A 144,179-nucleotide genomic window follows, 5' to 3' on the forward strand; every position below is an offset into this window, starting at 1 on the left:
CACATAGTCTGAAAGAACACTTTCTCTCGCTCTTTTTGTTCTCTATTTCTGTAGAATCCTAATCAGACATGTAGTTCACTTTGAGTGTTGTCTGCAACCTGTGGAAAAAAATGTGGATCAGAAAACATCTGACGTGGGCTGTCATATGCAGCTCAACACCTTCACACTGAAGAGGATTACATGTGCAAGTGTTTACACGTCGCACCCGAATGGAAGCAGGTGCAGATATTGGGCAACATTTTCTCTCCCTCTTTCTCTCTCACTTATATATATATATGTGTGTGTATATGTTTGCTTCCTAACATAATGTAAAAAAAATGTGTAGGATAAATGAAAAAACACCAGCCTTGATTTCATGAGCACTTTTTCACATATTTACATCTAACCATAAGCACTCATGAAATTAAAATAAAGATAACGCCTTGAGTGTATGACTCAAAGTGCTTACAGTTTTGTGTAACATTTGGCAACATTTATTCCAGAAAAGGATTAATACAAGTTTGTTTCATTCTATAAGTATGCAACTCATTTTAATGTTCAAGTTTACAGACCAATTTCTGGGAAAATGGTCTTAAAAAAAGGTGTGATGTCTCAGGGGCATGTATTACATTGGCATCCATTGAAATACTTCCCAGAATGCAAGTATGTTCCACCCACTGGACACTTACTGACCAGTACGGTACGGATGTGCCTTATCTTGAAAACTAAGTCAAGCTTCTAGGCTGTAAGTCAAGCTTCTAGGCTGTAAGTCAAGCTTCTAGACACGTCCCGCCTCGACTTCCTATTTTAAAGAATAACATCATGAAGCCAGGCATTTTAACTCTGTTCATGTTGTTTTTTTGGTCTCAAAAGTCTGATTTGATTTGAAAACGCTGATATAATTTGCTCCAATGTCAAACTCTGTGTGTGTATGGAAAAAACTGGAAAAGAAGCAGGATGGAACTTAAACACTTTGCTGCTACATCGTCATTCAGTTTTGTCACGCTAGTGTTAATGGTGTAAGTGTGATGGCATAGTTACTGGCGCTTGCTGGCACGGTCTGCCTCATATCCTCACACCAGGTGATTCACCGGACCAAATTCATGTGGCCTTTTCATACAGTATGTGTTTAATCTGTATAGAAATATCCATTTAGTAAGAAATAAGAAAACATACATATTTTCCTATACATTTACAGCTACATTTTACATTATAAACTTGTTCTTGTTTGTTTCAACACGTAACATTCCAGCAACAGAGTAAAAAATATTCTACTCGAGTAAAAGTAAAGTTTAGTCTTGAGTAAAAGTAAAAAGTAGAAGTAGTAAAGAGTAAAATTTACCGAGTTTTTAACAGCGAGGGGTGTGGGGGATTCTAGTGTAGTGCAAAGAAGACAAGGGGATATAAATCTCAAACTAGTTGTTTTTAATTGAAAAACCACCTTTACAAATTAAAAAATAAAAAAACAATGAAGAAAAAAAAACACTTAAGTCCATGACTGGAATGAGAGTTATGCACTTCCGCAGCGAAAAAAAAATCTCCTGTTATAATGTCATTCACGATAATGGAAGAAATTGCCATTCAGCTGGGATCAATGGCGTCTGTCTTGTCCGTCTCCATCTTTCTTTTTGTGACTTTGGCGCATTTGTTCTTCGCCCATCAATCAGTGCAGTAGTTTCCGAGGCGCGATTTTCTCCACCTTGCAATTTTTTTATGCATAGATTTTTTCCTCAGTAAAAAATATGATTTCAAATGTTACGAAGTGCAAAACTTTAAAACAAAAGTAAAATTCCAGATTTTAAAAACTACTTCAAAAAGTAGAAGTACACAAAATACCTACTAAATGACAGTAATGCGAGTAAATGTAATCCGTTACTTTCTACCTCTGACAGCTGTAAACCATCATTGCTTTCCCTGCCTCTCTGTTTTTATCCTCTCCCAATGTGAATATGACTCTCCCATGTCAGAAAAATAAACGATCTAGCTTTACCAAGTCCTTCCTCCAAAAATGGGTTAGTTGTTGCTATAGAAACAATAACATATAACAATGAGTGGGTGAATATATACTTTATGTGTGTAATTTGCCTTCCAGTCCAATCGGTAATGTTAGAGTTCACATTGAAATGTACATCTCTCCCTACAACCTCTGTCCCAGTCAATACCCTCTGGCGCCATAGGGACCCCCCATCACTCAGGCCCTGACACACTGCTCTGGCGACCTGTTGCAACGTGGAGAAAAGAAAAAAGAAGCGTGTGGCTGTTTGAGCAAGAAGAAGGTCATGTTGGCCTTTTGACAGCTCTGTGTCTCTGAAGGTTTCAACTCTAGATGTGGAGGGTGTGTGTTTGTGTGTAACGTTAGACTCTTCCCTCCTTACAGAGTGGCCATTCTATCCCTCTGGTCAATACTGTCTTTCTCTGCTAGGTCCACTAGTGGACAAGAAGAAACAGGGACGGGAGAAGTGGCACTTTTTCACCCCCATTCAGGTCTGACCAAGTAATCCAAAACGGAGTATGAAAACCATCCGGTTTCTTTTTATACTAAATACAAAATACAGGTAGTATATCTGGAGATATACAGAGGAGACAAATACATAGGGGAGGAAAGCCTGTGTGCTAGGGAGGGTAATGGAAGATGGTTTCTGTGTGAAAAAATACTGTATATAATGCAACAATGAGATCCTGGAACTCATGCACGAATCTGTGTCTGTCATTGAAACCAAAGTTGTGCAAATTCTTGTCATTCAATTAGAATAACACTAGAATTACACAACACTTTTTCCTGCTTTTCCAGATCACAATATATGATGTCTCATTCCATATTTATATATATATGGATAAAGGTTTGTGGACAATTGACCATTAGATTATTTTATGCTTTCTGAATGTCACATTCCACATTTAGTCTTCCTTAGTCCACTCTTTTGGGAAGATGTTTCACTAGATATTGGTCTGTGATTTTAAGGTTAGGTACTGATGTAGGTGAGGTGACGAAGCCTGGGGTGCGGTGATCAATAAGGTTGAGGTCAGTCCTCTATAGCAGGTCACTCAAGATGTTCAATCAGACCAATGTAAAGCAGGGGCATTGTCATGCTGGAACAAGTTCGGGTCTCATAGTTGAAGTAAAGTGAAAATTTAATGTGGCTTAATATTTGTGGAGCAGTGTGGGAAAGAACCACACATATATTTAGACACCGCATTCACATATTCAGGGTATTTGCTTCGATAGGGAACTTTATACTCTTTTTCTAGAGCATTTAGATCAGGGTATGAAATCCATTTCCACTGTCAACTGGGCCAAACCTAAAAGCGACTCCACAAAACATTAAGAACATAATCTTGAAATTTGATTTGCTGGATTACGACCTTTATTTTGCCAGACCTGTATGTTTATCAATCTCTGATTTAGATCAATTTCGAGAAAATAAAAATGTAATCTAATACATTAAAAAGAATGAAAGTCAAGGTCGTGTCGCTGTAAAGGTTGCGGTTTGCTGTGCAGATGTAAGGATGAGCCGCACCGCACACGGCCTCTCTGCCTTAACAAAGGCTGTGTTTTTCTTTGCATCCCGAGGAGATTTACAGTGAAATCTATATGCGTCTGACATCATCGGTGTCTCATCTTGCTTAGGAGAGGCATGAAAAATACATGCGTGTTCTACAGCTTTCTGTCTTCCTGCTGTTTTCTCCCTATCTCTCTCTCTCTCTCTCTCTCTCTCTCTCTCTCTCTCTCTCTTTCCCTCTCTCTCTCTCTCTTTTTCTTTCTCTCTGTGGTATGATTCAATCAGTGCGATGGTACCGATCTCAATGATGTATGATGCGTGCATGTAGACTCAGCCACGAGGACACTCTGACCTACTTACACACATGCGCACTGTGTGTGTGTGTGTGTGTGTGTGTGTGTGTGTGTGTGTGTGTGTGTGTGTGTGTGTGTGTGTGGGTGGGTGGGTGTGGATGATCTAGTCTATGGCTATATTCTAGGCTTTACTAAAGGTCCAAAGAATGTGATTACAGAAAGAAATGTGCATTTACTCTGCATTTTCACCGATGTACACGTACATATTCAGTGCTCTAGTTTCTTTTGATGTTTCTAAGCTACTTATAATGAATTGCAGATGTCTTTATTCTGTCTGAAAACTATCCCTCGTTCACTTGTTACCCGTTTACTTTATAAACTGTCCTTTTTAGAGAACTATACATAACCTCAGCTTAATTATAAATCACAAGATTTCACTACATGAGCTCTTCCTGAAGTGTTTTCATTCATATTTATTTACATTTGAACATAAATTGCTCATTCATCCCGACTAGTACATTTCTAAATGAGCTTCATAATGCAGAATATTCAATTAAAAAGGAACCATTCACCTCCACGATCGTTTGAAAAGACAGCAGTCAGAATGCGTCTGTAGAAAATCTTTTTGCATAATGCTCGTGTCTCTGGAGCATGCTCTGTGCTCCAGTAGCAGAAATGTATGCATTCATAGCCGTGTTTAGGAGCTAAACCTCTGACATCTATGCTGGCGATTGCAGGGTTTTGCAAGTGCTTGTTTGTTCCAGTGTGCCACAATAACGTGTTGAAGCTGGAAAAAAAAAAAAAGACTGAATCCTGCAAGATGTGAGCTACACAGTGTTTCTTAACACAGTAACAGCTGAAGGCACTGGTACATTGCACAATATCGGAGCATTACGCAACCCCCTTCCCATCATTAATGCAGAAGTGATAACGAATACATACTCACACATACACATGCTTGGATGAATGCGCGTGTGTTATTGCTGAGCAATATAGCTGTGTAACTGCATAAGCAGGCTATTAGGGGAGTAAATCTAACCGTTCCCTGTGTTTCTGTGACTCAGAAGGCCACAGAAGGAGGACACGATGGGGATTGGTCGTTAACAATGAGACCTTAGTGGACAGCAGACAGAAGAAAGTAAGGGAAGGACAGAGATTTAATTGTACAGGGAATAAGAGCTCTGAGATTGAGATCTTGTGCTAGAGCTCTGCACTGAATGACCACTTTAATGGGTATCCCTGGCTTCTGCCTACCTTCACTGACCCTTTTATGGGCTACATTTACAGAATATGAGTACCGTGTTGCAAATTGTGGTCTATTTTTGCTATTTCTGCATGTTCTTCCCTTTTACTGTGGTTTCTTAGTGAAAAGGAGCCACCACAGGACCACCAAATAGGCCATTTTAAGGAATGCTTTATTAGGAACAATATATATATATATATATATATATATATATATATATATATATATATATATATATATATATATATATATATATGTATATATATATATATATATATATATATATATATATATATATATATATATATATATATATATATATATATATACACACACACACACACACACATGTATATACGTATATATACAGTGTCTCACCAATGTGAGTACACCCCTCACATTTCATCGGGACAACACTATAGAAATTAAACTCCTCAAATCCTCAGAGAGTCTTTGCCATTAGGTGCCAACATCCAGTGGTCAGTATGAAAGAATTGTACTTAAAGCACCAAATTTTAAAGGCTCTAATACAAGATACACATACAACATGATGAAGGACATGTGGCTTTGCCTGGTACTCACTTTTGTTGCCAGCTATTTAAACAATAATGGCGGTATGTTGGGTTACTTTTAGAAGACAGTAAATCTGTACTGCTTTACAAACTGCACACTGACTATTCTAAATAAAATATATATATACCTTTCATTTCTATAGTGTTGTCCCTAAAGAAGATTACAATTAATTTCCAGAGTTGTGAAATAATTAAATAAATATAAAATAATTCATTACAAAGGGAGAGACTTTAAGTGAAATTAATATATTTATAACATCTGATACAATTAAAAACATGAAAAGTATTCATTTAAAGGTACATTTTTACCAGATAAAAATGTGCGATTAAAGTCAAGTCAAGTAGCTTTTATTGTCGTTTCAACCATCTATAGCTGACGCAGTACACAGTGAATTGAGACTGAAACAACCACATAAATTAACATCTAGCTACAAGAACACAACGATAAGGACTAAAGTAAATTGTCCAATAAAATGCATTGTGTGCAACCTGGTGCAAACAGTGCAAGACAAGACAGTGTAGGACAAATACCCAAAATACAAAATAGCTGTAAACCTACTGTATGTTATACAGTACAATGTGCAAAAGAGAACTGTATACAGGAGTGTACTTGTGGATTAACACAAAAATGTAAACACAAAAGGTTGTGCGAAACAGCAATAGCGACAGTCAAACAGATAAAAAATTATCTATTATTATTATAATATTGTATTGTGATCAACTGCGATAAATCACGAGTTAACTCATGACAATCGTACGATTAATCGTGATTAAATATTTGATTCGATTGACAAGGCTTACAGAAGTGCATTGAATATTCGGGTATAACATAAAATATGGGTATTTAAATATCATTTTGCATAGCTACATACAATCTGTAAAAGAAAAATAAAGGGTTTGTGGCATTTATAATAATGTCGTGCATCATTTTAAATAAAAGCATTTCATGTCTAGGTTTTTCATGCTTTTTTCTAATAAATAATTGTTTTCATTGGGAAAGAAAAAATTGGGCGTCATCATGAACCCATCAACGAGAGATTCTCGACACAGAGATTCTGGGACCGTATTGGACGCCTTAAAACGCTCGTGCGGTTTCTCGGCTTCCCATTGGTCTCTTACAGTGTCAATCAAAAGCTTCACTAATCTGCATTCTATTGTAGGGGGCGGGGCTGACGATTCAGAAGGAGGCGGGGGTTACAACAAGTCCGACCGCCATTTTGAATCTTGTATCCATCTGTGCGTTGTTAACCTTTTCCCACCCGTATTTCGCACTCCTCCTCTCACTCCTCCTGCAGCAGGGAGGGGGGATTGACCAATCACGAAACGGGTTGAAGTTAGTTGTAGCCAATCAGAGAGCAAAGGGGCGGGGTTTGTATCGAATACGGGTACGCGTATTCCCTGACTGAGGAAAGCGAAGATGGTTTATTGGAGAGAGTTTGACGCGTCGGTTCAGGACGATTTTTTTTTGCGTCTTTCCTGACAGGATTGCAGCAGAAAGCGAGTCGCATCGAAAGTCTCCGGAGACCTTTGAATAGTTCCTTGAGGTGTTTGTGAAGGAATTTGGTCTTTTTTCGAGGAGAAAAAAAAAAGAAAGAAAAATATTTATTATTTGGATATGGCAGCGGTTTTTGGTCAGGTCGCGCGAGACACTTTTCCTCAGGGTTGTTAGCTAGCTAGCCGAGACTGGTTTTAGCTTCAACAATCCGGATTCATGTGCTGAAAACTTGCGCGATAAATACAAGAAATATTTTTCTCTCAAACATTTATTTCTACCCAGGACTGTGATGGTTTGCTTTAATAGTGACGAACGAACGCGGTTGTTTGAAAGGCAAAGACCGTAAATCCAGTCTCCTTGCAGTGTTTCTTCCGTCAAGAATTCGGATAATATGGAATTCTCCGTGTGGACACCTTCGAATTAAATCCGAATTATTATTGTTGACATTTTTTGTTGTTTTTATTTCATTTATACGTCACATTACTTACTGACAATAGCCATAATTAGATGTTCTAGACCTTGAGCTCATAGCAAACACTTTACTCATGAACTTGTGACCAGAAAGGGTTGATATTTATATTTCTGGTTAATGGTGGAGGGGAAAAAAAACCTCATCTGACACATCAATGTGAAGTCTGTATTGTGCGACCTTTAATAATATTATTAATAATAATAATAATAATAATAATGATGAATGTATTCAAGAGGAACTGTTTCTGGATGCTGTCTCAGTCTCCAGACTCTGATTCATGGCCACGTGTAATCTCAATTTTTTAAAGGGGGGAAAAAAAGATTCTTGTAGTTTTTCTTTCTTTAAAGTGTCAGATTTGTGCTTAGGTAGAAAGAAAACCCCCACATGGAGATGTTTTCTCTCTGCTGGACTGGACTAGACTGTATCTTATCCCACAGTGGATATGATGTGAAGCTGTAGATGCTTTCATGAAGACTCTGTCGACATCAGCGAGGCTTCGTAAAAGCAAAAAAAAAAAAAACCCCACCACCTTGAAAAACCCTCGAGAAACCGAGACACGGATCCGTCGTCCGTGCATGATTCGGATCGGATTTTATCCTAAACTGAGGACTAAAGCTTGAACCCTGAAGATGGGATCTGCGACTAAACTTGCGCTCGCCGTCTTCCTCATCTCCTGCACATCAGGTGGGTCTTAAATCAATATTTTATGGAAGTAATACTAACACGAATCTATTCTGCAGGTTCGAACAGGGATTAAGATCTTTCTGCGTGAGATGTGAGGTTTTTCACTGTAATGATCTCATTTCTGCATAAACAGCAAAGCAGATTTCCCACCTGGTGCTTGGCCCCCTAATAATACACTAATGATAATGCTATTCTTACCATCTTCTACAACAACTACTAATCATAATAATAGGTGTCTAGATGATCATACACACATTGTCAGAGTTCCAATTTGACACTTGGTGCTTGGCCCCTAATAATCCAATGTTATAACATGTATATTAAGGTTTAGGTACTCAAGAATACTCATGTGACTTTGCATCAACGAACCACGCGATTGGATAATTGGCGACTGGTCGACGTGACTCGACTAACCAGCGGACCACTGAAAATGTCTGAGCCACGGTCTATCATCGAAGTGATTTCGGTATCGCTAATTACTCGCAATCGAGAATTATTTTGTTTAAACGCATGGAAACGGTGCTTCGTTCCCGTTTCGCGCGATATTCCACAAGTTAAATTGGCAAGTGGGATGAAACCGAAACCAACGATTTTGCGTGCGCCTGTAGAGAAGTGTTTTTCCAACATAAAACAAAACACGCTCCTCTCCACTTGACTACATCTAAAAGCATTATAAGCACGTGCACGTGTCACAGCCAGCCCCTGTGTAAATAATAAACTAACCGGATCTTCCGAAAGCTAAGTGGAATCGTATGGCTTTAGTCATTTGAGGATTTCTGTTGGCGAACGAGGGTTCATGCTTTCACATAAACCGCATCAATAATGACTGCGTAGTAACCATTGCCATGACTACACCTGTTTCTGTTTTCAGTCCATCATTTCTATTACACACAGCCGCCGAGTCACACGTGACATCACCTAAACGTGTGCTGTCTCCACTGTCTTTATCGCGATGTCGTTCCTGTGCTTTATTTACTCCTCGTTTGTTTGTTTTGAAGCTCCGACATGCGTCTATAAAAGACTCGAGGTTTGACCTAGAACAAGCCAAGGACTTATTGCAAATGACGATCGGCAGTGGCGGGACTCGGGGCGTAGACGCGTTTCCCACTCACATCGAATGCATTCAACCAACCAAGACGTATTTGGCATCCAAATTTCCCTCCTTTGCTCACACGACTTGAGTATTGGTGCAGCCTTCGTCCACATTTGGATGCTCCCTTTAACCATTGCAGGTTCTCATCAATTTATAATTCATGTGTAGAGCAAATGTGTGTTTTTTTTTTTTTACATAGGATTCCTACAAAAAAGCAGGCAGTCGAGGTCTTTTTGGTGAGCATCAACAGGTTCCCGAACAAGTTAGAAACACTGGGTTTTACTCTCATGATGTGTTCTTTTTCTCTCCCCTTTTTCTTTTGTGTGTGTGAGAGAAAAAGAGAGAGACATACACACATGCATGCCGTCGTATCTCTGGATTTGGGCCGATGCCCAGAACAAGGTTAATTACACTTTCGCTCTTCTGATAGAGCGAGAGGATGGGATTAGATAGGAACAGAAGAAGCCGATTTGCAGGAGAGAGACGTGGAACCCGGGAACGTGTGTTAGATGTTGTCTTGGAGTGTGTTTGTGTGTGTGAGTGTTTACAGAGAATAAGGAATGAAAATTTCAAGGAGACGTACAGCTTAGTTTCAGACGTACACACACTCGATTTGAGCTTTCGGAGGAAGCCTGGTCGTATCTGACACTTCGATCGTGATCACATTTTCAGCACAGATAAATGTACTCCAGAGCGCTTCCCAACATGATCTTGAATTACAGGGGTCACTGTTGGTGGCTCAGAGCTTCCTCAGGCATATGCCAAGGTGAAAGGAGAAGAGGATTTAGGTTCTCTGGCTTTAAAAGGAAAAGGAAAGTCGATCCTTTTCGCTGATTAAGTGGTTATTGTCATCATAATGACTGTATCATCATCATCATAAACACCACAATATTCTGCACCATTGGGTGACTAAGTTCATGATTCACATGCAACACAAACATCTGGATTTTTCAGATTTCTGGAAACTGTTGCTTCACATTCAAAAGGTCGCAGACGTCCGATCTGAGATTTCCATGCCATTGTAACGAGGGATGGCTTCTTGAAGAATAAATACAGAAAGCTTGAATTGGAGTTTTCTCGATTAGGCAGTAGGTTACGGCATTTCATCTGGACAGACAAAAAAAACAACAACTTTCCCTTCCTGCTGTTTCCTGTTTACTAAGCAATCCGCAAGGAGATAAGAATTTTCTACTTCCTGACAAACCATGTACGCTTTTACGGGGAGAAAATCTCTTTTATCCTTATTGTGGTGATTAGTGCGGAGGGTCACAGGGTGAAGGAGATCATGTGGAACTTCTGCTCCTGACTCCTGTAACATTGTCTCTCGTGGCCTCACTATTTTAAATTCCTGCGCTAAGTGCCCCAAAGGAGCAGAGCGTCACTCGGCGGCTATGAGAGGGGATGAGATGCAGTTCCATCTCTCTCTCACTTTCTCTCTCTCGCTCTCTTGCACGCTCTCGTTCTTTTTTTTCTTTTTTTTCTGTTGCTATCGCTGTCATGCTCTTTCGTTTGTCTCCAGCCTTTCCGGCTCCACACTGTCCAGGTCAGAAGGGCACAGCACAGGCATATATACCAATATTATATTCTCCTAATTCTCCTAAATTTTTAACCTGGTTTAGAATATTACGGCTATATATATTCTTTAAAAGATAATCAATCTTAAAAACTAGTATAGTTAAAAATAATGGCGCGTGCTATATCTTTTAAATGTAACCTCGTAAGGTTTGGAGCTGAGAGGATCGCCGTTGGAGATCAGAGCAGCAGTGACCTTGCTTGTTGTTTGAATGTCAGTGTTGTATGAGCATTGGTTGTACTAACATAAAAATTGAGAGGAAAGAGCGGGTTTATTTATGAGGATGGACAAAAGAAAAAGGTAGCTTTTCCATGGTCGTCTTTATATAGAATATAACATAATTTCATATACATGTATGTGTGTATGTATGTGTGTGTGTATATATATATATATATATATATATATATATATATATATATATATATATATATATATATATATATATATATATATATATATATATATATACACACACACACACACACACACACACACACACACACAGTATGCCATTCTGTTACAGCTCTCCTCCTCACAGCAGACTAAACACCGCAACCTGGAGCCTTTTCACACCCGGAAAGATCACACAGCTGATGCAGGATCTCACAAGTGTGATATTCGAGTGTGTGTGTGTGGGAGAGAGCAAGCGAAGTTGTCCGTGGGAAAGGAAGCGGCGCAGCCTTCCAGGGCGAGTGTATTCCGCACGTGTTTGCGCGTTGGCAGTCTGTGCCGGAGCGCGTGGGCGCGCGTGCATTCAAGGGTCCAGAAAAGTGCATTCGGAGGCTCTCGATAACGGCGTTAGAGGAAAAACTCACCGCTGATTACAGAGCAGGAGCCGGGCACAAGGACACACCGGTCAAAGGACACACAAAGCTTTAACAGGACATGCATAGGCTCTGAGATGTTTCATGATGGAGAGATGTGTGCGATTTAATTATGTTTTTTTTAGAAATTCTAATGTGATGATGATTGTTATTATCAGCGGCGTTTGACGCTGTCATACTACTTTGCTGTTGACTGCTCAATTTTGACCGATTACTTTTGTATAAAAGTGGCGCAGTGGTTCAAGACAAATCATCAGTTTCTGATCATTACACTCATATTTGATCAGAAACTTTATTTATAACACTGTGGATCACACAGGGGAAATTATTTCTTTGCATATCCCAGTGATGTTAAGGGCCTTGCCCAAGGGCCCCAAAGAATTGCTTTATGGCGACACTGGAGCTCGAACCCCTGACCTTCAGTAACGCAGTGCTCTAACCATCTCCAGTGCTGGAGGTCTGATGTTTTCAAGATTGAGAGCTTTGTGCTGCTTGCCAACTCAACAAGCTTCTTTGTACCGCACATCCTCATTTTTGTTTAGTTGGTGTTTTGGGTTTTTCACCTTTTTAAGCCAGTTAGTTCCTTTTTCCCATTTCACATAACAAACCAATTCAGTTTCACAGTTTGAGTGTTTTTTGTTTGTTTTTTTACTTATGGTGGGAATAAGCAAGCATTTGCCTTCGTCTTTCCTCAATTTCATGATAAAATTGCACTCCAACATGATTGTGAAACTCCTGGGACCGCTGCCCGCTGTATGCCTATAACATCCCTCCTTTTGGGTTATGGCTTTGATAATTATTTAATCATAACAGGAAAGACTTGAGCGTCACATTTCACTAAACCGTTTCCACATGAACACTGGGGTTCGGTTTGTGATGCTTCTACCGTTTAAGACTAGTCTGTGTAATATGTATATCGTCTTTATGAAAACTATATGTAGATATTTTTTGTGCCTTGCCTACCAGATTATGAGAGAATTCACCAAGTTCTGGAAGAAACCCACAGGATAAATTCTCTCCATTCTAAAATTCCTTTACCACTAAGCTTTCCCAAAGAATCTGTGCCAGCTGGAAGAATCAACCCTAAACATCCTTCTTTCTTCTCAAATCATTCTGTGTTCTCGAGTGGTGCTCGAGTCAGTGCAGCATTACTGCAGCGCTCCACCACAGACCACATCCAGCATAATCAGAACCATCATTTATAGTCATCCTTGCAGATAACACGACACGTCACATAATAACAAGACGACACGGTTACCATGGCTTGAGATAAGGCGCCATTCTTCAATACATTCTGCTATTTTATACCTGTTCTTGATTGGTGTAAAGGATCTCTGAGGGTGGTTCCAGTTGGATTTTATCACTGTACCTACTTTTATGTGTTGTCTTTAGGGACATCTCATTTTTTCCCCTTCTATATGTGGTTCTCCCCCAAAACTGTGTACAAAGTTGGAGGCACACAATTGTTTAGAATCTCTTTGGATGCAATAGAATTACATTTGAACTCGGAGACCCAAACCTGTTCGAGATAACAATGCCCCTGCACACAAAGCCACCTCCATGAAGATGTGCTGTACATGCGTTGGAGTGGAAGATCTCCTGCTATAGAGCTCTGACCTCATCCCTGTTAAACACTTTTGGGATGAATTGGAACGCTGACTGCATTTTAGGCCTCCTCACCCTCACCTACATCAGTACCTTACTTACTTTAATAGACTTTCCCTTGCGGTTGAATGAGAACAAATCTCATAAGCACACTCAAATCTAATGAATCTAGTGAAATATCTTCTCAGAAGAGTAGAGCTTATTATAACAGCAAACAGGGGCTAAATATGGAATTGGTTTTTCAAAAAGAATCATATGGCGTGGTTTCCATAAACCTTTGGCCAAAGAGTTTCGTTGACGAAACTTACATGGGAAAATTTTCCATGGAATGTTTGTGTTTGAAATGTCAGTGACTTTATACACTCTCTGGGCCAACTAAGATCCATTCAAAGATTATTCAACTATCAAACCCTCATAACTGCTTTAGATCTAATCTTGGAATAAACTAAAATAAAAACAGCATGCCGTTTTCGTTTTTTTTGTTTTTTTGGGTTTGTTCGTAACAAGTCAAGCTACTTTGTGATGGATCATGACTTGTTGTACAGAAAGCCTCAGACGTGATCTGTAGAAATGCCGATCCTGATGAAAACAGGACAACAATATGCTTGGCCATATAAACGATTTAAAGTTCACAACCAGACACATTCAGAAAATCCTCCAGCGAGTCATGATGGAGGATTGTGTTACACAGTGAACACACTGTTTTCCTGCTGTGCCTGATTGTGTTTTTGATCGTTTTCACCCTTATGGGTGACTGACGCACCGCTTCACCCTGACCTTACGTGTTTGACATTTATCAGCACTGTGTACAATAAATCAACCCGTACTGGTGTGGGAAGAATACTGCGCTGTCCGTGGCGCATTGTGGCATGGAATAGGGTTGCACAATTCCAGGAATTTTCAAGACTGGAAACTTTCCATGGGAATTAACAGGAATAAACTGGTTACAACAACCAGATTTAATGATATTTTAGTTGAATTTCTACCCTACAATTTCACCAATCACATCCACACAGCACAGTTACCAAACAAAATGTCTATATTTATGTTTGTATCTGATACAGTTTATAGAAATTTCCATGATATTTTAAGGAATTCCTGGTAAGTTTGCTGAAATTTTACGGAAATTGGACTGGACTTTACAGCTTAAAGCACAAGGATGCACAAGTATTTCATTTGGACATTTTCTGAAACCTTTATTTGCCTTTTTTCCAGCCTTACAAATCTTTTTAATCAGATTTGTAAAGCTTGGAGAAGATTGAGTATCGTTTCTTTTCCTGAAGCCTCTCATTAAACAATTTGATTTGATAGTCACATTAGGTAAATGTTCAACATTACAAATCGAACACCGAATTTATACGTAAAAACCACATTAACACGACTTATTTTTACACCGGTGCAGCTATGGTGAAATTTGTATATTTTTTTAAAGATTGTGGAAATAACTTTGCTGACAGCAAATGATTAATGCGGTTGTGGTCCTGACAGGTGTGTGTGTGTGTGTGTGTGGGTGGGTGGGAGTAAGTACAATTACATAGAACATGGCAGGAAGATTAATGGGTGACGGTTATGACTGCACATTTGCCTAGAATGTCACTGCATAACAGGTGTATCAGTCGTCCACAGAGAGCAGGCGAGCGTTTCATTTTGCATCCCGACTTTTTTCAGCTGCTGTTCGGGTTCTCTTCTATCCCAGTCAACCACGAGAGCGCGAAATAGTTCCCGCGTAAATACCGGCGATTAACACCAGTCGAGTCATTCGATTCCCAGTCGACGAAAAAGCGCAAATGTTATAAAAGCACTCGAAACAAAGAGCGAGGGGGGAAAAGTTCACTGTCAGGCGGTGCAGCTGTTCCTCTTCTTCATCGGGAGATTACAAGTTCACATCACTGGAGTCAAAAAGCCGATTCACTAGCGTTAAACAGATGTGCTGCCTCGACTCGTCGGTTTTCACACAGTTCTGTGGTCATAGTTTCAGCTATGAACCGTGACGTTCGCTCATCACATTGCATGTACGTCTTTATGTCCTCAGGCCATGGCCACACTAATATGTTTCGTTTGAAACACATATTTTTCTCTCCAGTCCACACTGAGACGGCGTTTACAGTCAAAAACACTTAGCTTTTTGAAAACGCGCTCTAAAGTGGATTCATTTTGAAAACGGTGTTTATTTCGGGTTGCAGTGTGGACTGGCTTTCGAAAACAACAACGGATTCTTTTGATGAGGAAATGATGCGGGTCAAAGCGTCTTTCGATTTGCGCAGTACAGGGATGTAGCTTTTCTCAGACGTTTCAGTGCGGATAAGCAACTTTTGTAAAACGATGAAAAACGGAAGTGTGGACGCAAAGGGTTTTCGGACAAAACGCCGTTTTAATATTTATCTGGATTGTTGTAGACAAAGCCTCAGTCAGATCACGACTCAGCCGATGTGTGTGTGTGTGTGTGTGTGTGTGTGTGTGTGTGTGTGTGTGTGTGTGTGTGTGTGCGCGTGTGTGTGCGCGTGTGTGTGCGCGTGTGTGTGCGCGTGTGTGTGCGCGCGCGCGAGAGGTTGGCATCAGTCACTGCTGGAGAGGGTGAGATTAATGGCTTAACATGTTATGACAGTACAGAACGAGTGTGAGATCAAGCAGTAAAATGGATAGCTGTAGTGTGCGATTGAGTAAATGAAGCTATTTCATTTAGAGCCTCAGGTTAAACAACGTTTAAGGTGTTGGGATTGTGTGCGAAGTGTTTCCTAAAAAAACAGATAAGACTGACCCAGAGAGAGAGGCATAAAGAGAGAGAGACACATACACTTTGTGTGTGTCTGAAAGAGAGAAAAACTGACACACAGCAAACCATAGCAGTATGGATCTGAAGTTCAGCTAGTGTATGCCTGAAATCCACAGTTTCAGATGTGTGTGTGTGTGTGTGTGTGTGTGTGTGAGAGTGAGTGGGCGACTCCTCACACTAATGGCCTACTTTTGACATTTTGGGATTGCTGTTTATTTAAAAACGTAAGGCTTGTTTTATCGCTTTTGCTTTCGTTGTAGTTTTGTTTGTTTCTTGTCAGAGGATTCATGTATTCAGGCATTCATGCACGTTTCTGCCATCAGCTAAAAAGCCACAAGAAAAATGTTTGTCTTTTTAACCTTTTCAGAAAGGGAATGTTCTTTTTCTGTGTCGAGCCACAGCGAGGTAGTGAGCTTAGTTTCAGTTTTGAATGAAGCTGTTTTGAAGGTTATTTCGAACTCTTGCTGAACTGGACCTTGCTTTATGAGATTGGAGATCGGTGATCAGTTGTGACATGAATGCATAATTGAATAGGTATAAGTAATCAAACTTTCTCAAACATTTATTCATAGATTAAAGTCTAGTCTGGTAACACAATAAAAAAGCCTAAATGTGTCTGGAGATTGATTAAAGTGTTGAGAGGAATGTTTTAATATTCATATGTACTTTTTGAACCATATGTAGTCCTCATGTGCTGTTATAATAATAATAATAATAATAATAATAATAACCTCCACTCTTCTAGGAAGATTTTGTGGTAACAGTTTGGGAAATAACCAGAAATGGCTGGGAAAAGTCAGGTGTCCATATATTCCATTTGTCAGTATAGTGTATTTGATCTTAAAAGGCATTAACTAAATCCAGGTTTCATTGTCAGCGTGTGTGCGTTTGCGCTACAAACTCGCTCACAAAGAAACATGTTCATTCTGCACATTCTCGGCTTAAGCCACTCTGTCTAGCACTTTTGTTTTTTTTTCAGCAAGCCCATCTCCCGTGGTTCTGTGTTTCAGTTCTGCTGATTCTTCCAGCTCCTAAAGTGGACATGGCCTTTTAACCCCACCTTTTATACTAGGATTCACACAGCGGCCACTAAATTATTCCGCTTAAGCGTCCAGCTCCTTAAATCTTCCCCCCCGTCCTCGCCATGTCGACTCCACGACATCCAGGCTGCTTCAAAACCTCCTCCAGTTCAGTGCAGCACCACGTTCTGCTACGGCACACCGGAGGAATGTGCTCGAGTGGCTGGAAGGGCATCGAGTAGGAATGCAGTGAGCTATTGAGGGTACAGTAGAGGGGCAGATCTCGAGGCTCAAATGAATGTGGCGCAAAGAGAAGGTCAACGCTTCGGTTTATGGTACACCGTTAGCACCCAGGATGAAGTATGAGCTTGTAATTTAATGGCACAGTGTTGGTTCTCAGGACACTATTTTAGCCAATGTGCTACATGTGCTACGATTGTGTTCATCTTATTTACAAGAAAATCCCACCTGAACAAGCCACTCGTTTTCTTTTATATACACCACTTCAGAACTTGAAAACTTTCCGACAACAGACAGTTTGTATTTTAGGATGGTGAAGATCATATATGTTGGATTTGTGCTTGTGGTTTGGATTTGTGTATTTATTGCCATTTATTGTGTTTAGATATAGGAATGTGCTGTCAAATGTACAATGTTTAGACCATTTTTGTGTGCAGTTTTAGTCAGAAGCAGTGTTTAGATTGGAACAGTAGCAGTGTTTAGTTCGGAACAGTAGCAGTGTTTAGTTCGGAACAGTAGCAGTGTTTAGATTGGAACAGTAGCAGTGTTTAGATTGGGACAGTAGCAGTGTTTAGATTGGGACAGTAGCAGTGTTTAGATTGGGACAGTAGCAGTGTTTAGATAGGGACAGTAGCAGTGTTTAGATAGGGACAGTAGCAGTGTTTAGATGGTAACAGTAGCAGTGTTTAGATAGGGATAGTATCAGTAAGTAGCAGTGTTTAGATGAGGACAGTAGCAGTGTTTAGATTGGTACTCTAGATGTGTTTAGATAGGGACAGTAGATGTGTTTAGATAGGGACAGTAGCTGTGTTTAGATTGGTACTGTAGATGTGTTTAGATAGGGACAGTAGATGTGTTTAGATAGGGACAGTAGCAGTGTTTAGATAGGGACAGTAGCAGTGTTTAGGTAGGGACAGTAGCAGTGTTTAAATGGGTACAGTAGCAGTGTTTAGATGGTAACAGTAGCTGTGTTTAGATTGGGATAGTATCAGTAAGTAGCAGTGTTTAGATTGGGATAGTATCAGTAAGTAGCAGTGTTTAGATGAGGACAGTAGCAGTGTTTAGATGGGGACAGTAATTGTGTTTAGATTGGGATAGTAGAAGTGAATAGCAGTGTTTAGATAATGACAGTAGCAGTGTTTAGATGGGAACAGTAGCAGTGTTTAGATGAGGACAGTAGCAGTGTTTAGATGAGGACAGTAACAGTGTTTAGATGGGAACAGTAGTTGTGTTAAGATGAGGACAGTAGCAGTGTTTAGATGAGGACAGTAGCAGTGTTTAGATGGGAACAGTAGTTGTGTTTAGATGAGGACAGTAGCAGTGTTTAGATGGGAACAGTAGCAGTGTTTAGATGAGGACAGTAGCAGTGTTTAGATGAGGACAGTAGCAGTGTTTAGATGAGGACAGTAGCAGTGTTTAGATGAGGACAGTAGCAGTGTTTACAGGTAGGTGTTTGGTGTTGGATTGTTTTTGGTGTTGGAATGTGTTTGTGTGGAATCATTGTATAGATTTGGATGTTTTTCGGTAATTGTACAGTTTGTGTGTTCAGATTTGTCTGTCCGGTGTCTCTCTTGGTGTATCGCTTTAGATTCACGTATTCGGTGTTGGTTGTACAGTATCAGTGTTTAGATTTGGGTATTTGGTTTCAGCCATGCACCGTTGGTGTTTGGAGTACAGTTTCAGCCGGGGTGTTTTGTGGCGGGACAGCTGCCGTTCTGCAGTGTAATTGAAGTGGAGACTGATTGGCTGTGCTGCATTCCAGCCTGGATTAAGAGATCAGATTCTGCGGCCGTGTTCTGCTTTTTACTGGCCCTGTGGAAAGAGTGCTGCCTTTCAACCCCTCCCCCACATTCTCTCCCTTTTTTTTCTCTTCCTTGCTCTTTCTTTGAGAATATTTCTATTATACGAGTCAAAGTTTCTTAATTGCTTGTAAATCTTATTTGTTATATGTTTCTTTTCACAGCCATGTTTTTGTGGGTCATGATGTTGTGCCTCGATCTGTGCACACATTATTGGATGAGGTGAGGAGAATATTTAGTTTCAGGATGTGCCCAAATCGAGGCACTCCTCCGATTCCTATTCTTGTCAGCCGGCATTTCAGAAGAGCATATGACACGTTCCTTTAGGGAACGAAGAAGATGCTTTTCCTTTTTTTTTTTCTTTCTTCCGTGTCCTCTTATTCTATTAAGGAGCCTTATGGACATCATCTCTTTTCCTTCTGGAGATGCATTACAGAACGAAATGGCACCGAGAGTGGTGTGTGTCTGAGGCATTGCTTTTTCGAGATGCTCAGCGTCACATTCCTGATGAGGACAACAAATATTTTGATTAAGATAAAGTAGGAAATATTTTGTTTCCCTTCATTGTGTTTTTGGATTGGTCATGTTCATTTGGAACACTCTCTTATCCAGAGTGGCTTCCATAAGCCATTTACAGGCTGCTCTCTCAGGAGCTGCCTGGGTTAAGTGCTTCCCTTAAGGGCACAATAACAGCAGCAGGATGCTATCAATCAGCATCGAACCCATGACTTTCTGGGTCAGGGCCAAGTTCCCCGGCTTCAGGTCTAGTGCCATTTGTGCAGTAAAATGTGAGTCACTATCCACTTTTCAACAGAGTATCTGTGTTTTTTAGTCATGAATACGATGCTAGTGATGCCTGTATACTTTATTCGGGACAAGTATTGGCAGGATTTTACGAGGAAATCATGTAGCGACAATGCAATTCAGAATGTTCCAAATGTGGGGAAAAAAACGTATTTACGAGGTGGCATCAAAAAGTTTCGAGACTGGCTCTGTTTACAAGAAAGTACTTTGTTTATCTACGTTTACACACGATCACCTTCAAAATATACTCCCCTTGCACAGCAATACAGCGCTTCCTGAGGATTCCTGAGACTCCTGGAAAGTGTGTCAAGCAACTTCTGTGCTGGATCTCGGCAATGGTGTTAAACCAGCGGACTTTGAGCTGAATCTTCATCTTCAGGTAGAGGGTGAAGTCCGCAGGAGCCAAATCTGGCGATTAGAATGGGAGTCATCGGCCAGATAAAAACCTGTATCGGTCAAACTCTATTCCTTTTCCTCATCAATAGACTTCAGGCTTTTAAATGGGATCACGTTCTGTAACACAGATATCTACCACTGTCGAAACATTTGCATAGAACGAGTGTTCGCCTTATTTCTTCTCGTCTCTTTGGCTCTTTTCGTGCTTAAAATTGTTTGCGTTTGCGATGCTTTTGTAAATGTACAGTGCTGCTCTGGGCCTGAATGGAGGTCTTTTGAGCTCGTTGAATTATTGAGCGTGGTCAAAGATGTCTGTCAGCAGAAACCTTAAACAGCTCAGAGACTCCTCGTCCCCAGCACCCGTCCCCTCGCTGCTGGTCGTCGTAATACAACCCTCACATCTCTCTCTCTCATGCCTTTCTCCCTCTTTTTTTTTTCACTCTCACTGTCTCCATTTCTGTCTCTGGTTCCGTCTGAGAAAACACACACACACACACACACACACACACACACGGAAAGACGTTTAAATGGAACACACATTATCAGCAGTGACAGTTTTAACTGAAGGTGACAAACTGGTCGAGGTAAAGACTGGTGTTACTGTGACGCTGCTGTTGTATTCGAGTCGCACGAGTCCACACGAGTGGGCATCCTATACCTGATTGGTGCGTACGTGTGGTGTAATGTCTGAGTCTAATTGGCTTATTTTGGCTTTTGACTGACAGAAGGCTCTAAATGATGCCAAGCTGTCACTGAAACACTGTTTTGTTCCAGCTGCTCTACTTGGGTCTAATGAGAGCCAGGACTCAGCTCTCTCAGCTCTCTTCATCTCTCTCTCTCTCTCTCTCTCTCTCTCTCTCTCTCTCTCTCTCGCTTTTCCCATGCCAGGACAGCATTATCGGAGCCAAACGCAGGTGTAATTCCTCAGTTGGAAGTTTCAGCATCTGCGTTCACATTTTCGTCTGCTTTGATATTGTACTTGAAGCACGTAAATGTGAAGTTTACTTTGGCAGACGTACAAAAAACCCCTGAAATTACCAACATGCCTCTTTCGATTGGAAACCTCAGCCTGTTTCACTCCCAGATCCTGCTTTTTTTATTTAGTGTCAGATTCAATTCACTCACATTTGCTCAATTCGCTTTATGGCTAAACGTTTGTGTTCTTCGACCACCTCTCCACTCTGATCATCCTGTTCCAGATTTATTCTCTTCGTTACTGTTTTATAATAAACTCCCCTATTCTGAGAAGACTTTCCACTAGATTCTGTAGAATGACTGTGAGGGTTTGTGTTCATTCAGCATTTGAGTTTATCCCAGTGAAGTTCAGGAAGGGTTGAGATCAGGGCTCTGTGCAGGACACTTGCAATCTTTCAGTCCAGCTTTATAGTGTATAATGGATTTTACAGATATTTAGATAGCTGGTTGGATCGTACTTGCCGATAACTGATTAATCATCCGATAGATTTTTAAATGGATACTGGTTAAAAAAACTAATGAATAAATCACCAGTACTGGATCATGAAAATGTGCTAAATTAAATAAATATGAAAGTATTAATGAATAAATATAATTATATTTTTAAAAATAACAATATACACATATAATATTATAATAAATAACAATATAATATAGTGCACCTCCGTGCAGCACGTAACGTCACGTGTGAAAACAATGACAGCAGACCAGAATTTTTAAAACAATATCGTTATGGGTTTTTGTTCCAGCAGTCAACTACGAGTGCTGATTAATCGGCAAAATCGACCTCTAATTAAAGCACAGTGAAGTTTTTTCTTTGCATGTCAAAGAAAATTCTTTTCTTGCATGTCCTGTAGTATATGAGAAGTAAAAAACACTGTCATTCTGTTGTAGTTCTGACCAGATGGTTTTAGTAATTTACCAAGAACTGGAATTAATCATTCATTATACTGTAATTTATTTACTTATTAAAACAGCACAGCTCCAAATGGCTGTAACAGCAGTCAGTCTCAATCCAGCATAAGTAATCCTGTAAAGTATTCAAGTACAAAATTGAGGCTTCATAAGAAGACTGTTCTTTTTGCTGCTTGACAGCCTTTCACACGACACTCATTCTCCTTCAGGGAAAAGCAACACTGTCGTCTGCAACAGAAAATATTTAGCACTGGGCTTCGACAGCAGCCACACCTGTCACCTACGGAGCAAAAAATACAAGTGCAGCAGCTTTGCTCCGCCCCTTCTCCTTGCTTGAAGTTACGGTACGACGAGTTGTAGGTGCACAGGATTGGCTGAACCATGCATCAGTCTTCAGCACGGTGGAGTTCTCGTCTCCAGGCTCGGTGTGTCCTGAGAGTGAATGAAACACCCTGGCAGTTTGTCAAAGCATTTCCCTTTCACTTAATCCTGTTTCCTGTGTTACAAGCCAGAGGAGGGAGACGACGAGCGAGAGCGCAGGGACAAGCCAGCACCTGCTCTCAGGCAAATCAAAAGCACATGGACACTTGTTGATATTATTCTTATTTATTTATTTGTAATATTTTACTGAACAAAGACAGTAGATTTGCTCTATAATCTGGCACATTTACTATGAAAGTACAAGGTGGTATCAAATAGATTTGAGACTAACTCTGTTTACAAGGAAGTGCCTTATTTATCTACATTTACACATGTTCACCTTCAAAATAGTCCCTTGAACAGCAATACAGCGCCCCCAGCGTTCCTGACAAACCTTCTGCGATTCGCGCCGGATCTCCATAATGGCTGCATCTTCATCTTCGGAAACAGGGCAAAGTTCCCAGGAGCCAAATCTGGCAAGTAGGGTGGGTGCGGAATTGAGATCGCGTTGTTTCCGTCAAAAAAACCTTGCGCAAAGAGAACCGTGGTCAGAATAGCACCAGTTCCACAGCGCCCGATGTACACAGGATTATATCTTATGGCACACTGACTTCTGAAGTTCGGTGCTCCCTGTGACTGTGCGTGCAGCCTTCTGCTGCCAAAGCTAGTCTCAAAAACGTTAGAGGGAAATTATTTATTTTATTCAACAGCAACAGGAAGAACTTTTGAGTTAATCGAGGAACTCAATTTTTTTAATCGTAAATATTTCATGTTCATGTTGGATGTATAAAGCCCCTGTTGTGTACATTTTCTGTGATTTTCATTAAGTTTAATTGACATGATGGAATCCGAGTGGCAAAAATTAAGGTTCCAGCTGCAATTCGATAACACAGTAAAACAGTCTCTGCACACAAGAAGCATTCTTAGATCGTTTTGTGACTTTTGTTTAATATATGTAGCAGTGCCACTGACACACACATTACAAGACTATATAAGGCAGTTACCAGCAATTGGCTGTTTTTTTGTTTGTTTTGTTTAGTTTTTTTCTAAGCCAGCGTTTGCATAGAAAATCACGGACATGTGCATCCAGACTAAAATGATCAAATGGCTACAGTAGATAATTAATTTTTTTTTAAGAGGACGACAAGGAACAGGACAGACGTGGCAGTCTGAACGGAAATAAAATCACAGAGGAGCACTTCCCCCAAGACCCATGTAAATTTAATCTTGTTCTGATAAGATTCAAATACATTATGATTTAAAAAACAAAACGGAAAACATAATGTACTCGAGAAGCAGTTCTTTTGAATTTTGTCGCAGTTTTTCCCCTGACACTGGAGACTCACTGGAGAAAAATGCAACACGTCTTCACCGAACTGAAACAATCTGTAGTCCGTTTTATTGGAGCGTCTCCTTTACATAAAACAAAAATCCCACAACCACTTTTTTTTAATGAGTCAAAACCTTCGGCAAATCAGAATGAAGAATACACAACAGTGCTGCAATGTATAGTCTTGACTTCACGGTGTTATGGGACAGGATTGTGTTTTCCAAAGCATTTCAGTCTCACACAGAGCCCTAGTGGCAGCTTCGTTGTTGCTTTATCGGAGCTTTGCTGAATTTTCAGTTCGGCAAACTCGGTGAAGTTTGTCCTTTTGACCTGCTGCCAGACATTCCTGAACATTCCTGCAATAATTCAGATAATGCCCAGTTCATGAGCTGGAGATAATCTTTGGCAGTAATGAATACGTCGTTAATCAGCGCAGGAAACTCCATTACGGCTCCACTGTGCATTACGGTGCATGTGAGCAAGAGCAGCAAGGCCTATATGTCTAAATAGTGCAGATGAACTAGATAGATAGATAGATAGATAGATAGATAGATAGATAGATAGATAGATAGATAGATAGATAGATAGATAGATAGATAGATAGATAGATAGATAGATAGATAGATAGATAGATAGATAGATAGATAGATAGATAGATAGATAGATAGATAGACAGACAGACAGACAGACAGACAGACAGACCTCCATGCGACATTTGAGACATTTGTTCTGGAGAACACGAGGAGCAGCAACGTAGAGCAGATCTGCCGTCAGACTGAGTGGAGTCGTCTTAAATCGACCCTCCCGCTTCACCGAAGAGCACTCCGCTTCAGGTCGTCTGCTGGCTAATACCCAGTTTAGCTGCGTATGAAAACAACTTTGTGTGCTTTCTGCTGGCGTTAGTGGAGCACCACGTTCCTGAGCACCTCTAAATGGCCCGGCCTAATAAAAGCGACTGCTTTTAATTATTAAACCAAAGCCGGATTCCGAGGCGTCTTCGGAATAAACCTTCACTCTTTCCCTCGGCACATCGTGCCCCCTGTTTAGAAAGCAGAGCCGAGTCCAGGTGAACACGAGCCCCTCTCGGTAACTGCCTGTGGCTAACCGCTGCCGTGCGCCGTGATGTTCAGCAATGTGGAGTTCTGCTAATTCCAGCGGATTACTTTTCAGTTTGTCACTTGCGTTTAAAGCCAAGCGGCGTCCTGTTCATACTTGTGGTTGTGGTTGTGGTCGTACTTGTGGTGGTGTTTATAGGGCTGGTTGTGTACAGGATTGTGAGGGTGGGGGGGTCATTGTTCTCAGGAAATAAAATCTCGACCGAGTTACGAATTGACGTGTTTGAGACTTTCAGCAGTTGCAGCAGATGGATTTTGGCTCTTTTACAGTGTTGGATTCAGTGTACAGTGTGTAAATTTGTGATTAAACGATTTCAGGGGATTTTTAGTAGCGAGTGCAGTTTGAATCGGGGGTGGGGGGGTTTGACCAGGATAACCTGTTGTTGTTTTTTATTATTATTATTATTATTATTATTATTATTATTATTATTAGCATTTTTTTCCTTTTTTTTTTTTTTTTTTACAGAAAACGAAAGGTGGTTGTTGTCCAGGTTTGTTTGTTTTGTCACTAGCACTTGTTTTCCCTGTAAGATGCCACTGTAAAAGGAAATAAATAGCATGTTAGTCCTGCGGTTGCGAATAATGTTGAACCACATGTGGCCTCATTTGCGTGAGTCGCTTTGTTGCTTGCTTCGGTCTCTGAAATCAGTCACGTGCCGCTTTGACGCTCACTCACGGTTACTGATGCACTTACAAATAAATGAACTAGAGCATGGCGGTGAAAATGGCAACCTTTTAATAAGACAATGAGGCTGTAGAGGAGGGTAGAGAGGCCATAACACGTTTGCAATCAGATAACACCTTTACATAAACACTGATGTCTGGTTTTTAGGTAAACTACACTATGTGAACAAAAGAATTGGGACACCTGAGTATTCCAGTGCTACGTGGTTCTTCCCCAAACTGTTTTCACAACGTTGGAGGCACACAGTTGTATCGGATGCACTTTGTAAACCCAAAGCCAGCTCCATGAAGATATGCTCTGCATGGGTCGGAAGAGTGTAGAAGATCTCGAGTGGCCTGCAATAAACTCTGACTTCAACCCTACTGAAAATCTTTGGGATAAATTGTTCACGCTGACTGCACCCCAGGCCTCCTCACCTCACCTACACCCTCAATAACTCCTTAATAACACCCTTGTAGCTGAATAAGCACAAATCTCCACATCTAGTAGAACATGGGATGTTCAAAAAGCACATACAAATCTGATGGCTTTGTGTTGCAAACGTTTGCATGCTTATGTGGTTTTAGTTAAGACCGTATTTGTTATGAGTAGACCTCACGTCTAATAGAGCTCACGTTTGACAAGTTTGATCCGGATCAGGGTGTGGTTGTGCAACAGTGTGTAGGTGGAGAAGGAGAGTGTGTGTCAGTGTGTAAGTGTGTGTGCGCGTGTGCTCGTGTGTATGTCTATGCAGAGCTGGACTTATCGTATTCTCTCAGCAGATTGATGATGATATTGAAGCATTTCCGTTATTGCCTCTCGCTCTGTTTGCTCAGCCTGCGTTTGACCTCCCTCTTACTCATTCAGGCAAATGAACTGAACAGATTACTGTGCTTAATGGCTTTGTGTGTGTGTGTGTGTGTGTGTGTGTGTGTGTGTGTGTGTGTGTGTTAGAGAGAGAGAAAGCTGAGGTTCATGTTCGTGAGTAATGATATTGTGTTTAATCTGACTGGATGAATGTGTGTGTGTGAGTAGGACAAGAAATGATGTAAACAAGAAAGATAAATGATCTCAGTGATGCAGAGAAGAAGAATGAAAATTGGAGGAAACGACGAAATGCGATAAGAAGTTGAAAAATAAAAGATTCTCAGTTACAAACACAAATAAACATTCAGTTGCCTGGAAAGACGCCTCAGGAAATGGACGATTTGACTCCTGAACTATTTGTTTATTTGGTTTTCATACACTATATAAACAAAAGTATTTGGACAACTGACTGTTAAAGCTGTATGCGATTCTACCCCACAAATTTATAGGACATCTTTAGATGTGATAGCATGACATTTTCCTTCGCTTGAACTCAGAGACCCAAACCTGTTCCAGCATGATAATTGTCCATACAGTGCATCTGCTGGCTTGTAATCTAAACTTCGTATGACTAGTGAATTTGCTGCCTAACCTTTAATTCCTCCTCTGTGTCTCGTATCACTCAGGGGCAATCTTAGGCCGGTCGGAAACCCGGGAGTGCATGTTCTACAACTCCAACTGGGAGAAAGACCGGACGAACCGCAGCAGCATCGAGCCGTGCAGCGGGGAGAAAGACAAGCGCAGACACTGCTTCTCCACGTGGAAGAACAGCTCGGGAACCATCGAGCTCGTCAAACAGGGCTGCTGGCTTGACGACGTCAACTGCTACGACAGGTACATACACCATAGCCGTTTACAACAGTCTACAATGTAGTGTTTCACTCAGGACGGCGTACGTATTCACTAGATAATACATTAATACCTTGAAGTCAGGCTTTAATGTTATAAGTATAAAAATGGATGCTGGCGTGGCGGTAATACACGCAGAAGTGGCCAGTGTGTCCTATTACTGCGTCGTTCATCTCGTGGGTCAGTCCAGATATATTTTCTATTGTTAATATTATTTATAATAATAATATTAATCTTAAAATATGAAATGAGAGCATATTATATGCATTATTACATAATTAAATATATCTTTTTCTTGTTATTTTTCCATAATTTTTACAATGTTGTGGATATATATTTTTTTGTTTTACAAAGCACCTGATTTATGAATACACATTTTTATTTGTACATGCATTTTATTTATTTTAATTTTTTTGTACACATTTAAAAAATATATACAGTATAATGAAAAAGCGTCTTCACGAAAAAGGTTTTCTGACTCATATATAGTAGCATAGAAACGATTTTAGAATTAAATTAAATATACATTTCACAAAAGTGTAGCTGTAATACACACACACAAAGTGTAGCTGTAATACACACACACAGTGTAGCTGTAATATACACACACTCAGTATAGCTGTAATAAACACACACTCAGTATAGCTGTAATAAACACACACACAGTGTAGCTGTAATATACACACACACAGTGTAGCTGTAATATACACACACACACAGTGTAGCTGTAATATACACACACTCAGTATAGCTGTAATATACACACACTCAGTATAGCTGTAATAAACACACACACAGTGTAGCTGTAATATACACACACACAGTATAGCTGTAATATACACACACACAGTGTAGCTGTAATATACACACACTCAGTATAGCTGTAATAAACACACACTCAGTATAGCTGTAATAAACACACACACACAGTGTAGCTGTAATATACACACACTCAGTATAGCTGTAATAAACACACACACACAGTATAGCTGTAATAAACACACACACACAGTGTAGCTGTAATATACACACACTCAGTATAGCTGTAATATACACACACAGTATAGCTGTAATAAACACACACACAGTGTAGCTGTAATATACACACACTCAGTATAGCTGTAATAAACACACACTCAGTATAGCTGTAATATACACACTCAGTATAGCTGTAATAAACACACACACAGTGTAGCTGTAATATACACACACTCAGTATAGCTGTAATAAACCCACACTCAGTATAGCTGTAATATACACACACAGTATAGCTGTAATAAACACACACACAGTGTAGCTGTAATATACACACACTCAGTATAGCTGTAATAAACACACACTCAGTATAGCTGTAATATACACACACTCAGTATAGCTGTAATATACACACACTCAGTATAGCTGTAATATACACACACTCAGTATAGCTGTAATATACACACTCAGTATAGCTGTAATAAACACACACACAGTGTAGCTGTAATATACACACACTCAGTATAGCTGTAATATACACACACACAGTGTAGCTGTAATATACACACACTCAGTATAGCTGTAATATACACACACTCAGTATAGCTGTAATATACACACACTCAGTATAGCTGTAATATACACACTCAGTATAGCTGTAATAAACACACACACAGTGTAGCTGTAATATACACACACTCAGTATAGCTGTAATATACACACACACAGTGTAGCTGTAATATACACACACTCAGTATAGCTGTAATATACACACACACAGTGTAGCTGTAATATACACACACGCAGTATAGCTGTAATAAACACATACTCAGTATAGCTGTAATAAACACACACTCAGTATAGCTGTAATATACACACACAGTATAGCTGTAATATACACACACTCAGTATAGCTGTAATATACACACACTCAGTATAGCTGTAATATACACACACTCAGTATAGCTGTAATATACACACACTCAGTATAGCTGTAATATACACACACTCAGTATAGCTGTAATATACACACACACAGTATAGCTGTAATAAACACACACTCAGTATAGCTGTAATAAACACACACACAGTATAGCTGTAATAAACACACACTCAGTATAGCTGTAATAAACACACACTCAGTATAGCTGTAATAAACACACACTCAGTATAGCTGTAATAAACACACACTCAGTATAGCTGTAATATACACACACTCAGTATAGCTGTAATATACACACACTCAGTATAGCTGTAATATACACACACTCAGTATAGCTGTAATATACACACACTCAGTATAGCTGTAATATACACACACTCAGTATAGCTGTAATATACACACACAGTATAGCTGTAATAAACACACACACAGTGTAGCTGTAATATACACACACACACACACACAGTGTAGCTGTAATACACACACACAGTGTAGCTGTAATACACACACACTCAGTATAGCTGTAATAAACACACACTCAGTATAGCTGTAATATACACACACAGTATAGCTGTAATATACACACACACAGTGTAGCTGTAATATACACACACTCAGTATAGCTGTAATATACACACACTCAGTATAGCTGTAATATACACACTCAGTGTAGCTGTAATATACACACACTCAGTATAGCTGTAATATACACACACTCAGTATAGCTGTAATAAACACACACTCAGTATAGCTGTAATATACACACACTCAGTATAGCTGTAATAAACACACACAGTGTAGCTGTAATATACACACACTCAGTATAGCTGTAATATACACACACTCAGTATAGCTGTAATAAACACACACACAGTGTAGCTGTAATATACACACACTCAGTATAGCTGTAATATACACACACACAGTGTAGCTGTAATATACACACACTCAGTATAGCTGTAATAAACACACACTCAGTATAGCTGTAATAAACACACACACACAGTGTAGCTGTAATATACACACACTCAGTATAGCTGTAATAAACACACACACACAGTATAGCTGTAATAAACACACACACACAGTGTAGCTGTAATATACACACACTCAGTATAGCTGTAATATACACACACAGTATAGCTGTAATAAACACACACACAGTGTAGCTGTAATATACACACACTCAGTATAGCTGTAATAAACACACACTCAGTATAGCTGTAATATACACACTCAGTATAGCTGTAATAAACACACACACAGTGTAGCTGTAATATACACACACTCAGTATAGCTGTAATAAACCCACACTCAGTATAGCTGTAATATACACACACAGTATAGCTGTAATAAACACACACACAGTGTAGCTGTAATATACACACACTCAGTATAGCTGTAATAAACACACACTCAGTATAGCTGTAATATACACACACTCAGTATAGCTGTAATATACACACACTCAGTATAGCTGTAATATACACACTCAGTATAGCTGTAATAAACACACACACAGTGTAGCTGTAATATACACACACTCAGTATAGCTGTAATATACACACACACAGTGTAGCTGTAATATACACACACTCAGTATAGCTGTAATATACACACACGCAGTGTAGCTGTAATATACACACACGCAGTATAGCTGTAATAAACACATACTCAGTATAGCTGTAATAAACACACACTCAGTATAGCTGTAATATACACACACAGTATAGCTGTAATATACACACACTCAGTATAGCTGTAATATACACACACTCAGTATAGCTGTAATATACACACACTCAGTATAGCTGTAATATACACACACTCAGTATAGCTGTAATATACACACACTCAGTATAGCTGTAATATACACACACACAGTATAGCTGTAATAAACACACACTCAGTATAGCTGTAATAAACACACACACAGTATAGCTGTAATAAACACACACTCAGTATAGCTGTAATAAACACACACTCAGTATAGCTGTAATAAACACACACTCAGTATAGCTGTAATAAACACACACTCAGTATAGCTGTAATATACACACACTCAGTATAGCTGTAATATACACACACTCAGTATAGCTGTAATATACACACACTCAGTATAGCTGTAATATACACACACTCAGTATAGCTGTAATATACACACACTCAGTATAGCTGTAATATACACACACTCAGTATAGCTGTAATATACACACACAGTATAGCTGTAATAAACACACACACAGTGTAGCTGTAATATACACACACACACACACACAGTGTAGCTGTAATACACACACACAGTGTAGCTGTAATACACACACACTCAGTATAGCTGTAATAAACACACACTCAGTATAGCTGTAATATACACACACAGTATAGCTGTAATATACACACACACAGTGTAGCTGTAATATACACACACTCAGTATAGCTGTAATATACACACACTCAGTATAGCTGTAATATACACACTCAGTGTAGCTGTAATATACACACACTCAGTATAGCTGTAATATACACACACTCAGTATAGCTGTAATATACACACACTCAGTATAGCTGTAATAAACACACACTCAGTATAGCTGTAATATACACACACTCAGTATAGCTGTAATAAACACACACAGTGTAGCTGTAATATACACACACTCAGTATAGCTGTAATATACACACACTCAGTATAGCTGTAATAAACACACACTCAGTATAGCTGTAATATACACACTCAGTATAGCTGTAATAAACACACACACAGTGTAGCTGTAATATACACACACTCAGTATAGCTGTAATATACACACACGCAGTATAGCTGTAATAAACACACACTCAGTATAGCTGTAATATACACACACAGTATAGCTGTAATATACACACACTCAGTATAGCTGTAATATACACACACTCAGTATAGCTGTAATATACACACACTCAGTATAGCTGTAATATACACACACTCAGTATAGCTGTAATATACACACACTCAGTATAGCTGTAATATACACACACTCAGTATAGCTGTAATATACACACACTCAGTATAGCTGTAATAAACACACACTCAGTATAGCTGTAATAAACACACACTCAGTATAGCTGTAATAAACACACACTCAGTATAGCTGTAATATACACACACTCAGTATAGCTGTAATATACACACACTCAGTATAGCTGTAATATACACACACTCAGTATAGCTGTAATATACACACACTCAGTATAGCTGTAATATACACACACTCAGTATAGCTGTAATATACACACACTCAGTATAGCTGTAATAAACACACACACAGTGTAGCTGTAATATACACACACACACACACACAGTGTAGCTGTAATACACACACACAGTGTAGCTGTAATACACACACACTCAGTATAGCTGTAATAAACACACACTCAGTATAGCTGTAATAAACACACACTCAGTATAGCTGTAATATACACACACAGTATAGCTGTAATATACACACACACAGTGTAGCTGTAATATACACACACTCAGTATAGCTGTAATATACACACACTCAGTATAGCTGTAATATACACACTCAGTGTAGCTGTAATATACACACACTCAGTATAGCTGTAATATACACACACTCAGTATAGCTGTAATATACACACACTCAGTATAGCTGTAATATACACACACTCAGTATAGCTGTGATAAACACACACAGTGTAGCTGTAATAAACACACACACAGTATAGCTGTAATATACACACACTCAGTATAGCTGTAATATACACACACTCAGTATAGCTGTAATATACACACACTCAGTATAGCTGTGATAAACACACACAGTGTAGCTGTAATAAACACACACACAGTATAGCTGTAATATACACACACTCAGTATAGCTGTAATAAACACACACACAGTGTAGCTGTAATATACACACACACACACACACAGTGTAGCTGTAATACACACACACACACAGTGTAGCTGTAATACACACACACTCAGTATAGCTGTAATAAACACACACTCAGTATAGCTGTAATAAACACACACTCAGTATAGCTGTAATATACACACACAGTATAGCTGTAATATACACACACACAGTGTAGCTGTAATATACACACACTCAGTATAGCTGTAATATACACACACTCAGTATAGCTGTAATATACACACTCAGTGTAGCTGTAATATACACACACACAGTGTAGCTGTAATATACACACACTCAGTATAGCTGTAATATACACACACTCAGTATAGCTGTAATATACACACACTCAGTATAGCTGTAATATACACACACTCAGTATAGCTGTAATATACACACACACACAGTGTAGCTGTAATATACACACACTCAGTATAGCTGTAATATACACACACTCAGTATAGCTGTAATATACACACACTCAGTATAGCTGTAATATACACACACTCAGTATAGCTGTAATATACACACAATCAGTATAGCTGTAATATTCACACACTCAGTATAGCTGTAATATACACACACTCAGTATAGCTGTAATATACACACACTCAGTATAGCTGTAATAAACACACACACAGTGTAGCTGTAATATACACACACACAGTGTAGCTGTAATATACACACACTCAGTATAGCTGTAATATACACACACTCAGTATAGCTGTAATAAACACACACTCAGTATAGCTGTAATAAACACACACACAGTGTAGCTGTAATATACACACACACACAGTGTAGCTGTAATATACACACACTCAGTATAGCTGTAATATACACACACTCAGCTTGTCTGTATTCTAAATGTAAAGGTAATTTAACAGTCCTGAATCTTCCTGGAAACCTCAGTGTCTTTTTTTTTTTTTATCCCATCGTTAAATACACATTGCTGAGGTTGGGTGTGTTTTATAACTCAAGTGTGTGCAGTGTTACACCTCATCATCTCTTCACTGATCGCTTAACAAATGCAAAACACATCCTGAGAGAGAGAGAGAGAGAGAGAGAGAGAGAGAGAGAGAGAGAGAGAGAGAGAGAGAATTTATGTAGGGTTCATGTATCGAAAGATCCTGGACTGTGTGTGTGTGTGTGTGTGTGTGTGTGTGTGTGTGTGTGTGTGTGTGTGTGTGTGTGTGTGTGTGTGAATTCATGTAGAAACAGTTCTTTCTTCTTTTCTCATCTCAACACTTGAGAACTTGGTAATGGGTAAATTGCCAGGAAAACAAACACTTTTCTTTGTTTTGTATGTGTGTGTGTGTGTGTGTGTGCACGTGTTTGCAGTAGTGAGTGTGTGGAGAGGAAGGACAGCCCAGAAGTGTTTTTCTGCTGCTGTGAGGGCAACATGTGTAACGAGAAGATTTACTACAGCCCAGAATCCCAAGCTGTACAGAGTGAGTAATGCGCACACACACACACACACACACACACACACACACACACACACATATATATACTGTATGTGTGTGTGTGAATACATACACAAAAATTCCATCTACTGTAACATAGAAGTGAACAGATAATAAATACATAGGATTGTGATCTCATTGGTCGGCAACATAATAGATTGACTTGATTGATTGATTGATTGATTGATTGATTGATTGATTGATTGATTGATTGAACAACCAAACCATCATCATATGTGACTTTAGGGGTATACAGAATACAGATACAGGATATGCAAAGAAAGAATTTTACGGTGCTGTAAAGTACACGTGACAAGTAAAAAGCACCTTTACTATGGCTGTGCCATTACAGCAGTGATCAGTAGTGTATAAAAACGCTCGAGTGGCAGCAAATTCGAACGGGCTATCAATGATATATTTTATGGATTAATAGAAATAGTTAGGTCCATGCTGGTTTGAGTAGCAAGAAATGTGGGACGAGGGGGAAAGCTAGTTGCCCTGTCCACTATTGAATGTCAAGGATTGCAGATTTTTCTCTCAGCATGTCAGGATTAGGTTACTTGCTTTTTCAGTCATGGACAATAACACGGATCGCTTTTTGCACCCTCTGTGCACTAAAATGTACAAGATGCAATGGGGGGAAAAAACTAATATCGAACAAACAGTACAAAGGAACGAAGTGGGGGAAAAAAGCCACAGCAACAGGCACAACACAATACAGAGCTTATGTTGAATGACAAAAGCCACATGAGGAAGAACAAAAGCCAAGCCGATTTTATCAGATTGTAAACTGTCCTAAGCGGCAGCTTGTAAATGTAGCAGCGGCCTGCGTTTCTGCCGATTTGAGAGCTGAGACATTATGTAATCAATTGCTGTACTCAGAGGGCTCAACCCCAGCAGGGCAATTACATTAAAGTGAGTGTGTAAGCCTCTCCCGAACGCACAGCGTAATCATAACAAGCAGAACAGCTCGCAACCTTTTGTTTAACATTCACCTCCTGCTTCAAGTACATATCCTTCAGCCGGTCCTCCCGACACTAGACGCAGCACAAAGATGCACCATATGGACAAAATATATGTGGTTTTTCCACAAAAAATACCCAAGCCTGTTCCATCTTGATAATACCACTGTGCATAAAACCAGCTCCATGAAGATATCATTTACATGGTTTGGAATGGAAGATCTCCTGCTGTAGAGCTCCAACCCTGTTGAACACCTTTGGGATGAATGTGAACGCTGACTGCACCCCAGACCTCCTCACCCTCACCTACATCAGTACCTGAGTTTACTAACCCTCTTGTGGCTGATTTAATCTCCACAAATCTCCAAAAGCACACACTTCAAAATCTAGTGGAACATCTTCCCAGAAGAGTGGAGGCTATTGTAGGAGTTGGGGTTGAGTGTCCACAAACATTTGACCAATCTGTGCTTTTGGCTTATCGTTCTGAGCAGCAAATGACATTAAATTTAGAGCAAAATATTTGCAACGCCTATGAACCCCTTTTTACTATCCGTGTCATCGCATTTTTATATTTTAAATTAAAGACGGCAACGAAAACAACTTCCGAGCAACGATGCAAACTTAAAGGGTTCACAGAGTCAAGAACAAAAAAAAAAGCTTTCACAAAGCTGGAGATTGAAAACCATTAGCAACAGCAAAAAGAAGCAGGGAAACACAAAGGCATGGCAGCAAAAAAAGGTGAAAGAAAAATGAGCATGGGGATTGAAAAAGTTTGTAGGAATAATGGAGGGACCTCTGTAAAACCTCCACTTGAATGCAATGTTTTGTCGGATTTCGTCATATTGACGTAACGGCAGGCTCCTTTGTGCGCTCCACTTAATGACACGCAGCAGGTCTGGCTCTTATAAGTGTTCGAACAGACCGATTGGGAAACAGTTCACAAAAAAGACATTCAAAGCTCTTCATCTGTGGGGGAGATAACAGACAGAGTCGCGTTTTATATTTTGCATCCTGTAGCTTTCAGCTTTGTACTACGAGACGAGTGTTTGTGCTGTCAGTCGAGCTGCTTCTTTCATTTTTTTTTTCATTTCATGGTTGGTCAGAAGATGTTGGATTCATTGTGTGTAAAAGCAGCTTTGCTACCTGTACCTGTGCTCCCTGTAATTCAGATCCTAGAGTGCTCTTGTAATTAGGGTTGCAAAGGGAAACGTCATCTGGGGAATTTTGGAAATACTTCAAGTTGGTAACTTACCGGTAAAAGAATACATCGTGAATTATTTTATTTATTTATATAATTTTTTGGCGGGAGGAAGTGCAGATTCAGGATCCGCCTCCATTAGTAACGTAATTGGGTTCATTAGGAGCTAAACGGATAGAACAGCTCTTAGATCAGCACTCGTATTCTCAGGGCTCAACCCCAGGAGGGCAATTACATTAAAGAGAGTGTTTAAGTCTTCTTATTTAACAGGCAGAGATATGGCCCACAGCAGGTGCAGCGTTAGCTAACCCAATACGCTACACTGTGCAGCGGGTGCACTGTGCCACATCTTTCTTTGGTTTTGGAAAGTGTGAAGTGGGGATTTGCAGAGCTTCTCTCTCTCTCTCTCTCTCTCTCTCTCTCTCTCTCTCTCTCTCTCTCTCTCTCTCTCTCTCTCTGTGAATTCACACACACAGAATAAGAAAGCGCTGCGAGAGCTCAGGATCTGTTTTAATACTCGCACTCTGTATTCACAGCAGCGATTTTTCACTTTTTTTTGGCATGTTGGTTTCCCTCGAGGTTATTTTGGCAGCACAAACCGCATCTCTATCTAGAGAACCTACGCAGATCCCATCCATTGTACAACAAATCCCAGTTGGAGAGGATTTCAAATGTAATTGAGAAGAACAACGTAGATTCACGGTTGACTCCAAAGAACAAATGGGAGAGAGCGATTTTACTCACTCACCATTTTCTAGCGCCATCCATCATCGTATTAATGACAAACCCAGTATAGTCAAGTCAAGGTTTATTTCTATGGCGCTTTTCACAATGGACATTGTCTCAATATAGAAGTCCTCCCTGCTTTAATAAACTGGTATTGTTCTATACCAACTTGTCTCTATTGTAACTAAAGTATCCAGACACTTGACTTTTCCAGCCATTTGTAGAACCCACGGAGCTCCCATTGTTACTAATGATTTCTGTTTGCGTCCTGCAGCCACGTCGAACCCTCTGACGCCAAAACCCGAGCTGCTCAACACTCTGCTCTACTCTCTGGTGCCAATCATGGGCATTGCTGCCATCCTGCTCTTCTCCTTCTGGATGTACCACCACCACAAGCTGGCGTACCCACCTGTGCTTGTCCCCACACAGGTAAGAATGAACCTGCGGAGGTTATCAACAGAGAGGTGCATGTGGTGTTGAACTTCACTGATACCGAGACACTTGTAGCAACATGTTTCAGACTGCTGCGGTCGTGACATAAGTATTGGCACCAGTTACACAAGCTAAACCTTTAGATTTCAAAGTGTGGAATTCTTTTACGTGGAGTCGTAGTTTCTATCACCGTCTCTCTCTCTCTCTCTCTTTCTCTCTCTCTCTCTCCCTCTCAGTGTCTGTCATTTTTTCTTTCAAGTTTTATTTATGTATCTCTCACTTTCTGAGGGATTAAGAGCATTTTTACTGCTGAAGTGCAATAAAATAAACATAGCAATCACCCACAAATATGTGATTGACAGCTAAATTAAAAGAAAGTTTACTGAACCATTATAACGAATGAAACTGAAATCCTCACCCCCACATTTAGAACGGCCCTCTGAACAATGGCAGACATATTTTGAAATCTTTAATTTAAATATATATTTAACTCATATCACATCTGTTTGTAATAATATAGGGTGGCTTTCGAACTAAAAATTCCCTCGTTATCAATAGAGATCGATAGTTGATTGCTGGATCTAACGGCTTTCTGCAAAAATCCACACCAATAGTTTTTCCGGCTTCCAGACCGCTGTCATTACAAGAGCGGCCTCTAGAGGTGAATCACTGACGCCACATGCTTTTTTGTATTTACATGCGAGACAGCATGCTGCATAGAGAGCATTATATTTATTATTAATAATTTAATTATATAATTTTATTTCTTAATTCTCTTGAAAAGCATTTTGCCTGGACGGTACATAAAAAAATAATCAACTAATCTAGCATTAGGAGGCATCATAAATACATTATAAATCATAAAATCTTAATAAAATCTGGTAGACACTCCGCCTCGTGTCATTTTCAGTTACACACCGATGCCCTCTTTTTTAAAAAAAAGGGAAGATTATGTGGTTTCTCAGACGAAAGATTGTGGACCGCTACTGTAGCAGGACTCTGGTCCTGTGAGCTGCTTTGAGCTACATAACATACATGTCCATAAATTTGTGTTTGAGTTAATAAACTGCGACCCAGCGAACTACACACGGGTTTCTGTTTCATCGATCGGCTCAGTTCGGTGTGATGAAATGCTTTCCTGGGTCACAATGTAGATCACCGTCCACCCCGGAAGATTAAGACCTGCTGTAGTGTTGTAAAGTTTTTCAGTTTTATCAACCACGTGGTCTTGCCGTGCATCAGCTTTAACGCATTAATGTACAGTATCTCTCTTTCTCAGCCTCCACCATTCCGTTTTCTGTATTTGTGCAATTGATTGTTGCTCATGTTTGTCTTTATTGCATTCATCACATCAAGTACGGTTTCATTCTTTCATACACCTTTTCATCTGTAATCTTTTCCTCTCCTCACCGAATGCAGTAATTTCATTCTTTTGCCTGTTCTTCTCTTTTTGCTAGCACGCCTTTCATATAATGATAGAGGTAAGATGAGTTTAAATTCAATTAAATCTAATTAAATTAATGAATCCATTGATTTTATCTTCTTTTTTTTTTTCTTTTTTTATTATGTTGGATCATGAAAGTTGCCTCTCAGTTATCCCTGTTCATCCCCATTCATATTTCTTTCCTCTTTATTCGACTCAGAACTCCGTTTGCATGTGTACGTGTGCAGAACTCTAATTTCAGTACGGCAGCATTTCTGTGTGTAATTTTAGTTGCATGTTCTGGATGTCGATGCCGATTTTCCTTTCACGCACGCAGTAAACGTATCGATTGTGCGACAATTTAGCAAATGGAGGAAAATTTTACATGTCTTGTGTCCATATATTTTCGTCGCCAAAAGATGAATCGATTGACAGGTGAAAGCTTCCTTGTGCAGAAAGCAGTTATCCAGTTAAATGCGTAAAAAAAAAGGAGATAAATGCGTATATGATAAAGGTAGTACATTGTGTCTGCGTATGTAGTCATGGCGTGCCAGCTCAGAGTTGGGAAAAGAAGACCTTGGAGCGTTCTACTTCATTTCAGTTTCTTTATTTCATCAATAATCGCTTTTCAGCGCACATCGTTCACAAACTAAAATCACAAACGCTAAACCGTTTACAACCTGCTAGGTTTTGTTTCTGTAGTTTCATAACGCTTTTCTTCTCTTTCTCTCTTTCTGTTTTTCTCTGACTCATTCGGAAAGTACAAACAGAACACACATAAGTAAACTTGCCATGTAGATAGATAGATAGATAGATAGATAGATAGATAGATAGATAGATAGATAGATAGATAGATAGATAGATAGATAGATAGATAGATAGATAGATAGATAGATAGATAGATAGATCAGATCAGATCAGATCTTTGGAGCACTTTTGATAGATTCTGACCACTGCAGACCTCCACAAGAGCTGCAGTTTTTGAGACGCTCTGACCCAGTCGTCTAGACATCACAATTTGTCAAACTCGCTCAAATTCTTACGCTCACCCATTTTTCCTGCTTCTTACATCAACTTTGAGGACAAAATGTTCACTTGCTGTCTAATAAATAAATCCACCCACTAACAGGTGCCATGATGAAGAGATCATCAGTTTTCTTCACTTCAACGCTCATAATGTTATAATGTCATAATATTATGCCTAAACGGTGTAAACGAACAAACGTTTTTTTGGCCCCGGTCACATCCGGCACTCTGCCACACCCACTTTGCCTCCCTCACCATTGGCTAGTGTTGCTCTGACTCACAGGTGAGAGAAAGAGCAAAAGAATGCCCCTCCCACCCAAAAAGCGCAGGTTACGAATTCATCTGTCGCTCCTCCAGGTGAGTTAGAGAACGTTTAACGATTATGGTGAGACTGCTGTCTTATACAAGCATTAAATTCTCATCAAAGGCCTTGGGGCTTTAATATTCTTTTGGGAGCCTTCGAGCGTGCTTCTAAAATGAATTTTCGGCGATGGTGGAGATCGAATCATTTTCACCTCCCCTGTCAGCTTTCGTTGCCTCTTTAATTATTGAAAGGCAAAGAGAAAAATCTAAACGTAAGCATCTCACTGAATGCGTGCGTGTTCTTGTGTACGTGCGTGTTTATATACCACATGACCCTGGTCAATGTCACAGCAAAACTCGCTGCACATTCTCTTTCGTTTTCTTTCTCACAGCGCACTGCAAGAACAACTCTGTTAACCTTACGATGGCGGTGTTGCACAATAACGCTGTCGTGATCAATAAGACGCACGACTTCACCACGCTTTAAGGCAAAACCATGCGCAGTTGTGCCACATCTCGTTTAAGAATTCCCGTCTGTGAGGACTTACGTATTTATGTTATATAACAACATTGTGGGTTTTTCTACAAGGCGACTCTCTGGTTTATAGAATGCAATACCTTTTTATTTCTGTGGCTTATGTTTAGCAGGGACTTCTCATACACCAGACCAAAAAACAAGAAAAAAATGCATCACTGTAAAGTGGTCTCTTTTGGTGAAATTCTGTTTGTCCAGACAAGGATACAAGGTTGATCCATAAAGATTTAACACCATTAAATCTCCACCAGGCCATTAATCTTAAACTGGAAGCTGAGAGCAAATAAATGAAATAACGGTTGCAGAAATGGTCCAGTTTATATACAGTGAGGAAAATAAGTATTTGAACACCCTGCTATTTTGCAAGTTCTCCCACTTAGAAATCATGGAGGGGTCTGAAATTGTCATCGTAGGTGGATGTCCACTGTGAGAGACATAATCTAAAAAAAAAAATCCAGAAATCACAATATATGATTTTTAAACTATTTATTTGTATGATACAGCTGCAAATAAGTATTTGAACACCTGTCTATCAGCTAAAATTCTGACCCTCAAAGACCTGTTAGTCTGCCTTTAAAATGTCCACCTCCACTACATTTATTATCCTAAATTAGATGCACCTGTTTGGGTCGTTAGCTGCATAAAAACACCTGTCCACCCCATACAATCAGTAAGAATCCAACTACTAACATGGCCAAGACCAAAGAGCTGTCCAAAGACACTAGAGACAAAATTGTACACCTCCACAAGGCTGGAAAGGGCTACGGGGAAATTGCCAAGCAGCTTGGTGAAAAAAGGTCCACTGTTGGAGCAATCATTAGCAAATGGAAGAAGCTAAACATGACTGTCAATCTCCCTCGGACTGGGGCTTCATGCAAGATCTCACCTCGTGGGGTCTCAATGATCCTAAGGATGGTGAGAAATCAGCCCAGAACTACATGGGAGGAGCTGGTCAACGGCCTGAAAAGAGCTGGGACCACCGTTTCCAAGGTTACTGTTGGTAATACACTAAGACGTCATGGTTTGAAATCATGCATGGCACGGAAGGTTCCCCTGCTTAAACCAGCACATGTCCAGGCACGTCTTAAGTTTGCCAATGACCATTTGTATGATCCAGAGGAGTCATGGGAGAAAGTCATGTGGTCAGATGAGACCAAAATAGAACTTTTGGGTCATAATTCCACTAAACGTGTTTGGAGGAAGAAGAATGATGAGTACCATCCCAAGAACACCATCCCTAGTGTGAAGCATGGGGGTGGTAGCATCATGCTTTGGGGGTGTTTTTCTGCACATGGGACAGGGCGACTGCACTGTATTAAGGAGAGGATGACCGGGGCCATGTATTGTGAGATTTTGGGGAACAACCTCCTTCCCTCAGTTAAAGCATTGAAGATGGGTCGAGGCTGGGTCTTACAACATGACAATGACCCGAAGCACACAGCCAGGATAACCAAGGAGTGGCTCTGTAAGAAGCATATCAAGGTTCTGGCGTGGCCTAGCCAGTCTCCAGACCTAAACCCAATAGAGAATCTTTGGAGGGAGCTCAAACTCCGTGTTTCTCAGCGACAGGCCAGAAACCTGACTGATCTAGAGAAGATCTGTGTGGAGGAGTGGGCCAAAATCCCTCCTGCAGTGTGTGCAAACCTGGTGAAAAACTACAGGAAACGTTTGAACTCTGTAATTGCAAACAAAGGCTCCTGTACCAAATATTAACATTGACTTTCTCAGGTGTTCAAATACTTATTTGCAGCTGTATCATACAAATAAATAGTTAAAAAAATCATACATTGTTATTTCTGGATTTTTTTTTTAGATTTTTTCTCTCACAGTGGACATGCACCTACGATGACAATTTCAGACCCCTCCATGATTTCTAAGTGGGAGAACTTGCAAAACAGCAGGGTGTTCAAATACTTGTTTTCCTCACTGTATGTATCTCTATCTGTATGTAAAGGATGAAGAACGTGGAATGATGTACATTGATGGAAAAAGCGTTGCGGGTTTAGTAAATGATAAATGCGGATTGTTTGCAGGATCCTGGGTTGACTCCGCCCTCTCCGCTCCTGGGACAAAAGCCGTTGCAGTTGCTGGAGGTCAAAGCCAGGGGGCGCTTTGGCTGCGTGTGGAAGGCACAGCTGCTTAACGACCATGTGGCTGTGAAGATCTTCCCCATTCAGGTAAGTGTGTGTAAATGTGTGTTAATGTAAGTGAGTGAATAAATGTTAAAATTCCTTTGGGATATAAAGTGTGTGTGTGTGTGTTGTATGACAGAATAAGCAGTCCTGGCAGAATGAGTATGAAATATTTAATTTGTGCGGGATGAAACACGAGAACATCCTCAACTTCATCGGAGCTGAGAAGAGAGGAAACGGCATGGACATCGAGCTCTGGCTTATTACAGCCTACCATGAGAGGGTACACACACACACACACACACACACACACACACACACACACACACACACACACATCCCTGTGTGTACACGTTGGGCTGCTGTGATGGATTTAGTTCAGACCGTATATGAAAGACAATCATTCACTGGATTGATTTACGAGGAACACAAAAGAAAGTGCCCAGGAAACATTATGCTCAGAAATGTGAAGTCAGGACCATATTCTCTCATTCACTCGAAGCTCACACTGCCCCCTGCTGACGGAATATCAGCGATGATCTCTGATGCGCTCTCGATCTAAATCCACCGTATATCGGCTTTATCTTTTATGATCGTAAAAGGTGAATGCAGTTTTTTCAGAAAATGAATGCTTTGTGTGATGCCATCGTGTATCTCAATTCAAAATCATATCAACTGAAGGTCAACCGATGGATTTTACCGATACTGATAGCAGGTTGGATCGTATTTGCCGATTACCGATTAATCAACTGATTGTCATTAAATAGAAAAACAAACATAACAAAACAAACACTCCATGTAAAATAGTAATAAATTTAATAAGAAAAAATATATTAAAAAATCCTATAAAAAAAGTATGGAAATGTGCTAAACTAAATATTAGTGAACCCTGTAGAGGGCGCTGTCGTCATGACAGCAGATCTGAAGCCGGAAAAACTATCGGTATAGATGTTTGCTGATAGTTCCAGCAATCAACTATCAGAGCAGAACCGATTAATCAGTCGACCTCTAATATCAAAAGAGGAACCCAGCAGTTTTATTATTTTTTTGGTAAAAGGTTCAGCGAGGGTTTAACGTGGAAATGAGCTGTTAGGACTCGAATAACTCGATAACAGAAGGTGTGTGATCGCCAGGACACGTTTTAAAGTTTAACTGTGTCTATAGTGGAGTCAAGTCACAAAAGCAGCTCAGGTTTCCACTTCATTTCATGCCTCCTGAGATGAACCAATCTCCTTATCACCAGTGCAATCCTTATCATTGCATCTAAACACCATGCCGGTAGAGATAGTTAACCATTGCTAGCACTTTGTGTGTGTGTGTGTGTGTGTGTGTGTGTGTGTGTGTGTGTGTGTGTGTGTGTGTGTGTGTTTTGGACCAGAACCAGCAATTTTTTTCATACTGTTCAAAATAAATGTTTAAATGTACATGATGCATTTTTTATTATTTAACACAATGTCTGTGTGTGTGTGTGTGTGTGTGTGTGTGTGTGTGTGTGTGTGTGTGTGTGTGATCAGGGCTCGCTGACTGATTACCTGAAGGCTAATGTGGTGTCGTGGAATGAGCTGTGTCACATAGCTCAGACTTTTGCGCGAGGTTTGGCCTACCTGCACGAGGACATCCCGGGCCTGAAGGACGGCCACAAACCCGTCGTCTCACACAGGTACACGGTCTCAACACGCATGTGCGCACACACACACACACACACACACACACACACACACACACACACACACACACAGTATCCACTTATTGTGTTCTTTTCTGTAGTCTTTGTCTTTCCATGTAATTTAATTTCTTTTTCCATCGCTATCTCTCTCTCTTTTTTTCTCTGTCCTTTAGGGATATAAAGAGTAAGAACATACTGTTAAAGAACAATCTCACGGTTTGCATTGCTGATTTTGGCCTCGCTCTGAAGTTTGAAGCAGGAAAATCTGCAGGTGATACACACGGCCAGGTGAGCTCTGATTTCTGTGCTGATCAGGGGTAATTTAACATTTCATACCGAACATCCTGGAATTTGTGCAAAACCATTTTTATTTATTTATTTATTTTTTAGAAAATGCCTGCTTTGTTAAATGGAATAAATCAGATTAATGCGATTACACTTTTATAATCTCGATTAAATTGAGTAATGAATTAAATTGATTTTATAGGCTTAATTTTACTCATTTCAGCATATTTCACGTATGTGCAAGTAGCCACAGCGATTTCTTTCTTTGGTTTCTCAATTTGGGGAAGCATTTGTTTTAATTGGGGCTACATTCCTAAAAGCTTGCTGATGTTTCCTGTGTGTGTGTGTGTGTGTGTGTGTGTGTGTGTGTGTGTGTGTGTGTGTGTGTGTGTGTGTGTGTGTGTGTATTTATAGGTGGGTACTCGCCGTTACATGGCTCCAGAGGTGTTAGAAGGAGCCATAAATTTTCAGCGAGACGCCTTCCTGAGGATTGATATGTACGCTGCGGGACTCGTGCTGTGGGAACTGGCGTCTCGCTGCACTGCGGCCGACGGTAATGCCCGTGCAAACTAACACACACACACACACACACACACACGTATATCAAAAGTCCATGTGCTGGCCCTTCAGCCTAATGCTGACTCTGTATGTGAATTTCTTGCTTATCACACAGAACATGATCCCATTGACCTGCCCTTCACACCCCAACAAGCGCACACACACACACACACACACACACACACACAAGTTTGACAGACTGACTGACTATGTGTGTTCAGGTCCAGTGGATGAGTATGCGCTGCCATTCGAGGAGGAGGTGGGTCAGCATCCCTCGTTAGAGGACATGCAGGAAGTCGTCGTACACAAGAAACTCAGACCCACTTTAAGAGAATACTGGCAGAAACATGCGGTAAGAACCCCAAGGGGAAAAACGATAATAGCAGCAGTTTTTGTAGCACACTAATGCTAGTAATAATACACAGAAACTGAAATCTGCAATCATGAAACATGTAAATAAATTTGTTTACACTGATGGAATAAGGAAATAATCAGACAATGCGATGCAGTGCATCAGGAAGTGGTGTCACGGTTCCTACTCCTCTCCAGCTAATCATTTTCCTGTTGCTGCACATCTAAAATTGAGATATTTCTCTCATACCTCAGTCATTTGCCAACAGTTTAAAAAAGACACTATACACAATATGGAAAAAAAAGTATTTGGACACATGACTTTTCCCAGCCACTTCCATTACTAATGCCCTTGTGGCTGAATGAAAAAAAAAAAAAAAACAACTAATGGAACATAGGGTCTCAGAAGAGTGGATGTTATCATAACAACAAATGGGGACAAAGTGTGCAAGTCCACAAACTTTTGACCATAAAGCATGTTCAACTTTATGGAACAGTCTAGAAACAAGTTATAAATGTAGTTCATGATTACTGGCGTTATAAAGGAGAAGAACGATAAAACTGATGAGTTGCAATGGATTGGTTATGTGTTGTAGTTCCACGCTTCACCACTAGGGGGAGATTCAAAGATTACTATTTGTGATAAGTTGCCTCTGTGACATCACAGTGCCACGATTTCGACAGAGTGCTTTAAAAGCCAGAACACTAAGCATGCAGTCATCATTCGACATCGCATAAGCTATCGAAAGGCAACGTTGAGATAACAGCAAGAACCGCATCAAATCGTAAAATCCCAGTAAAGTTTGAGTGTTCTGAATCCTGTACCTTTTTTTTCTGACACGCTGGGGCGACGGCAATCTCCTGATCAGCGGACACCAGATAACCTTCCTTACATTTAATCCTTTGAGCCGTATAGTAAACGTCCTTACATTTTGGTCCTTCAAGCCAGATAGTGTGCTTACCACAGAGACAGGATGTCAGAGCAACCTTCCTGCGAGGGTCTGCGCCCACGTCGCAGAACCCAGCCCCCAGCCTATCTTAAAGAATATGTGGTGCGATATCCTACACAGCAAAGCACAAATAGAGACGAATCTAGTGTGGTACCCAATGAACTTAGTGATCCTCCTTCTTTAAGTTCACCTGATAACGGCTTCGACGCAGCTGCTGGAGCTATGAGTGCTCCGTGTTTAGATTTTGACAGACAACTGGACAGACCGTGGTTCACCATACTGCCTTGCCAAAATGATATAGAGGAGGTGCCTTTGCTACAAGAGGATGAAGCTGAAGCTGAACCCACATACATTTGGCACAAGTTGGAGTTTCAAGATCTGGAGAGTGAAAATAGGCAACTGCATGAAGCTGAGATGGCCCTTCAGGATCAAGTCTGACATCTTATATTTGTTGCATATAGATATCATTTTAAAACTCAATTAACAGGTAACGTAAGAGCTATACGTATAATCCTGATGTGTGTGTTTGTGTGTGTGTGTGTGGAGCAGGGTTTGGCCTCTCTGTGCGAGACCATAGAGGAGTGCTGGGATCACGAAGCCGAGGCCCGCCTCTCGGCCGGCTGCGTTGAGGAACGCATCATCGCCATGCAGCGACAGACCAACCTCATCGCCCCTGATGACCTCCTCACCGTCGTCACCATGGTGACCAACCTGGACTACCCTCCCAAAGAGTCCAGCCTATGATGCAGCACTTCATCGGGCCAATCAGACCTTATGGGCAGTACGAGGTAGAGCTCGGTGTGCTGCAAGCAGCTCCTGCTCCGAGTGCAAGTACGCACAAAGACACTCGAGCGTGTGTGAGACTGTTGAATTCTTTACAGACTCTGGGAGGGAAAGAAAAAGACATGGAAACTAATCTCTCACACACACACACACACACATATATAAATATTAAGGACCTTCACATGGGAGGCTCAAGAAAGGAAGTCGCCGTTTGCACCAAAAGTGTTCTTTTACCACAAGCGGACAACATCCTGTTTCTTTTTTTCTTTTTTAGAGTGAAGACTTAAAAAAAAAAATAATAATAAAATTCAAATACAGTTTGGTTTTAGTATGAAAAGGGCAACACTCATATACTGCAATTGCTTTTTTCCCTCCTCCTGCAACTTCTTACCAATCATTATTGTAATGCCAATAAGAAAGTGCTTCTGAATGTCTAAGACTACTGCTCTCACACACACACACACACACACACACACACACACACACACACACACACACACACACACAGGAAACAGAAATACACAAGTGTCTCCTTGTGTTTCCATGAACAAAAATTTTAGTTTCTATGCAACATTTGATTTTGAGATTTTCATTCACTTTATGCAAATGACCGAAGGCAACAAACGAAAACGATTGGCTCTCATGAATTTCCCCCCTCGGCCAATAGAGTAAGTAATTGAGTTCATTCATTCATTCATTCATGATGTTGATTTGGCAACACACACACACACTTCCAACAAACACACAAAACATTTCCGCTTTTCCATATCGGCTTTATTTTTTTGTCACATTCTAATCATGTTTTGTTTTTGTTTTTTTGTCCCTTTTCTTTTGCTTGATTGAGGGTGCTGCTCAAGCTGTGAAGGGTAACCCGGGTGGGATCGGGGTAACTTTTGTCGTAGTCTCTTAAGGTTTCAACTACAGAGTGATGGAGTCACTTTGAAATGCGTTGCTGGTTTTTAGACGGCTGACTAAGAGCTGTTTTTTTTTTTTTTTTTGTATACTATATTTTTATTTGATTTTTCTCTCCCAACATCTCTGTTTTTGATCTCTTTCTCTTGGTCTCACTCACTCGCAGCTCAGCTGCTCTGGTTTTCATGATACGCCTCAGGTAACCTCTCGCTATTTTTTCTCTCTCTCTCTCTCTCTCTCTCTCTCTCTCTCTCTCTCTCTCTCTACTTCTCTGCTCTGTCCATTCTGGTGCCATCGAAAACAAAAATCCGTCTCTCGTTCGATTTCATCCTCCACGTTTCATGACACTACACCTTTTTCGTTTCCTTGCGCTTTTTCTCTCGCCCACCCTCGTACGGAAACACTACATCAGTGTTCAGGGATTCAGCACTATGCATTCGTAAAACTACAGCTCTTATGCAATCATGCCAGGTGCAACAGCAACTTCTCTAACCGTAGCATTATTATTATTTTTCCCTAAAAACTTTATTTATTTTCATGCTACAGCGGGTGTCAATACTTTAAAACACATACTAAATACATATAAAAAACTGATCTCCAAATGATGAGAAAGATGCAGAAATTGTGACACTACAGTATCTCAACACACTCTACGGTATTGCAGAGGAAATGGGTGCTTTATTGCTATTATGTCACGTGTGTGTGTGTGTGTGTGTGTGTGTGTGTGTGTGTGATTTCGTAGCCTGTTTGAGGAGCAACAGGAGTGTACAGACATTATTGTGCTGTGAGCTCACAGTAAACACACGTCAGCTTCGCGTCACTAGGAGACGGTGTGTGTTTGTAAGGGCGGAGTTAAGCTCGAAGTGTGTGTAACACTTTCATCTTCAGCCGAGCCTGCTGGTTTTTAATGACCGTGGCCGAGCCGCGTGAGCGAGCGTCACAGGCCTCCTGAAGCTGCACATAGCTGTAAATACAGTGTGAATGTCGTCTGTCGTAGATGACCTATATACCATCGAGTTTTATTTTCAATGGTAATCGCAAGGCAAAAAAAATATTCCTTTTGTTTTCGAGAAATAGTGAGATGTTCCAGTTTTATATACAACTAGATTTTGGGTCGTATTAATTTATGTCAAGCCCCAAAAAACGTCACTTAAAACCCTGCTGTGAATCGTTGGGGTTTCTTTTGTTTATTATTTTGTGTTTTATATATAAATTGAAATATATTCTCAATTCGAATGAAATCGACGCTAGACAGGACGTGAGCTAATACGTTACTGTGCGTAGAACAGTAGGGCTGCACAATGTGACGGATCGGCATTTAAAGGTGAAGTTTCTGATCTTTTAAACTGTTTCTTACAGGGTTTTTTATTTTTTTTGCTAGCCGAAGTTTTACGTACAGGTAGTCCACAATTTACGATGATGCGTTGAAAATATCGTAATTCCCGTCAAATTACAGTACTTCATTTAACAAATTAGTACATGATTTAGCGAAACAGAGCAATTTACAGTACCGTAATATATATATATAAAGTATACAGTATATACGTGTGTGGCAGCGGTGGCATGGACGACTGGCGATGTGCGATAAATTGTTATCTACGAATACAAGAATAAACTCGTAGCACTACGAGAATAAAACGCTCTTTCACGGTCGGATTCTTTGACCATCGTCCTCATAGTTTTTTGAGGAACTACATCATCTCTTCTAATAGCACGCAGATGTAACCATCGATACCATTCAGACTGCTCAAAAGAGAATTTACTCAATGATTGTCTGATTTTTTTTATTCTGTATACATTGTTTTCGTTTAACGTCTCGTATCGCATATACGTTGCTATGTTTACCTCCTGCGCGAAACTTTAAATTATTTGTAATTTTTGTCGAAAAATCATACGTCGAACCATTGTAACTCAGGGACTACCTGTACAAGAGGTTATGCGGCATTACCTCAACCCCCAGCTCTGCCCACAAGCCCTGTGCGCTTCAGATGTGCCAATATTTTTAACAGATCAGGCAATCAGGAAAATAATTTTAGCACATTTTTATTGGCTCTCAATTTGCATTAATTCATCCGTTCTCTTTTTTTTCCTGTGAATTGAACGACTGATGCTTTAGGAAAGAAAAAAGGGTTCTATGTACAGTTTCAGTGCACGAAGCGAAGTCTATTCATCAAATCATGAAGTCTCGACTTTTCAATTGCAGTTGTAATTCACTTTCCAGCCAGCAGAGGGCTGCCCTGAGAGTAACTGCTCCTGTCCAAGCAGCCCTCTACAGACTGGAAAGCGAATTACAACTGCAATGGGAAAAGTCGAGCGATCGAACGAATTGTGCAGCCCTACGCTGCAGTACACACACGTTATTTTAGGATCGTCCTCGAGATCCATCCGTGTGATCCCTCCGTGTGCTCTAGGCTCACGTGAGGGAGGAATCAGTAAGGAAAGCAAGAAATCTGATCCTGGGTCCGACTAGTTTGAGATCGGATTGTGAGATCTGCCATGAGATTAAAGCAAGCAGTGTTTTTATTTGTAAACCCGAACGCATTACCTCTGTGACGGAGCCCGGTTCTTTCTCTATCTATCTCTCTCTCTATCTCTCTCTCTTCCTCTCTCTGTCGCACTGTGGAGTCTCAGCTTCTGATCTGGGAACAGGTTTGAAGGAGTGCTTGTTAAATACTGTACAGATGAAATGTATGCTCTTCCCTTCAATAAAGTGACTGCTCTGTTCGACTGGCTGTTTATGTCCTGTGTGTGTGTGTGTGTGTGTGTGTGTGTGTGTATAATACATTGCTGTTAATGAGTTTTTCCTTGGGTATTTTTTGTTACAGTTAAATGGTTCCGATCATCAAGAAAATGTTACAGTATTACAATAATAATTGCATTTAATAAGGGGAAAAAATTAAAATCTACATGGCCCTTTGTGGAAAAAGTAATTGCCCCCTAAACCTAATAACTGGTTGTGTTGCCCTCGGCAGCAACAACCGCATTCAAGCGTTTACCTCTTAATCCAATTTAGGTCTGGACTTTGACCAGGCCACTGGACTTCAGAAGGTCATAAGTTCAAATCCCAGCACCACCAAACAGCCACGTGCTTGAGCACGGCCCTTAACCCTTAACTGCTTTGTATGAAAAAGATCATATCTGGATAAGAGCATCTGCCAAAACTTGTAACTGTATAATTGCGTTTTTTTTTTTTTTTTTTTACTCGATATTAAAGTGGTTCCGTTCTTTAAGAGGTGGTTGATGCATTATAGGGTATTTGTGGACTTAATGGTGTGTGTGTGTGTGTGTGTGTGTGTGTGTGTGTGTGTTTGAAAGAAAGAGGTTGATTGAAAACAGGTTAATTGCTTTAAAGATTTGGAGCTGTGTGTGTAACAGGAGACTGTTTTCCCTGTGCAGTGTCTTTTATCCCTCTGGTCAATTCTGTCACACACACACACACACACACACACACACACACACACACACACACACACACACACACACACACACACACACACACACTTTGTCTCTCTCCTTCTAGGTCTCAATCCCTGTACCTACCCTTTCTCCCCCCCCCCCCCCCCCCTTCTGTCTATATCCTCCTCTGTCTCTCACCATGTTTCTCCCATTTTGTCTCCTTCTAGGTCTCAGTTTCTGTCTCCATCTCTCTGTTTCTCTCTTTTGTTCTCTCTCCACCATCCCCCCCGGCCCTCAATCGCACTCCACGTTCGTGTTCAATCACCTTTGTAGAAATGTGGTGTTTGAATTTTATAAATAAAAATGACACTACAGACGTCTTTAACACTCCATGGTTAAGACTTCATTAAAGTTTCTGTGGCATTCGATCAAAACGACCAAATGATGTAACACAGTCGACCCTTTAAGCTGTGTTCCTGTAGCAGCGCATCCTGAAGTGTTTCGTTCCTCATGTATTTCACACAATCATCTAAATTCGCTCTGAAACACCTTGTAACCGATGCACACATACAAACTGTGCCCATGAGATGACGTATAGTGCAGTAAGTCTCACACTCCTAAAAGATGCTTTTTCAGATGTGCTTCTGCCCCAAACTGTTTGCATGAAGGTGGAAGCACACAGATGTATGCAACCTCCATGAAGATCTGCTTTACGTGTGGAGTGGAAAATCTCCTGCTATACAGCGCTGAACATGCTCAGGTGTCCACAAACTTTTGATAGACAAAGACGGATGTAATCAAGCAGAAAACTTTCTCCATCAGGTTTATTGTCTGACGCACTTTTTCCTTTTTTGCAGCAAATGCACTTCCTCCCCTGACGCACTTTTCCGATTTCACGCGTGCACACGTGAGAAACGTCAGCGACACTGCTGAGGTGTTGAAGGCTTTTTTTAAATACCTGATTAACAGACTGTGAGCTGAGAGCACTTCCATGGCAGATCCCAGAAGTCGTTATGTTTCAGTGAAAAGTATAAAAATATAGGAGGTGAAAAAAAAAAAGTACGTTTTATTATTTATTTATTTATGAATGAGATAAATGTACATCACTCTCGATAAGGGTATCGTGTAAACAAAAACTAATGTATACATTATTTATACATTTATCTCATTCATACAACTGAGCAGCTATTGGGTTAAGGGCCTTGCTCAGGGGCCCAGGAGTGGTAGTTTGGTGTATCTGGGACTTTTGGATTTCAAAGACCAATACCATTATACTAAACTACCACCTCCCCCTTATATATAATACATATGCATATAAAAGTGTAGGATGTTTACAGGTGAAACGTCACCCGAAGGCAGACACGGCCCACTGTTTGACATCGGTGGGGCATTGGGGGTATCTCTGCAAAGCTTCCATGACCTGGGTGTGATCGAGCATGAGGCGCATGAGCTGGTACTCCTTCTGCGCTTTACACACTCCGCCATCCACCGGCTGGATCAACTCCAGCTGCAGTAAGTGCTCGAATGCCTACTCCACACACACACACACACACACACACACACACACACACACACACACACACACACAATTAGATCACATTATCTGAAATGACACTATAATTATCACATCAGCTAAATCAGGGTTCTCATACACGCCGCATAAAGAGCGTTGTGTGTTTTCTCTGCTCTAACACACCCGAGTCACCTGATAATTAACTGCTCGGCTGACTCACGTGTGCTGGAGCTCGGAGGTGCGTTTCAGCACAAAACCCCCGAGCGAAAGCACTTTGTTCTCTGCCGGTAATTCGGTGCAGGTGTGTGTGAACTTACTTTTGGTCTGAATGTTTTGAGTATAAAAAAAAAAAAAAAAAAAAAAAAAACAGCCTGAATGTTATCCTGATCAAAAAAGTGTTTTAGTTCCTACTTTTTTTTTTTTTTTTTTTTTTTTTACAAGACACACTGTTTTTGCCTTCATCACTGGCGTCTTTCATTACCCGTAATAGCCTTCGACTACCTGCTGATTGAAAAGCATGTACCCTCAGTGTATTGAGAATGATTATCTTTAATGAGCCTACAAATCAGTGTGTGCATGAGATTTATTAAAATCGTCAACCAGATCCTTTTCATTACAAGTCTCATAACCTTCCCCGAGTAAGAGCAAATGGGGACTAAATGTGGAATGCGATGTTCAAAAGCACGTATCAAGCTTATGCTCGGGTGTCCACAAACTTTTGGCCATACAGTGTATTCTAATTCGACTTAACTAGAGAATTACAGAAAAGTGTCATGTTTAGAGTTGTCCACTAGATGGCAGCAGAGCTGTGAGGGTTTTTTTTTGTTGTTTTTTTTAAACTTACTTACTTTATTGACTTTCTTTTTTAATCTCAATTAGAATTTTATTTCACACTGTCCAGACATTGAAACGTATACATTTTTTCTCATGTATGTTCCATGTAGAGCTTAACTTTTATTTTTGTATATTACAGACAAAATATACAAATATAAAGCTAAAAATCAGTAATGATGATGCTTCGTGTTATTCGTATCATGAGAATAAATATAATAAATATAATACTACGATTTTCCGATCTTATAATGACGTTGGTCTTATAATGATGCTGCCAGGATGTGCACGTCTCTCTCTCGCCAGCGGTCCACAGCGTTCAGTTCTCGGTTTTAAAGCCCAGTTTTAGCTTTCGTCTCTTTCCTTTTTTTAAATCGCACTCTGTTTCAGTGTCTGGCTCAGCATTAATAAAAGGCACCTAATGTAATTTCATGTGAAAAGCAGTGGATTTATCCACCCAGATGTTTAAAAAAAAATGGTTTTGAGTCTCACCTTAAACACCACCGGCTTCTCGAAGTTATGGATGGAGTGGGACTTCCTCTGAAGAAATTTCTTAAACTCTAAGGAAAAAACACGACAAAATAATATTCATGGTTCAGTCGTATCCATGTGCAAATGTGTGTATAATCAGCTGTGGCTGATATAATTTTACACACACACACACACACACACACACTCACACTCTCTCTCTCTCTCTCTCTCTCTCTCTCTCTCTCTCTCTCTCTCTCTCTCTCTCTCAAGGAATAATACTATAGAAATGAAACTTGGATACATTTTAGAGAAGACAATATGCCACTTGTATATCAGTACAGATTTACTGTGCTCTAAAAAAATAACAACATACAGAAGTTCCGTCTGGTGTCCTGATGATCGACATCATTTAAAACACTATAATTGAGTTCGGCTTCGCTAATAATAAACATACATTTACATAAAGTGTCCATATCTTTCCATGGGCATGTCGATTAGAGCATTAAAAACTTGAAAAGTATTAATTAAAGGTACATTTAGAGCAGATAGAAATGTGTGTATAAGATTAATCACGAGTTAACTCATGACGATCATGTGATTTAGTTAGGATTTAATATTTGAATCGGTTGACAGCCCTAATATATACATATGGCTTAAGGATAAAGATCTGGGTGTCATTGATTCGTCTCTACACGACGTACTTCAATGACACACTGAGTAAAGAGTAAATAGTCCCACTATCAATATCTTATCATATTTTTACATTTGATAATTTCCATATAATCTTTTGTGATTGTGTTTCTTGTGTCGTAGAAGCGTTTTGCGATACCGTTGTGGACCATTTGGAAGTTGAAAGGCTCTCCTTCGTAGATATCATTCAGGTGCTTCATGGCGATAATCAAGCACAACTCCAGAATGGACAGACCTGAGCGAAGAAAAAGGCAGACAGGGAGGATTTTATTGGTTTTTGTTTTTATTCTATATATCCAAAGCACTGTGTGTAACCATCCTTTCATTGTTACAGAATTATTTGTGCTAGCGATCCTACACCTTTTTAAAACGCCTAGGACACACTTATGGTTGAATTTCACATTTATCTTATTGCTCTCACCGTGCACCATGTTGCCTTTTGAGTCAGAGGAGCTCATTCGACTGGCCTCCAGTAGGTCTACAGCTCTCAGAGTCGGGTGTGAGACAGAAACACGGCTCACTGCCAGCAACTGAGGGAAAACACACACACACACACACACACACACACACACAGAGTGAGAGTGAGGACCTACTGCTTTAGGGAATGAACAGAGACAACAGTTTTTGTATTCTGTTCTCACCAGCAGTGAGTGTAGGGAGCAAAAGTCTTTAAAGGAGTTATAATGTTTCTGTAAAATCTCATCCACTGCCTTGTCCTCACACAGTTTCTGAGAGAGAGAGAGAGAGAGAGAGAGAGAGAGAGAGAGAGAGAGAGAGAGAGAGAGAGAGAGGTACAATTCAATTTCATTTTTCATTCGTAATCTGAAAGTCATCAACAATTTATTAAATGAAAGAACTGCTACAATAACATACATGTCAAAATTCGATACGTAGATGATAGACAGATAAAAGAAAGATAGAAAGAAATCTATTATAAATAATCTATCGGCTCCTTGACTAGGACGTAAAATCATTTCACCAGGTGCAACTTCACTCCAAATTGTGTTTATTTCATTATTATTTATTTATAGTTATCATTTAGTCCTTGCTTTGTTTTTTTGGGGGTTTTTTTTTGGGTGGTCTCATATTGATCCCATTTTAATGGGAATGATACAGCGGCGTACTACAATCGAGAACATGCGCAATGTGAACATGTTAAACGCTGGTACATTGATGAGAAGGCAAAAAATTTTAAAATGAGACGTTAGAAACTGTACAAATATGTATAAAAGGGGAAAGGTTTTAAAAAAATAAATAATAAATAAAATATTAAAAAATTTCAACAAAAATTCAAAGCATGTGAATGAGGGAATCTCCAGTGTCTTCAATGTTAACATAGTTAATAAAAATGCTAATATTTTTGTAATTCCTCTGAGCAGCACATCTCCATGTGCTTCCTAACCTCCGTAATTTTAGAGTTAGTTCCCAGTGTTACCAGTGCGACACATCAGTTCGGATGAAGCTCGGTTTGCAGTGTAATGTGTTGTACCGAGATGCCGAGGTTCCACTCTTGGCGGAACTTTGTGTCAGGGAAGTTCTCCTGCAGCGTGAGCTCAGACCGAAAAGCGTCTTGATACTGACGGAAACTCAGAGAGCTCAGCGTGTGAATCTGTCTGTGGGAAAACCGTGACTTCACACGCTTCTCTAAGAGCTCGAGCACATCCTGTAATGAAAAACACACACACACACACACACACACACAAACACACACACAAACACACACACACACACACACACACACACACACACACACACACACACACACACACACACACACACACACACACAGCGTTGTTCTGAACATCCTCTGAATTACGAAACTTTATGGACACCTGACTAAAATGTATGTGCCTTTTGAACATGTATTTATAATAATATCCACTCCTCTGGGAAGATGTTCCACTAGATTTTGTGGAGATTGTTCATTCAGACACAGTGTCAGGTAGTGATGTAGGTGCCATGAGGTTGGCAGTAGATCTTCCGCTCCAACCCATGTAAAGTGTACCTTCATGGTGCACATCTTCTACCTTTGTCGTGCTGGAACAGGTTTGGGTCTCCTAGTTCACCAAGGGAAAACATCATTCCCATCCTATACAATTGTGAACCTCCAACTGTGTGCCTCTACATATAACTGGAAAAGTCAGGTGTCCCAATACTTTTGTTCGCATCGTGTCATTTTGACCCAAGAATCAAGGTGAATGTGTGTACACACCAGTCTACAGGTGAGGCCCACCACAGCGACAGGAGCCTGAGCAGACTGCGATACATCGAGCAGGTTATACAGGAGGGTCTGATTCTTATGATGCGCCAACAGATCAAACTCATCCAGAATGAAGAAGACGGGCCGACTGCTGCTTTTATCACCTTCACACACACACACACACACACACACACACACACACACACAGGAACAGAAGAATCTGTTAGCTACGGTAAGTTTCTCTGCTTCTGCTCATTTAACACCTTGTGAGAAGAATCCTAACAGTATACAAGAAAGATCATTTTCAAGTTCTGATGAAGTCGTCGTTCGCCTGTGATTGGCCGAGGTGTATTTTTGGCGGGAAACGAAATGTAAACACGTCTGTCCAAAATGTCTGTAGATCAAACAGCAGCTTATCAAAGATGAGTCTGTTTAATGCCTTTATCGAAATCGACTAAACCCCAGGGATTGGCATTTCATAATCACAAGGTGCATCAGCCAGATGTTCAGCAAGTTCCTTACACACAAATAGAATTAGCAAATAAATCATCTCCATTAACTGACAATCTTAGTGATCCACATCCATCTGAGAACTTGGGTATGTACAAGATGGATGAGGATCACTAAGGTTACATCTGGTTGCAGGTTGTATTTTATATGTTTGTTCTTGTATAATAAAAGCAGAGGTATCCGAGAACCAACCCTTCTTCAGAGCGTCCAGCAGAAAGACCAGATTCTCGGCGAAGCTGCCCTGCAAAACACGACCAGAGTCTCACCTCCATCTCCCACCAATAATCATTTTATAAAAAACGCACATTCAGAGATGTACGAAAGTCCGAGGACGCTCAGACACACTCACGAAGACTTTGTCTCCGACGACGTTCTCCAGCTGAAGCTGGCGTGTGATCTCCTTCAGAGCGATCCGATCGTCCGTCTGCAGCAGACCTGGGTGAGAAGCACATTAGTCGATTAACACCGACTAAACCCCCCACCCCACCCCCACCCCCACGCTTCCACATCACCCACCGCTCAGATGAACCTGCAGCACGTTCGTCTTCACCTCCTGGACCTCCAGCAGCTCTCTGAGAACACAACGTAGCAGCTAGACACAAAAAAAAAAACTCAGGTTGGTATAAAACACTGGTGTGAATCTCAAACACAATCGCAGTAGCACAAGACGTGCTCGTACCATCGTTTTCCCAGAGCCACGTGGACCGACGATGAGCACCGAGTTACTCTCACCGTGAACCACTGTCCTCTTCAGGAGCTCCAACAGATGCCTAACAACACACACACACACACCGTATGCTTTTACAACACACACACATACCTGCTGTAATCTTAATGGAATCCTCACTATGAAGGTTCTAATACACACTTGTACTGTGATTCCAGGCCCACGGGTTTATCAGGAAGCCTTTGGTGACACAGTCGCTCCCTCAGTACTCTCTGGACCTGCAGGTACAAGAGGATCAAACATCATGTTGCATCTTTGTACAGCAGACTTTCCTCCATGAACCATCTTCTATCCTTAATCATAGGATTAAAGTGGATAATTCTTCAAAAATGCACTCTATATAATAACTATATATATATTTTATAGTTTTCATGTTACTGTTATTGCTTGTATATTTCCTGTTTTGTTTTATATCTTAAAGCTTATTAACATGAGGGAAGTCTGATCACATCATCTCTCCTGTTCTCTCTCTTATACAAGAGAGGGTCTATACGGGCGTGTTGTCATGCACTGGGGTCTATACGGGCGTGTTGTCATGCACTGGGGTCTATACGGGCGTGTTGTCATGCACTGGGGTCTATACGGGCGTGTTGTCATGCACTGGGGTCTATACGGGCGTGTTGTCATGCACTGGGGTCTATACGGGCGTGTTGTCATGCACTGGGGTCTATACGGGCGTGTTGTCATGCACTGGGGTCTATACGGGCGTGTTGTCATGCACTGGGGTCTATACGGGCGTGTTGTCATGCACTGGGGTCTATACGGGCGTGTTGTCATGCACTGGGGTCTATACGGGCGTGTTGTCATGCACTGGGGTCTATACGGGCGTGTTGTCATGCACTGGGGTCTATACGGGCGTGTTGTCATGCACTGGGGTCTATACGGGCGTGTTGTCATGCACTGGGGTCTATACGGGCGTGTTGTCATGCACTGGGGTCTATACGGGCGTGTTGTCATGCACTGGGGTCTATACGGGCGTGTTGTCATGCACTGAAGCAGCACTAACCTGTGATACACATTCTCCCACAGCCAAGTGCTTTTCCCTAGACTTCCGTTTGCTCATGATGCTGCAGAATGAACTAAAGCAAGCCCGGTGAAACCACTGGACGAACCAAAACCTGTGAAGAAAAATGAAATGAAAAGAAAACCGGAATTATTATATCGCTCCCGGGGCTCGCGCTCCGCGCTGTGCTGTGCTTAGCTTCCTCGCTAACTACACAATAAACACATACTACATTACTACTTACTCACCATTTGCTTACGAGATGTCCTGGATAAGAAATACCCCAGTAGTTACCACTCCAAGGCAGCAGTTACCACACAGTGATGTAGCCTTGCAGCCTGAAATGAGCCGGAAACCAGAGTCGCGTCATAGTTGTGAACTTCCGGTTTGAGCAGCGCCTATGGCTGGGATTGAAAGGAGGTCATGAAAAGTACAAGCTGCAGGAAAGCCTTTTTTTTTATATAAATATCGCTGTTTATTATTTATTATACAATATGATTTATTAATTTTAATACATTTATAAATAAGCCTATAATGAGGAGATTATAGATATTTGTATATCTTTTACAGACCCTTCAGTATAATTTTATGATACTTATAACCTGATATTAAAATAAAAATTTTGGTATTTTTTTGGACAATTAAAAAAATATATTTTTTTTTTTTCGAAAAAAACAATTAAATTTCCCTGATGACTCAAGCTGTACTAATAAGTCTTCCGTCCAATCAAATGCCTTTAAAACATATATGTCCCGCCCCCACAGGAAGTGTCTTGTTCTACAGTTACAGCTCATCATCAGTAAAACGTTTTCCTGTGTACTATTCACCATCTATCCCTGGTTTCATCTCTCGGGCTTCTAACCCATGTAATTCTGGGGTAATGTATCGCAGACGAGAGTGTGAAGGACTTCCTCCATCGATGAAAAAGCCTCCTCTACTGTGTTGTGTTTGTTTGAGATTTCAAGCGCTATTAACCGTCTATTTATAAAACCATTTTTGGTATAATCCCTCCTTTAGAACTTTTAGGATCCACAGATCGACCCAGAACTCTCACTTCATTTTGTTTTTCTTTCCTCGGGTTCCCTCTGGGTTCTCAGGTTTCCTCCTGCCGTTCCAAAAACAAGGATGCACATTTGAGATCAGATTTTTGTGTTTGCGTTCCTTGGGTTTCCTCTGGGTTCCCCGGTTTCCTTCCACAGTTCCAAAAGCCGTGGCAGACATGCAAATGATGCGAACCTAAACAAACAGAATTATCAGGTTGGATAGTTCTGGGTGCACGTCTGAGATTGTGTCATGTCCTCCTGTCCTTTTCTGTTCTTCCTTCTTCTGTCCTGCCCTCTCATTTCCTCTTGCGTCCTGTCCTCCTGTCTAAAGTCTTGCTCTCTTTTGTCCTGTCCTCCCGTTCTGCCATCTCCTGCCCTGTCCTGTCACACCTCAGTATATTGTGGTCCAGCCACATCTCCTCTGGGTTCCTCGCGGGGGCGCATCTTTCCATCCCAACGCACACACAGCAAAAGGCAGATGATTGAGGAGGGGGGGCTTTTTATTTTTATTTTTAAAGGGACAGAGCCGAATTGCAGCCAGAAGCGGATTTTTTTTTTGTCTTCATCCTGGAAGCTGTCAGGAACTTCTAAACCGGAACCGCAGGATGTGCTGGAGCTCTGTGTGGGGAAGAGAAACATATTTATTCAGGGAGGAATAATAAAATAAAAACAGGATACAGATAGATAGACTGAGAGAGAGACAGAGAGACACGGACATAGAGACAGAGGCTCTCGTCAATTCTCCTCTCCTCTCAGCTGCACCAGCACTTAGCGTTAGCATTAGCATTAGCTCTAGCATTAGCGGTCTCCCCCCCCCCCCCCCCTTCCTTCTGTCTCTCTCTCGCTCTCTCTTCGTTTTGGTTCTGGGCTTGAGACATTTCTCAGGGTCCTGGTTTTTATAAAGATGTGTGCATAAAAGCGGTTCGGTTCGGCTGTAAAATAAAAAAAAATAATTAAACCGCCGGGTTCTTGTGGTTCTGGAGGCCCTGCAGGTCTGTCAGCCAGCGGATAGTAATACGGTATGTATATAACTGGTAGCTAACTTGTTTTTGTTGTGTTGAATATTGCTGTTTTTCCCCTTTGTATCTCTCAATATATCTCTCTATCTCTCCCTTGCTCTATCTCTCTCTATCTATCCCTCTATCTCTTCTCATGGGTCAGGGCCACCCAGGCTAGCTAGCTCTCTATCGATGCTAACACTTAGCATAAATGACTGTTAGCCCACAACGCTGAGCAGCAGTTTTTTTGTTGTTGTTTGTTTGTCTATTATTTGTATTATTATTATTTGTATTTATTTTTTAAATATTATATTCCACTTAAATCCTCTGGGGTTTGATTTCTTTACTAAAGCGTCTTACTTTATTTATTTATTTATTTATTTATTTATTCAATAGATAGATAGATAGATAGATAGATAGAAAGATAGAAAGAAAGAAAGAAAGAAAGAAAAGAGGACCAGATCTTGTTTGGGGGATTATCTATCTATCTATCTATCTTTAATAAACCCCAATACAGCCCATTTATCTCAAACACTTCTCCGAGACGACTCCTCGTTATTTATTATAAATATTATAATAATATTATTGCTTTGGGTTTTGGAAAAGCTTAAAAAGAAATGCTTTTTACGTCAATCAGTTCGAATACTTATAATGGTATTTTGCTTTATTTACATCGTGGACTTAATGGAGAGGAAATTAAATCTTTTATTCATTCTTATTTTTATCCACTTCATCCACAGACCGATTTGTAGTGTCAAAGAAAGTGGTAATAACGGAGCCTCACTTATCACTACTAGTGTTTCTGAGTGAAATCAATCACCAGCCAGCTGGAATCTGTCTCAAATCACACACCTACAAAAATCCACTTTATACCTTGGGATACAAGGACTTTTTTTCTATTCTTTTTTTTTGGACGCTTGGGAAATAGTGATTTATGTAGGCAGCGCATCTTCGGATAAGTGGATATTGAAATGACTCGGAAGGTCCGTCTTTGGGATCGACGGTGGAGACGTTTATTAAAGCTCTGTGCATCCTTTCAGGTATAAAAGCACCCGGAAAAACTGTATTCAAAGGGTTTCCTTATCCGTATTTCATACGTCTTTTTACGATCGTGAGCGCCTTCTCGTTCTTGCTTTCCTCCTCGCTGACTTCAGATAAGCGATCCTGATCCTGAAATGAACCCAGAAGGTCCGTCTTTGAGAATGTAGAACGGCACACGTTTGCTCCCGACAAGAACTTTCCCAAAAGCGATACCGCATATACGTATTTCATACGTTTTTGCTATCATAAGCACCTTCTGTAGAACTCTTGCTTTCCTTCTCGCTGACACGATGCTCGTCTTTCGTGTATCTTTCATATTTTGTTGAATGAATCCCGTGGACAATTAAAGAACAGTCCTCTTCTCTGTGTTTTCTGGAGAACCCAGAGGAACTTTGAGCTGGTGACTGCTGGCTGAAGTGAATAATCGTGCCATGTGGTACATACGCGGACCTCAACGATTTCTTCTTCTACGTCTATATGATTGACGAGGGAAAAGTATAGTTCGTTATAGTAGCGTCTTGGTTGTGTGACCGTTTTAATGACTTGAGGATGTTGTTTGGTACCTCGAGTACTGATCTGTTGATCTTTGAGAGCGTCCTGGTTATGTGGCACGAGTGCCATAATCCTTAAGTACTGTTCCGACAGTGTCTGGACATTTCTTTGAGTTTATTACTATATAACAAAGATGTCTGCAGTAACGATACTCTCTTTCCAGTCACGCGATTAAAACGTGTTCACGTTATACGTGCTGTCGTCAGAATAATGAATCCGCGTGTACTCCATACACCCCATTGTAACACAGTCTGTTCGCTTCGTGCTTTTATTATAAGCGCTCGTTGTAGACCAGTTGGATCATTAGTAGGTCATGTGACCGTAATGTATGTGGACTTTATGTGCGGTAGGAACTCAATAACTTCCTTAACCTTTAAACCTCAACGTAACATTTGTTCTGTGTGTGTGTGTGTGTGTGTGTGTGTGTGTGTTTTATAAAACACTCTTTACAGGCCACGTGTAAAACTAATCCAGTCTCTTTACTGGCTTTCATTTGGGGGGGGGGGGGGGGGGAGTGAATATAGATTGCCAGGGAAAATCATCTCGCTTCCCAAATGCAAAATCCAAACCTCGTCTTTGTCAGCTAAAAGAAAGAAAGGTGAAAAAGAAAAGAACGTTTTATACTTTGTCACATGTATTTTACAGCACAGAGAACTGTTTTCTTCGATGTTGAAGCTTTAATCAGAGCGCACGGTCGGCCATGATACAGGGCCCCTGAAGCACAAAGGGTTAAGGGCCTTGCTTAATTGCCCCAAGGTTGGCAGCTTGGCAATACCAGAGTTGAAACCTTTGACCTTCTACTCAATAGCCCAGAGCCTTAACCACTGAGCTACCAATTCCCATAAAAGATCAAATATTCTTGTGCTCATGATGTCATGTCTTGTAGTATAATTTCATCAAGGTGTGAAGCCCCTACTGTTCCCCTGTCAAGCATAGATTAAGCACAGCTGTAGGCTTTCCCGTTGAGAATAACCCATGGGTTTGTTAATTGGTCGATGATTAAGCGTTCTCTATGATGTTACATGTATTCGTCACACGTGAAGGAGCGTGATGTTGATTTATTTATTTATTTTTCCTCAAGTTGGGGTTGGAACACTGTTTATCGTTATTCATGAATGTGTACAGACCAAAAATCAGTGTTCCAAAGTGTTGTTTTTTTTTATTATTATTAAAAGAATTAGATGTTTTTTATTTTTATTTTTTTTATCCTTTTTGCAGTTACGATCGACATCCTGTTATCAAGCATGTTGTAAAAGCACTTTCTTTAAAGTTTACAAGAAAGTTCTGACACTGGAGACTCCTTCCCTTTAAATATCCCTTCCAGAAAACGTATCAAAAATAGAACACCTTTATTTATTTTTTTATTCTTATCATTTTAATCGCTGAGGGTCAGTCGTGCCATGTCTCCTACATCCTTTTGAACTATCTGTCGTTATAAAAACCACCGATGCATTAGAAAGAAAGCATTAAAAACCTGCGATTTGTTTTGCACGAGCACTTACTGTCAGAGCCGCCGCTGCAGACAATGAAGCAACACCTTTCGACCAATCAGAACGCAGACTTACACAAACGCCACGGTATAAGTTTCACTAATGTGTTTGTCTTTAAGGCTGAAAATTTTCTCCAGATGATATTTTCTTTCACATCTTATGTGTATGCACGTATCGATCTGGCTGCTTGGATGTTAAGCCGTCTCGGCTGGACGTCTCGGCGTCTCCTACTCGGACGCGTTTGTTGTTTTTATATGCCGAATAAAGTGTCTGATAGAAAGACTCATCTCAGACGTAGTGAGCTGAATTCTTTACTCGCGTTGAACCTGAGATCTGAACGGTTAGCGGAAGAAGCGGAGTGATCAACGTGTTTTTGGACCCGCTGCTGTTCCACGCAGGCCATTTGTGAGTCAGCAGCAGAGACCTGGATTAACCGGTGACACATGGTGGCCCTCATAGTCAAGGCTAACACACACACACACACACACACACACACACACACACACACACACACACAGTTAGCCTTGGGCTTTCATTTATCTAGCATTTTCGTGTAAAAGCATTCTGTATACTTATAAATGTTGTTATTGTAGTTCTATTATTATGGAAGCAAACCCTCTGGCGTTACTGTGGATTATTTTCCTGTCTTTTATTCCTCCTTTAATTCCACCAAGAGTTGCAATTTTGTTCCTGTACTAATGAGCAAGACATCAACCGTGCGCTCGTCTACGCTACGGCAGCTTCAACCAGTCGTTCTTTCATTTCTTTTTTTCACTCCCTCAAAGATAAGAGTTTCTGCGTTTCAGAGATCTCACTTAACACTGGAGACTCCTCCCACCCAGAAAAGTATGGGGGGGGGGGGGGTTTTCACAGATTTAGAGAAACATCGTTCCACCATAACAGAAATGTATAAGAACGATCAGAGACACACACACACACACAATATGAACAAATGATTGTTAGAGCATAAGATTGGTGGAACATCCCATTCCACATTCAGTCTCCATTTACTGTTATAATAACTGCCAATCTTCTGGGAAGATGTTCCACTAGATTTTGTGGAGATTTCTTCTCATTCAGACACAAGGGTGTTAGTAAAGCCAGGCTGTGATGTAGGTGAGGCGAGGAAACCTGGGGTTCAGTCAGTGTTCACATTCATTCCAAAGGTGTTCAGTAGGGTTTATAGCTCTATAGCAGGAGATCGTCCTCTCCAACCCATGTAAAGCAGATCTTCATGGAGCCACCTTTGTCCACAGGTGCATTGTCATGCTGGAACAGGTTCGGGTCTCTTAGTCCAAGGTGATATCTTGTCACTTGGGAGTTCATCCCAAGCACCTGAGTGGGAATTCCAAGTTGAATTGTATTACAGAGATTGTATACACGTTGTTGGTCAGTATTACACATTTACACACTGTATACAAATAGACTGGTTCAGTAATATTAGAAACAGAATAAGAGCCACTTTTGACCCAGTAAAGAGATTCAGCACACGTGAGGCATCTTCACGAGGTCATCCTTCTACCCGAGTGAAACTTTCCTCCGTGTATCTGTGTGGACTCTGTGACCGTGTCTACCTTGGTGGACTACTAATGGGCCAAGCATTGTCAGGGAGTGAATTCACTTGGCATGAACCGACATTCCCATTATACACATTATACCCTCTACTGCAACACATTTTCATCGTGATGTCAACAAACGTTCAAGCTCGTCCGCACAACGATCAGACACGGAAGAATTTTGAAGCGCGTACTTCGGTCGAAAACAGGACCAAAACATATCACGATATAAGAAAAGCAGTGTTGCAACCCCAGGCCTCCTCACCTCACCCACACCATTACCTGACTTTCCTAACACCCTTGTGACTGAATGAGCACAAATCTAGTGGAATATCTTCTCAGAAGCGTGGAGGATTTTTTCAACAGCAAATGGGGACAAAATGTGGAATTATATTGTGGATTGTGAGTTTGGTTACTGTTCATCTAGCAGCTTTTTACATTTCTATCAATTCTCCATCGAATTCTTGACTCTGATTGGTCAAGGGTTTAATCAGCATTGCTTAATGCTCCTTAATTTCCTGACCGTAGCAGCTCTATCTGTTAGAACACGCTTTTGATATCAATATGTACACAGCAACTTGTATGGTAGGTGTTCCACTTTTTAAAATGGTTGAAGACTATGCACAGTTCATGAGTCTGAGATCAAGCTCTAAATCTGTTTTTTGCTCCATTGCGTTTTAAGATTTCTGTGAGCTCAGTGGTTAAAATGTTGGATTTCTGATCAGAAGATCATGAGTTTAGATCGCAGCACTACCAATCTGCCACTGCTGGGCCGTTGGGCTAAAACCCTGAACTGCTCAAGCTGTATAAATGAAATAATTGTAGGTGGCTCTGAATAAGGGGCGTCTGCCAAATGTCATAAAAGTAACATGAGATGCTTTGATGAGAGGTTGGTGAGGGAACGATTATTTATAGCTGCTATAATGTAAACGGTAACTTGTATAATAACTTATTATAAGTGGATAAAGTTTCTTTTCGGCTTCTCCCGTTAGGGGTCGCCACAGCGGATCCTCCGCACGTTTGATTTGGCACATGTTTTACGCTGGATGCCCTTCCTAACGCAACCCTCCCCAATTTATCCGGGCTTGGGACCGGCACTAAGAGTGGCTGGGGATGGTTCCCTGACCGGGAATCGAACCCGGGTCGCAGCGGTGGGAGCGCTGCATCTTAACCACTAGACCACCAGGGGACCTAACTTATTATAAGTGGATAAATGGTGTATAATCAATGAGTTAAATTTGTAGTCGGTAGCAAATTGCTGAGTCATCAAAATACTCAATATCAGGGAGACATTAGTAATTGTGCATCATTCCACCTCCCCTCCCAGTAACACCAGTTCTGTTATAGTATAGTACTGATGGTAATGACCGCCGTAAAGCTTCACGTGTTTCTAACACCATATCTACTCTCTAAGATGCCTGCTTCATAGGACTTTATGACCATACTCCTCACAAAGGATTAGTGGCTGCAGTTAGAATAGGATTTTCTTGACCAGTTAGTCATGGAAACCTGATGGAGTAAACATGAGGATTACAGAGCTAGTAAGAAAGAAGAGGCACCAGCTGGCAGAGGAGAGCAGCAGGTAAACGAGACGGAAGGACTCTTTCTTTTTTATCAGCCTGATAACTTGTTAGATAATACGCGGTTGCTATAAAGCAGGGAGCGACAACTGGCGCAGACTGAATTGTTCCCCGAAAAAAAATGATGTAGAGCTGAAGAAAGAACTTTTCCAAACGTTGTTTCTCCCCTGTAGACTTGACGAAGGTTCGGTGTTTCTGAAATCATGTGGTGCAAAGTCCATTCTCATTGGCCACAATTAGAGGTCGACCGATTAATCGGCACCGATTGTTGATTGCTGGAAATTCACACCGATAGTTTTGCGTCCGTTGCGTCCACGTGCTGGAGCGATTGAAAAGGTCTGCTGTCATCAAATACTCTTAAATACGTTGGGATCAACAGAAAACAGCATTTCTTTGTTCGCTCTTAATCAAGCTACAATGCATAGAAAAGGCGTAGAAAAATATAATTGCTTTTCCTCCTAAGAGTCCATTTTTGCTTTCATTTCCTCTCAACAGCTGTGTTTAGACTAATGCTTTAGAATTTTTTTCTTTTTTGTACTCCTCACTCTGCATTGTCATTGAGACATGAAGGATCAGGCCGGTTCCACAAGTACACACATTAAACAGCAGCTGAGAACAATGGCAGCTACGCATCACAGAGGCCTCGGTTAGTCGGTGTGTTAAGGCTGTGTTTTTGTTATGAGTCCTAATGTTTCACATTCTTCCACAAACGATCACGTAGAGCTGCATCCAGTTTTACTTTTATTCCGGCAGGTATTACAAGGCATACAGTCAACTTAGAATATATGTATTTCATAGCAAAAAAAAAAAACCTGACATGCTCTAGCTTTGGAAACCGAAAAAAAATCATGCTCCCACGTAGCGCGCACACATCCAGCCAACGTCGGCACGACGCCATATTGGATGGCTGTTTATGCATATTATTAATATTTCACTTTTAGCTTCAGACAACTTGGAATATTTATTCGGTCGCTGATTCCTGAGTCCTTTGTGTGTTCAGACTAAACAGCACCCAAAAAAGGGCTGTTTGTTAAACACAGGAGGAAAGTTCAAGACTAATATATTTATCACTTAAGTACCTCTCTGATGCTTTCTCTGAAAAAGGGACGTGTTCAGGGACTTCTAAAAAGTCTTAACTAACAGGTCTTAATTTTCCAATGTCCATGTAACACTACTTCTAATGCAGCTTTTTAGAAGGGTTTTCTTTGTTAGTTTCTGTAGCGTTGTAGTTCTTTCTTTCGCCAGTCCAAATATAATTTGCTGTATTACGACTACAAATGAGACCAGTGTGCAACAGCCAATCAGCTTTCAGTTATTTGATTCGATTCTTTTGGATTGTACCACAGATGTAAAACGGATTTTATTTTTCATACTTGGCCTGAAAAAATTTAATTTGGGCAACGTATCTGTAAAGGTCTTAAATGTCATTCTTAATAGGTTTAAAAAGTTGTAATTTAACTTTGAAATCTAGGTATAAGAATATTACTCGTGTGTCCAAGGGTGGGCCTAAGGGTGGTTAAGGCTACATCTGCACTAATGAGGATAAATTTTAAAACATCATTTTCCCAAAAGTTACTCATCCACGCTGAAACATCTAAAAAAAAAAAAAAAACCCTTACGTCCCTGTACTGCGCATGAGCAAAAGGTAAGACCCCCCAACCCGCGTCATTTCCACCTGCCGTTTATTTACTTTTCTTTAAAATGTTGCCGCGATGACTAAAAAATGCGGAATCATTTTCAAAAAGCCTCCGTCCACACGACGTGAAAACGGCATTTTAAAATTTTTCCGACTTTGTAGATCCTTTTTATAAAGGTACGGTTTTATTGACTGTTGATTGGCTGTTGCATGTTCAAAAGGCCAAAACAGAGAGACACTTATGCGTTTTCAAACAAGACCGTTTTAAAGTGCACACGGCCAAACGTCGTTAGTTCAAGCCTCAGTATCGCCAAGCTGCCACTTTTGGGGTGGGTCTTTGCGCACGGCCCTCTCAGTGTTCCAGGGGTGTTGTATCATTACTGACCCCAGCTTCCTAACATCATTGGGATATGTAAAGAAAGACTTTCACTGTGCTGTAAAATACATATGATGAGTATATTCTTTTTCCCCACGAATTCTTGAATTTTTTGTGGGCAGTTTGGGGGTGTGGCTGTGTTTACGCTGTATACGCTGTATATATATGGAATGTGGTGCTGACAGTTCAAGATGAAACCAGGTTCTATAGCCTGCTGCTAAAATAAAGCGACTCCAAATCAAACATTCAATGTTCCGACAATGTATTTTTCACGTCTTTCTTTTTTTCCTGTTTAATAACAAACGTGTATTACTTTATAATATAAGCCGTATTTCTTCTGCTAGTTCGAAGGTAGAACATCCTCCGTTTACGTCCCAATGGAATTTCCCCTTCTTTAGACTAGACGGAATTTTCCTTTTCATTTATATGCCGTCATTTTTGCTTTCAAATCCATTAAAATAAATAGTAGGGCGACGTGACAAGTACAAAAATTCATAATTCAAAATTCTTCTACTGTCCTGTTTGGTCCCGCTCTACTGTATTAGTCATGCACAACAGGAACTACAGAGAGAGAGGATGATTCACCGAGTGCTGAAATGTATGCGGTGTGGAGGGTGCACTCCTCTCTCAATAACAAAGCTCTGTCAGAACTGAGGGATTCGGAGTGATAAGAGATTGCGTTCCCCTTTTCCCCCTCAAATGCTGTTTCAATCGCTAACACCACCAACCACCCCCCCAATTAATGATTTTACCGGTCCAGTCCTCACAGTTGTTTTTTTTTTCTTCTTTTCCAGGTTTGAAAGCTGCTTAAGCATCTTAACCTATTTTTTTCTTTCTTTCTTTCTTGCAGTAATCATGCGAATCATACCGGCGCTGACGTGTCGGCCAAGCGAGTGATGGGATTTTTCAGTTTAAACTGATCAGCCTGAAAGAAAATGAGAATCATCCAGTCTCGTGACCCGGAGAGTCGTATATTTCTGTGCTAAATGTGCGTGCTGCAAGGTGGCCTGCAGTGCGCTTGCTCTGTAATCATGCGTTTTTTACTGTAAGGTGCCCCCCCCCCCCTTTTTTTTTTTTTTTTTTTTTTTTTTTTCTTTTCTCTTCCCCTCCTTCTCCCCGTCTTCTCCTCCTCCCCTTCTTAATTTTCATATGTAGCCCATGAACTTTTAACTCTTATGGCTCTGATTGGTCAGAGACCAACATGGGAATCCCTATCTGCATTTAGTAGCGGCACGATGAGGCTCATCAGGGGCGTGGTCTCGTTGTGAGCCTGCCTCACGTGCTCCCCAGGCACATTTTGCCTCAGCCAACTTGTGCAGAGGAAAGTTGTAGCTCTCTGTCCTCCCGTTTCCGAGAGACACGATGACAAGCAGTGTTGGGACAGTAAAAAAATTGTGATCTCTCCAGCGGAGTCAAGAGCTAACCCAGAAAAATGAATGGCGGAAAGGAGAGTGAGAGAGGGGAAGGGGAGGGGCATTCTACGCCTACCCAGGTGCCCATTGGCTGGCAGCGAAAGGTGGAGTCCACTGGGGTCATCTATATCAGGTAAGGGATGTATAGGTGTGCTAATGATGATTATTTAAAATATGAGCCCTGGGATAGCGAATATTTAATTAGAATTGTATCAAGTTTTCTTTGGGTGGCAAAAACGTAGCACTAATAAATTGTTCTATAGTCCCAGTGGATCGGTGCTGTCCAGCTTTGAACAGATGAAGTCCTACCTTCTCATGGATGGCACCTGTAAGTGTGGCCTGGAGTGTCCCCTCATCCTCCCGAAGGTCAGTCTGTTTCTTGAAATTAGCTTATAAGCCCATTTTACAGATCAGGAATAACATTATGACATTGTAACATTATGACTGGTGACGTAAATAAAACTGGTTTTCTCTTCATCATGGCACCTGTTATTGGGTGGGATTTATTAGGAAGCAAGTGAACATTTTGTCCTCAAAGTGTGTAAGAAGCAGGAAAATTTGGTAGGCGTAAGGATTTGAGTGAGTTTGACAAGGACCAAACTGTGCTGTCTAGATGACTGGGCCAGAGCATCTCCAAAACTGCAGCTCTTTTGTGCTGTTCCTCGTCTGCAGTGGTCAGAATCAAAAGTGCTCCAAGAAAGAAACAGTGGTGAACACAAGACAGGGTTATGGCAGGCCAAGGCAGAATTGATGCACGTGGGGAGCGAAGGCTGGTCCGTGTGGTCCAATCCAACAGACGAGCTCCTGGAGCTCAAATTGCTGAAGAAATTAACGCTGTTGATACGCAGCAGGTCAGGACTGTTTTGGCAGCAAAAGGGGAACCAACCCAATACTAGGAAGGTGGTTATAATGTTATGCCTGATTGGTGGCCAAAAATCTATGCCTGATCGGTGTTTATTAAAAAATTTGCATTATCTGGTATTCTGTGCATCAGTGAATTAATATGAATGGTCAGTTAACAACTACTGGTTCCTCAGGTGTTCAATTTCGATCCTGGGGCTGCTGTCAAACAGAGGACTGCAGAGGATGTGAAGGCTGATGAGGATGTCACAAAGCTTTGCATCCACAAGAGAAAGCTCATAGCTGTAGCCACTCTGCATAAAAGTATGGAGTTACCGCATCCCTCATTAACATTGACCAGTCCCAGTGGAGGCACAAGTATGATGATATTTTATTTTATTTGTAACATATGGTGTTTGTATGGGGACTTTACAAGGTGGTATCAAAAAGTCTTGACGAGCTCTGTTTACAAGAATGTACTTTATTTTTCTATGTTTACACACTCTTACCATCAAAATAGCTCCAATGCACAGCAATACAGCACTCATTTGGAATGTTTTGCTGTAAGTCTTCTTTTTAAAGCGTGTCGAGCACCTTCGTCCGAAGGAGCCAAGTCTGTCGAGTAGGGTGGGTGCGAAAGTGAGATATCCGACGATCATCATGCACAAGTTTGCCAAATGGTTTCGACATTTGCAGGGGTTGAGCTCATCAGAGGTCTTCCTGGTCTCTCGTCGTCTTCCAGTGATGTTCTTCCGCTATTAAGGCGCGCCTGCCATTCAAAACACCTCAAACGACTTGTTGCGGCATCGCCATATGGCAGACGAACATCATGTAAAACGCCTCTGCCCAGTTTCACGCAGAATTTCACATTTGCTTTTTGTTCTAACTTGCTGTCTGTGATGATGACATGGAAACCCGTGGTCAGAATAGCACCAGTTAGCACCATCAGTCTCAAAACCTTTTGATGCCATCTTGTAGAAGCTTTGTGTATTTAAACATTTTTTTAGTACTAAAGACAAAGTCTCTGCATTATTGTAACAAAATTGTATTTCCTTTAAAGACGCTGTGACGTCCATGGCCCCTACAATTCAGCGGTCTGCAACCCCCCAAGCAATAAGGAATAAGTCCCACGATGGGCTGCCCAATTCAACACTACCTTTCAAGATTATGATGGCAGCAGGTCAGCGACACTACTCTGCAGAGAAGAGCAGCACTCAACAGCCAGAGCATTTTTCTGGATATTCTCGACAAAGATTGGGCAGTAATGAGCCAGGGCCTAAATCCCCCTTCCGTAGTGGACCTGGAGGCATGCTGAGCCCTTCATCAGGTTTGCAGGTGTACGGGGATGGCTCCCTGTCCCCTCGAACAGACTCTTTGGGTAGTCCGGATGGATTTGTAAGAAGCAATCCCTGTGGCTTTCAGGGGGCTGGTAGTCCTAGCCCAGTTCATGGCAACAGCAGGACACCCTTGTCTCCTCCTGGTGTCATGGTCCATGGTTCTCCTGTCACCCAGTTATCCTGTGCCATGGTTGGAAGGACTAACACACCTCTTTCCCCTCCAGTTCCCAACAAAAGTCCTATAATGAAAAAGCCACACTGTAATGTCAGTTACCCACTTAACATGGACATGACCAGAGCAGTATTTCATCACAAGGCGCAGTCTGCCACTCACCCCATTGCTCCCCCTGTCATGCCCTCAACATGTGTGGTCCAGAAAAAACAGATGATGTCTGAGAAGGACCCTCTGGGAATTCTAGACCCCATTCCTAGCAAACATGTGATTCAAAATCCCATGACAAATCCAAGTCCATCTAACTTCCTGCCCAATGCCCACACTCAGGTACCAGTGATGAATGTAAACATCCCTCCTGCCATTGTCCCATTGCCAAGCAACCTTCCATTACCAACAGTGAAACCTGGGCCAGTAGGCCACGGTGGACACATGCAAAGGACTCAGCATGGAGCAGCCACCTCCATCTCTCCCTCTCCAGTAACGTCTCCTGTGCACATGGCAGGGCCTGTAATGGGCCGCATGGAAGCATCTCCACAGCGATCTCGCTCTTCTTCCACCTCATCGGAGCATGGGAGCTTTGCCATGCCTTCAGGGCCTCAGGCCCCATGTGGCAGCATTAAGGTTCCACCACGCTCACCCAGATCCTCTATGGGTTCACCCAGACCCACCATGCCTTCCAGTCCCTCTTCCAAGCCTGATGCACTCCATCAATACAAAGACCCCAACCAAGTTCTGTCGGGAATGAGTAATGCGCTCAACAGTCAGCACAACTCCATGTTTCCCCCAGCCTCAGGCAGTAGTGCTCCACAGAAGAACCACCCTGGACTACTGGGCATGCCCCTCAACCAGATCCTCAACCAACACAACTCTGCCTCTTTCCCTGCCAGTAGTCTACTCTCAGCAGCAGCCAAAGCACAGCTAGCAAATCAAAACAAACTTGGTGGTAGCAGTGGTGGGATAGGTGGCAGCAGTGTTGGTATAAGTGTCGGCACAGGAATGGGTGCTGGTGGTGTGGGAAGTGGAAGTTCCGCTCTTGCCAGTAGTAGTAACAACGGAAATGCTGGCAGTGGCATGCCTTGCCCTGTTGGTAGTGGAAGTAGTGGTAGCAGGGCTGTGGAAGGGCACAACAATTTAAATCCTATGTTACCACCCAGCTCGAACATGCTAATGCCCATGCCCGAGGGCCAGAGTGGACGAGCAGCTCTGCGGGATAAGCTTATGGCTCAGCAGCGCGACCCTCTTCGCAAGCGCAAGCCACCTCCTAACGCCGGCGGTCACGACAACATGGTTTTCAGCATGATGAAATCGGACATGACCAGTCCTAGGCCGACATGCCCTCCTCCGGAGCAAATGAGGAAAGTGCCCCGGCTCGGAGGTCTACCTCCTAACACCTCCATGGCCCAGCTTCTTCAGTCTATGAGCAACCAGAACTCCCACGTGTCTCGGAGTAGTCTGCCATTACCTACAGTTGGTCCTAGTCAGATCCACTTTGGAGAGGGTGCTATGCCCCCTGGCATGTCCCAATCGAACATGCAGTTACAACAACGGCTTCACAGTCAATCAGACCAAATGCATTGTTCCAGCATGGAGTCTGGTGCACAGGGCCCTCAGACTCCATTCCCTGGAATGATGAACCAGATGCAAGCCACGGCTATGGGGAACTGTGGAACAATGGGCCAAAGTGGACAGGTTTCCCTCGGACATCCTTCTATGGGACATCCAAGCACTCACCCACAGCATCTGCATCATGTCCATCAACAGCAACAAGGCATTTCTCACAGACACATCCGGCCAAATATGTCCTGTATGGTACCCAATAACAATGATGCCAGTTGTGCTCAAGCCATGTCTGATACAGGTAAGAACCAAACCATATACTCTTCCTTTACCCATGCTGTTCATGATTTTGTGGTTCAGCCAAAAGCAGCTCATATCTAAGGACATATGTAAGACTGGGAGCGCTTTATCCATGGCAGAAGGGTAACACAAAAGTCCACTATCAGCAATCTTATTCTTGGTTGATCAAACTTACTGATAAAATCTGAGTCGGTAAGACTGTTTCTATAATCCAGGTCTAATGTGAGTCCCACTAAGGTTCTCCAGCTGCTGAAGCATCCTAGAATTTATTTGGAATTTTTCAGTGTGATTTTCTTCTGTGCTTGCATATCTGGATTTTTCTCCATTAGTTTCCTAACAATCAGATAAAGAATGTATGAGTCATTTGGGTTTGCTGTAAGGAAAGGAAAGCATTAAAGCTAAACCTAGCACAGTTGAACCATAGTGGAGAAAACACCAATGAGGATTTATTGTTAAAACGAATGTTTGCAGAGTTGTTGGTTCAAGTTAGTGTCTCTTCACTCTTTTAGATTACTAGCATTTTGCTGACTGTCAACCGGTTTCCTCGTGTCTGTGCTTTAGTATAAAAAAATAAATGTTCTGTACCATTTATTTTCACAAACCAGGGGTTTATGCATGTAAAACCGCAATAAGGTTTAAATGGAAGGAGTGACAAAGAGAAGAGCTGACTGAGGTAGAAGAGAAAGCGGAAAAGGTAAAAGTGAATAACAGCAGGAAGTGATGTGGCATCTTTTGAGGCATTGGAAAAAAGAACAGCATGAGCAGTAAGGTGGCCCTGGAAAGGTATTGCAGTAGGTCGCATTTTGCAGCTGACAGTCTATCAGTCAGTCCTGCTCAGCCAGATGATCACCGATAACTTGGTATCACTGACGCAGTTGCGATGAACGAAAATGGTACCGTGTATAGGCTTGATGTGATGGCAATATTTTTTTGATAATAATTAATAATAATAATTTCAAGCCTGACTTAATTGCTATTGTTAACCAAAAGTAAGGTATAAATGCTGGGTGTGTAAGGAAACATCATTACACATGATTATCGTGATATTTTGTTCGGCGATACTGTATCGATTCTTAAAAACCCAATATAGATATTTAATAAACAAAAAACAAATAATAAGTACAAGATTCTTGGTACTTATTTAGTTTTGCTGTCCCGACTGATTGATTGATCGATTAATAGATTGTCTTCTTATCTTTGAACTTAATCAGAGACAGAGTGTTATTAAGTGACTGATAGGCCACTAATATTAGCGTTAATATCCACCTGTTTCCTGGGGGGGCGCTGCTGTAAAAACGATTATGGCTTCAACATTCGCCGGAAGTTTAATAGCAGCGTTGACTGACTGGCGCCGACAGCAATATGTTTTGTTTACGTGCCGTTTGTTTATGTTGATATGTTAAAATGGCATTAAAAATCTCAGGAACGAGACGTTGTTTGTGGTTGCAAATAACGTCGTTGCTTATAACCAGACAAAGCTTAGCTTGTGGCAGAAAGAACAGTGCTACAAACCGAAAGTTAGAGCGGACTGCACTTGCGAGAGTGCATGACATGCCAGTCTTGCTTTTGCCTGACTGCATTCTCTACCTTTTATAGAACAACTAATTCTAGTTTCTCTTACTCTTCATTTTCTCACCTCCCATAGGACTGTAGCTTTTAGATGCAAAACACTAGTTGCATATGGTGGTGTGTACAGTATCGTGACGTATTGTATTGCAACCCCTGTATCGTGATGCGTATCGTATCGAAGGATTCTTGCCGATACACAGCCCTAATGAATGGCAGTATACACCAATAAGTCCTTTCATAATACAATTATATTCAAGTCAAGTCAAGTCAAGTCAAGTTTATTTGTATAGCGCTTTTCACAACAGACATTGTCTCAAAGCAGCTTTACAGAAAACAACAGTGAAGGTGAATGGTGTGCGTTTGTCCCTGATGAGCAGCCGTGGCGACAGTGGCAAGGAAAAACTCCCTTAGATGATATGAGGAAGAAACCTTGAGAGGAACCAGACTCAAAGGGGAACCCATCCTCATATGGGTGACATCAAAAGTTTGGTCATAAATCTTTCAACAATACAGAACAATTTGTGATCATCATAGATCCAGCATCAGCTTCTCCATGCCAGGGCCTTTAAACACTCGGCATCTACTTCTCCATGATCATCCATAGGTCCATAATCTTCACGAGGTGGGACGTGACTGGAGCTGGCCAAACCTCAGGATGCCTCGGGATGGGGAGAGAAAGAGAAGCAGTGGAGAGGAATTAGCGTAGCTGCTGTTCATGATATTAACAGCACAAGTTGATAATGTGCATGTGATCAGATGTTCTGGAGCACAAGGTTGTGATGTGATGTGTGTGATGTGTGTTATGTGTAGGCTTTGCTAAAAAGATATGTTTTTAATCTGCACTTAAACTGGGAGAGTGTATCTGAACCCCGAACACTGTCAGGAAGACTATTCCAGAGTTTAGGAGCTAAATGTGAAAATGCTCTACCGCCTTTAGTGGACTTTGCTATTCTAGGAACTACTAGAAGCCCAGAGTTTTGAGATCTCAGGGAGCGTGACGGATTGTAGCGTGTTAAGAGACTGGATAGATACATGGGAGCCAAACCATTTAGTGCTTTATAAGTGAGTAGCAGTAGTTTGTAGTCTATTCGAAACTTAATAGGAAGCCAGTGTAGGGACGATAAGATTGGGGTTATATGATCTATAAAATTATATTCACTATAAAACTTGTTTTATATTTATTTATGCACTTCATGTTGCCAGGTTCTTCATAGTCATGCAAATGTATCTAAATAATTTTTTGACTTCTAGAAGTGCTGACGCTACACAATTTGATTATTTGCGGTCTGATGATGATGTTTTGTGCATCATTCTTGCTTCGGTTCACAAGGTTCGGTTTACAAAGTCCACCTGGAGAGAATTCTCGGTTAACTCGAGCAGATTCTTGTATTAGTCAGGATTCTTTGGTAAAAGACAGCAAGTTCATCTGGAATTGATTTCATATGTTTGATAGGTGCTGGGACCTAAGGTAGGATCAGGTCACGCGTTAAAGCACATTGTTATAAAATGCACTGAAAAGAAAGGAAAAAAAAACACAGTAAGATGCTTTGTCCTAAATGGGTGTAACAGCTTCTCTGGTGTAACTCCAAAGGAATGGCTGAGCGAATGTTTTAAACCCGCTCAGATGATGATAAATCTTTTCTGACTTTTTCTGCCTTTTTTTTTTTTTGGCAGGATTACCCACGCACATAGACACGCACTCAAAAATGTGTAAGCAAACACACTCTTGACACACTGCGTGGTTTCAATCCCCCCAGCCCTATTAAATCATGGTCCTCCTCCTTACAGTGTGTGTGTGTGTGTGTGTGTGTGTGTGTGTGTGTGTGTGTGTGTATTGTTGTGTGTGGTGGTGTGCAGTAGTGGGAAGGGGAGGGGTTGCAGCCTGAATCAAACCATGGACAGCCCCACCAATCATCCCACCACGGTTCCCATGGCAACCTACCCGGCAACCAGCAGCATCAGTAGATCATATGTGCTGTCCGTACTGGGCGAGCCCTCGAGCTCAGCGGGGCGAGTGCTATCATTCTTATACACTCCATATAAGCCTCGACAACAACTTACTTCCTCTGCATGTGCACCATATTCTTGCACTCTACTGCTGTCAGGATAAACAATACATATTAGTGCTGCTTTCATATGCATTTTGCCGAGTGAAGTGTTTCTGAAGTAAGTTTTTGGCCTTCGGAAAGCATGAAATGGGCAATAAGGTGCACGATGGTCTGCAGAAATGATCACAAACTGACTCTTCTAGCTGCTACTTGCTGGTAGCCCCATGAGCTGTGGTCATTTGCTTACCTCCCCCAATCGCCCAGTATTGAGACACACCCCCTAACTGGAACTAAATTTTTTTGTTCTTTGCTAGCAATATTGACACCCATCACGGTCTCCGGCTGTTGTACCCGATTATGATAAGTGCTGCGCTCCGATTTGACATTCTGCACACATTCCGAGTGAATCTGCCCAGTTGTGGCCCATCTACATGCACAATTCTTTCCTTTCTCTTTTCATTCTCCTGATGCGCAAGCTGGTTTCATGCACAGCATTACAGATTGTTGGTAGATTGGCTATAAGAAAGTGCTGTGCACGTAAAACCCAGGACAGCAGCTGCTTGGGAGATGCTAGTATGGGCACTTCTAGGTCCAATTGTTGTGCCATGTTTAAAGCAATTTCGCTTCTGAATGTCGAAACAGAAAAGCAATTGCCCTGTCATCAGGAAATCGCAAGGTCAAATCCTGATGATGCTGCAGCCATCTGTGGCCAGGAGGCGACGGGAACAAAAATCGCTTATATTCTTTTGGTGTAAGGGAATGGCATACACTTTTTCTCCCTGCAGCACTGGCAAATTTGGGGTGTCTGTTAGCTTTCGCATGCAGAAGAGGGCAGATAGCTCTTTTCCTCTAAGCGTGGTATGCTGTTATAAAGAGGCACGAGTTGCAGTTCAGAAAGAGGGATTTGGCTGTCTGGTTGCGGGTAGCTTAGTGGTTAAGACAGTGGACTTTGAATCCTAAGGTCAAGTCTCAGCCACACCAAGCTGCCACTCCTCGGTCCCTGAGCTCAGTTGTAAGATGATCAATGTAAGTCGCTTCCAAAAGCCATAAATGTTAATGCTTTGTGAGACAAGGTAGTCAAGTCAAGAAGCTTTTTATTGTAATTTCTACCATATATAGCTGACGCAGTACACCGTGAAAATGAGACAACGATCCTCCAGAAACCTGTTGCTACATCAAACAACACCCTTGCACCTTGCAAGTGCCATTCTTTGAACCTTCAACTTTCCGATCAGAGCCTGATCACAGGCAGTATTGTGTTCCCTGTAATACAATACAGTCTGCAATCAGCAGCACGCCAGAAGATCAGTATAGCAGTATGCACATAGTTGCATCTGTTAACAGACCCCATCTCCACAAATAGTACTTTCCAACAAAGTATACATCATGTGTCTCCAGTGTGCTATCAGGCTTATGAGCCTTTATATCAAGAAGCACGCCTACAGAAATCGACCTCTGAAACCAGACAAAGCATTTTAAAACAGGTCTAATTGTGTTATTTGGAATTGGTGCTGGCACAACGGGGTGCCAATACTTTTATTGAAAATGCTGATAAGTTAGAATGCAAACTTTACAACCACATTTTTAGGGGATCAAGCATAAACTCGGGGGGCGAAACTCAAATGACGTTCTACATTATGCATAAAGACACTACCTAGGGAGCGTAGCTGCACTGTTCTACCTAATAAAAGGTGCAAACAAAGTAAATTTTAAATTCAGCTTAACATCAAGATTTACCCTGATCCCAGGTGAGAAATGTAAAAAAAAAAAAAAGAAAATAAAGAGAGAGATGCTGTGAAAATTTCCTCTGAATGCAGACAATGTGGAATTAACATGAAAAGGCCTGATTTTGCAATCGACCTTCCAGTTTACCTTGAAGTTGAGGTTGAGGTCATTGCTCTATGCAGGAAACTGGAGTTCCTCCAAAAAAAAACTTGTACAACCAGGTTTGTTTTGGGTTTTTTTGCACTACACTTTGTGTACAAGGTCAAAGCCATGTTAGAACATGAAAGAACGCTCTTGAAATTGCTAAATATTATTGTGCTTTGAATTGAATTGTAAAATTCCAGGAATTTTCAAGACTGGAAACTTTTTATATGGGAATGAATAAAAATTTATTGGAATAAAATGGGAATTTACAAAAATTGCGGGTTAGCCAATAACAGATTTAATGGAATTTTAGTTGAATTTCTACCTGCACATTCATTAATCACATGCATACAGCACACTTACTGAAGGGTTATTGAAGCCACGCCCCCTACATGCACTATGCATCCATAACATGTTTTTAATCCTGCACTCAAAATAATGTAAAAAAAAAAAAAATTCTTAGCTACTATTTGTGTACATTTCGTAAATATTACCATAATTTCCGGACTATTAAGCGCACCCAAATATAAGCCACACCCACTGAATTTGACAAAGATTTTTATTTTGAATATAAATACGCCGCACCTGTCTATAAGCCGCAGGTGTCTACACTGAAACTAATGAACTTTACACAGGCTTTAACAAAAGACAGTGTCTGTTACACGGCTTGTATCTAAACAGTAGCCTACCAAGAAAGTTATTGTTCACTGTCTTCCTCCTTCCTTTCACAATAATTTCTCTTTCTCTTTCACAAAAAAGTTTATCTTTTGGCATCGTCGTGAGTTTAAAAATCACCACCGGTGAAGCTTTTCTCCTGATGCCGTGCAGCTCAGAACACAAGTGCGTTTTTTCATGCCCGGTTGTTTTCAGCGTGACGAATGATTCGCATTTTCTGTTGACAGTCTGAGTGAGCGGCAGGTCAAACGTCAGAGGAACCTCATCCATATTTATGATGTGGTGCAGCCCGATTCAGTGTGAGCGCATCTGATTTAATATAAAGAGTTTCATTGGTTCACCTGAACCCGTTCAGCAATTTCATTGGTCTAATGTTATGGGGCTCAGTTTTTTGGCTTGAAGTTTGTGAAATTGGAAAAAAAACACAGGAAAAAATCCATAAATTAGCCGCTTCGTTGTTTAAGCCGCGGGGTTCAAAACGTGGGAAAAAGTCCGGCTTATAGTCCGGAAAATACGGTACATACATTTGTTTAAAACTTTCTTTTTATATAAAAAAATCTTTTATAATTTGTATTTATTTTTAAAATATTTATCTATTAGATTACATGCATGACCAAGCAAAAAAATTTGTTTGCATATGATACATAATTTCCATACATTTCTAATTAATTTCTGTAAATTCTCATAAATTCCTGGTAAGTTTCCAACGTTTAATATTTCCAAAATTCCCCAGACAGAAACCAGAGGAATAAAAACATTGTGACAATCCTAAAAAAATTTACTTCAGAAAGGACAAATTCTATCCCCAAGATGATATACAGACGTTACGTATACACACGCAATTAATCCGACTTTGACGGAAACGAGATTGTCAGCCACTCAGCATATCCTCCCTGTGTGTGTGTGTGTGTGTGTGTGTGTGTACGTGGCTGTGTGCTAAGCACGGAGTTGCTGTTGAGTCATGCACATGCTGAAAGACACATAAAAGAACGCAGCACAAGGCCTCGCTTAAGGCTTCCCACCTCCCCCCCTACCAGTCCTATTCATCAAACGGTGAATGCGCGTGTACAGTATAGACTACGCACGTATGCGAGGTTCCTCTTCACCGTGCGATCAGATATGTTCAGAAGCTTTTTAGCAATATCAATCAGCCAGTGCAATATGCGAACATTTAATATTGTGCAAAAGTAAACAGGCTGGTGTGTGTGTTCTCAGTCGAGAGCGAGCAGATCGTATTCGCCGCCCACGCGACGGCGAGCCAGTCTTACGTAGTACCAAAAATTAATGAGATTTTTCATTTTCGACTTGTACGTTAGAGCCTTTCATTTGGCTAATGTCAGGGTGAGGAATGATATTTGCTGAGATTCATCACACAAAACTCCCTCTCCGTCTCTCTTTTTTCTCTCTCTCTCTCTCTCTCTCTCTCTCTCTCTCTCTCTCTCTCTGTGGGGCGTCCTGCTCCTCGAGACGTCAAAGCCTATTAAAACGGCAGGCATAATGCTGAGTCAGCGTCCTGCGTTATCAAGGGGATTGGAGATCGCTGAGTCATGTGGACAATATTTCCGATTGCCGTCTTTATGTGCCTGCACTCAGTAGAAAACTGCTGGTCCGTGTGGAACTTCACTGTGGTTTCGAATAGTATTTATTATCCGTTTCATTAATGAATAATTGCTTCAAGCTAAAAACGGTTCGTCGTGAATAAGGTCACGTGAATGAGGGTTTATTAGTGCATGACACGTAACGTGCGTTGTGTTGGGAAAGCTGCTTCGGGTCTTTTTCTCACAGTCCCAGATTATATGTACATAATGTTTAGATTATTACATTTTGCCAATTTGCGGACGCCCTTATCCAGAGGTGGTACAGTAGCTCAGTGGTTCAGGCTCTAGATCGGAAGGTTGAGGGTTCCAGCCATGGTATCGCCAAGAAAGAATTTCACTGTGCTTCAAAGTGCATGTCTTCTTCTTCTTCTTCTTCTTCTTCTTTCGGCTGCTCCCATTAGGGGTCGCCACAGCGGATCATCCGTCTCCATACCACCCTGTCCTCTATATCTGCCTCTTTTACACCAACTACCTGCGTGTCTTCCCTCACCACATCCATGAACCTCCTCCTTGGCCTTCCTCTTTTCCTCCTACCTGGTGGCTCCATCTTCAGCATTTTTCTACCAATATAATTCATGTCCCTTCTCTGCACATGTCCAAACCATCTCAATCTCGCCTCCCTCACCTTGTCACCAAAACATCCTACATGTGCTGTCCCTCTAATAAACTCATTTCTAATCTTGTCCATCCTCGTCACTCCCAACGAAAACCTCAACATCTTCAGCTCTGCTACCTCCAGCTCCACCTCCTGTCTTTTACTCAATGCCACTGTCTCTAATCCATACAACATCGCAGGTCTCACCACAGTCCTATAAACTTTCCCTTTCATTCTTGCAAATACTCTTCTATCACAAATCACTCCTGTCACTCTTCTCCACCCACTCCACCCTGCCTGCACTCTTTTCTTTACTTCCCTAACACACTCTCCATTACTTTGCACTGTTGACCCCAGGTACCTGAACTCCTCCACCTTCTCCACCTCTTCTCCCTGCAACCGCATCACTCCACTGCCCTCCCTCTCATTCACACACATGTACTCTGTCTTACTCCTACTGACTTTCATTCCCCTTCTCTCCAGCGCATATCTCCACCTCTCCAGGCTCTTCTCAACCTGCTCTCTACTCTCACCACAAATCACAATATCATCTGCAAACATCATAGTCCAGGGAGACTCCTGTCTGACCTCGTCCGTCAACCTGTCCATCACCACTGCAAACAGGAAAGGGCTCAGGGCCGATCCTTGATGCAGTCCAACCTTCACCCTGAACCAGTCTGTCGTACCTACTGCACACTTTACTGCCGTCACACTGTCCTCATACATGTCCTGCACCACCCTCACATACTTCTCTGACACACCTGACTTCCTCATACAATACCACAACTCCTCTCTCGGCACCCTGTCGTACGCTTTCTCTAAATCCACAAATACACAATGCAGCTCCTTCTGTCCTTCTCTATACTTCTCCATCAACATCCTTAAAGCAAATAAGGCATCTGTGGTGCTCTTCCTCGGCATGAAACCATACTGTTGCTCACAGATGGTCACCTCTTCTCTCAGCCTGGCTTCCACTACTCTTTCCCATAACTTCATGGTGTGACTGATCAACTTAATTCCCCTGTAGTTACTGCAGGTCTGCACATCTCCCTTATGCTTAAAGATCGGTACCAGCACAGTCCTTCTCCATTCCTCAGGCATCCTCTCCCCTTCCAGAATCCTGTTAAACAATCTGGTTAAAAACTCCACTGCCATCTCTCCTAAACATCTCCACGCTTCTACCGGTATGTCATCTGGTCCAACCGACTTTCCATTCTTCATCCTCTTAATCGCTGCTCTCACTTCCTCCTTACTAATCCTATCTACATTCTGCTTCACCAACTCCACATCCTCCAACCTTCTCTCTCTCTGATTTTCCTCATTCATCAGCTGCTCAAAATACTCCCTCCATCTTTTCAACACACTCTCCTCACTAGTCAACACATTTCCCTCTCCATCCTTTATTGCTCTAACTTGCAGTGCATCCTTCCCAGCTTGTTCCCTCTGCTTGGCCAATCGGTATAAATCCTTTTCTCCTTCCTTAGTGTCCAACCTCTTATACAGTTCCTCATATGCCTTTTCCTTGGCTTTCGCCACATCCCTTTTAACCTGCTGCCGCATCTCCTTGTACTCCTGCCTACTTTTCTCATCACTCTGTCGATCCCACTTCTGTTTTGCCAACCTCTTTCCCCTAATGCTCTCCTGCACTTCCTCATTCCACCACCACGTCTCCTTGTCTTGCTTTCTATTTCCAGATGTCACACCAAGTACTTTTCTAGCTGCCTCCCTCATCACTCCTGCAGTAGTTGCCCAATCATCCGGCACCTCTTCACCACCACCAAGCCCCTGTCTGACCTCTTCCCTGAACCTCACACTACACTCTTCCTCCTTCAGTTTCCACCATCTTATTCTTCTTTCAAACCTTACTTTCCTCCTCTTCTTCTTCGCCTCCAAAACCATCCTACAGACCACCATCCGATGCTGTCTAGCTACACTGTCCCCCGCCAACACCTTACAGTCTCCAATATCCTTCAGGTTGCATCTCCTACACAGAAGATAATCCACCTGTGTGCACCTTCCTCCACTCTTATACGTCACCCTATGATCCTCCTTCTTCTTAAAATACGTGTTCACCACTGCCATTTCCATCCTTTTAGCAAAATCTACCACCATCTGCCCTTCCACATTCCTCTCCTTAAAACCATACCTACCCATCACCTCCTCATCACCTCTGTTCCCTTCACCTACATGCCCATTAAAGTCTGCCCCAATCACCGATCGTTCTTTCCTAGGTACACCATCTACCACTTCATCTAATTCACTCCAGAATCTTTCTTTCTCCTCCATCTCACAGCCAACTTGTGGAGCATAGGCACTGATGACATTTATCATCATCCCTTCAACTTCCACCTTCACGATCATCACCCTATCAGAAACTCTCTTCACCTCCACTACACTCTTACTGTACGCTTCCTTCAGAATCACCCCTACACCATTTCTCTTCCCATCCACACCATGATAAAACAGTTTAAACCCACCTCCAATGTTCCTGGCCTTACTCCCTTTCCACTTGGTCTCCTGAACACACAACACATCTACCTTTCTCCTCTCCATCATATCAGCTATCTCTCTCCCTTTACCCGTCATAGTACCAACATTTAAAGTACCAACCCGAACCTCTACTCTCCTACACTGCTCCTTTTCCTGCCGTCTCTGTAGATGCCTTCCTCCTCTCCTTCTCCTCCTTCGGCCAACAGTAGCCCAATTTCCACCGGTACCCTGTCGGCTAACGATACCTGTGGCGGTCGTTGTTAACCCGGGCCTCGACCGATCCGGTATGAAATTCTCATTTGTGATCCGCATATTTGATTTGGCACATGTTTTACGCTGGATGCCCTTCCTAACGCAACCCTCCCCATTTACCCGGGCTTGGGACCGGCACTAAGAGTACACTGGCTTGTGCCCCCCTAATGGCTGTTGTCGAGCTTAAAGCGCCTTTCTCTCTTTCTTTCTTTCTTTCTTTCTTTCGTTCTCGCTCATCTTCAAAGCAGAAACGCAACATTTTAACCACTGAGCTGCTTTTTTATTTTTATTATTATTATTCAATATGTTGTCATACATTTAAATAATCTGATGATGAAGAAAAAAACTCCACAAATTCAGTCAATAATTAAAAGAATTTAACTTCAATTTTTTGGTTGCAAAGTGGCAGCATTTTTTTTAATCAAGCTTGCAAGTTAATTTCACTCAAACAGTGGTGTAGCATTGGCACCAGCCCAAATGGGTTCATATTCCTTAAATACACCAGGCCTCGTTTATTAATGAGTATCAAAAATGTTTTAGAAAATTATTCACAAAAGTACTAGCAGAACAGTCTAAATTGGTGTATTGGCAATGCACATTGCTTGTGTAGCAGCTTTGAATCTTTCTTTCTTTTTGATTTTTTGTCCGCTTTAAAATTGCATTCTTTTCTCCCACAGACAGCGCTCTGGTTTTTATGTTGGTTTATCCTTTAAAACAGGACATGCACGGGTCTTTTATATATGAAAACCAAGTGCTGAGATTAAGAGTAGACAAAGTTATTAAATGTTTTAAGAAATCACCCGAACAGGGCATAACTGAGCGACAAGAAACAATCCAGAATGAATAAACATCCTAGAAGAGCTCAGTTTTTGTAAAAGTACATATAAGTAGATTTGGTACTCAAACTCATTAATTACATATGCAGTAACTTTTATAACTAATATTGTAGTCTGACTTTGTTTGGCATCTGTTTTCACTGCTGCTACAAATTTCATTTCACTTCATATGCAACTTATGTATGTATTTAAATTTGTTTATTTTTACCTCAACCTTTATTTTAATTTCTTACTGTGAGCATCTGCAACCAATTTCCCGAGGCGATCAATAAATGAGGCGATATATTGATTCTGATACGGTCTGATACGGAGCCTCCGCTAATTCCACAGGTTTAACAAAAATTGTGAATATTGATGACTGTGATCCAAACGAGTCTAAAAAATGTACACTAATTAAGCTAGCATAGCAATGTTATTTAATTAATTATGATTTAACAAAAAAAGCCCCAGCCAATCAGATTTCAGGGTGTTGGACCCTGCAGCTCATTAGGGTGCTGTGTGTGTATAGGCAGAGATCAGATTAATGGTATATGTGAACCGAAGAATAATAAAGTGAAAACTTTTGTAAAGTTTTAAAAGGATGCCATTAATGCCAGGTGTAGATTGGCCTGACTTCTCTCCAAGCTTTCATTTATATATTATTAACATTTTCACGGGTGAAGTTCACCACTAATCTCCTCTGAGGCAGGTGTTATCCATACATATATCCAGAGATTCAGGGAGATACACTCACCTACCATGCCATCTGGCAGCCTTACACTCTTCATTCAGAGAGTGGGAGAAAGGGAGTGGAGGAAGGCATCAGCCAGCCTAGGAAAGGAAGACAGAGGTAGAGAAAGGAATACATGCTGAGAGAAAGCCAGAGAGCACACAGCAGACTTTGTGCCATCTGGAGAGCGGAGGTCCAATCACACCAGCCCTGAATGTAAGCACTGAGAGAGCCCTCTAAGGGCCAGACATGGTTAGCGCGTATTCGCCTCAACATTGCAATCAGCACAACGTGTAATTGTGTATGAATCATGATTGGTTTATTTTTATTTATTTTTTGCCAGGTTTTTATTAATCTGTCTGGAATATTGAGTTTGTGAAGAGTAGAATGGTGGTTAAACAGAATACACAAGATGTCTCTCTTTGTTTTATTCGTTTTCAAGGTGATCTAAAGACTTGTTTAATAGACACAATACCCATTTGCAGTGGTAGTCAGCCAGCCAGTTGCTTTCTGACAAATCGAATTTAAGTAACTGGCTCATTAAAAAAAAAATGTTTGGAAAGATGGTTTAGAGACTGCACATCACTCCTGTTTTCAGGTTTGGCCTTTCTTGTTTTGTCTTTCGCAGGCAACGTATCGTCGCTGAACTGCAGTATAGGTAACCCTCGAATAAGCAGCATCATGAGCAGCACGGGACACATGTACCAGCAGCATCAGCTGCATCCAGCGCTCCAGAACATGCATGGGGTCTCCCAATACCAGGCCCAGAGTCACGCTTATTCGGAAACGCCGTTTCCTGAGACTAATGCCTCCAACAACATGGACTGTCTGTACCAGGATTACCAGGTGAGGCTGTTAAATGGAATAGAAGGTCTGAAGTCTTAATCTGTTAGAAGTTTGGCCAGTTTTTGCTTGATGTTATCAGACGTCTAAAAGATAATAAAATTTGTATAAAATTTTATAAAATAACAACAACACGATTTAACCTTAACCTATTCTCCTTTGACTCCTCTGTTGCAGGGATGCATGCCAGACGGTACCCCGATCTCCCATATCAAGATGAGCTCACAGCCTGGTGTGTCATCGCTTCCTGCTGAGCCAGTAATGTTCCAAGAAGGTCAGCAAGAGCTCCAGGGGCATAACGAGGTCACGCTGGCAGCGGGCGCTGGAGGACCGGGGTCAGAGCAGTTGTCGGGTGCTGGCACAGATGCGGCGGTGGATGTGTTGTATCGGACAGCAGTGGACGCAGCCAGTAAAGGCATGCAAGTGGGTATTACCACGACAACAGTGGGCAGCGGCGGAACGCAGGCCAGCCCGGTGCCTGCACTCAGAGCCATGACCGCCTTCACCGCCTCCATCGGAGAGCCGCACGGTTTGCCGCACGCCGTGAACGCCGTCATCCACGGGCCGCGTGGGCACGAAAGCACAGACGTCCTGGTGCATCCCTGCGCTCGGCCTCCTCCACCTACTCGAAACAACCGTGCGCGCAGGACCTCGGAGCAGGGCAAGTGCACGCCTGACAGCACAGACACACACGACTACTTCCGCTCGCCCGGTCAGCAGTGGGAGGAACACGGCCACGCCCACTGGAGGGGGGACGAGTTTCTCGAATGTTCGGCGCAGGTGCGCAGCAGCCCGTGCAGCGACGGTAGCGAGAGAGCTTCGAGCGGCGCTGACCCGAACCCGCAGTGCCACGAGTCGTCCGAGCCGGCGGGTGATGGAAATCCTGGAAACTTCCGCTACAACCAGCTTCCCCTCCACGTCAATTTCAAAGAGCGGCTGGAGCAGACGGTGGAACGCTGCGCCCACGTTAACGGCGGCCCCCCTCTGTGTGCACGAGGCGGCTATAATGAACCGCTAACGGGTGATGACCAGTCCCCCAGCTCCTCTACCAGCTTGGAGGGGCCGCTGTTGAAGGACTACGCCCACTTCAACGGGCACTTTAACGGGCACTGTGCACCAAGCCCCTCGGACACCAAGAGCCTGAGCAGCGAGGAGGAACTGCGCCACCCTGATTCGCCCTCCGCTGAGCTTCTGCACTATCGGCCAAGAGGTTTCAACGTGGGGGAACTTGTCTGGCCAATTAAAGGTTTCTCTCCCTGGCCTAACAAACTAGTAGGGGAGGAGCATGGCCACAATCCCAGCATGCAACTGTCCGATCAGGCCAAGGTAAAGATCCCATCAACACTGTAGTGTAATTGTGATGCACTTTGAGGAAGCAAGTTCTATTCTCATGGTCTGAAGACAGAAAAATAGGAATTTCATTACAAATATGTTTGAGTTCATGCATTTGGAAATGTCATTTTTGGAAGCCATTAAAAATTTTTAAAAATTAAATACAATTTATTATCGTCTTAAGGTAGAGCCCGAGAAGCTGAAAACACTAACGCAGGACCTGGAGGCACTGAACAGAGCTGCCAAGAGGAACAGAAAGTGAGTCTTTTTTATGTTGTTGTTTTTTTTATTTTTTATTTGATATGTACTCCTTTCTGTAATTTCGGAACAATCTACCAGTTTTAGCAGATTTTCTGACCATAAGACAAATGCACATCACTGTTGCTATGCATGTTGTTTCCTGGTTGAAAAAGGGGAAACTGATGGCCAGATGTTGTTCTGTGGATAATTCTCAGATGCAGCGTTGACATTTACGTAATGGCAGTGTAGTGAGCGTAGAGGGTTTATTTAATACGGCGGGTTTTCGAACTCCACCCCGATCGACTCGCGCGTTAACCTTTTGTAATTGTCGTGCGATTTTCAACGGAGGCCAAGAACGATGTGTAATATACGTACAGTGTTGCTTTCAAAGCATTCACTTTAAAGCTCATGCTGTTGTCAGCAAATAACAGAAATACTGCACATGCTGCAGATATTAAAGTTGGTGTGTGTGTGATAACGTGACTGTAAGGACACACACCGTTTAATAAAAAGTCACACAGTTGCCACGCACATTACATGGGCTGAAGTCGGTAGTTGTACAGCCGGGTTTGAAATTCGGTCCCCAGTCGTGCATTCTGCCATCTGCTGGTGAGGAGAGGAAATTTATTTTCTGATTTTCTTCCACCTCACAATGCATCCAGTGGTGTAAAATATTTGAGTAACTTGGTAATTGTATTATAGTCGTTTTTTTGTTTGTTTTTTTTGCTTATTTTCTCGTTTTACAGAATGTCAAAGATTCATCTTTTACTCTTTACTCTCAAACTACAGTCATAATTCAAATTTTCTACTTGGGTTAGGCTCAACATTCCTCGACCCGCATCTGCTGCCTGTGAGCGACTTTTTACCTCTGCTGGCCTGGTTGCCAGTTCAAAGAAAAACCTAAATAAATTCCAAAAACTTAAAAATATCGCCCCGAGAGCTGCATCACATCACAGTCAGCTCTGAATATTTGTTTTTACTTTATCAAAAATGATTTTACCTTCCTTATATTTGTCTATTGAATATTAATGGTTCTTGACATGATGCTGTGATTATATTTGTTAATCGCTGAAAGATTGCTTTACTAATTTATCTCTTTTTTTTTTTTTTTTTTTGGACCGACTTGTTTGATCTTTGTTTCATCCTGCCGTGTTGAAGAGGACGTTGTGTCGATGGTTAATGCAGTGGTACAATTTCGGTGTTTTACAAAATAAAACCTCACAAATCAACTGTTTTTGAAGGACTGATGCATCTTTGAGCTTATGTTCAATATGAGTCAGATATTCAAGTACTGTTCAAATCAGATACTCAAAGACTTACTCGAGTCATATCTATCCTTTTTCCTGAATGCGTCTTATCTCGTTTCACAGGCGAAAATAAACGTTCACTTTGCTGTCTGTGTTTTTTTTTCTTTTCAGAGCTGGGAAATTAAATAATCATTTAGAAGCTGCTATCCAGGAAGCCATGAGTGAGCTGGACAAGATGTCAGGCACTGTGAGTAACTCAGATTCCCTGCCTGCAATGTATCAATCGCATAGTGATACGGCTGTGTTCAGGGGTATTATTTGGATTGCTGTTAGCGTCATAATTTGACGCTTTGGAGTCGGAGTAGGGCAATGAAGAAGAAACGACTGCAGGATCGTGTACAATTAATGTCAATCATGTCAGATTTTGGTATTTTTTTAAGTGTCTTTAAGTGTAAATGTGTTCCTCCTCGGTAGAGTCCGAATCAAAGGTATGATCAGAGCCAGTCGTCGAAATACCTCACTTCCTCCTTACTGGTCATGCGTGAGAGAAACTGCACCTTGTTTGGTAATGAATGGAAATAAGATTTGTTGTATTTTTGGTGAAAGAACAGAGAAGCAGGATAACAGTGCTATAATTCACTCTGTATATATAAACAAATTATAGTTACATTATTCGCAGGTGATCTTGTGCATGTAGAAAATCCAAGACGGGAGTTTTTACAATGTTGTTTTTGTTTGTTTGTTGACGCTAATCTCTGAGACAGAGGGCACTTATTGAGAGGACAGCAAAGCTAGCATTTAAATTAGTTCGAAGCTAACAAAGCACTTGCTTGACCGAGTACCGAACAAGTATTTTTTTTGCAGTACTTTATAAGCAGTAAAGAAAACATAAAGAGGGCACTCTGTGGCACAGGCTAACATGCGTCTGTTTTACCGCGAGACTCGATCACGAGAGTCTGCGTAAGTAAAGAACACTGATGATCTCTTCATCATGGCACCTGTTAGTGTGTGGATTTATTTATTAGGCAGCAAGTGAACATTTTTACCTCAAAGTTGATGTTCGAAGCAGGAAAAATGGGCGAGCGTAAGGATTTGAGCGAGTTTGACAAATTGTGACGTCTAGACGTCCGGGTCGGAGCATCTCCAGCTCTTGTGGGATGTTCCTGGACTGCAGTGGTCTATAAAAAGCGCTCCAAGGAAGGAACAGTGGTGAACCGGCGACAGGATCACGGGAGGCAGAGGATCGTTGATGCGTCGAAGACGAGCTCCTGTAGCTCAAACTGCTGGACCGAATGTTCACTTGCTGCCTAATATACATTATATCCCACTAACAGGTGCAATGATGAAGAGATTATCAGTGTTATTCACTCAGTTATTCACAGTGAAGCACATGATGTACACGAACCGTGAGAACCAGGTGTATCTACTAGAACGCAGACTCTGCACCCTGGTTATAGATTAGAGTCGAGTTTACGTTGTTGTCGCTTTGCAGGAAGAAAAATCGAGAGAATTTCCACTATGACTTAACAGTTAACATGGGTTAAGTCATAGCAACTAAACTGTATTGTAGTATCTAGTATATTAATAGTATATTACTATAGTATATTCTGTTTATTAATTAAGCAATTAATTATTTTTGTATTGCAGGTTCATCCAATGTCCTCAAGAGAGCGAGAGCGGCAGATAAAACTGCCCAAACCCAAAAGGAGGAAGATCTCCAGATAACAGAGAGAGACCGATGCGAACCGAACAGAATCCAGCCTCGCAGGATCCAAACACACTTATTTTTCTCTCTCTTTCTCTCTCTCTTTCTCCCTCCATTTTCTCTTTCTCTTTCTTAAACTTAGACCTGGTGCTATATCCTAGCAGATGGCTCATCAAGGCCCCGCCCTCACAAAGTGACTGACAGGTGCTGGATTAAAGCCAATCAGAAATGGTGGCGAATTTGACTAAAACTCACTGAAGAACTATTTTTTTCTAGAATACAAAGAAAATATGGAGAGGGGGGAAAAAAAAAATGAAGAAAAAAAAAATTACTGCATTTAAGAGAATAGACAGTCCAAATATTTCTGATACATTTTCAATGTGTATATAGACAATACAGAAATTTCATGGTGAAATCTTGGGAAGAAATGTAAATATTGTACGATAAATGCCATGTACAAGCAGACGATGCATACTTTATCTTCAGTTGTACAAAAAAAAAAAGGAAAAAAAAGAAATCGAACGCAGAAAAAACATCTACCAATGTTGCTGGTTTCTATTCAGTTCCCGGCCCATACGGCTTTATGTGAATAGGATAAAATAGAGTCAGTCGGACGATTTTATGTGCTTCTTTTGGAGTGTGTGTGTGTGTGTGTGTGTGTGTGTGTGTGTGTGTGTGTGTGTGTGTGTGTGTGTGTGTGTGTGTGTGTGTGTGTGTGTGTGTGTGTGTGTGTGTGTGTGTGTGTGGCTATAACTGGCAGGAATGGAGATAACCTTAAACAATGTCATACAATCATGCGCGTGTAACAGAATGGTTGTTTACAGCTGTGTGTGTGTGTGTGTGTGTGTGTAGTGAGTGGACTTCACCAGCTTGAACAGGACATTGATCTGAGTGTTTGAGCCCCTTTGGTTCTCTCACAAAACACTACCAAAATTCTCATCCTGTTTCTTTTATTTCTTTTGTGAGATTTGGAAATATCCGTTTCACCGACTCAAACAAACAAACAGCCAAACGTATTAATGAATCTCCAGCTAAATCTGCAGGTTGATCAGAAACATCACCTAACGTGTTCAAATATGACCGCCATCGAGTTCAAAAGTAGGTTTTGCAGTGTAGGGGCCTTATTTTCTTTTCGTTTTGTTTTATAAATTATTTCTGTACAGTATTCTGTATTTATTTTTTAGTTGTTCATTGCAATAATGCAACCCTGAGCGAATGCTCTGTAAAGCCTTACATGTGTATGTATAAAAGCTTCTATCTCTATGTATTACTCGTAAGAGTTACAGCCTTCTTATTCAGTATTATTCCTCTAACAGATTAACAGATACTTATAAATCTATATCTATATATATATATATATATATACACACACACATATATATATTATTTTTGCCCCGTACAGTGTCATAGCTTGAGATATATCGGTGTTACTGTTACTATTTTTCCGTCTCATTCGGACGAAACTCCTCCGTCTCAGGGAGAGCTGTTGTCTGTTAAGACTTCACTTCAAGAAGAAAGTTCTTGAAATACAGTGTTCAATCTGAATTGTGTGTAATTACACTATCTGGCCACTAGATGTCAGAGATTAGTTGAGAGAAACGTAGAGAGCGAAGTAACACTACAGTCCTACTTGAAACACTAACGAGAACATCGGCATATTCTTTATACGTTTTTCTTTATATGCCCTGATTCGTTCGATGTGGTGAGATCGTGAGCCAAAAATAAATAAATTGGCGTGGAAAACACGTGATCGGTCTCACTTTTCCTTGTCGGTAGTGGCAAGAAAAGAAGGTGGTAGTTGTAATAAACCAGTCAGTACCCGTCAATGAGGCGTATTTAATAAAGAGGTGACTTTACCTTTAAGATGTAAGAGTCTACCTCGTGCAGGAGGTTACAAAAAAAATGACTCATGAAAATGAAAATTTGAGATCGAACTCTTACACTCAGAAATTGATGTATTGATATGAGTTTAGAGAAACATTTTAGTATTGTGTGCGTGTGTGTGTGTGTGTGTGTGTGTGTGTTTTTTTGTAGGTGTGTGATGAAACGAACAGTTACACAAAGGAATGGATTTTAACTTCCGGAAATTGCGATTCAGTTTATGCCTTTATTGTTGATTAATAGGAAATACACTACTAATTGTTCTGAGTGCAATATAACAGAATACGGATCTGAAAGCAAAGCAGCCGTGTTTTCTCACGTGAATGTTTTCTTTCTTTCTTTCTTTCTTCTCGAAGCCTGTTAGACACAAAACTGTCCGAGATGTTTTTCTGACGGCTTCTCGTGCTGAAGTCTGCACAGTTCATGTCCTGAGGTTCTGGTGAAGTCCACTCAGAGCACAGAACACATCCCTTTCACTCATAAGGTCAATACCGGTTTTGTGTTCGGATTCTCAGTGTTGTCCATGGCTTTCTGATTTATTTTTTTCTTCTCCTCCTTCTTTCGTCTTTTTGCTCGCTCTTTATATGATTGGTATGACCAACCTTTTACGGCGTCAGTCCTTCACTGGTCACGTCAGCATCAGAGACTCCACTCCTCCACTTCTTCTCTCCCAAACCGACACGTCAATAAGTATATATTTTGCCATTGATATATACTTTACAGCCTTCGACTTTGCAAAGTATGTTGTGCACTTGATTTTCTTTCTTTCAGCCAGCTATGATGCTGAGATTAGGGTTAGTTTGTTGAAGTCAATTTCTTTTTTGTTTGTTTGTTTGTTTTTTTTGCTTTCGTTTCGTTCGTTTTTTTAGATTTTTATGGGTTGTCCTGAACAGCAGTTTTGTAAATATTGTGAACATTACAGGTCATACTGTGATGTAACATTAAAATAATGTTGCACCGATGTTTCAATTAAAAACTGATCACTCATACTTGAAATTATTGTGTACACAAAATTGTTTGTTTGTTTGTTTGTTTTTGCCAATAATACTTTGTCCAGGTGAGTTCCTCATTTTCAAAATGATCACTAGATTATCACAAATTTAAACAAATATACAGACAATAGATTAGAATAGTCTAAATAATCCAATCAGAAAAAATACACTATATGGACACAGGTTTATGGACACTTGACCAAAAGATTTGTATGTCCCAGTCCACATTTAGTCCCCATTTGGTGCTCGGAAAATCTCCACTCTTCTGGGCAGATGTTCCACAAGATGTTTGTGGATATTTGTGCACATTCAGCCACAAGAGTGTTGTACATCAATTCAAGTGCTGATGTAGGTGATGTAAGGAGGCCTGGGGTGCAGTCAGTGTTCACATTCACATGTTTGTCGTATGGCTGCAAAATTCGTGTGTTCCCATATTTTTGTCCATATAGTGTATAATCTGTTTTTTGTAGTAGATCAATGAGAGATGGCAAAAAAAGACTAGATGGATAGATAGATGGAGATGGAGATAGATAGATCACATCAGCTGTAAATAAGTGAATTATGATTTTTATTCATATATTTTAAAAAAGTAAAGAGAGAGATATCTGTTTAAATAAATTTTTCAACGAAATGCTGCCATCTAGTGGTTTTATTAAACCATTGCCACACGAGATTATTTTAATTATAGGAAAAGTCATCAACCTTTTATCAATCAATTCATAAGCATCTAAACGTGATATAAATATGCATCTATTTACAAACCTTTCACACAGAAGACATTTAAATTAGATGCTTGTGTGGTTTTCTGCACATGTGTTTGGCTCCTGCATTTTCTGCTCCTACAGATGTTCTGCAGCACTGTTTATGAAAAAGGGAGAAATTACATGTTTGAAGAACCAAACATTTGTTGTACAAGGAAACCATGTTTGGACGATTCCTCTCAGTGGTGGGACAACCGACCAGTGAAGCACATCACACCTTTTTTCACAAGACCAAAGTCTGCACCTTATCAACCAAACACAGAGGATTCAGAAGACCAAAGTTATGAAGGGTCACGTTAAAGATGTAATGGTGTCCTGTGATTTCTTCAAAATGTTTGTGTAGATCGTTTCATTGTGATTTTTCAGACTGGATATGAGGGGGGGGGGGGGTGACTAGGGGCCATTATATACTTTTTGAACCCTTAGACCAGTTCAGAGCTTTAAATTAAATAAATAATTAATATGAACATGCCGTTTTATGGAATTTAGGAATAATTGCACAAATTAGAAAAGTGCACTGACAAATCCAGAAAGCATTCTTGCATTGTTATTATTTTGCTTTATGAAATTAAGTCTAAATACAGGGTATAGTCTGGGGTTTGTATTGGAATATTCTGATCGACACAGCAAGAGTCAGTGAAGAGTCTCATCCCTGTTACTGCTCCTGGGTAGGTTCATTAGACGCACCTGCAGTCCAGGTGAGACCCTCCCACATCTTCAGCTCTGCTCCTTGGGTTGCTTCTCGTGTGTTTTTGTCTTTTCTGCATTAGCTTTTTGATTTCATGGTGTTGAATGCGTATTAGTTACCCGAGGGTTGATGGTTGATGTTCCTGATGGCGCAGGAGTGTGGAGTCCGAGTGCTGTGTCGTTTCAGACCCCTGAACGAGTCAGAAGTCAAGAGAGGAAGCAAATACACCATCAGGTTTCAGGGCAGTGACAAGGTGCTGGTCGGGGTGAGTGGAAAAACTCGTCTTGAGCTGCCATGTGATATTAGATTTTCTGATGTTTTTGGGATTCATAATGTTTTTTCATCTCCTCCATACAAAAAGCACGTTGGGCTGCTAAAAAGGTTGTGCACAAAGTCAGTAGTATATTAAAGAGTATTTTCATTCTTACCTGTCCAACTGTGTGTGTGTGTGTGTGTGTGTGTGTGTGTGTGTGTGTGTGGTTCAGGGTAAGCCTTATGTGTTTGACCGGGTTTTTCCACCCAACACAACGCAAGAGCAGGTTTATGAATCGTGTGCTAAAGACACCATAAAAGGTATTAACACAGGTATTATCTGAGGAGACACACACACACACACACACACACACACACACAGGTTGTGTTTTTATTTAACTGACCTAATGGTGTGTGTGTGTGTGTGTGTGTGTGTGTGTGTGTGTGTGTGTGTGTGTGTGTGTGTGTGTGTGTGTGTGTGATATTTAGATGTTCTGGGTGGCTACAATGGAACCATATTCACCTACGGTCAAACATCATCAGGGAAAACCCACACGATGGAGGTGAGTGTGTTGAAAGCTTGGTGAACGTGTGTGTGTGTGTGTGTGTGTGTGTGTGTGTGTGTGTGTGTGTGTGTTGATACACAATTGTTTTTACAGGGGACGCTTCATGACCCTCAGATGATGGGGATCATTCCTCGAATCGTTCTTGATATATTCGATCATATTTACTCCATGCAGCAGAACCTTGAGTTCCATATCAAGGTAAATCCTTACTTTTTATTTTAATGAAAATCGACCCAGTTAAATAAATTCTCCTGACTGATCCCACTCACTCCAGCTGCTCCAACTGACCCTTTCTTTCTTTCTTTCTTTCTTTCTTTCTTTCTTTCTTTCTTTCTTTCTTTCTTTCTTTCTTTCTTTTTTAAATAAATGTGAACAAATCATTTTGAATCTTACCATTTATAGATGTGTGTGTATATATAGATAATGTTTGTGGTATGCATAAACATTATCTATATATAAATCTATAACTGGTCAGATTCAAAATGAGTCCCACAAGAACCCAGGCCTGATACACACCTCTACCTTGATGTGCTTGTGGGTCACACACTCATGTGATTATGTTACAGGTTTCCTTCTTTGAAATCTACCTGGAGAAAATCAGGGATTTGTTAGACGGTAAGAATTTATTAAATCCACGTTGAGTAATTTATTATTCCGGGCAATCAGACGTCATCCAATTGGTTCCAGTTTTTTTCTGGTATATATATATATATATATATATATATATATTTGTGTGTGTGTGTGTGTGTGTGTGTGTGTGTGTGTATATGTGTATGTATGTCGGAAATGTTGTCAAAAAAAAGCTAATGAAACGTTCAAGGACATACCAATCATATTCTAAAGTGTCCACAAACTTTTGTCCATAAAGTGTGCAATTTCAATGAGCTTCACTCTTCTGAGGAAAAATGTTCCACTAGATTTTTGAGATTTGTGCTCGTTTATCTAGAAAAGTGTTAAAGTCAGGTACTGATGTAGGGGAGGTGAAGAAGTCGGTGTGAAAAATTCATCCCTAATGAGTTCAATAAGGTTGAGAGCTCAATAGCAGGAGATCGTTCACCAAATCCATCCTATTTAAAGCATATTGTCATGCTGGAACAGGTTTGGGTCTCAAAGTTCACATGAAGAAAAAATTGTAAGAAAGGTCTAAAGCTAGAAAAATCCCAATAATTTAGTTTTAAATCCGTCTGATTTCAATAATACGTCTAATTTTGAATTACGTTGATTAGGTGTGTGTTTGTGTCTGTAGTGTCGAAGACCAACATGGCGGTGCATGAGAACAAAAACCGTGTTCCCTTTGTAAAGGTAACCTCCTGTGTGTCTTCTATACCTGAATACTATAAAGATTTATAATCGCACTGTTTGGTGTCATCCAGGAGACGACCGGGCTCCAATTCATGTCTTGGTTTTTGTCCAGGTTTCGTCCCCGTGATGTTTCATGTTGAGTTTTTCTTTACTGTTACTTATGCATTAGGGGTCTAAGACCTTCAACAGCAGGGATTCTGGGGAGCGGTTTTGTGAGAAATGTCATCGTTGGACGTACAACTTGTATGAATTAATGCATAAAGGTGTGATGTGATGTGATGTGATTTAGGAACATACACTGATTTAAGTGTGTGTGTGTGTGTGTGTGTGTGTGGTGAGTAGGGTTGTACCGAGCGTTTCGTCTCCAGTGCGGAGGAAATGATGGAGGTGATTGATGAAGGAAAAGCGAACAGACATGTAGCAGTAACCAGTGAGTGTATAAACTCCATCTACAGTAACTTCAATTCATTAGTGGACTTGATTCATTAATTTGGGACTTAATCATCTGTCACGTATTAAATAAAGTTTCGAGTTCATCTTCGGAAAAAAATGCACCTTCACTGGTTCCACACTGTTTTGCAACATTGAATGGTTTTATATTGTTTATGCATATCGTGTGTGTGTGTGTGTGTGTGTGTGTGTGTGAGATATGAACGAGCACAGTTCCCGTAGCCACAGCATCTTCCTTATCAGTATCAAACAGGAGCATCTGGAGACATCACATAAACTGACAGGAAAACTCTACCTGGTCGATCTTGCTGGCAGTGAAAAGGTCTGACATTTTGTTTTATATAAACAGGAAGTAAAATATTTCATTGTAATAAAAAAAATCCTTCTTGGCACTAATATTTATTTATTTACTTCTATATAATTTTCGTTGGGAGTGACGACGATAGACAGGATTAGAAACAAGTTTATTAGAGGGGCAGCACATGTAGGACGTTTTGGAGACAAGGTGAGGGAGGCGAGATTGAGATGGTTTGGACATGTGCAGAGGAGGAACACGGGGTATATCAGTAGGAGAATGCTGAGGATGGAGCCACCAGGAAGGAGGAAAAGAGGAAGACCAAGGAGGAGGTTTATGGTTGTGGTGAGGGAAGACATGCAGGTAGTTGGTGTGAAGGAGGCAGATGTAGAGGACAGAGGGGTGTGGAGACAGATTATCCACTGTGGCGCCCCCTAGTGGGAGCAACCAGAAGAAGAATTTTTTAGGGTGCGAAGTACACAAACCATGTACTTGAGTTAAAGTAGAGATATTAGTAGTTGAAGTTTTCATCCACTCCTAATTAAAAAGAAACAGCGTGTTTTGTTTTTTAAAATGTAGTGAAGTTGGAATGGAAATACTTCAGTAAAATACAGATGCAGAAAAAGCTACTTAGTAACGAATTACATTTCTTTCATTACTGTCCACCACGGGAACTTTATATTACAGATGGGAATTTAGTGTCTTTGTGCACCAAATAAGGCTGGTAAAATGAAGTGAGCTGAACAGCCTGGTGAATTGGTTTCACGTTGCCATTTCTGCTGTTATCCTGCAGGTCAGTAAAACAGGAGCCGCAGGCGCCGTGCTGGATGAAGCAAAAATGATCAACAAGTCTCTATCAGCTCTTGGCAATGTGATCTCTGCACTGGCAGAGGGGACTGTAAGATATTTACACACTCTGAAGTTTATGGGTTTAGCAGATCAGTTCATCATCATCAAGGTTGCCAGATCTGCCTGATATCCTTCTCTCCTAAAATCCTAAAACAAATTCCAAAGCCAAGAACATTTTAAATTAAAGGGGGAAAAAAACATGAGTGCTGTATTAATGTATCAGAAACACAAGTTTGACTTTCAGCTGTTTTTTTTGTTTTTTGTTTCACAAGGAAACAATTGTTCTTGTATATCCAAACCTCATAATCTGCAGACAAAAAAAAAATCATTCAGTCGTATTTTACAAAAGAAAAGTGTGTGTGTGTGTGTGTTGCAGAAAACCCACGTGCCATACCGTGACAGTAAGATGACTCGGATCCTTCAGGATTCTCTGGGTGGAAACTGCAGAACCACCATCATCATCTGCTGCTCTCCATCTGTCTTTAACGAGGCTGAGACGAGATCCACGCTCCTCTTTGGACAAAGGTGAAGTGAAGGATCAAAAAAATGGTCAGATTCATAAAAATATATATACGTGTGTGTGTGTGTGTGTGTAGGTGTGTGTGTTTTTTATTTTCTATTCAATCAGATCAAGCTTAGAAAAAGAAGGAAATGTACTTTTGTGGCTTGAGGTTTTGGTCCTGATGGGCTGCAGCCTCCTGCCAGAGGGGCGTGGCACATTGTGGAGGTCTCATACAATAGAAAGCATGTGTGTGTTTTCCTCGACAGAGCAAAGCGCATCCGAAACAAGGTGTGTGTGAACTTGGAGTTGACTGCGGAGGAGTGGAAGAAGAAATATGACAAAGAGAAACAGAAAGGAATCAATATGAAGGAGCTCGTAGAGAAACTACAGACCGAGCTCAGTCAGTGGACAAGTGGTGAGAGACACAATTCACAATCTATTGAGAATCATTTACATCCCAGATTGTGTCTTCTTTCTACTTGTATTGTCCTCCTTTGTTGTCTGTGTAGTGTCCAAATTGTAGACCCTACATCTCTGATTTTCCACAACATTCCATCAGATCGAGCACTGTATTAGTAGTAGATCTAAGGAAGGGAATGTGTGTGTGTGTGTGTGTGTGTGTGTGTGGTGTATCTGCTGTACTGTATCTCAGGTGTGTGTGTTCCTGTGATTGAGCCGTCAATTGATGAACAGGAAGTGCTTATTGACCCCATGCCGGTCATCAGTGACTGCTTTGCTTCTGAAACGCTGGCACTCGAGAACGGTCAGTGCGAGGAGAGAATCAACGACCTGTACAAACTACTGGATGATAAGGTGTGTGTAAGTCGCAGTCTAAACCGTTACATTTACAGTATGTAGCTGATGCCATTATCCAGAGTGATGTACAGAAAAGCTTAAGTCTACATCAATTAATGAATAGATTATTCTTTTTTACATAAAGGCATGAAACAAACATGCTAGTTCAAGTATTCCAGAAAGAGGGAGGTCTTCATATGTTGTTTGAAGACCTGTGATTTAGCTATTCAGACATCTAGGGGATGTGCATTTCACCACCTAAGTGCCAGAACAGAAGAGTGTTGATATATACATATCCCTCAGTCTGAGAGAAAACGGGACTCGTCAAGCAGTGCTAGATGATCTCGGGCAGTGTGAGGGGTGACCAGAGCTTTGAAGTAAGATGGTTCTGGTCCATTTTTGGCTTTGTAGGCAAGCATTAGTGTTTTGAATCTGATGCCTGAGTGCAGCTACCAGACACAGGTGGGTTGAAAACAAGTTCTGCAGCAGCGTGTTGGATCATTTGAAGAGGACAAATTGCATTCATAGGTGGATCTGACAGCAGAGAGTTGCAGTAGTCCAGTTTTGAAATGTAGAAAATAAAACGGATGACAAACGTGTGAGGGGAAGAACAGGTGATTGTTCATGGTTATCCCAAGGTTGCAAGCAGTGGTTAAAGGGGAGAGCTACAGTGGGGTATAATACTGCCGTGAAGATTTAGACCTGCTGATCGTTTGAGCGATTAAATGACTAATGGTTATGTCTCTCTGTAGGATGAAGAGATTAATGTACAGACGCAGCTGGTGGAGAAACTGAGGCTACAGATGGAAGTGCAGGAAGAGGTCAGAGACCATCAACCTGCACTATGTCGTTACAATGCAAATCTGTTCTAGCGTACATTGGGGGTTGTGAAACTTCGCTGTCCGAGAGCTTGAACCCTACAGAGATGTTTTTACACAACTGTTGTTAGCTTTAGCATCGGGATGCGAAGTTACATCGGCCTCAGTTATGGAGCTCAGACCCCTAGTTTGTATGACCAGTGAGTGTAACAGTGCACTGTTTATAAAATCTGAGTGTAAAGTACTGTAGTTTAGTTTTTAGTGTTTGGTCTGCCGCGTGTAGTTTTTGGCGTCGTCGCAGAGGGACTGCGCTCGCATTCAGGATGAGCTGAGTTCTCTGCAGAGAGACAGTGTGGAGATGACGACAGACGTGGGGGAAGTTCTGTCTGCGCTGGAGGAACTCGCTCTTAACTATGACAAGAAGAGTGAAGCTGCCTCCAAGTCAACACACACCAACCACGTACTCGGGGAGCAGCTCGCCATGAAGAACGTGAGTAGATTCAGGGAGGATTACCCAGACTGGTGCACTCGCACTCACGTGAAGGTTTGCCTGTGTGTTAGGAGATGATCGAAGCTGCTCAGATTGAGATAGAAGAGCTGCAGGAGTTTAACGCTGTTCAGAAGAGGATGACCATGGACATTCTTCGTGTGCTCCTGAGAGATCTGAGCGACATGGGAACTGACATCTGTGTTTGTGAAATCCTGACGGTACACACACACTTTCAGGCATATGCACAAGAACGTTTTGTTGAGTCCTGATCTGATCTCTCATCCGTGGTCTATCTTGTAGGTGTGTGAAGTTGGCGTTTCTTTAGATGATGAGTTCTCAGTGGTTCATCTTTTCCTGACCGAACTCAAGTCTAAAATGAAGGTTATCATCAATCACACCAAACAGTTAGAGTCCACCCATGAGCACGGTTTATTTAAAATCCTGACCGGCGAGAGAGAGCTGGCATCCAGTCACTTACTCATCTCTCAGGTGATGTGCCAGATGTTTCAATATCGAGCTTTGAATTCCGCTGACATTTCTCTCTTCTTGGTTTGATTTCCTTACTGCTTATGTAATGGAGATTAGATACGATCTAAATGAAAGCAATTTACTTAGAAGCTATAGAAATGAAGTTATGTACAGAAGCTGCCTTTACTGTTCAGACTAAGACTTTTCAACCTTGAAAATTATCAAAAACTTTTTATATGAGACATTTAACTGTCTTTTGATTCGTGCACTGACTGCCATGGGGACCCTAAATCCTTCTAAAGGCTCATTCACAACAATGGATGTCCTGTACTAAAGGGCATCCTCCAATAGAAGATATAGATTTGTGCACTCTAATATACTTTTGTTAACATCTTTTATTAGATTTTTCTAATAGTTATTTAAGTAAAATTGTCCTATTCTTAACCATCACCATCTAACACTAAATTCTCCTGTCACCATGACAACAGTACCAGGTGAAGATCAAGTCTTTGACTGAAAGTTTGCAAAACGCTGAGGAGATGAGGAGAGCCCTGGAGATCACTCGGCGCTCACTTGCAGAAGATTTAACCAAAATTCACACACATGGTAACTGAACAAGGAGCTGTTTATGGTGTAATTAAATGGACATGGTTTCCTTTAATGCTTTCCTCGAAGTAGTCTATTTTTATTAGCCAAATTAATGAAGTTTGAATTATTACTAAAAAACCATAAAGTCCTTTGTCCTGAAGACTCTTTTGAATATTGAGATTTCTGCGGTTGTCCTCTTACAGCATAAATATATGTATTAGCTGCTCTATGTACTATACATGGAAATAGATGCGAGTCTTACAATAAATAGTGTTTTTCTTTTTGCAGAAAGCAACCTGGATTTGTGTGAACTTGAGAAGCAGAAAGATCTTCTAAAGAAAAACCAATCACAGCAGATACAGGTATCATATACATGTGTGCACAAAGACACCGGAAACATTCGATTCGCCCGATTTCATTTCCATCACGGTTTTTGCATTGACATTGTCTTTAAGCAGTTTTACAGAATAAAATTCATGTCAGATTATATTGGAATTTCTCAAATATAGAAGTTTTTCAATCGAACACCAAACTCGTTTTTCATGGAATGATTGTGGTGTAAAATTGAATTTTTGCATAATTAATTTTTTTTTGCTCGTCTCCACCTACAGTGCATAAAACCTGTAGTTTGTAGCTGAGCAGCTGAATGACCCGTACAATCATTCAGGCTTCCAGTCACTATTTTGTTCATTTCTAACTCAAGTTCTAAACACACTTATGTACTTCTTGGGAATCTTGACAAATTGCTTAAAATTACTTATGCTTGATGGAAAAATAATGTTCACTTAAAGATTAAAAACTCGTGTGTGTGTTTTGTAGGGTGTTAGAATTGAGGGTCACAAAGAGACAAAGATGTTGATTGAACTGCGTGAGGATTTCAACAACAAGCAGAAGATGTTGGATGAACTGAAGGAGTAAAAGAGCACACACACACACACACATGCGCACACACTCATGCCTTTTTGAGAAAGAAAGAAAAAAAATCTTATTATTAAATATCTTCTCAGGATTAATGAGAATTTGGTGCTGGAGAAGAAAAGACTGCAGTGTGAATATGAAGCCCTGAGGAGACAACAGCAGGAGAAAGAAATCGAGCTACAGAAACTGATGTAGGTCTCGTTGTATAAAATGACACCCTTGTACAGACACGCACTTTAAAATAAAAAATCAAACAATAATGTCTTGTGCACAGCATGTCTAATGAGAACATGGAGCACCATGGGGGTGAGCTGAGAGACTTCGAAGAGACACTGGTAAGTTTTAAATAGTGTGTGTGTGTGTGTGTGTACAGTTTACTGACCTCTAAAAAAAAATAACCCAGCATGCAGCCATTATTGTCTAAATAACTGCCAACCAAAGTGTGATGTTCAACTTGGCACCTCCTGGTAAAGACTCTGAGGATTTGAAAAATAGAATTGTTGCTCTTCACAAAGATGCAGAGGCTATAAGCAGATCTGTAACACCCTGAAACTGAGTTACAGTACAGTGGTCAGGGTCATACAGAGGTTTTCCAAGACGGGTTCCACTGGGAACAGACCTCGCAATGGTCTACCAAAGAATGAGTCCTTGTGCGTCAAGTGCAGAAACTGCTTTAAAAAACAGATGCATGAGTGCTGCAGCATTGCTTCAGAGGTTGCAGGAGCAGAATGTTCGCTCGTCAGTGCTCAGTACGTCCCACACTGCAAATCGGTTTGCATCTCCGTCATCCCAGAAGAAGCCTCTGATGAAGCTGCTCACAAAGCGTGCAAACAGTTCACTGAGACCAAACTGTCCAAGAGCATGAATTACTGGAACCATGTTCTGTGGTCTGATGAGACAAGATAAACTTGCTCAGATGGTGTCCAGCATGTGTGGTGATGCCCTGGTGAGGAGAACCAAGAAAATTGTCTTGTCTACAGTGAAGCATGGTGGTGGTAGCATCAGGGTCCTGGGCTGCATGAGTGCTGCTGGTACTGGGGAGCTGCGGTTCATTGAGAGAAACATGGATCCCAACATGTATTGTGACATTCTGAAGCAGAATATGATGCCCTCCCTTCAGAAACTTGGCCGAACAGCAGTTTTTCAACATAATAATGACAGAAAACACACTGCTAAGATGACAACTGCCTTGCTGAGGAAGCTGAAGGTGATGGAGTGGCCAAGTATGTCTTCAGACCGGAACCCTATTGAGCACCTGTGGGGCTCCTTAAGCAGAAGGTGGAAAAGCACTATGTGTCAAACATCCAGCAGCTCCATGATGTCTTAATGGAGGAGTGGAAGAGGATCCCAGCAAGAACCTGTGCAGCTCTGGTGAATTCCACACCCAGGAGGATTAAGGCAGTGCTAACTAACAATGATTTTCACACAAAATATTTCCTCAGTTTTGAATTTGGCAACAAACATGAGGAAACCTTGTTATTTTTAGAGGACAGTAAATCAGTACTGCTATAAAAGCTGCACATTGACTAAAATATATCCAAGTTTCATTTCTATAATATTGTTCCTTAAGAACATATGGTTGCTGAAATGTGAGGGGGTGTACTTACTTTTGTGAGACTCTGTATATATCAAATGTTTAATAAATCGTAATGTTCGTGTGTTGTTTCAGGCCGGACAACTTCAGTCTTTGCATCAATTGCGGAAAATGTTTGTGCAGAATCTGACCATGAAAATGGTATTTTTATGATTATTATCTTCTTGTGTAAAATCCTAGTCATTTGTTTGAACTGTATTTCACTACATTAGACTTTTGGTGTAAAATTCTATAAACAATATAGTAAGTGGGGGGGGGGGAACCATTTTATTCATCTGGTTGTTTGCTTAGTAAGAAAACTTACTGTTTTTACTACAGTAGCTGGTAACATTCTCACACCACTGCGATGGCCTTGTGATAGCACTTTCCTAGCATGTAACTTGGGCGTATCTAACGTAATATTTTTGGTGCTGGTGATTGGCAGAGCTGTGAGCTGTACTGCGAGGATGGAGGAAGCCATGCGGTACATAAACATAAGAGTTCTTTCCTGAAGAACAATCTCGAACAGCTCACCAAAGTCCATAAGCAGGTAAACACACTTGCACACAAGTAAACACACTAATATGCAGGCACTTGAGCTTTTACTCTGTTGCCCAGTTGTTTATTTTTTAGTTGCTGCCGTGTTTTCTTACAATTGAATTTTGTATCTGTACATTGGTTTTCATAAGGCCTTTTTTCATGTATAAAGATCAAATCAAACTCATACAGTCTTTGTTTAGATAATCGTGTGTGTGCACAAACATAAATATACAGTAATAGTTAATAAAGTATATAATGCTAAAACCAAGGAAACTATTTTGAGGGATCTTGCAAAATATATACTATATAATATAAACTTTCTTTCGGCTTCTCCCGTTAGGGGGCGCCACAGCGGATCATCCGTATTCATGATCCGCATGTTTGATTTGGCACATGTTTTTACGCTGGATGCCCTTCCTAATATATTTGTACAAAATTATTTTGGCTTAAAACAATTTAAACAACTGCAAAAAATGACCCCATGACAAGTCAAACTAACTTGCATCTAATATTTTTTTTTATAATTTATTCTTTGTATTCATTTTATTAAATATTACCATCAACCGAACAAAAATTACACATTGCTAACCCAGAACTTTATTTTCTTATGCTTTTGGCAAAGTTTTTTATCTTTGCCAAAATGTTAAAATCATCGAAAACATTACAGTAGAACAAGAATATTTCAAACTTATTATTAGTAATGAAGTGTAAGTTATTCTAGAATTTTTAATTTTTTTTTTTTTATGAAATTTCCCAGTCATAGAAAACAATTGTAATAAAATTATAAATCCAACTTCGGGGTTATGTTGATATGTCCACCAGTGGTATAGTAACACATCACGTTTATACAAATGACCAAAGTCCTGCTCCATCTCCTGGCAGCTGCTACGGGAGAACGCAGATCTGCGCTGTGAGCTGCCCAAACTGGAGAGGCGTTTTCGTGCGATGATGGAGAGGGTGAAGGCTCTCGAATGCGCTCTCAGAGAGACCAAACAGAGCGCATCACAAGAGCGCAGACTCTACCAGCAGGCGGTGGAACGCATCAAAGATACAATACGAGCTAAGAACATGGTCTGTTGCGGACACTCGACTCTCATTGGTAAATCACGTTTAGATCCCCATCTGCTGTTATATAAACCTCCACTATTCTTGGAGGATGTTCAACTAGATTTTGGAGTGCACTTGTGGAGATTTGTGCTCATTCAGCCACCAGGGTGTTAAAGTCAGGTGCTGATGTAAGTGGTGTGAGGAGGCCTCGGGTGAAGTCATATTTCCAAGTAATCCCAAAGGTTTTCAATAGGACTGAGTTAAAAACTCTATAGCAGGAGATCTTTTAATCCAAACCATGTACACCATATATACATGGAGCTGGCTTTGTGCACAGGGATATTGTCATACTGAAACAGCTTAGGGTCTCCTAGATCAAGTGAAGTGGAAAATTCAATTCATTCCAAAGACATCTTGTACAATTATGTGCCTCAAATTTAGTTTGGAGAAGAACCACATATAGCTGGAATAGTGGTGCCCCAATACAGTGGTCCATACAGTATATTTAACATAGAATCAGTGGTTTAAACATGAACACATTCTCACAATGATTGTAACTCTGCTAATTCTTTTTAAAGGTGCCAATAATTCTAATAAAATCTATATTCTGCCAAATACTTGTTTATATCTTGATTTTCATGTCTGAAATGTAAAGCTGCTTCCAAGTTTTTTTTTGTTTTTTTTTTATCAATGATTTGTGTGTTTGTTGCAGAAAAGCCTATTCGATCTGACCACCATCACACCTTCTCTGTAACCACTGCGAGTGGAGGACAAACAATCTATATCCATCACCATGTGTAATTTTTCTTTGCCACTGTGTGTGTTTACGTGTGTCTGTGTGCGTCCAAATGACTGAACTCACTGAGGGTTTGTGGGACATTTCTATGGAGACTTCTTCTTGTGGTTTCATTTGTTTCTTCACAGCATTGTATCTATAATATTGTGCAGTTAAAAAATTAAAATATATTTTTTCCAGAAGTGTTTTCTCTCTCTTATTGCTTTTTAATATGATTTGACTACCAAAGCAATGGAAGCATAAAACTTTCTCTGTGGAAATAAATCCTCTTATAACACATTGTCCCTTGGTGCTTGTAAAGTTCTACTGGTTCATAATAGTTGTATTTTGGCTCATCAGAATGAAACGGAGGGACATATGTATTCAGGAAGGTGAAGAATATTTTCAAACGTTTGTGTATGATGGTGCTTTTGTGTTACATTGTGCACTTCACAGGCTGATTTTGTTTTTGTATTTATTTTCCCAGGCAGACGGCCTTAATGATGCTTCACCTCTCTGACGGTTATGAATGTGACTGTGAGCCCCGAGTCCTCTTCATCATCATCATCAGTGGCTCTTCACACACTAAACAATACGCCTTTAAAGTGCTACCACTCAAATTCTGATAATGTTGTGCACGCGTTACTTTTTTTAAAAAGTAACTTTGTTACCGTTACCGTATGGTGCGTTACCCGTTACTTTTTTAAATTAATGAATTTCGGCTGAAGTGTAGCCTACAGCCTAACCTGTTTACAGCAGCGTCACATTGTAGGATTGGTGGTTTACCCACTGTATACACGAAGAAGATGCGCTGTGGGCGTGTCTCCGTTTATTCAGGTCTGTGCGGCAGTAATGGCGAGTCGAGGCGAGAGCAAGACGAGTTTCTCAAAGTGGAAATATGCTCATTATTTCACTTTAGTTGAGTATAAAGACAAAAACTTTTAAGTCAAATGTAAGCTGTGTCTTTCTGGTCCGAAGCTCGTATCTACTCCGATAAACAGCAACTCCAATCTGTTGAAGCTCCTCCAGGACCTCCATGCCTGAGGAGCTAGAAGCTAGAAGCTAACCCGGTGTTCTGTTCTACATTGTTGATAGTTTTCATACTTCAGCTGTGAAAGAAAATCCACTTTAGTTTTTGATTGTGAATATATTATTCAGCGTGTTTTATTATTTATTTCAGAAATCCTTGTGATATATTCAGTTTGTGTTGGTCTGACTTTAATAAAAGCCTTTAAAAATTACTCTGTGTTTGTCAGTTTTGTGTTTGTAAACCATAACGCATAAAAGAGCATTAATGAGAACATTAAAGAAGGTTCTTTAAAAAATTAACTAAAAAGTCACTTTTAACAGTAACGCATTACTTTTTGGTGTAAGTAATCAACAAAGTAACGGAGTTACTTTTTAAATGAAGTAACTAGTAACTGTAACTAGTTACTATTTTTTAGTAACGAGCACAACAATGGTTGTGCAAATGTTTTTGATGAGTCTTGACAACTCCATTTAGATTTAGATCTGGATGCTGCTGCGGAGTTGGAAGTTTTGTGGAAACTAATAAATGCGTGACCTATCCAGCTTTTCAAACTCTGCAAGATAAAACTCAAACAGCAAAACACAATGTCCTGTGTTCTATCCTGTGCCTGTTTACATGGAGCCTCACAGTTTTCAGCCTTGACTAAGATTTCTTATTTCTGTCAGATTTGAATGGTGTCCTGATTGTTTGTTTATTATTTATCTAGTTGCTCAACCATGAACCCAGGCACTGAAACAGTTTCCTCTCAGGACATATACTAGTTTGAGGAAGTGGCATAAGTAATTTTAATGTACACATGCTACATTAGCACAATGTCTGAAAAAGTGGGGAGGGATAGCTCAATTGTTAAGGTGCTGGGATACTTATCGGAAGGTTGGGGAATGAAACCCCGGTATCGCCAAACTGCCACTCTTAGGTCCCTGAGCAAGGCACTTAACTCTCTGTGCTCCACTGGCACCGTATCATGGCTGACCCTGCGCTCTAATCCCAGTTTCCGTGCAAGCTGGGATATGTGAAGAAGAAATTTCACTTTGCTCTAATGTATATGTGACAAAGTCTATTCCATTCTATTCTAATTGATATCCGCATACTGTGTGCTATTCAGACTTGCTGATGTGAAAAGTCTGGGATAAGCTCCTCAGATGTACCTGGGGAGGAGGGAGGGGTCCGTGCATCAATTTCAGTATAAATTTGTGTAACAACAGGCTACTTCTGTGTTAGTCTGAAATAAAACAGTAGCCTGTGTGACTCATTTTAATTATTTCACTCCATGGATTAGTGTTTTTAATCCGGGTCATGGCACCACCTATAAACGTTATCTTGTATTTCTAATAATACTATTATGCTGTTCTAATTTCTATCCTCAGGTAACAATTTATACAAGCATGTTTATGTATTCACGTTTCTTTGTGAGTGAGATTCTACTGGAGCTCCGTCAGTATCAGATTTAGTATTGTTTAACTTTGCAGTGTGTTGTACACCTACTTAGTGTATACCTGCCAGTCAATCTGCAGTCTCTCTACTTGGAATTTCTTAGAAATGCTATATAGATCAGTATGCTGAAAACGTCTGATCTCTAAAAGGTCCTGGGTTTGTCAGTCTTTAATCCTGTGTTAATACTCGTAATATTCTGCAGCAACCAGACACTGCAGTCACATTCCTTAGTGCTGATTTATCAAAGCTTGCTCTAAATGTTATATGATATATAAAATCCACTTCAACAGATTTAAGTACCTGAGAGTAATCCTTTAAAGCAGGATTCATATAATGCTGTCATGGAGAACCGGTTCCCTGTACAGGCCCATAAAAAGTATTGAGGCATTCGAATGTGTACAGTTAACCTTTAATTTTCATTTATTCTGCAAGGTATAGTGTAAATGAATTTGAAACAAATTTTACATGTACAGTATATTCAAGTGTGAAACATGCATCTTAAGGGTATAAACGTTCGGTAGGTAAAGTAATAATGATGTTAGGATCCTAATAGTTATGAATTATATTTATAAAAAATATAATTTTGTTAATATAACCTCTGAAGCAATGCTGCAGCACTCCTGCATCTGTTTTTTAAGCAGCTTCTGCACCTGACTCACAGCACGAGGACTCTTAATGATGGACCCTTGTGAGGTCAGTTCCGAGGGAAACCCGTCTTGGAAAACCGCTGTATGACCCTGACCACTGTACTGTACCTCAGTTTCAGGGTGTTACTGAGCTTTTTATAGCTTTGGCATCTTTGTGGAGATCAACAGTTCTAATTCTTAAATCCTCAGAGACTCTTTAACATAAGGTGCCATGTTGAACATCCAGTGGTCAGTATGAAAGATTTGAACTCATAGCACCACATTTTAACTGCTCTAATACAAGATGTACACATTTGTATGGTCCTTTCAAGCAGACGAAAACATGAACGTGATGAAAAGGACATGTGGCTTTGCATGGTTAAGTGACTTTCAGCTGTTATTACTGAGGGTGTACTCACTTTTGATGCCAGTTATTTAGACAATAATGGCGGTATGTTGAGTTATTTTTTAGAGAACCGTTAATCTGTACTTTTATATCTATAGTATTGTCTCTTTAAAGATATACTAAAGTGGTTGCTGAAATGTTAGTGGTGCACTCACGTTTGTGAGAGTGTGTGTGTGTGTGTGTGTGTGTGTGTGTGTGTGTGTGTGTGTGTGTGTGTGTGTGTGTGTGTGTGTATCAAATACAAGCATCACAAAGAGGGACTGTGCAGCCACAGGTGTGTTTGTGTACGTTTTAATGAAGATGAAAGCAGGCTGTTCTCGGAAAGCTAAGATTGGATCAGATCCCTGCTATGATTTGAAACTATTTAGGGAAAGATATATGGGTTGACAACAGAGAAATATTCACTCAATAGCCCTATTCAAATCCAAAAACCTCTGAAGGTCAAAATGCAGCCAACTAAGACGAATGCAGATCAAAACCGAAATTTAGGAGGCGTGTTCTGCTTCGAAAACACTTTTTAGACTTAATTTGTGCTTCGCTTTAACCATTGAGGGAGATTTATTTGCCCTTTGGAAATACAGGAATGCATTGTTTTATACAGGCCTCTATACATGATGTAGAAGATCTGTGTGGTCTGAGTGAATGCATACTATTGTAACTAATCTGATTTCAAAGCTTTTTTGCTCAGAAATCTGACTAATTAGTAATTTTACTGTTTTAAAGTTATAACTATCTATAACTATTTTTTGCTAGGTTATATGTATTTGAAATTCTAATAAAACTATAGCCAGGTTTCTATAACAAGTTGTGTGTGTTAAAGTGTTTTCTTTGTGATTGATTACAGGATCCCCTAACAAAAGATCTGCAATTAAAGATTTGTACTAAATTCTGGGCTAAAATTTAAATCATGTCAGGTTTCTCCTTATTTCAGATTTATGAATGTTCATATCGCAACTAACGAATAATAGTTGTTTTGGGACTTTGTATCAAATTACTTTACAATTTTGCATTTTTGTAGTTTTAAAATGCTTTAGGAAGTCTACATGATGACACAAAAATGCAGCCTCTGATTGGTGCCTACTCAGAAGTTTGTCCAGACTTGTTAAGATTATAACAGAAAATTGATCCTTATGGAAGAAATGTTGGTTAATTTAAAGCTAATAATCTGAAAGATCACAGGGATTATATATGTGAATATTCGATTGTTTACTTAATCAACTGAGTAATGGTGAAAGTTGGATGGAAGGAATTGATGAAAAGTTTTGTGAAGACAAAAAAATACAGTAGTTTATTTTGATACATGGTGTGGCTGCTGTTTTTTCTAGTTTGTTTTGATACACTTAAAGATAAGGTTTAAGTATTTTATTTTACTTTAAAATACATCTTTTCCCAGCCCTGTACAGCAGTGATGTATCGAAGATTCACTTCTTACAGTCGGCTCTTTTTATTTAATAGACATTTTCACATTTTTTTTTATAAATGTAGTGTCATGCTCTCCTGTTTATTAAAAATGGTCATAAGATTGTGCGTAATACATTCATACATCACCAACATGTATGATAAATGTAAAGGTGGCAATGAATTTTTCGCAAGCCGAAAGAGTTGACTCTTGTGCATGAGCCGAGTTAAATAAACCGACTCACTCAAACGAGTCAGTAATTCCAGCCCTAGTTCCCTTGTGGCCTCAGGCCACGCCCATATATTGATTAACTAATCAGAAGACATCTCGTGCCTTTTACCGAGTCTGTCTTCATACCTGTACATGAAGAGGAAGAGCGAGTCTGCAGTCTGAAACATGGACAAGAAAAACAAAATAGAGGTTTAGAGATTTTATGTCTTTTCGTAATGATATCACATTTCGGCAGAGGAGGGAAGTAATGGAGTACAAATACTTCATTACTGTACTTAAGTAGATTTTTCTGGTATCAGTACTTTACTCCACTATTTATTTTTCAGACTTTTTACTTTTACTCATTACATTTTTACACAAATATCTGTACTTTTTACTTCTTACATTTTCAAAACCGGCTCGTTACTTTAGTTTTAATCCACTGATTTGGTGAAATTAATTTTATTTTCACTTTGCGCCGATTTCAGCCGAACAACCGATTTCCTGTTACTGCGCGTCTTTTTCAATCCGCTGGTGTATAAAGTCCTGACCCTCACTCACCACAGATGTAGACTAGTTTATGGAGATAAGAATCAGCAGGCAGAAGGCAGTGAGAAGTTTGGGGTTAATGTGGATGAGACAGAGGGAGTCAGTGATGAGAACATGACTGAGAACAGACACATTCCTGATCATCATCATCTTTTCTCTGCTTGTGTTCTATATGTGGATCTTCAGCCTGGATACATTCATTAGGTAACAACATTTTAATTCGTTTTGCATTAATATATATAAATGTATGTATGTATATATATGTATATCTGGCTGTCAAAATTAAAATTATTGTAAACGGCACTAAATGTTATTAACACTATCAATTCAGCGCGCATTTCTGTTTCACCATTTTTATAGAAAATGTAAATACATAAATAAATAACTAAATAAAAAAAAAACGCAATTAAAACCTTCGGTAAAAAATACGTTTATCCACGACGTCCTTTCTTAGATATAAAATAAATAAATAAACTCCAGATAAAAATATTTTTAATCAGTAAACTTTTGTTTAATTTCTGCGCCAAGTCTCAAATCAAACACCAAATCCGCCATGTTTTACACAATTAACCCTCTAGGTGGCGTTTTGTGGGTTTTTCCCTCATAATGGCGACACAAACTTAAATACTGTCTTTATTGATCGTACAGATTAAAACAATACATCATTTAAATCTGTAAAATGTCTATAATTTTATATATAAAAGCTTCCTGACTTGACTTGAAGAGGTGCAGTTTCTCCGGTATCACCTCATTAACTGTCCGTGTGGAAACATAGCAAAGGCTCTTAATGATGTCCACACGTCTCTGCACTGATATAGCCTTTATATTTAATCACTGTACATATGCTTACATACATATCACATGCTGTAAATATGATACATGTTTAACACCTCCAAGCTGCCAGTTTTGGGCACCTGAGCAAGCACTTAACTCACTACTGCTCTTTTAGTAAATTAGATCATTAAGAGTCGCTCGGGATAAACACTTCCAACAGGAAGTGGCTATATCTCGCTATCTTTGTCTCTCTATTTTTTTTCTATCTATTTGTCTCTGTGTCTCTTTTAGTAAATGTCTCTGTCTCACTGTATATGTCTCTCTCTTGCTGTCTCTCTTTTTGTTTCTCACTCTTTGTAAAGCTGTGTCTTTGTCTCTTTGTCTTTGTCTCTCTTTCCTGCTTATTTACATGTCTAACAAAGTTTTGAGTTTTGAAAGTAATGCCATTAGCGATCTATGATGAAAGACTTTCCTGGTTCGATTCTTACCTCTAGTTTCATATTTAACATTATAAGAAGTTTTTAAAAACAGAACAATAAAAGGTCATTAAAATTGGTTGCAGGTAAATCATGGTATATCAGTGGTGCAGGTGTTGGAGATGTGGTTCTTGTACCTGAGTCACTTCTCATAGACTTCGAGTAACTGAAAGAATGAACAGGAAGGAGACGTTCTGACCCTCTACCATCATGATCTATGAGAAAACAGTGGTCTCTTAACTATAGAAAAACCAAGAGTCCAATAAGCAAAGCCTTATTTGTCACCCCTCTGGTAGTGTAGTGGTTAGTAATGCAGCCTCTGCTATCTGACTCACCTGGTTCAATTCCTACCCCTCAGCTTTCCTTTAAATTCTTTAAAAAGTTTTATAAAAGAACTAAAAAAGGTACTAAAAATCAGGTTCTTGCAGGAGATCCTGTGGCTCAATTGGAAGAGCTTTGCCTCTGGGTTGAGAGGTTGCTGGTTCAAACCCCAGCCAGGACTCAAAGTTAAACATGGGGAAGGTTCCATTGACCATCATAAGGAAGGTGTCAGAAACAGTTGTGTGGGAGGTCAGTTGTGGACGGTTTCGGCGTGCGTATCCTGAACCAGGGGGGCAATATTCAGGCGTCTGCCCCCCTGGCATCTGAGAAGCTGAAAACAGGGGGTTATGAAGCAAAAACATCCAAAAAAGTATGAACTTCAGGCTCCTGGCAAAAAATTATTTATTTAATAACCTTTTTCTCCTCCCCCTAAAACATTTATTTATTTTCTGAGGCTATAACCCAGCAGGTCTTCACAGCCTTTGCTCACAATCACCCACTCCATTGCTCACCATACACTAATTTCCACACAACTTACCCAGTGTGGGGACAAGCCAGATTTGAACCAGCAACCTCTGAGCTCAGAGGCAAGGCTTTTACCACAAAGCCATCAAGTCCCACAACTCACCTTCTTTTTTTGGGGGGTTTATCCTTCGTTTCATGCTTCAAAGCAAGAAATTCAGACCAGAAAGAAACATAGAAAGCAGGATTCGAACCCTGAACCCCACCAACAGCAAAACACCAGTCTTAACCCACTGAACCATCAGGAAGGACAGGCTGTGCCAATTTTTAGAGCAGGTCTATCTTTTCTTTCAAACCATCAACACAAGAATATAATGCTAAAGACAGACTTAGGAAGCAAAACCATATCGTGACTAGCAGGATTTGAACCCTGATTCATGCCATTAGCACCAGCATTAACCCACTGAACCATCAGGAAGGACAAGCTGGGAAGCTGTTTAGAGCAGGTCTATCTTTCTTTTTAACCCGTCAAAACAAGAACATGAAGATGTAGGAATCAGGAATTTAACCTACCTCATGACTAGCAGACAGAAAGCCAGGTTTGAACCCTGACCACCAACATTAGCTAAGTACCAGCCTTAACCCACTAAACCATCAGGAAAAAACAGGATGGGAAGCTTGATTAGAGCAGGTCTATCTTTCTTTTCAAACCATCAACACAAGAATTTAACGCTAAAGAAAGATGTAGGAAGCGAATACAGATGTAAGTAGCACAAGTTGAACCCACATTGCAAATAGCAGGAAAATAGCAGGATTTGAACCCTGATCCCACCACCAGCAAGATACCAACCTTAACCCATTAAACCATCGGTGAGGACAGGCTAGGAAACTTGTTTAGAGCAGGTCTATCTTTCTTTTCAACCCATTAAAAACAAAAATATATCGCTAAAGGAAAATGTGGGAAGTGAATCCTGATCGTGACTGGCAGGCAGAAAGCAGGATTCGAACCCTGAACCCCACCAAAAGCACAACACCTGATTTAACCCACTGGGCCATCAGAGAAGACAGGCCAGAAAGTTTGTTTAGAGCAGGTCTATCTACCTTTAAACCATCAACACATGAATATAACGCTAAAGAAAGATTTAGGAAGCAGGAACATAACTGACATTGCAACTAGCAGGATTCAAACCCTGATCCTTACCATCAGCGAGGCACCAGCCTTAATCCGATGAACCATGGAAGAGATCAGACTGGGATGCATGTTTAGATGAGGCACAAGCCTTAAACCACTGAGCGACCACTGCTGAAAAGCATGTGTGCTTTTTGGAGGGTTCATACTTTGTTTCATGCCAGCGCAGTAAGAAAGAAGGCATGTAGGACCGGCTTTGAAACCTTATCACCAGCGTGGACTATATTAAGGACCATGTTCAGGCACAAGCCTTAACCCACTGAGCTACTACAGAAGTGCTTTTTTTTTGGTGGGGTTATCTTTAATTAAAGACCAGGAAATCAAGAAATTAATCCAACACAGAAAGGACAGAATTGAAATGTTTTCAGAGTGGACAAGGTCCAGAAGTTTATTTACCAACAAGGCAACCACCAGCTCGACCAGGAATCAAACTCTCAAACTCATCCTCGTGGGGACCCTGACATTAACCCACTAGGCTATCACATCCATTCATCCATCCATCCATCCATCTATCTATCTATCTATCTATCTATCTATCTATCTATCTATCTATCTATCTATCTATCTATCTATCCATCCATCCATCCATCCATCCATCCATCCATCCATCCATCCATCCATCCATCCATCCATCTATCTATCTATCTATCTATCTATCTATCTAATATGATGTGAGGTCCAGTTAACAGCTAAAACAGGTAGAAGTAATAACTACTTTTTACTTAAGTACATGTCTGAGCCAAAACTTCTTTACTTTCACTTGAGTAAAAAAGTATAATCAGTACTTCACCTTTTACCCGAGTATTTTAAAACATGAGGATCTGTACTTCTACTTAAGTAAAGGATGTGTGTACTTTTGCCACCTCTGGTAGTTTGTGGAAGAACTACATATGGCTGGAAAAGTCAGGTGTCCAGATACATTTTGTCCATATAGTGTACCTTTATACAGTATGTGGTAGATGGAGATTAGGTTGGGAAAAGCTCCGTACATAATGAAGAAACCATTGATGATATTTAAAGAGAAGGCTGAGGATTTAGTCTTCTGGGTTTCCTGCTTAGAAAGTTTCACACTGAGTGAAAGCAGAAGCATTAGAGATTTCCCTTTCACAGAGTCCTTCTGCTAATACACACACACACACACACACACACACACACACACACTTACACTTTAGGTAGTTCATTCACTAATCTGTCTCCTCCATGTCCACACACACCCCTTATAATGGACAGACAGATTGCATGTAGACTGAAGTGAAGCTCCATCTCATTCCCCTGAAAGACCACCAGCAGACGAATGATTCTTGACGTTTTTATTCACTTATCTTTACAGCGTGGATCCGTCATTGAAACATTTCTACTGCAGTATAACAATGGAACCCTGATTGACTAAAAGTTCCTCTCTCAGGTTCTGATCAGACGTCTCATGAAGGCAATGCCGAGTAAACCTGCAATCATCCGATTATGGAAGTCTGCCTCAAACTGACCGGGATTCTTCTAGGAACAATTCTTTCTGATTGGCCGAAAACCGTCCTGTCCCGGGATTTTACTCTGGCGGACATCGTTCAGCTCCATCCATCAGGTGCAAAAATTGTCCTGTGAGAATGTTTTATTGCATAAAAACTCATTGTATAATACTGTAGTTTGATTATGTTTCTGGAGAGGTGAAGGAACACAAAAGGAATCTTGAATGTCACTAATGAAGGCGGGTGAACGGCATCAGATCAACCAATGAATCAACTGGTTCTCTAAACCAGGTGAATCTCGTTAACCTTCAATTGGCCACAGAGCAAAACACAGAATTACAATTTCTGAAAATGGACAATCAATCAGGAAATGGAAAAAAAACCTCTAGTACAGTAAAAGTGTGAATCCTGACTGGTCTCGTGCAATCAATAACCCACATACAGTCATTTGTACATTTGTTCGATTCATTAAATAATTTATTTTTTGTTGTATTGCGCTTTTAACAATGTACATTGTCTCAAAGTAGCTTTACACAGATAATGTGGTGATAAAAAATAAATATGTTCTTTATGAGTAAGTTTGTCCCTGATGAACAAGCCGGTGGCGACTGTGGCAAGGAAAAACCCCCCGAAATGGCATAAGGAAGAAACCTTGAGAGGAACCAGACTCAAGAGGAAACCCGTCCTCATCTGGGTTGCACCGAATATCCATTTATTCCAGTTAAACGATGTTGTGGGGTTCAGTGATGGTGATCAGAAGCAAACTGTATTCCTGAGTCAATGTAGCAGACTTGATATTAACTACAATCCAAATCCAAATCCTCAGAGTTCTTGTTCTTACTTTGGAATTTCATGGAACCACCCAAGACGTTGATAAGAAACCGTCCCCCGCTGCACAGTGTGTCCTTCAATCGAATAGGACACTATCCAGAGACAGACCTGGACAAAGTGGGAGGATCCAAGGAGGAAAGAGGGGCAGGAACAGTGGTCACTGGAACGTCAGGAGCATGTTTAACTCGACCGAGAGAAAATGTACAAGGCTGATTTATTTTCTGCGTGACTATAAATTTCAATGATCGTAATCCAAATTGTTCAGCTTCATCCTGACTAAACATTTTCGACGATCTTGTTTGTAAACATTGACAAAAAGGACTTGTGGTTCTGAGGGCAGAGATGTTCATCAGCACAAATATTCACTTTTGAGAGATGAACGAATGATTTTGAGAAAAGTTTAGTTGAAATAAATAGTTTTGAGAAACGCAGTTGTTTTGCAAATTTTAAGAATGATTCTTAATAGAGTTTAAGTTTAATCTCAAGTTTAATCTTATGAAAAATAAATATATTAAAGATCTATTCGGATCTATACGCTGGTTTAAGGAATATTCAGTATTATAACTATATTTAAAGATTGTAAACTTTTCATGTGCAGGAATGTTGTTTTATTGATAAAACACATTGACTCGGCTATTAAAACGAGACGATCTGTATTTCTAGCAACTCCACACCCTGGAGGGTTTAAGTGCTTCATCTGTGAGGATGCTGAAGATAATTACTCCTGCAACCGCTGGGCTCCTGACCAATACTGCCCTAAAGGTACACGCACTCGCATATCACATCAAAATATCTGAGGAACTGATTGTTTTTCTCGTTCACAGAACAACAAAATAAAAACTATTTAAGGGTAAAATCATGAAATGAATTACTATTAAATGATCACATTAAATGATGTGTTTATGATCCTGTAAAGACGCCAGATTCTGCTACACTCGTCACCAGATGAACGCTGAAAGCGAAAGTGTCTCCGTCACAAAGCGTTGTGCGTCTCAGGAGGAGTGTGCGTCCACAGGCTGCATCCAGGGCGAAGCCCACATGGTATTAATTCTTATTGTTTAACATTTTAATTATGAAGCTATGAAGGATAAATCCAGATTAAGAGCTCATCATATTACAGTTTTAACCTGAAATTGATCAGACGCCATTGAGAACAATGGATTTGCCATAAATTCGACTCTTGAAATAAAAAAATTGTAGTTTATACGATTTCTCTCTCTCAGAATCAGATTCACGTTTATTGGCCAAGTGTGTTGACGCACACAAGGAATTTGGTTTTAGCTGTTAGTGACTCTTAAAGTACAAACATAAATAAAACTATACAATCAACTTGGACTATACAAGTATTAAACTTACTGTAAAGCTAAAACCTGAATTGTGTGCATTTCTGAACTTTTTTTAAACTTCCCATTAAGGTCTGCACTTCCTGTTGTGAAGGAAACATTTGTAACCTGCCAGTGCCATGGAACGAGACGGCGGCCATCTTCTCTACCACCTCCCCATTAAACCGAGGGATCAGAGAGTCTCCAGAGAAAATAATTTCTCTCAGCATCTTCATCTTCATGCTTAATAACTTCAGTTATTGTTGCGCTCATCATTAATATGGTTCCAATTTGTACAATTTTTTAGTAAATGTGTAGCCCTAATAATATACACTATATGGGCCAAAGTGTTGGGACACCTGACTTGTGGTCATATGTGGTTCTTTCCCAAATTGTTAGCACAAAGTTGGAGGCACACAATTGTATATTGTATTGGGATGCACTAGTATTTAATTATCCCTTCACTTGAACTCGAAAACCCAAACCGGCTCCAGCAATACACCTCTGCACAAAGCCAGCTCCATAAAGACATCGTTTACATGGGTTGGAAGTGTGTGGAAGAGCTTCACTGGCCTGCTATAGAGCTCTGACCTCAACCCTGTTGAACACCTTTGGGATGAATGTGAACGCTTCCCAGACCTCCTCACCTTCTCCCCTACATCAGTTGGTAATCTCCACAAGCACACTCCAAAATCTAGTGGAACTTTTTCCCAGTGTGGAGGTTATCATAGCAGCAATATGGGACTAAATGTGGAATGGACTGCTCAAAAAGCACATATTAATCTTATGTTCAGGTGCCCACAAACCTTAGTTTATATGGTGTAGGTCAAATTTCTGAAATATGTCACACTATTTCTTCTAATCATGCTCCTGAGATAAGATTTCAGCCTTGTCTTATGCTTTAACTTTCCATACAGAGTCTCATAATGACAGTCAGAAAAAAAAACTAAATATCAAAGCATTATTTTCATTCAAATTTTATTCATGCTTTAATGAATTTAACCCCATACACAGCTTAGATAAATACACTTAAAAAAAAAAAAAGATTAGTGTTCAAGCAAACAGTGGAAGTCGATTTCTTTGTCTTTTGGTCACGAAAAATATATTTGAAACCAGGTGTCATGCAGAATTGCTGTGCTGGTGTAGAATCAGTTTTGGCATTTGTAATGATAATTTACTGAGTAATATTATAAGAGTAAGGTGGAGACTGGACTCCATGTTCTCAGGGTAAATCTGTGACGTGTCAAACAATAACATGGTACAAAATCTTTTTAGCGAAATTGGAATTTTGTCTAAACAGTTTACTGTTAATATTCTGCACATATCAGTCTTCCTAATACACTGATCACTGCTGGTGAATTGTTTCTTGTTCATCAAGTAAGGCACATATCTAAAGGCACTTTGATCCCCACTTACAAAAACTTCGTCTCGTCGCCCCCTAGTGGCCGTCCTCAATCCTACATTAAAACATTGAGTGAAGAAAATATAAAAAAATACAATACCAAAAAGATACACACAGCAGTCCTGCTGATATATTCGGATAATAAAAACACGAGATACAAACTGGCTGGATAATAATCTTTTTTTTTTTTCTTAGGAAGGGTGAAAAAGAAAAGAAAAAAAGGGGCGAAATGATCCAGTCTTCAATGGAGCTCCTTTTACATGAACCCAGAGCTGGAAAGAAAAACAGTAAGGTCATTATGCAAATTAACATGATTTAATAATTTAATATTCATGTTATGGCCACCCTCCCGCTTCCCATCATGACCGGTGTAAACATGCTAGGTCACATCTTCAGTTTGACCGTTAGCGATACAGATGATGCTGGATGAGTATGTAACTCACTTCTTGCGGTCTTTGTCCTTCTTGAGGTTGGAGTTGGAGCTAAATGATTGTCCCTGCAGGAGCTCAGCTGCGGCTTTTTTCTTACTGAAGTTGTTCATCTCCTCCTCCAGAGCCTTCCTCTTCTCATCCAGCTTGCTTTTCTCGTCAGAATGCAAACGCTTCAGCTGCTCAAACTTGCCCTGGAGCTACACACACACACACACACACACACACACACACACACACATGGATAAATGTTATGTTCTCTTTCTTTTTGGTATGTTTGGAATTTGGTCAGTATTTTCTGGTTAAAAACCAGAATGCGTTAGCATGTGAGGATGGATACCTCTCTCTCGGCTTCCTTCAGCTCCGTCTCTTTCTCTTTAACGCGCAGGACAAACATCTGCCTCATCTCCTCCTCTCTCCGCTGAAGCTCCAGCAGGAACTCTTGACGCTTCGCCTCATACGTCTCCTGCAGGCTGAGGAGACAAACATCATCCAATCCTTCAGACAAGTCCTGTGTGTAGAAGTGCAACTGCTGGACAGCTTTGATAAATAACTTTCTTCCTTCAAAAACGTATAAATAGCAATGCGTCGCTCATTCGTGAAATTAAAAAAAGGTGGAACGAACCACTCCTGGACACGTTATAGAAACGTTAAATCTCGCATACACTTTAGGGGTGACCCCCGAATAGTTTCGGTAGGAGGAGTCTGATCCGACTGAATCTTCGTAGAGGTGTTATGAAAGGAGGATCGTGCCATTTTGGTTATATGGGGGTGCTCAATGTCTCATTTCACACAGAACTACCAGTTTCTCCCTATAATTTAATATGCAGCCCATAATAATAATAACACTGTTAATAGACATGTGAAAAGAAAGAAGCTTTTAATCAATCTTTTTATCGTGCGTGAATAAATCCAACCCCTTTTTAGGTTTATTGATCCAAAATGTTTTTTTCCTGCTATATCTTTGTGTGATGTGCTGTACAGCGTAGCTTTAAAATCTTAATAATGAATCAATTGACAATTCTGTAAACCCTTAGGTCATGGACGCCCCTAATAGACTCCAATAAAAGCGCACACGAGCATTAAAACCATCCTAGCCGTCTGTCTTTACCTGACTGGTTTGCTGTCAGCGTCTGTGTCCTTGAAGCCCATCTCCTCCAGTTTGCAGCGTCTGTAGAGCTCGTAGTGGCGTGTGTGCGTCTGCTCCCGCAAGTCCTCCATGTTCACGCAGATCAGCATCTCTCGCAGCTTCACGAAGTCGCAATGGTTCTCATTCTCCACTGAAACATACGGAAACAAATGTACTATAACGAGTCTTTCGAGGGGAAACATACGCAGAGTGGAAAAACACACACACAGCATACCTTGGACCACACCCCAGGGGTACTGACGTGCTTTCACCATTTTATTCCCAATCTTCACCTCCTCCGTGCTTCCCACCACCGCAAAAGGCAGGTGGCCCTGGAGAGAGAAAAACACACACACACACACACACACACACACACACACCCGTTGTAATACGACAAATCATTTTAAGGATTTTTGGAAAAGAATTTTACTATATAAGAAAATACATAATATAATACAATAATTCAAAAGATCTCACATTATTTAAATACACTATATGATCAAAAGTTTGTAGACACCTGACAGCAAAATTCATAAGTGCTTCTTAATGAAATGTCCCATTCCATATTTTATCCCCATTTGCTGTTATAATAACCTCCACCCTTCTGGGAAGATGTTTAACCAGGATTTTGGATTGTGCTTGTGGAGATTTGTGAAGATTCAATCAGCCACAAGGGTGTGAGTAAAAGCAGGTACTGATGTAGGTGAGGGTGAGGAGGCCTGGGGGTGCCGCCAGCATTCACATTCATCCCAAAGGGTTTGGAGCTCTATAGGGGGAGATCTTATACTAAAAACAACCCATCTAAAGCAGATCTTTATAGAGTTGACTTTGTGCACTGGGGCATTGTCATGCTGGAGTAGATCTGGGTTTAAATCGAGGGAAAATTTCATCCTGGTACAGTTGTGTGCCTCCAGGTAAGTGGGCTGTAAAAGTCAGGGGTCCCGATACTTTTGTTTTACTACCATTATGTTAATAAATCACAGGTTAAGCGAGCAAACTATAAGTTCTAGTCAGCAGTGACAGTGAGGTGAACTCCGTCTGCACCCGTTTGTACACTCACGTTCATGGCGCTGTTGATCTTGGAGACCGTCTCGTCGTCGGTGGGGAACTGGTAGATCTGCACGCCGTTGCTCACCAGCTCGCTCATGATCTTAATCTTAAACTTGTGCAGCTCGCTCTTGGAGATGGTGTCCGCCTTTGCGATAACTGGGATTATATTCACCTTTAAAAACAAGGACAAATACACATCAGGTTCACCAAACGACAGTCGGTGGGGAAAATCTTGCCAATTTTATTGTATTATTTTATTACAAATTGAATTTTTATTTGGACATTGGGCAAAGGACTGGTGGCGACTGTGACCAGGAAAAACTCCCTGAGATGACATAAGGAAGAAACCTTGAGAGAAACCATACAGAAAGAGGGAACAATAAGCGCAATATTACCGTCATCAGACCGTAATTCTAAACAAAACAGCCGATAAAATACAAAAAATAGGCAACGCAATCTTTAATATATAATCCCTAAAAAAATACAAATAAAATTGGAATACTTCATTGAAATTGTGAGATTGTAATAAATCTGTTGGCGAGCGACACGTGTAACTCATCATCATGGCTCGCTTTGACTTTCCTAAGAAATCTTAAAAGAAGTGAAAGATCTCGCAAAAACATCGGCAAGAAAGGAAAAGAAAAGGAAAGAAAAAGATCTCCCACATGTACCAGCATACCAACACTACTTCATTTCTGAGGAAACACCCACTGAGTGTCAGCCATGAAAGCAGACACAAAATACACACACAGCCAGTAGACACCAAAAGGTCTTAAAATCTCACACAAACACCACACTAAACAAATACATTTTGAATAAACTACTACAGGTCCTATGCAGGCCAGCGTAAGAAAAGAAAAAAAAAAAAATCCTACGGCCCGGGAAAAATGTGAGAAATGCGACCGCAGGCACTCCTCAGAACGGCAGAAAAAACTTCCGAACTGAAACAGCGACGTTTCTCGTGACGTTTTCTTCTCCGGCGTGTATGAAGGTAGCTCGGCATTCCTAAGCTTTTTTTTTTTTTTTTTTTTTTTTTGAAGGACAACAGGAACAGATTTTTTTTTTTTTTTTACCCCGAAAAACCCCAAATGTAACTGGTTTTGTGTTACATGGCTACAGAAAGTTCCTGAATAAAGTATAGTGTAGAGGGAAAAAATGGTCTGTGGATCAGGGTGGGGATTTTACAAGCCAAATGTGTTGGTGTATTGGGAATCTTTACAATATGAAGGTTTGGAAATGTGAAGACAACAAACACCATGTTGGAAAAAACAAACGGTGAGTATTTAAGTAGCTTTTTCCTGAAGTATTTCCTGAAGTATTTCCATTCGGTGAGACTTTACCTTCACTACATTTCAGTCAAATTTCGTACTTTTTACTCAACTACATTTTGCGAAATCGGTCGTTTCTTTTTATTTATGAATGAATAAAAACGTAACCGTTTTAAGCACGAAGCAATCCACCAATCAGGATCGAGCGTGCGCCGTTTTGAACTTGTTTTAATCACCGCTTCGTGGATCTACTGATCGCCGACATACAGTTCAGCGTCGGTTCGACCTCAAGCAGAACATTAAGAGAAGAATAAACGATGGAAGAAACTTCAGACTCGAACTCACCACAACACACGTGGCCTTGATTGCGTGAGTTTTGTGTTCATGATTATTTGAATGGAAATCAATAAGTGTTTGACTCAGTAATATCATTCTATTAATAAATTGTTGTGTTTAGAGTAACAGCGTCTTTTACTAGAGTGATATTTTACCGAGTTGAGCTCTTATTTTACTCAAGTACATGCTTTGTCCATCACTGATTCTAGCATGAAAATGCTTTGAAGAAATTATGTGACATGTAATGTCATTTATATACCTTGTAACTTGTAAAAGGTAAAAGCGGATAACCAAAAAAAAACCCCAAAAAAAACAAAAAATTCAGATTTTTTGAAGAAAAAAACGATTCTTAGTATCTTAGTTTGTGTGACATATTTAGTGTGTGGGTGTGTGTGTGTGTGTGTGTGTGTGTGTGGGGAGGAGTTTTTACAGTAAAGAAAGATTTTTGCCAAGATAGACTTTCATGTTAACAGCATTAACCTGTCTGTACACATACACTATACGGACAAAAGTATTGGGACACCTGACTTTTCCAGCCATATGTGGTTTTATGTGGTCAAATTTAAAGCACACGGTTGTTTAGGAGGTCTTTCGATGTCGTCGTAAAATTTTCCTTTCACTTGAACTAGGAGACTGAAACCTGTTCCAGCCGCACAAAGCCAGCTCCATGAAGATACACTTTACACGGATTGGGGTGAAAGATCTCCTGCTATAGAGCTCTCAAAGCTATTAAACAACTTTGGGATGAATAAATCTCTACAAGCCCCCTCCAGAATCTAGTGGAACAGTTTATCTTTCCAGAAGAGTGGAGGTTAAGTCTAACAGCAAACTAAAAAGAATGGGGAATGTGGAATGGGATGTTCAGAAAGAACTTAGGAAACTTATGGTCAGATGCCCACAACCTTTTGTGCATATAATGCATTTGTGTATGTAGGTCATTTAAAATAAATAAATAAATAAATAAATAAAACCCTGCATACAATCACCACAATGTTCCAGTGTCCCAAAATAAAACAATTATTTTTAAACATATTCGGTACTCACCTTGCTGTCCAGTTTCTTCATGGTGACCAGGTCGAGGGATTTCAGTGAGTGTCCGGACGGGGCGATGAAGTACAGGCAGGCATGGATGCGCGAGTCGTGGTAGTTGTGAAGCGAGCGCTTGATCTTCAGCTCTTCTTGCAGGTAGGACTCGAACTGCGTGTCGATGTAGTCCACGACATGCTGGTAGCTGGAAGAATGAATTTTTCAAATTAATCTTGGAGCTGGTGTTTGAAGAATTCTGTAACTAGCTGCGATATGAACTATTGTGGACACCTGGCATGTACAACCATATGTGGTTCTTCCCAAAAACAGCTGTCACTTGCTGTCTTATGGATGCTGCAGCATTATGATTTCCGCTTGAGTATAATTAAAGGGTTGAGACCTGTGAAGAGTGCTGACCTCAGCCAATATCTTTAAATGATCTCACAAATGCCCTGGTAAAAAAAAAAAAGAAAATCACCAAAAATCCCACCAGCCACCCAGCACCAACATCTAGTGAAAAGCCTTCAGAGAAAAGTGAGGCTTATTATAACAAGAAAGGTGGTCTACATCTGGAATGGGATGTTCCACAAGCACATATGGGTGTAACAGTCAGGTGTCCACAGACGTTCCATCACATTTGTTTGACCGACTGTCAAACTGAAAATTCACACCAACCACCAGCCTGTCTGTATAAACATCTCACAAACTGTCCCATTTCCTCTAGATCCTCCTCACCTATCTTGTTTGTTCATCTGGTCTCCAAACCCCACTGTGTTGACGATGGTGAGCTTGAGACGCACGTTGCTCTCCTGAAGGTCGTACGTCTGAGCTCGGAGCTTGACGCGGGGCTCGAAGTGAGACGACTCGAAGTTTTCAAAGTTGGTATTAAACAGCGTGTCCATCAAAGTGGACTTCCCGATACCTGTCTCACCTGTGGACAGAATGATACATTTAAATACAGTGTCTTAAGGAGATGCAGGACATCTAAAGCTCAAGTATAAACCGGATTAGACCACAGTGTTTGACTTTAGCATCACAATCAAAGGACATCTCAATAGTAATGTGGAGTGGAGGGTTTTTTTTTTTTTTTAGGAGAGTCTGAACAGGGAATGCAAAAACTTTCGGTTTGTTTCCACACCAATTTCCTTGAATTAATATTAATGTAAAGATTAAAGACACATCAAAAGACAGACACACAGTGCTAAAAGTAATCTTTAGAGCATCACCTATGCAGAGGATGTTGAAGCAGAAACCCTGACTGGTGGATTTATTGACCAGCTGATCCGGCAGGCTGTCAAAGCCAACGTGACCAGACAGGGATAAGGGACGAGCATTTCTGTCCTGTAAACAAAAAAAAGAAATTCATTAAAGCATTTAGCATAAAAGTTTACACACACACACACACACACACACACACACACACACACACACACACAGCAATAACAGAAAGCTGATTGGCTGCTGCATGTTGGTCTCATTTGTATTCGTAATTATATTTGGATTAGTGAAAGAAAGAACTACACGCCACGGAAACTGAAAAAAAAAACAAAAAAAAAAACAGTGCGGCATGAGCATTTCAATGCGCAATAGAAGTAGCGTTACATGAACATCTGAAAATTTAGACCTGTTAAAAAAATTATTTAAGTTGGTACGGTAGGATTGTTCCCACTTTTCCATCTTAGTCTTCGTGAAAAGAGAAAAAATAGAGAAAAGCATAAACTGTGAACTGTGCAGGCAAAATAATATCTAAAAATACAGACAGGATCTGGAAAGCTTAGCCACATTGCTGTTGTGTTTATGGACGTGGTGCACACAGACGACACCCATAAATAAAGTCATACAGTTATTCTAGTGAACTTGAATAAAGAAGAGGAAAGAGGGAATAATAATAAATAAAATAAAAACAGAGAAGAGGAAATGAACTATTTTTAAAGACCGGACATACAAAAATACACAATATGGACAAAAGTTTATGGACACCAACAGAAGATTGGTATGTACTTTCTGAAGATCCCATTCCACATTCAAGTCTTAATTTGCTGTTAGAGAATCTTCCATTCTTCTAAGAAGATAAGATGTTCCACTGGATTTTCAAGTGCGCTTGTGGAGTTTTGTTTTCGATTCATTCAGTCACAAGGGGGTAAATAAAGTCAGGTACTACTGTAGATGAGGTGAGGAGGTCTGCGGTGGAGTCAGCGTTCACATTCATCCCAAAGGTGGAGATCTTCCACTTCAATCCAAATAAAGCATATCTTCAAGGAGCTGGTTTTCTGCACAGGGGCATTGTCAAGCTGGAACAGGTTTGGATCATGACCTCCAAAAGACATCTACACCATCCCGTGCCTCCAGATTTGTGGGGAAGAACCACATATGGCTGGAAAAGCCTGGTGTCCCAGAACTTAGGTCCATATAATGTATATATTTGGGGCGAAGTGGTGTTTGTTTATACTGTGCTTATTTAAATTCCAATGAAGGCTTTTTGCTTATATAAATTCCCAGATCTTCAGTTATCCTACATTTACCGCATTTATTGTCTAGAAACTGAAGAAATAGTTTGATTGTACCCAATGAGGAATCATTCAAGTCAGTAGTTTGGAGTTTTCTCTTTATAAAATCACAGCTAATTTGCATAGAAGTGATCAAATATGCATAGACTAAAGTGCTTAAAGCGGTGCGACACAAATCAGGACAGACTGTAACAGAAATGACCAACAATCACGTCTCTGAAGTGGGAACATGGATGAAAATTAATGTTTTGATTCTCTGAGGCGGAAAAGCTCTCATATCTATGACTATTTTTTTTAAAAATATTCTCATGTGTTTAGATAATCATGCCCTTATACACACCACAGCACTCTGAGGCTTGTCCATATTTGAGAGGACGACATGTTTCTCTCTGCATTCCAGAGATGGGGTAACAATTTGGGGGTCAAGTCAGGAATGTTAGAAAGTTAAGCGACCAAGATTTTACAGTCCCTTGAGAGTCGTGGTCTGAAACTGGAAGTCGATGTGATGGCGTGTTGAAAAGATTTTCACTAGAGCCAACGCTTTCTGAGATACGCCATCTGAGATCATCTTAGTGACTTATCTAAATACAGAGAACATACATAGTTATGATAACGACAGCCATTTTTATTTAATCTAAAGGATTTCACATTGACGAGACGGCAGTGTGCTTCGGCAGACCGAGGAATCACGTTTTCAAAAAGCTCTGGACGCATAACTTCCTCCACCTTCAAAATGAATAATGATCTTTACAATGCATAATAGTATGCTTTAAAGCAGAAGGACGCTTGCGAAAGAGAAACTGGCGTCCATTTTGGCTCTGTAGGGTCAACCTATGGATACAAGACTCATGGTATTGAGATCCGAAATGGTGCCGGAGGGCTACAGTTTCAGTATGGTGGGACTAAAAAAGTGGGACATATGTTTGAGTTCTGGACGTGCAACTACCCCAAAAATTCCTTCACCTTCAAACTTTGTGTGCGCAAAGACGGACTGAAAAACCATGTTTATTGGTAAAGAACGGCTAATGTAGGACAAGACACGCCCATTTCAGGGAAGGGGAGGGGCATATCGGTCAATTTTAATTGGATGAACGTAAGAGTAGTACAGGTTGAGTCAACAAAAACTTTTCATAATCTTTCCAGAACTGGAAATAAAATACAATAAAAAAAAACTAACTGGATCTTGTGCATTTTATTGTTGGTCAATGAAAAATGATGACGTCACTGTTAGAATCATGACTTTAAATTACTTTAGATGAAACCTAAAAGTGTGTGTGTGGGTTAAAAGTGCATTTAGTGCGGGTTGGTTTTCTCTGTTGGATCTGTAGTTTATTAAATAAGGTGTAAAAGTAATTAACTCACCAGTGTAATGCGCTGCTATGAATTAAGAACTATAAGATAATCTGAGATTCATCCATTGCTAGCAAGCAAATACCCACTTAGCTACACCAGCATTAGTCGCTAAAGAAAAAACTAATTGACATGAAACTTACCCCTTGCCGAGCAACATCCGACGAAGCCATATTGTACGTTGAAGTAACACTTATAATTTATTTTATTTAAGATTAATTTTGATTTGAAAAATGGACCGACATGAAAGAGGCGGGTGAAGCCTGTCGGAAAAAAAAAGTTTGGAGCGATTGGAATGCAACCGGAATGTACCACTCCTAACAGTCTCCCAATAGGTAGATTTCAACCTCAGTGACCTAAAAAACACCTTATCAAAAAATCCTAACTGTGACAGTCAAACCATAAATACTTCTGCAAGCATGTTTTAAATTGCTGTGTAGTTTTAAAAAGAGCAAAAACAAATCGCAAACATATCATATCACGAATTAGGTTTCATTCACCCCCCCTCCTCAAACGCCTATATTGGTACGGTTTAAAGCGGACGGACGCTTGGAAAAGGGCAACAGTATTGGAAATGAGAAACTAGTGTCCATTTTGGCTCTATCAGGTCCGCCTACCGATGCAAGTCTAGAGGGAATGAGATCCAAAATGGCGCAATAAGGGCTACAGTTTCAGAAAGGCGGGATTGTAGGGTGGGACGTGTGTTTGCTTGGCTGGGAGTAATGAATGAAGACGTGGTTGCTCCACTTACAGGCAAGACGAGGGATTAGCAATAATAAGAATGATGCAGAGCTCCAGAAATGCATCGCAAATCTGTGCAAAAGTGGCGAGTTTCTTCCACCAGGATTAAAAGATCGAAATCTAAATGGATGTAAGCGATCATGGTAAGGAGTTTATTGTGGACTGATGGCGACCGAATGCACCGAAGAAGCGGTTTTATGCTTTCTAACGGAGAAAGGAGGGAGAGCGAAGCACGCGGATTTCATAGAACACTTCCGATCTTTTATTCCCGCTGCAGACGCGTTCAGGAGGTGCGTGGACCGGGTCGCGGTGGTGAGCGTGGAAAACGGAGAGCAGTACGTCTGCTTGAAAAACCGTGAGGATGGTCATCCTGGACCGGACCGCGCCTCCGTCCTGGGAAGCATCCTCAGCTCTCGGGTTGCCCGTGACACCGGGAGGGGGGAGAGCCACGCGCCCGTCCAACCGGACCTGTCACGGAGGCACGCGCTCAACATCAGCGATGAGGTTAAACGAGAAATACCGCACGGCTCGGTATGCGCCGACGCAGGTGCGCACACGCCTCCAAATATTTCGCACGCCTGGATTTCGACTGGATCGTCGGTTTCACGCGCTTGCGATTTGGTCGCGAACAAATCCGAGGACAAATCGGAAATGGGGAACCAGATCGCCAGAAACGTCCTGAGCGGGTCTCCTCAAGGTTCAGGTGTAACTCAAACCACGGGGAAAAGCGCACCGGCGGTGATTGAGTCGACGATTGACGGAGGTGAGTTCCTCCGTCACGCAAGTTCACCGGTGCACACCGACGCCCAGGTGAGCGACAGGTATCCGTCCGGGAGAACTGATCAAAGTCGCCACTCCGAGGAATCGGTAACGAAAGCACGTGAGGAGGATGCGAGAGGAGCGGAGAGCGTTGTAGGCACCTGCGGCGGCTTGGAGGAGGAGAGACCCTCGGGCACGGCGAGCAACACCCCCAGAGGGAGTCGGAGGAATCTAGCGAGGCGCACGACGAGCAACTCGCCGCAGGTCCGACGCAGCGTGCATGCGCTCAGGCAGAGCCGGCACGCGGCCAAGGGCGACGGCGACGCGCGCGCCGAGGACGAGGTCGCGGCGGCGACGCTGGACCCCACGGAGCACGAGTGGATGCTGCGCGCCTGCGACGGCGAGTGGGACAGCTTGCATCGCCTTCTAAAAAGTGAGCCCGGCCTCGTCCGTAAGAAGGACTTCGTGACCGGCTTCACGTGCATGCACTGGGCCGCCAAGCAGGGCAGGCACGAGCTGCTCGCCCAGATCGTGAACTTCGCGCGGCAGAGCGGCGTGGAGCTGGACGTGAACGCGCGCTCGGGCGCAGGCTACACGCCCCTCCACATGGCCGCCATGCACAACCACGTCGAGGTCATCAAGCTGCTGGTGGGCGCGTGCGACGCCGACGTCGAGGCTCGCGACTACAGCGGCAAGAAGCCGAGCCAGTACCTGCGCGCCGACGTCGCGCGTGACGTCCTCGACATCGCGGGCGCCGACGCGGCGCGCGACCCTGCCGACGAGGGGGGCGCACCCGGCGACGAGGCCGCGCGTTGGAAGCTGACACGCGTCCTCCAGTCTAACCTGAGGCTGCTGAACCGCAGCGCGAGCGAGGACGACGACCGCGACTGTGTCGGGGCGCTCGCGCGGGACAGGCCACTCCACCGAAAGTCGTCGTTTAACAGGCTGAAGCCCCGGATGAGCAAGGGGCGCGCGGGGATCACACCGATCGTCCACAGCACGTCGCACTTTGATCGGCTCGAGGGAGCCACGGGCCAGACTTCCGGTCCGGTTAGAACCAGGCCCAAGTCCAACCTGTTTGGATAATTCGGATCTCAGACTTCTTAGATTTGCTGCTTCCCTCACACACACACACACACACACACACACACACACACACACACACACACAGTGGTACGGATACCATGGGTCCAATATATGGGTCAAATCAAAGCTAAAACAATCCACACATTTATAACTTATTTGATTATCATAATATTTTAAATAATTTTGGAAATGTCCATCATACATTATTACCTCAAACACCTTTACTGAAATATTCCAACAAATCTAAACTGGCCCCTGACCGAGTCTAGTCCTAGACTAAATATTGGGTCTTCACTAACAAAAAAAACCTTAAAATCTTCATTATGTTTATTATTAAATCTAATATTGTATAGGTCTGTATAGAACAATTATTTACTTCACTTATATTTATTAGATTCAAAGCACCTCATGGACCTGCCTGGTTGAAAGTGAGAAACTGGTCAATCTTCTTCTCCAGATGCTGTCGCAGTCAAAATCCGTCTCCAAAAAGTGGATTATTTAACATTAATAACAATGTTATTCTTTTTTTTATACCCATCAGCAATTACATACAAACAAACAATTGAAGAAAAAAAATTGTGGAACGTCAACAAAACAATGGTTTCACTTATCACTTATGTTATAGCAGCTGCAGCTGATTCTTCCATCAATCTCTTTTACAAGGTTAATACATTTTTTGTTGTTTTTTAAATGCAGATTGACTTGGAATGAAAAATACAAAGTCCGGACTCGGGTGGACTTCCTTCCAATAACAAACATCATAAGTCTTATAACAGAAAACAGTCCATGTTGTGCTGTAGAAGCTGCTCTGAATTAGCTGTTTCTATTGAATTCGTATTAGAACATTTACATTTTAGACTCTCTCATCCACAGCAACTTCTAATTATCTTATTTATACAACCGAGTGATTGACGGTTAAGGGCCTTGCCCATGCTGGGATTTGAACTCACAACCTTCTGATTAGAAGTCCATTGTCTTAATTATAACTAATCAGATTTGAGGATCGATATGAATTCAGCTATTACAGTTTAATGCTCTTAAGAAAGAAACGATTGCCTTCAAAAGCATAACAATTTTAATATAGTCATTTAAGGAACTGACTCAGACGGTTTTACTTTCAAAAAAACAACCCATAAACATCAGGTTGGTCTATAAGTGTTGCTTTGTATGAATGACACTATATTTTTATTACTACAGTATAATTTCCTGTCGTTTTCAGATCAAGCGCTTTACGTTTACAGTGAATGTGATTTTTGTTGCACTTTTTATTAACCCTTTATTTAAAATTATTATAGTTCAGAGAGCCAAACATTTCAATCCCCCCCCCCCCGTTGAAGTTGTGGAAAGACTTGCTGAGGGTTTGAGCATGTCTGAAAATGTTAGCGTCATTGTGGTTTCACATGAGCAAGCTCGAGCTCGTTCGCTCTTCACACACTGCTGAACGAGCGATTCGTCAGTTCGCTGTTTTGACCACGACGAGTTCAGAGTTGGGAAAAACACGGCTTTCGTTTTTAGCTCCGTCATGTGCATGTGTTTTTGGCGAATTTTTGCGTTTCTTTGTGTCGAGGAATGGAATATTTTTGTTTTCTGTTTAGTGGAAACGGACGTGAAGAAAGCAGAAGGGTGACTGTTACAGGGGGAAAAACAGAAACACCGATACACAAATAGCACAAATTCACTAATAATTTGTGAATTCAATTGAAGAATATCGTGCACAAAAGTATTGGGACACCTGACTTTTCCAGCCATGTGTTTTTCCCCAATCTGTTACCATAAATTTCCAGCATGACAACGCCATTGTACATGAAGGTTTACTTAACATGGGTTGGAGTGGAAGGTCCTGGAAGCGCTGACCTCAACTCTATTAAACACCTTTGGGATAAAAGTGAATGCTGACTGCACTCCAGACCTCCTCACCCTCATCCACATTAGTACCTGCCTTTACTAATACTCTTGTGGCTGAATGAATCTCAAACAAGTCTTCACCAGCATATTCCAAAATCTAGTGGAACATCTCATCTTCCCAGAAGATGGGGAGGATTTTATAACAGCAAATGTGGAACAGGATTTTCAAAAACCACATACCAAACTTATAGTCAGGTGTCCACAAACTTTTGTCCATACAGTTTATGTATCACATCATCCAGGGTTTCTTCCACTTTTGTGACATTTCTGTGAAATAAGCTAAACACATTAATGATTTTATAGAAAAGTGTATTGTGAGCTAATTATTTACTTTATTACTCTTCATATCGGATCAGAATACCGCTAGGGAAACCTACGCAGAATACAAACTTTATTATATTTTATGTTTCAGTATTTTATATTGAAGTTAAATGCAATTCCAAAGAACAGCTCGGGAAAGACTTTTCCACCTTTTCCACCTCTTCTGATTTGAAAGTAGTTTTTAAAATTAGGGCTTCGCAAGAGTTCGCGTAACAGAACCATACGATTGTTTGTCCACCGCTCAGACTCTGAATGGCTGTAAGTTTTGTCTAGTTCTTCTCAGTTCTCACTGCAGCTGTAATCATTAGGGATCAGGTTTTAAAAAGAAAACTGGGAGTTTTTCTTTTGGTTGGCTTAAGACCTTCTCTTTCTCTTCGCTCGGGTTTGTTGTGTGCTGCTGAAGGTTACGGTACAGAATCTGGTGTTCTCATCAGAAACAGGACTGTATACAGATTAGACATAAAGTCAATTTAGAACGCGACCTTATTTATTTTAGATATAACTCTGTGTGTGTGTGTGTGTGTGTGTATGTGTGTGTGTGTGTGTGTGTTTTATTTAACACAAGCGCCTTTCACATACTTAAACAAGAGTCTAAAAGTTTTCTTTCGCTTGCCGAGGTTAAGCTTAGTCTTGTATTTAATGTATGATGTCATCATTTAACTCTATTCATCAATAGGTCAATGCAAAGTCCTCAGAAGGATAGTAAAATTGAAATGTGTGTGAGTGTGTTTGTTAATTGATGTCCTTGGTCAGCTGGCAAATACTTGTGTGTGTGTGTGTGTGTGTGTGTGTGTGTGTGTGTGTGTGTGTGTGTGTGTGTGTGTGTGTGTGTGTGTGTGTGTGTGTGAAAAGCGAGAAACACATGATCTGTTGCTTGAGCTCATTACCTCACATGATCTAAATGGAGGCAAAGCCCCCCCCCCCCTATTATTATATGTTTAAAGCATTGCATCATGGGTGATAAAAGACTTAAACATGCTTACTTTTTCTCACATCCTCCTTTTTTTTTGGGATTCATGTCAGCCGGGACTTTGCAATGGCCTGGCAGAAAAAGTTACGCAACAGTACAAATGTTCAGGCCAGTTCTTTTTTTCCCCAGAAATTCCAAGAAGTTCTGACACCGGTGAATCGGAAATTACTTCACACTGCCAAAAACCGGGTCGTTTCCCACGTCGTTTCTGCCTAAATGTGCAACAAAAAAAGTTCAGTCATATCGAAATGTGTTTTCGAAGTTAAGATGAATGTTTATGACCTTCCTTTTTAGATTTCTGGACTGAATAATTATACCATAAAACTCTTTAGAAATAGAAATCTCTTGTACATCTTAGATGTTGTCTTTTGTGAACTTTTTTAACCTAATCAGATCTCATACTAAACATTTGTAGGATTTCTGACACAGAAGAAAACTGTTAACTCCAAACCGCATTGTAATGAATTTTTGTATATATATTTGACGATTTTATACAGTTTATAGCTTTGCTTTTTTTATGTCAAATGTTTTATGTTTCACTGTTTTTACCTTAGTACTTCAGCACTTTTAATTTTAAGGTAATATGAGCACTTTTATACATATTCTTGTTCTGGACATGTTCTTATTCTGTGCTATTGTTCCTCATTCACAATTAATGACAAAAACGAAACTGGGTGCCAACTGGAATGTTTGTTTCTCATCATTAAACCAATACTCCATCCAAAGTTCATTCAGTATAATCGTGCCGTATGTTTGATTTCCTACAGATGAGAATTACAACAAAGTTCATTTTGGTAAGATTTAAAGTCAAAAACTGCTTCAGACTGACTTATAAAGGAATCTAGATAACAAATATTTGTAAATATATTCACACAAATGAATGAAAGAGTGAGAAGCAAGGCTACGGCTGATTTCTTTCTAGCCTACACTATAGACTGATAAAGATTCATCGTCAATCTGCACGTTTTGGGATTTTTCCTTCATGAACATATTCCCTAACAAACATGTATAAAACGAGCAGTGTCGAGAATAAGGTTCTAAATTCTTCCTATTTGGACACGAGTCTCTGAAAAGAATTAGTGAAAAAGGTGTTTCAAATACACTATATGGACAAAAGTATCGGAACAGCTGACTTTTCCAGCCGTATGTGGTTCCTCTCCAAATTTTTACCACAAAGTTCAAGGCAGATAATTGTATAGTAAGTCTTCGGATGCGGTGGAATTGAATTTTCCCTTTCACTTAAATTAGGAGACCCAAATCTGTTCTAGCATGACAATACCCCTGTGCACGAAGATGTTCAGCAGGCCAGAGCTCTATAGCAGGAGATCTTCCACTTCAACCCATGTAAAGCTTTATGGAGCTGGCTTTGTGCAAAGGGGCATCGTCATGCTGGAACAGGTTTGTGTCTTTTAATTCACACAAAGAGAGAATTTCCTGCAACCACTTCTAAAAGCATCCTATATAATAGTGTGTCTCAAATTCTGTGGTAAGTGTGGCTGGAAAAGTCAGGGGTCCCAATACAAAATGTAGCACAAACTGTATTGGTATTATTAAATCTAAACAAATATTGTGTCATAATAATCATTTTATTATCCTGGTGATGATTTCAGATGTTTTACTGGGCAATATGTTTGGATATCAGGTTTCCTTTTGGATAAAATACACCACATTCCCCATGACAGATGTGTGTCTTACAGTCTAATTCTGCATTATAAAAGGGCTAAAGCTGACACACACACACACACACACACACACACACACACACACACACACACACACACACACACACACACACACACACTGTAGTTCTAATAAAGTAAAATTAAAAACAAAAATGTATATTTAACCTTTAATTATATTGTCATTTACAATTATATTGTCATGTGTGTGTGTGTGTGTGTGTGTGTGTGTGTTTTGAAAAACATAAGGATTTGCTGACATGAAGAATGTGTAGTGAATCATCGAATCAGAGTCCCTCCCGCTTTCTCTCTCTCTCTCTCTCTCTCTTTCTCTCTCTTTCTCTCTCTTTCTCTCTCTCTCTCTCTCTCTCTCTCTCTCTCACACACACACACACACACACACACTCTCACAGAATAACAAGCATTTGTATTTTTTTTTTATTTTTTGCAACCAGAATGTTCTAGTTCTACTTTGTCCAACCCACTAAATGATTGGCTCTCTATACAAAAACAAAACAAAATAGTCCAACATAAGTATAGAAAGTAACCAGCATATTTTCAGCTTAAAATTATATCATTCAAAAAATTTCTCGGCTTGTAAAATGTGTGAAATTGTCTTTTTTTTTACACAAAAACTGAAAAAAAACCATTGAGGTTTTGTCATTTCACACTATTTTGTACTGATATAGATGTACTCTATGTCTGTGTTGACCATTTTGTAACCTCCTGGCAGAGGCAGAGATGTTTTGAGCTGTAAATCAGACTCAAAGCATTAATGACTCCTGTTTAGAGTCAAGGTGGACCCACAGCGTATCCTAGGAACACGGGGGGTGTGGGGGGACTGAGATTCTGCTCTCCTAGGGGCAATTTTGCATTGCCAAATGACATAGTGGCATGTTTTTGGAGGGTAGAATGAAACCTCAATTCAAATTCAATTCAAACTGAAACAAACAAATTATGTATATAAATCTCACCTTAATTAATTAGTCCTTGTTGAAAGAGCCGGAGATGGTAGTGGTGAGGGGGGAAACTTGATACGATATTAGGAAGAAAGCTTAAAAGGAGTCAGGCTTTAAAACAATCTGGAAACCATTGGGAATGAGGAAACGTCTGTACGTGAAACATACAGACAGAAACACAAGCTCAGGACTGACCAGGGAACCCAGGAGCTGTGACGTAGTAAAGAAACTGTACCTGCTGTACCTCAATTTTAGCACAATAGTCTGTGTTCTTCTTACTCCAGATTAATAAGGTTTTCATAATCATTCCTCTTCTGATTTGGATGTTCAAAGTTTAACTGTAACCTCTTGGCAGATGCAGACAGGTTTTTGGATTCAAATATCTTGATATTTGGCAGAATTCATCCTGCTGTGCAATTCTTTTTTCAAAAATGCTGAAAAAATATTTTGTTCTCAGCACACAATAAAACACAATCAAGGTGTGTGATTGTCAGGAAAATTACACACAATTATATAAAATAAATGGAAAATGATTTCAAGAATGGGCTTTAATATTTACTTCATATAACTATTCTTTTATAATTTATTTGCAAATTTAACTTGAGTTTGTGAAAAGCACAGAATAACGATTTAAGACCCTTTTTTTTACAGAGAGATCTGAAACCAGGTCAGCTTGCTTTATTTGTACTCTTTTATTTCATTATGAGGTTTATTACATGGGCATAAAGAGCGTGGGTCATTTAAAACTCGGTTATCCTGCGGAAGGAGCCGGTGGTGGCGCATGCCGCACCCCAATCGCTGAACTTCCTGTACTCGCCGGGACGCACAAAGTACTGGCGCCCTCTATAGCTGGGATGCTCGAACAGGGTCCAGTAGCCGTCCATCACATTGCAGGAGTAGATGTCCCTGTGGCGGAAACGCTCTTGCACACACTCACAGTCGTCGCTGAACTCCATCATCTGGCCCTGGAAGTCAGGACGCTCGTAGATGCGCATGCGGTACTTCCCCCCGCGGTTCTGGAGAAGGAAATGCAAGAAAAGGGATTTTCTACACAACGTAATACACAATAGCTATGCGTTATATTAGTGTTATAGGTGTATAAAAAGCTAATGATGTGATCACTGCAGAGGAGGGACATAGGGTATCTGGATAGAAGATGCTGAGGATGGAGCCATCAGGCCGGAGGTAAAAAGGAAGAAGAAGGCCAAGGAGGAGGTTTATGGACTTAATGAGGGAAGACATGCAGGTGTTTGGTTTAAAAGAGACAAATGTGGAGCACAAACTGATATGGAGACAAATGATCCACTGTGATGATCCTTAATCAGAGCAGTCAAAAAAAAGAAGAAGAAGAAAGTCTCGCTGTTTTTTCAATATTTTGAAACTATTTATATAAATTTTATATATACATAATAATGTAGTAAAACTTTCTTTTTGGCTTCTCCCGTTAGGGGTCGCCACAGCGGATCCTCCGCACGTTTGATTTGGCACATGTTTTACGCTGGATGCCCTTCCTAACGCAACCCTCCCCAATTTATCCGGGCTTGGGACCGGCACTGAGAGTGGCTGGGGATGGTTCCCTGACCGGGAATCGAACCCGGGTCGCAGCGGTGGGAGCGCTGCATCTTAACCACTAGACCACCAGGGGACATACATAATAATGTAGTAATATAGAAAATTGTTAGTACTCTAGATAAGCGAATATGATTAATGGAAAGTGATTATGAGGTAAATGAAGTTAGGAAAATGGAAATACATTGGGAAATATATTACACTGTACAATCAAGAATTCCCTTCTTACAGCAAAGAGACTGCATTGAACCTCTAAATATAAGGCACAAATATCTAATTATTTGCATTTAATTAGTTTTTAAGGTTCACTGCCTTCACTTTCTTGCATTAAGGAAACACACAAAGATACAAAAGCATCAGGTTT

The 144,179-nt window shown here is 40.8% G+C and overlaps 8 protein-coding genes across 11 annotated transcripts in view; 5 read left to right on the top strand and 3 right to left on the bottom strand.

Annotated features, from left to right (window-relative positions):
* The first annotated feature begins 6,874 nt into the window (after nucleotides 1-6,874).
* acvr2ab (activin A receptor type 2Ab) lies at nucleotides 6,875-51,770 on the top strand. Of its 3 annotated transcripts, none has more exons than XM_083523103.1 (11): nucleotides 6,875-8,238; nucleotides 27,277-27,484; nucleotides 34,680-34,789; nucleotides 37,965-38,119; nucleotides 43,443-43,586; nucleotides 43,681-43,824; nucleotides 45,056-45,201; nucleotides 45,381-45,495; nucleotides 45,907-46,045; nucleotides 46,272-46,402; nucleotides 47,901-51,770. In XM_083523103.1, exons 1-11 carry the CDS (start codon nucleotides 8,184-8,186, stop codon nucleotides 48,093-48,095), a joined length of 1,542 nt encoding a protein of 513 aa, XP_083379229.1. In that variant the 5' UTR covers nucleotides 6,875-8,183; the 3' UTR covers nucleotides 48,096-51,770. The 3 variants fall into 3 exon arrangements, with proteins under 3 accessions (XP_083379229.1, XP_083379231.1, XP_083379230.1); XM_083523105.1 differs by lacking the exon at nucleotides 47,901-51,770 and adding an exon at nucleotides 46,657-47,879 and having other exon boundaries at nucleotides 6,985-8,238; nucleotides 46,272-46,502; XM_083523104.1 differs by lacking the exon at nucleotides 6,875-8,238 and adding an exon at nucleotides 25,995-26,706 and having other exon boundaries at nucleotides 26,816-27,484.
* A 1,732-nt stretch (nucleotides 51,771-53,502) lies between these two features.
* orc4 (origin recognition complex, subunit 4) lies at nucleotides 53,503-60,791 on the bottom strand. The gene is made up of 14 exons (XM_083523315.1): nucleotides 60,636-60,791; nucleotides 60,391-60,502; nucleotides 59,526-59,602; nucleotides 59,337-59,427; nucleotides 59,174-59,249; nucleotides 59,007-59,092; nucleotides 58,850-58,898; nucleotides 58,160-58,311; nucleotides 57,437-57,610; nucleotides 56,589-56,675; nucleotides 56,369-56,477; nucleotides 56,087-56,182; nucleotides 55,279-55,346; nucleotides 53,503-53,970 (listed from the first exon to the last, which is right to left on the bottom strand). The coding sequence occupies exons 2-14, from the start codon at nucleotides 60,445-60,447 to the stop codon at nucleotides 53,788-53,790; spliced, it is 1,305 nt and encodes a 434-aa protein (XP_083379441.1). The 5' UTR covers nucleotides 60,448-60,502; nucleotides 60,636-60,791; the 3' UTR covers nucleotides 53,503-53,787.
* Nucleotides 60,792-61,516: 725 nt separating this feature from the next.
* mbd5 (methyl-CpG binding domain protein 5) lies at nucleotides 61,517-97,165 on the top strand. The gene is made up of 10 exons (XM_083522761.1): nucleotides 61,517-62,449; nucleotides 71,510-72,204; nucleotides 72,335-72,437; nucleotides 73,109-73,289; nucleotides 73,972-76,281; nucleotides 89,550-89,767; nucleotides 89,942-91,090; nucleotides 91,281-91,354; nucleotides 92,755-92,830; nucleotides 94,231-97,165. Exons 2-10 carry the CDS (start codon nucleotides 72,092-72,094, stop codon nucleotides 94,306-94,308), a joined length of 4,302 nt encoding a protein of 1,433 aa, XP_083378887.1. The 5' UTR covers nucleotides 61,517-62,449; nucleotides 71,510-72,091; the 3' UTR covers nucleotides 94,309-97,165.
* A 1,441-nt stretch (nucleotides 97,166-98,606) lies between these two features.
* Nucleotides 98,607-111,036, top strand: LOC310716051 (kinesin heavy chain-like). The gene is made up of 25 exons (XM_083522883.1): nucleotides 98,607-98,875; nucleotides 99,096-99,183; nucleotides 99,352-99,425; nucleotides 99,522-99,626; nucleotides 99,995-100,043; nucleotides 100,675-100,730; nucleotides 101,073-101,160; nucleotides 101,378-101,502; nucleotides 102,269-102,373; nucleotides 102,701-102,849; nucleotides 103,093-103,241; nucleotides 103,479-103,639; nucleotides 104,374-104,442; nucleotides 104,723-104,929; nucleotides 105,001-105,147; nucleotides 105,230-105,418; nucleotides 105,886-106,003; nucleotides 106,274-106,347; nucleotides 106,805-106,899; nucleotides 106,993-107,094; nucleotides 107,178-107,238; nucleotides 108,573-108,638; nucleotides 108,922-109,026; nucleotides 109,899-110,115; nucleotides 110,776-111,036. The coding sequence occupies exons 1-25, from the start codon at nucleotides 98,747-98,749 to the stop codon at nucleotides 110,862-110,864; spliced, it is 2,817 nt and encodes a 938-aa protein (XP_083379009.1). The 5' UTR covers nucleotides 98,607-98,746; the 3' UTR covers nucleotides 110,865-111,036.
* Nucleotides 111,037-116,060: 5,024 nt separating this feature from the next.
* LOC310716418 (ly6/PLAUR domain-containing protein 6-like) lies at nucleotides 116,061-124,183 on the top strand. 2 transcript variants are annotated; one of them, XM_083523677.1, is made up of 5 exons: nucleotides 116,061-116,195; nucleotides 121,120-121,293; nucleotides 122,672-122,770; nucleotides 122,925-123,049; nucleotides 123,424-124,183. In XM_083523677.1, exons 2-5 carry the CDS (start codon nucleotides 121,176-121,178, stop codon nucleotides 123,607-123,609), a joined length of 528 nt encoding a protein of 175 aa, XP_083379803.1. In that variant the 5' UTR covers nucleotides 116,061-116,195; nucleotides 121,120-121,175; the 3' UTR covers nucleotides 123,610-124,183. The 2 variants fall into 2 exon arrangements, with proteins under 2 accessions (XP_083379803.1, XP_083379802.1); XM_083523676.1 differs by having other exon boundaries at nucleotides 116,185-116,696; nucleotides 123,424-124,177.
* A 108-nt stretch (nucleotides 124,184-124,291) lies between these two features.
* Nucleotides 124,292-134,368, bottom strand: septin10 (septin 10). The gene is made up of 10 exons (XM_083523327.1): nucleotides 133,970-134,368; nucleotides 131,196-131,310; nucleotides 130,705-130,900; nucleotides 129,988-130,174; nucleotides 127,350-127,511; nucleotides 126,525-126,621; nucleotides 126,272-126,440; nucleotides 125,501-125,633; nucleotides 125,176-125,360; nucleotides 124,292-125,004 (listed from the first exon to the last, which is right to left on the bottom strand). Exons 1-10 carry the CDS (start codon nucleotides 133,997-133,999, stop codon nucleotides 124,989-124,991), a joined length of 1,290 nt encoding a protein of 429 aa, XP_083379453.1. The 5' UTR covers nucleotides 134,000-134,368; the 3' UTR covers nucleotides 124,292-124,988.
* Nucleotides 134,369-134,551: 183 nt separating this feature from the next.
* Nucleotides 134,552-140,338, top strand: sowahcb (sosondowah ankyrin repeat domain family Cb). The gene has a single exon (XM_083523017.1). The coding sequence runs from the start codon at nucleotides 134,733-134,735 to the stop codon at nucleotides 136,410-136,412; it is 1,680 nt and encodes a 559-aa protein (XP_083379143.1). The 5' UTR covers nucleotides 134,552-134,732; the 3' UTR covers nucleotides 136,413-140,338.
* A 2,581-nt stretch (nucleotides 140,339-142,919) lies between these two features.
* The window catches only part of LOC310716413 (gamma-crystallin M2-like), a 2,160-nt gene continuing 900 nt past the window's right edge, over nucleotides 142,920-144,179 (bottom strand). The window contains exon 3 of the mRNA XM_083523662.1: nucleotides 142,920-143,262. Within this exon, the coding sequence (XP_083379788.1) occupies nucleotides 142,987-143,262 (276 nt within the window). The 3' untranslated portion in view covers nucleotides 142,920-142,986. The remainder of the gene's footprint in view (nucleotides 143,263-144,179) is intronic.

Source organism: Silurus aristotelis (genome assembly GCF_946808225.1).
Source record: "Silurus aristotelis genome assembly, chromosome: 2".
Lineage (NCBI taxonomy): Eukaryota > Metazoa > Chordata > Actinopteri > Siluriformes > Siluridae > Silurus > Silurus aristotelis.

Bases quoted from the DNA above. Each gene is read 5' to 3' on its own strand.
- acvr2ab (XM_083523103.1), top strand. From the start codon at position 8,184: ATGGGATCTGCGACTAAACTTGCGCTCGCCGTCTTCCTCATCTCCTGC. The intron at 43,587-43,680 runs GTAAGTGTGTGT...GTTGTATGACAG, and splicing joins TGAAGATCTTCCCCATTCAG to AATAAGCAGTCCTGGCAGAA. The intron at 43,825-45,055 runs GTACACACACAC...GTGTGTGATCAG, and splicing joins TTACAGCCTACCATGAGAGG to GGCTCGCTGACTGATTACCT.
- orc4 (XM_083523315.1), bottom strand. From the start codon at position 60,447: ATGAGCAAACGGAAGTCTAGGGAAAAGCACTTGGCTGTGGGAGAATGT. The intron at 58,899-59,006 runs GTGAGTGTGTCT...CGTGTTTTGCAG, and splicing joins TCGTCGGAGACAAAGTCTTC to GGCAGCTTCGCCGAGAATCT. The intron at 57,611-58,159 runs GTGTGTACACAC...TTTTCATTACAG, and splicing joins TGGGCCTCACCTGTAGACTG to GATGTGCTCGAGCTCTTAGA.
- mbd5 (XM_083522761.1), top strand. From the start codon at position 72,092: ATGAATGGCGGAAAGGAGAGTGAGAGAGGGGAAGGGGAGGGGCATTCT. The intron at 73,290-73,971 runs GTATGATGATAT...TTTCCTTTAAAG, and splicing joins CAGTCCCAGTGGAGGCACAA to ACGCTGTGACGTCCATGGCC. The intron at 89,768-89,941 runs GTGAGGCTGTTA...CCTCTGTTGCAG, and splicing joins GTCTGTACCAGGATTACCAG to GGATGCATGCCAGACGGTAC.
- LOC310716051 (XM_083522883.1), top strand. From the start codon at position 98,747: ATGTTCCTGATGGCGCAGGAGTGTGGAGTCCGAGTGCTGTGTCGTTTC. The intron at 99,426-99,521 runs GTGAGTGTGTTG...TTGTTTTTACAG, and splicing joins GGAAAACCCACACGATGGAG to GGGACGCTTCATGACCCTCA. The intron at 99,627-99,994 runs GTAAATCCTTAC...ATTATGTTACAG, and splicing joins ACCTTGAGTTCCATATCAAG to GTTTCCTTCTTTGAAATCTA.
- LOC310716418 (XM_083523677.1), top strand. From the start codon at position 121,176: ATGGAAGTCTGCCTCAAACTGACCGGGATTCTTCTAGGAACAATTCTT. The intron at 122,771-122,924 runs GTACACGCACTC...GATCCTGTAAAG, and splicing joins TGACCAATACTGCCCTAAAG to ACGCCAGATTCTGCTACACT. The intron at 123,050-123,423 runs GTATTAATTCTT...CTTCCCATTAAG, and splicing joins TCCAGGGCGAAGCCCACATG to GTCTGCACTTCCTGTTGTGA.
- septin10 (XM_083523327.1), bottom strand. From the start codon at position 133,999: ATGGCTTCGTCGGATGTTGCTCGGCAAGGG. The intron at 127,512-129,987 runs GTGAGTACCGAA...TTGTTTTTAAAG, and splicing joins TGAAGAAACTGGACAGCAAG to GTGAATATAATCCCAGTTAT. The intron at 126,622-127,349 runs GTGAGTGTACAA...TTCTCTCTCCAG, and splicing joins AGATCAACAGCGCCATGAAC to GGCCACCTGCCTTTTGCGGT.
- sowahcb (XM_083523017.1), top strand. From the start codon at position 134,733: ATGGCGACCGAATGCACCGAAGAAGCGGTTTTATGCTTTCTAACGGAG.